Source organism: Falco rusticolus, chromosome Z (assembly GCF_015220075.1).
Source record: "Falco rusticolus isolate bFalRus1 chromosome Z, bFalRus1.pri, whole genome shotgun sequence".
Taxonomy (NCBI): Eukaryota; Metazoa; Chordata; class Aves; order Falconiformes; family Falconidae; genus Falco; species Falco rusticolus.
In genome coordinates this window covers 59916539-60044370 of record NC_051210.1, presented here as the reverse complement: position 1 = coordinate 60044370, position 127832 = coordinate 59916539, and the positions used below count along the sequence as shown (strand labels likewise).

Sequence of the window (127832 nt, the reverse complement as noted above, 5' to 3'; positions counted from 1 at the left end):
TTGTACTACCCCTGGTTCCTAGGAACTTACGCTGGAGAAGGTATTTCAGAAACACTGGGAAAGGCCTCAGCTCCTGTGAGGAAAGCACAGCCCTGAAGCCATCCTTTACACGTGGCTTTTCCATGAAGGCGTGGGCTGTGAAATGGCCGTGGGGTGCAGCGGAGCAGTTTGAACCTGAGGTCTGCGTGTGGCAGCGCTCGGTGTGGTGCCAGGTCCGATAAAGACCTTTATGCTCATACACCTCATTCGGTGACTTCCATTAAACTCCAGCTACTACCAAACAGGTGTTTGAGAGGGTGCACAAGCAGGCGCGTGATCTCAGCGGTGTCCTCGAGAGCCCGCAGGGGACGGACCGGCGGGGGCCCTTCTGCACGGCACGGCTGCAGGTGGAGCTGCCGCTCGGCGGGATCGGGAGCCGAGCCGAGGAACGCCAGGCGCGCTGCAGCCCGGCCGTGCGAGGGCAGGCGGGGCCCGGCAGCCGCCGCACCGCTCTCCGCGCCAGGCGGGGCGTATGGGCGTCCCCCCGCCGGCGGGCGTGGAGCTCCCGGCTCGGAGGGTGCCCCCTCGCCCGGGGAGGCGGGAGCCGCAGCCACCGCGGCGCGGCCCTTACGCGGCGACTCCGCGCCCCCCCGCCCGGCCCGGCCCGGCCCGGCCCGGCCCCCCGCCGCGCGGGCTGACGACAGCGGAAGCGGTGCGTCGGCGCCGGGCCGAGCGCGTCGCGGCCGGCGGCGGGCAGGGGCGGTGCGGTGCGGCTCCTCCCGCAGCGGCGCCCCCCGCGCTGCCCGGCCCGGCCCCGCCCGGCCCCGCCCCGGCCGCCCCGTCCCGTCCCGTCCCAGCCCTGCCCGCTCCCGCATGAGGGAGGCAGCGAGGGAGCCAGGCCGCGCCGCGCCGCCGGCATGTCCGCGCCCTGCTGCGCCGGCCAGGTAGGGGGCTGGGGGGCGCGGGGAGGCCGGCAGGTGTGCGGGGCGGGGGGGTGCCGCCCCCGCAACCCCCGCTGCGGCGGACGGAAGGATCCGTCGGGAGACGGCGCTGGGGGTCAGGCCGGGGGCTCCGGCACGGGGAGCGAGGGGCCGGGGAGCCGCGCCCCTGCGCTGCCCCTCGGCCGCAGCGCGGTCCGCCCGCGGGGAGCCGGCGCCTTCCAGCAGCAGCAGCGCTGCGGGGGCGTCTGTCGCCGAAGCCGGGCTCCGTGGGGTTTGAGGCGGCGTGCTGGCGGCGTGCCCCGGGTGAGCCGCCCGGGCGCTCCGGGGGGAAGGCGGGGGGCTGCCGGCCTCCCCGGGCGTGTGCGGGCCGCGGACGGGCGCTGGGCTGTGGGCGGGGGCGCCGGGGCAGCCTTGCCGAGGGCCGGCGCCGCCAGGAGCGGCTCCCGAGGGCGCCACGGACCAGCGGGAGATGCGGGGGGCGGGGGGAGCGTCGCCGCTGGCGCCTGGTGGCGGGGAGATGACACCCCGGGGTATGAGAAGTGGAACGGTCTGAACTCGTCTCGGTTGCTGGCTGCCTGGCGCTCCTGTCGCTGTACGTGTGGCCGGTGGAGGGGTTCAGCAGGTGCAGGTGCTGGTGGAGGAAGTGACAGATGAGAGCAAGTGGTGATGGAGGGTGGTGCGGCACCTTTGAGCATCCACGAGGTGAGGGATCGGCGCTCCGCATCCCACCGCGGTGCACCTGCTCTCTTGGCTGAAGGGGCTCTGGCGGGCGAGGGTCCGTGGACTTGGAGGAGAAGAGTGGTTGCAGGGCCCTGGCCGGAGCTCCTCGGCTGCACTCGGAGAAGGACTCCTGTTCTTACCAGCTGTCTCTAGCATGGTGTTAGCCCGCACCTCCCCCAGACGCTTTAATTTTTCCAAGTCTCCACTTCTGCAATAGAAACCAATTCCTACTTGTCCTGCCTGCAACAGACTAACCAGAGAGCTTATTCTTGTTGTTCCACGTATTTAAACATGTCCGTATAGTCCAGATTCTATCGATACTTCTTCTTTGGCCACTCTGCCCACCCTTGGCATCTGATTATTCTCTTGCTTTTGTCTGAACGACCTGGGGAAAAATCTCAGCCCTTGCCTGACGACTGAAATCCTGGGCTAGGTTTGGTCATCTACATTGTGGTTCTTTCGGCCTGCAGTGGGCTGGGAGGCTTGCTAAGCGTGCCTGCACGCACCCGTGCGCCGCCGGCTCCCCTGTGCCTTGCCGAACAGCCCTGGGTGGTCATGGGGGACGCAGTAGCTGCATTTGCTAAGTGACCTTAAAGCAGGGGGCCTCCCTGACTGCTGCTTCGCCTAGGTTTTGGCAGTGTGTGAAAAAAGTTTCGGAGCAGTTCAGTAAAGTTAGTAGGTGCTGTTACTGAAGTGCTTCATGGACGTCTGCGTTTGCCTTGCTTTTTTTGGTGTAGCTCCTGAGGGAGGTAATGTAATACCAAGAGAGGATGAAACTATTGTGAGACTCGTGTGGTGAATGACATGGCATTAGCGTGACTTTGAGACATTCTTGAAGCCACTGTTCCTACCCCATGCAGTAATATCTGATAGTAATGTTTTATTGACAATGATGTGTCAGTTTGGAGTCCGTAAATAGACTGAACTCCTTAGTGATGTTGGAGCCAAAGCAAAAGCCCTAAAGTAGATGCAGTCATCACGCTAAAATTATGCAATACCCTGAGGAGATGTATTCTGCTGGCTCAAGCACTATTTTTGATGTAAGACTTATCTGCTAAATATGGCAAATTGCTGGAGTTATACCAGCAAACCTAGTGTGGATAAACTTTTTTATAGGCTAAGATGATAAATGACATAAATCATGTTTCAATAGCATGCAGTGCAACTTTTTTTGAAGGAAAAATAATCTTTCCATTCACAACTTGATTTAGTCCAACCTTAGTGAAGGGATGTTTGTTTAACATGATTGATACACAAGAAAAAACAAGGGGATGGAAGTTCTTTCTCTCTTCAACAGAACTTCCTTAGGCATTTTATGGGTACCGTTAATCAAGCTGGAAGATTGAGAAGGAATTTGGCCTTTTCTTAAATGTTCCCCTGAAGATGAAGTTAGCCCTTCTCCAGAAACAGAGATGGTGTGCTTGAGGAAAGGTGGAACTTCATATGAGTTGTGAAAAACAATGCTTATGTTGGGTCCCTCCTTTTTCCCTAAAATATACTAGTTTAATGGGTTTGATACCCCGTGGGGTAGGGTTTTTTTGTATGTAGTGGTTTTGCCCTGTGTGTATATCTTTTATCTACCTCTCCGTTTCTGTGGTTCTGTTTTCCTAGACCTGACTGAGAACTTTGGTATTGTGCTTCTGAGCTGTCTTATCATGCGTGGATGTCTGTAGTTGATATAAAACTGTCATTGATATAAAACTGTCATTTGACTATCTATTTTTTCTTCATTCGTAACACCAGCAAATTTTCCTGGTGTGAAGTAAGACGATGAGTGATCAGTACTTTTTGGTATTGGGTCAAACTGTGCTAACCGTCTACTTGATGGTGCCTGTCAGAATAAATGCATTCAGGTTTCACAGCCCAGATTCCTGTAGTTATAGGATACAGCGGCAAGCTGCCAAACTTCAGTGTACTTTGGTTATGCTGATTTTGCACTCAAAAATTATTTTCAATAATCTTAATTAACATTACTGTGTGACTTGTATCCTTGCCTAGTCAACCCTGGGAACTTGCTTTCAAGGAACTTGGTCATTTATAAACTTTAGTTTCTGCAGTTGGTTTTTATTGAGTGACACACAACCATGTTTTGAAGAGAATTGTGATTTTTAGGTTTCTGAGCTGTAATAAGCTTGCTAAATGTTTCTTTTTCTAGTGTTTCGTTGGTAGACCTATTTTGAGAATGCAGTGAGAATACAGTTTGGCTTGGGCCTGGCCTCCACAATGCTTTTGATTACATAAAAACATCTGCTTAAACTGACAGGAAACAGGATTTTACATTTGGCTTTTCTTCAGTAGTTATTCTCAAGAGAATAAAGTTGAGATCATGGTTAAGAAAAGCAGCTGTTGCGGAAAATCTTTATTAAAATGAATATGTTTTTCTCCAGAGTTAAATAAATGTAATTTAGATAGTTAACATCAGGTTTTGGGGGGCAGTATGTTGTAGCTGGGTTGTTCAAGAAGATAGATTTTTCAGCTAGAGCTGGTAGTTGTTCAAGCTTATAAAGCTATTTTTGTAGGTCCGTTAAATCTTGAGTGCTTTCTTTAATACTGTTCTGCACTTAGAAATCATATTATGTAGTAAATGCAGTAAGATGTGCTGCAAGTTGGAGTATTGGATTTTCATTTTATGCTTAGACTTCTAATTCTAGTAGGGGTTTAAAAAAAAAACCAACAACTTTATTTATAAGGTTGGCCTCAGCCAATCTTAAGACTGCTGGCTTCTGGGGCAGGGTAGGGAAGCCCCCTGTGCGCGCTGGGGCTGCCTGCCTCTCTGGCACTGCTTGTTTGCATCTGTAGGTCGAGAAGGGGGCTTGCAATCCTGCCCTCGTGGTCTGCTCTTTTCATTACACGGTGAAAAGGGTGGCTCTGTCATCTTTGTCCAGGTTTGTGTCCTCTGAGGGAGCCAGGGCATTGCTGGGGCATTTGTGTGGGGTGATGCACTGCAGCACTATGGGATGGTGCCAGTGGTGTTCCTGGCTCTGCTCCACAAGGTGTTCCCCAAAACACGTCTCTCCTTCTGCAGGTGGGTGAGAGGGGTTTGGTTTGTTGTGTTTAACCTGAGCTGGTCAGTTAAAATAAGATAAATTTAGCTGTGTGTCTTACCCCCTCTCACAGCTACCTTTGCACGCTTCTGCCACCACTTACTAATCATGATCGAAGGGGAAACTAGCTATCTGAGTTCTGATGTGGAGTACTGTAGTGTACTCCACTTAAATACAGTTAGGAAAAAGTGACTGGGGAAGGACTTTTCTTCTTGCTTGGCGAAACGTGGAGTTTTTGTTTTAAACGGGTGATTGCCTGCACAACTGAAGTAGCAAAGCCTGGTTTTCTGTCGCTTTGTCCATTGAGTTTGGTATCTTACATCAATTCCCTTTCTAGTAAGTACTGAACTTGTGATGCAGCCTTTTTCTTGCTCAGGGTTGAGAGGTGACTTTCCTCTGCTAAATCTTTTGCCTATTTTCAAGGATTTTGTAAGAACATAGTATCTTTGAGGCCCCCATCTGTCTGCCGTAGCTGAATAAAATTTGCTGCTGCATTCAGAAGCGATTAGAAAGGGAGGGAAAAGCAACCAAAAGACAGTGAGATCCTCTAAGTGATATCTAGCTATGCGTTTAATCCTCATTATTTTATTGTTGTCAACGTGAAATTAGTGAAGTTAGGTTGGTCATTTATCTGTAACTTTGGATTAATGACTGTGCCCTTGAAGGAGAACTACGAGCCTAGTAAGGGGAACATTTTGCCCCAGGAGGTGCCAACAGCCAATTAATTGCAACAAAGACAAGAATTCAGCAGAATGAGACTGTAACTAAGGGAAAGAGAAAGGCAGCGGGGGAGATCATGACCACTGACTGACTCAAGGAAGAAAAGACTCACCTCTGCCACCCTCCCTCAGATGTGGGTAGTAAATTGAAAATACACTGTGTACTATTTACTCTTGTAAAAAGACAAAGCCAGACATACATAGACCAGTAGAAAACTACCATGCATAACTAATTGCTGATGGTATCTTTTAGGCAGAGTTTGTAAAATACACATGCGTAACTGGGCTATATGAATACTTTTCTTGTTCTCCTGGGCTTTGGGCTTGCTTTGTGGAATACCACTTAGCCCCCAGCTTTGCACAAATCTGTAATAAAGAAACACATACTCTTTGTGTCAATTGGCTCTTGCACACTGGGTGAACGGTTATGTTGACAACAGTAAGATAACAGGGATTTGAATGCATAGCTAGACATCATAAGTGTTGTGTCATTTGACCCTTGCATTGCTAGGTTGGAATCCTTCCCTTGGCACTGCATAAGAGGCAGAAGATACCCTTTCTCATTCCAGGTAGAAGACCATCTTTCTTATTCCTGCTTGATTTCCCATTGCTGCCTTCTTTATTCTTTTAACCTTCACTTTTAAGGGTAAGGGGATACTTCTCTGTGGAAGGATATAAGTCCTACTGCAGCTATTATTTCAGTTTTTGCCAGTGTAGGTATTCCAGGATGTTTTTTCCATTACTGAGACTCATTACAGTGGATGCGCTCACAGTTGTGGGTGCAAGACATACATGTTGCCAGGAGCAGTTGAATGAAAGCCTGAGCTATGACTACAGATCTGGTCTGGAGCTGATGACTGCTGTCATCCCAAACACATGCTAAGGCTGTTCTCAACTTCGATGTGGTGTTCTCAGCGTAGCCATGTGAAGATGCTTGGACCTTAGGTAGCTTCCAGGGTCCTTCTCATACCTGAGTTCATGGTACTTCCACTTCTTGCTCAACTGTGTGGGCTTTAATATGTTTTGGCATATTAAATATCTAGCCTCCTAGATTTTTAGGCTGTGATCGACCATTCTGCTGACTTGAATTTGACCTACTGCATTGTTCAGGTCGCCCAAGAGAGAGGCTTCAACATCAGCATGAGCTATGTGTGAGGCAGCGAGGGACTGAACCAGCCGGAGCTGGGCGGGCTGTAGCATTTACTCATGACAGCATGTGGAGTGGGGGTGGGGGGGAGGTGTCTCCACCTTTATTTTGAAGCGTGCCCTGACACACCTAGCAATCTCGTCATTTTAATTAGCAATAACTATGCTGGGATGCTGTTTGGAGTTTAGTGATAGGAACTCCCAGCAATTAGAAATGGCATATGCTCAAGTATTTAAACATACAAATGTACACAGTCTGAAAATGGAAAGTTTTGCACCACTTTCTGTCCAGTAGGACTCATCCAAATATTGACATATTTTTTAACCTGTCATTTCTTGCACTGAGTTTTAACAGGAGCCATTCTTAATGTTTTCTGAAGAGACCTGTCTCATGTGGTGTTTTTTTTTTCCATGGCTTTTTATGTCACTGACAAACCTGCAGTTCGGGAATACTATTCAAGATACTTATTGAGTGTCATTGTATTTAAAAATGGTCATCAAGAAGTAAGCAAGGGGGAGATGTGTGAGCAGGCTACATTTGGAACCGGCTAATCTGGAAATGTGTGAAGGTGGCTGTTGTGACACTGATCTAAACTGGAACCTTTTATTGGCTTTTGTCGCTTTGTAATGTCTCGTCTCCCCTTCCCTCCCCCCCCCCCCCCAAAAAAAAAAGTAAAACAGCTGTTACAGCTACATGTTTTTAAGTCAGTGGATACAGAAATTTCATTTTAACTGCTTCTTTGCTCCAGTGGTACACAGACTTACGCAGTTGCTGCCCTGTACTTGGTTCTCTGTCCCTGGTGATGCACCACATTGCGCCTGTGTGCCATTCTACCTTTGGAGTCCTGGTCTTGAACATCAAAGCTAACCTGGAGAAAATCTGCTTGCTGTATGAAGTGATGGCCTCAAATTGTCAGATTTTGCCATTGCTGATTTGTCTTCCGTCTTCCAGCTTCTCTGTTCATAGCTCCTCTGCTGTGAAAGGCAAGGAAGTCACTGCAGCATGAGCCGGAATGACCTGCAGATGAGAAAACTCTGAAATATGAAATGATAGGAAAGGACAGTCGAACCTGTCGCCCAGCGGAGGTTGCTGTCCATGAAGATTGTCAAGGGATCAATGCAAAGAAGCTTCAGGATCAGGTCACTGAAGAAAACAGTGGCCTATTTTAATCAGTGTCCTGAGAGTATGTTTAAAATTGCTCCCGAAATTGCACAGGCATGATGTAAGGACTGGTGGAGCGGAGAGTACTGTTGAAGGTGATGTAACCCAGATGCCCTGACCCCAGTGCAGATAAAATCCACCTCTGAAGTACTGCCAGGTTGCCTGTGCAACGTGTGCATGGGAGGCAGGTTGCTCCTTCAGTGTAGGGTGCTGTGGGGGAATCTCGCCCCCTCTTTGGGTGCATGCTTGTACTGTAAAAGCTGGCAGAGAAACTCTGTAAGACTCATTTTTGAGTTTTAGAAAGCAGGCATTCTTTATTGCAGCGCTGGGCACACATGCGAATAGTTTCACAAAGATGAGCGTGCTCATTGCCTGAAATCACATAGGTTATGTAGTGTTCAAGTTCTGCATATTCATTAAACCATTTGCATACTCATGATGCTTCCCAGTATCATCATACATATACTGATTCCTGTTAATACACTGTGCATGTGCCATGAAATGAGCCAGTGGTCTTTTAGGGGTCTCTAGTGGTGATCCATAGTCTTCATCACTGTGTCCGCTAGTTGACCTCAGGGCCCACACATGCTCACAAGGGGTCTTCTAGAGGGTTATGCAATTATGTTGCTCTTAAGCTGGTTTGTTTTAATTTATAGCCTTGTTCTTGTTATCTCTAGGAGCAGGCCTTGATTCTCTTATTTATTACTTTCCTCAAACCTCCTTTTCTCACCACAGAAGGCCACAGCTCCACATTCAAAAAGGTTATAGTGACCTATTCTATCTTCTAACAAAAGGTTAGTAAAGCAAAAAGAGGATATTTTAGCCTACATGCTGGGGAAAGGAGTGAAGTGGCTTGCTGGTTTGCTTTGCAGTTGGGCTGCTGCTGTGATTTTGTGGGAGGGACTGGGGAAACTTGAGGGGATGCAGGGGGAAAAAACCCAAACAAGTTAGGTGCTGGGATGAAAAATCTTACAGCCTTCAAATGAGATTGAGGGTAAATGGCTTGGGTTTGTTCTTTGATGAGTGGGGAGAAAAGAACAGCTAATTAAAAGGCTTTCTAAGCTGGTGAAGAAAGCCTCAGCAAGAACTAGCACCTGGGAACTGTAGCAGATAAATCAGAAGGCAGGTGGTGGTCTCTGTTTTTAATGATATATGTAAGTAACCAGAGGGACAGACAGTCCACTCATACTGCTGTCAAATCCAGATGGTCTATGCTAATGGAAAATAGCTGTAATACTGGGAAGCTGGGTGATGTGGTACACTTGTGAGAATCAGGTCAGACTAAACAATTGTCTTAAGTTTTCCAAAATCATCTGGAGAAGAGCAGCTAGGCTGTTTAAAGTTAGACATTTTGCAGTGACATTATTTTCTAATGTTGAGCTGAGTCACCACTTAGTAATGTTTGAACATGGAGACAGAAGCTAATTATCCCCCAGTTCAGCTTAACTCCAGCTGTATGGGTACCTGGCAGCAGCTTGCCTGTGTTTTGGCTCTTGGCGTAGCTGTCCTAGATGCTGCTTTCTTGCCTAGGTTTTGAGCTGCTTGGGGCTATATGGCAGTTCTGCCCCATGGTGCAGGCAGCATCTAGGCTTGCGTGAGTTTTCTCTGAAGTTAATTTTAATTTTGCAGTTTGCAGTGTGAGGTGTGTTCCCAAAAACAGGTCATGAGTTGATGAACTGGTATGCTGTTCAGGTCACAAAACCTCTTGGCTTACGCCGTATGGAGAGTCTGAATATTAAAGAAGAAGCAATCAAAAGCCAGTTAAGTCAGGCAAAAGACAAAATAAAGCTTCTTTGGTTAATTTAGTTAATTCACAGGGACAAACCACTGTGTAATCGTGCCACTAGCTGAAGAAACCTTTGCAAAATATGCATGCATAATAGCAGGGATTTTCAATAATAGTCTGAACCCAACTGCTAACAGTTGGGACACCTGGCATCAGGCATCTGTTGTTTTCATGAACCAGTGCACTAACAAAATGGTTGGCTTGCTAGATGCTCTTTCCTCAAGCTAAAACTCCAAGGGCAGGTATATAGCTGCTTCAGGGTGTTATTCGTGCTGGGCTAGGTGCTTTGCTCTCCCAGACTGCAAGGATGCTGTGTGTGAGAGTAGATGTTTGGGTGTTTTTGATAGACATTGCTGTTAACAGCTCAGTGGCTGCATTATCTGCGAATCTTATGGCCCAGATAATGCCGGTAGTCAAGTAATCAAGCAGTGCATGAAAAACTAAGCTGCTGTGGGCCCCAGTGAAAAGAAGATTCAGCAAGGCACATTCCTGTGCTCTGTGGACAGGCTGGAAGGCATGCAGTCTCCCTGGCCGCTCCAGCCAGGCAGTCAGTTAGGAGGGAAGAGATGAAATGCTGCTTAGTCTTTGTTTCATTTAAATATGCAGCTTTCTTTTTTTTTTTCCCCAATGTGCTCTCCTTCCCTTTGATTTTTGTGATTTCTGCTGAAGTGTCCCAAAAGGAAGAGTGCTTTGTTGTGATAAGCTTGATACTTCCCTATGGTTTTTATACTTTTAAAATAGCATAGGTTATTTTAGGCAGCGATCCTGAAACTCCTCACTTTGTGTTAATGGCTGCGCAAAATATTTTCTAAGACATTTGAGATATTTTTGGAAACATCTTTGGAAAATACCTTCTAAAAATGACACTGTCTCTACAAATCCAGTAGGCAGGACATGTTCACTTTATTTCTTAGTCTTGTATGTAAATACTTGTGTGTGTGCTTAATGTTACCATCATACCTCATTCCACCGATTTATCAGGTTGGATCACAGCTTGCAAAAATCAAGGCTTGCGTGTGTGGCAGATGTTAAGTGTATGTTGGTGGAGTGTTCACTGTAGGGAGCTAATAGCATGTGCACAAGTTGGTAAGCCTGCTTTTACCCTGTTTTGTTAACCTGTAATTCTTGTAAACCATAGGTGCTCTCCGGGCTGGCATAAGATGGGAGTATGCAAATATGTCCAGGCCTGCCTGTACTTGGAAAAGTGGTTTGCATGGGACCTAGGGCTGTTAATAGACTGCTTGCTTATGCTCCTGACCCTGTGGATGTAAAAACTGTTGTTCCTATGCATTGGCAGGAACCTACTGCACTCAAATCAAACAAGGTGGTAGGAAAATGCCCCTGAAACATCTGTGCAGAGAAGGGTCAGAGCATGTGGAACTGTTGTGAGACATTCACCTCTGCTCTTCCCTCTTGCCTGTGCACTGTGCCCTCACTTGACATGGTAACTGTTTCTGCTGTTGCATAATAAATCAGCAGCTGAGAAGGACTGATATGTCATCTTTTCTGCACACACCCCCCCACCGCCTGCACCCCCTTTGTTTTTCAGCCAGCAGGTTGCTTTATTTGGCCGCCCCCAGCAGCAAAAAACTGTCAGGGCTGCTGAGGTGCTGGTGCCAGGGTGGGAGTGAGTGGCCTGCAGAGGAGAAAGGCGGAGGGGCCCTGTGGCTGCTAGGCCAGCCTGGCTACCAGAAGAAATGTCTGTGAAACAGTGCTTTGAATGTTTTTTAACAGAAAAATTTCCCACCCAGCTTTCCACAGCTGCTGTTGTGAAACCACGCAAGTCAGCCATCGTCCAGGCAGTTCAAATTACGGGCCAGTCTGTTTTCGGGTGTGCTAGGCTTTCCTGGTTTGGGGTCTCAGGCAGGCAGGCGCTGCACCCTCCCTGAGCGCTGCAGGAGCAGCACCAAGCAGAGCAGGCAGCCCGTCTACTGTGTGGAGGCCTGACGTCGTGGTGGGTTAGCATGAGGGGGCCAGTTGATCATAAGTATTTGCAGAAAGCATAAATATTTGTGTAGCGCTTGTAATTATTGTCAGAGCGTGGTGTTCACCTGGTGAGGATATGCAAAGCTAGAGCCTGGGTGGCTGCGTTTGCTGCCTGACTTGTGGGAGCCTTTGGATGAGAAAGGCTTGCTGCAGCATGATGAGCTCCGGCCAGAGCAGCCTTGCTTTAGGATGCCGTTGCGCTGGGCTCTTGGGAACCCTGGGCTTGGAAGGATCCTAGGACTTTGAGGGAGCTTTGAAGGTACAGACAAGGATTTTCAAGGCCTGCCTGCTGCCGGCGATCACAGATTGGGTTGTCTGGGTTGTCTCTGTCCTGAAAACCACACAGTGTCCTTCCTTCTGCAGAATGCGTCCTTTGGAGGAGCTTTTGTTAATGGTCAGCAAAATCTGTAAAAGATTTATGACATTGCTATCTGTTTTTTCACAGCCCAGTTTTTTAATGTGGGAAGAATTTGTTACTGGCTTACAGTTCTGCACCAGTGGGTCCTGAGCCCCTGGCCAGACCCTCGCTACAGTCAGAAGGTGGAGGTGAGGTGAGATGGGCCATGCCTGCGGTAAAGCGTGTGGCATCAGAGAGACTGCATAGTTTAGCTGCATGTAGACGGCATCCTTTTCACAGAGATTTCATTATATATGTGGGCTTTGAAGTCTGTCACCCAAAGATAACATCTTTGAAACCTCTTGGGTCGTGTTGTGGCAAGTCTTACTCTTTGGGACAAAGACTGTTTTCATTTATTTTTAGGTAACACCTATTTCATTGTGGCCCACTCTGGAATGTAGTTAGTCATAACCAGAGTTTTAAAAAGGGGAAGAAAAAAAAAAAAAAAAACCCAGCAAAAAAAAAAACCCAAACCACTGAATCTGTCACTGTGACTGAATAACCTAACCAACTTTTTATGGTTTCCATGGCCATTCAGAGTGCTTAAAGGAGTGCATCTGAAAAAAGATGGAGACGCTGGTATTTTTCACAAATATTGCCAATTTATAGGGTATAGGTATTAAAAACTGTCATTAAAATCTCTCAAAGTAATGTAGAGCAATGCATAAATGACTTATATATTCCATTTAAGTATTTGTTGCTTTAAGTAGCAGCTCCAGGAATCCCCATGACTGGAATAGCAGACACGTTGCTGGATACAGATGAGATTTCACTGGCAGAGCTATCTAGCACCTGGCTTAGGAAAATGTTGTTCCCCTTACAAATGCCAAAGCTACATACCTTTTTACTTCTATACTATAGTTTTTAATGTTACGGTGAGTGGGGCCTCCAGTTGGAGTTCATCATGGATACGTTAGATCTGGCTGACACAGATTGAAAGGACCTTTAGTCTTAATCTTTTCTGGTTTTTTTCCATAATTCTGAAGGGGATGGATTATACTTGTCTGGTATGTTTTTGTTTGGAAATGTTACTATTGTATTTGTTTGCTGAATCGGTAACTTGCCATAGATTCCTTACTTCTTGGGCATATATTGATGCTGTAAAAGTTAATTTAATTTCACTACATATAAAAAATAGAATTGCCATTCAGCCACCACTGCCTTCTATTTTGAAAGTATACTTACATGATGTGCTTATGCACGTAGTATTTTTAATTTCCAGCTTTGGTGCCAACATGAGCCTATTCTGTTTATTTGCCACAGTTGGAGCTTTGTGTGTTTTGGGGAGGATTTCTGTTTTGCAGCAGCAGCAGTTTTAGCAGCTGCATGCTTTGAGGCCCCGTCTCCTCTGGTGTGAGATCCAGCGGTGAACTGAGAGAAGGGCAGTATGGGAGCCAGGCTGGACTGTCTCCATTTTATGTCTTCTGCAAACTGAAAAGCTGTTGTCAAGTGAGGCAAGCTACGCTACGCCCTTTCTGTGGGGCTAAAGGCAAAAGCTTGAGCTTGAGTGTTGCAGCAGATAGTCAAGGCAAGAAAATTTTAAGCTGGGAGTCTTTTCAAGATACTTCAAAATTATTTGGGGCTCTGATCAGCAAGTATGGTTGTGAGGCTCTGTGGAGTTATATCAGATGTGTGTGTCTGCAAACACATGTGAAACCCCCTTATCTGGGTTGGACCGTCATTGATGCTGGCAGAAGAAGTGTGCTGGGAGGGAGATGGCGGGTGGTGGTTTGGTGCCTGAAGGCACATGCAAGGTAGTGAAGTTTGCCTGGACAACTCAAATGTGGCCCTTCTGCAGTTTTAATCCTCTGGCAAGGGCTAAAAAAAGCCATCCATCTTGTACAACTGCTTGCAAGTGTGTCCTTTGAACTACTACCCCGCAGCTCCTCTGAGGCCAGAGGAAACACTGGGAGAAAGCTGCTTTGGTGTGCTCGAGTCCCTGGCACTGGCAGCACACCACGCCTGTGCTACACACTAGCCGCAGGGAGCCCCTCAAAAATGTGAATGCTGAGGGGTGAAGTTGCTCTGGGTTGGCAGCAGTGAGACCTGGAAGACGGTTCCCTGCTCCTGGCTACCTGCCGATGTCCAAAACTCCATATGGCTACAGCTGCTGGGTTAAGCATGGGAGCCATGTGAAGCTGCTGGTTATTGCAAGGAGGGGCCTGGCAAAGGACTGTGCTACCATATGTATAAAAATACGGCTTCTATGTATATTTTTATATGTGACTTTCCTAGAAGTAGAAGGCAGGGGAGGTGAATTCATCCTCTTTGAAAGTTAATCATACTATTCACAGCAAGGCAATAATAAGCATCAAGCCTGATCCCTTTCAGGGTTTATTCAGTACCTTTCTTCCTGTGGAATAAGGAAATTATGTGCTTTCTGCTTCGTTTTTATCTTGGTGGACCCTCAGCTGCAGGAAGGAAGGAATACACAAGGAATCCCATCTCTAGTAACGTTTAAACATTGGAGACGGTATCAGCTAAAATTGATCTAGTATTATTTTCCTTGCAGCTGTGGGGGTTTTTGCCTTGCTATCTTGCATGTGGAATCACCGCTTTCAACTTCGCAACAACTAGAGTGTGTCTCTAAATAACTGTGAAGTTGCATTTCTTCTCTGACTTTCTTCAATTCAAGATGGTGCTATTGTATTTGGGGTCCTTCAAGCTCAGCTGTCTTTTGCCTTGTTTGCAGTAAGCCAAGTATTTCCATATTCTTTCTCTACTGTCCAAAATATCTAGAACTGTTAACGTAGTTTCATATTTGTTGGTTTGAGTTTGGGTTTTTTTATAGCTGTTGTCTGTTTATAAAGCCTTCAGGACAACTATCCCAAAGTGTGGCTTAAACAGTTTTCCGTCCCTTCTTTAATTTACTCTTAAGTCTTTAGCACCATAAAAAGTTCTGTAGGAAAGTTTGTTTGTTTGTGTTTGTACCAGAAAGGGCACCTTAAAAAAGAACAGTATGGTTCTGGTGACTTGAAATGGATTGTACAGCTTGTTTTGAAACAAAACTTTCAGCTTGTCTTAATAAAATAGTTTTGTGTGTATGTTAGAAGCAAATAGTTTTGGAGTCTGTGTCATCTTGTGCAGATTTGTTTTTTCATTGCTGAGCGTGGAGAGTGTATTGCAAGAAATAGGTAGAGCCTAATCATTGCAGTGCCTTTTCTGCTGGGTGAAACATGTCAGGACCATGAGCTGCACAGAGACAGCAAAAAGTGGAATTAAAAAATTGGAAACAGTTCCTCCTCATCCTCTTCACTCTCATTCTTTAGTGGGTGGGAAAGCTAGAAACTGATGTGCTTAAACTTACTGACTTTTGATAAACAAGACAGTCTGCTTCCACTTAAATGCTTCTCAGCTGGGAGGAGAAGACTTAAGAAATTCTGGTGTTTTACTGGAAATCTCCCAGCTTCCCTGTCTGACTTTTTCAATAGAAACCTAAAGGCAGTGATGGAATGACTTGTGGTTTTTGTCTTGTTTTCCAGTTGGCCTGCTGCTGCGGTACTGCTGCTTGTTCCTTGTGCTGCAAATGCTGCCCCAAGATAAAACAGTCAACCAGCACCCGTTTCATGTATGCGCTTTACTTTATCCTCGTGACTATCATCTGTTGCGTCATGATGTCAACAACAGTAGCTAACGAAATGAAAACGCATGTAAGTAAGAGGATGAACCCACTGCTGCCCCTGGAAAGAAACAGGGCTCCTTACACAGCCCTTGATATGTAGGGGTGCTCCCTCAGAATAGGCAGTCAATTCCCTCTTCCACTTCCAGACCCAGATGGGATGATCTGCTGTGCTCAGGCTCTTCCTGTCAGTTGCTCACCCATCCAGTGTGTTTCACAACAGGAAGAGTCAATGATTACAGGACTAGCAGCCTTCCTCCTTTTTCATTCTGCATAAACATGCTGCAGTGAACCCATCCAAGGTTTGCTGTGTGGGTATATCACTAGAGGTTGTTAGGGAACAAGTTACAGTAGAGCAAATTGGTTCAGTCTGACATTTAGTTTGTCTCTGGCAACATGTTTAGTACAGGAGCAGCAAATTACAAAGTAACTCTTCAGGTGCTGCATTTATGATTTTATCCTGTGTTCTTGGTGCTGTGTGACAGACTCCTGCAGTGCACAATGCTACAGATCCTGTACAAGGGGTTTTCTTCAGTGTGTTGAGTCATTGTGTTCATATGGCCTCTAACCACAGCAGATACTGTACATCTCTGATTGACTTTTTAATTAAAAAGCTTCAAAAGCGTGAAAGGATCTGTGGCTAAAACTAGATTTTAAAACTCAATTTTTTTTCAGAGTCTCAGTATAACTTCCCTAAGCTAAATGCTGGCCAGCTTGCTTGTGGTCATACACTAGACCTGTTGTACCACATCTTTGGTTTGGTTTCTTAAGCCACCCAAGTTGCTCTCAGCAGCACAAATCCTCTCTCTCACTCTCTACAAACTACAAGAAATCTTTTTTTTGAAGTAGAGGCAACAATGGCTGAATTGCTTAATTCTTAAAAATTAAGTTTCTGCACCAAAGTCAGCATCAGACCTGCATCGAGGTTGTGAATGTGCTTGCCCTGGAGGTTCAGAAGGATTCCTTCTCTGCAGGCATCTAGTTGTTTTGTGTGACCCTGCCAAGAGGAAGTACCTGCTCCTGGGTGCACAGTTAAGGCTGTTTCCTCGTTTAACCAGTTGCTGGTAAAGTTGATGCCCTCCTTACCTTCTTCACTTGACTTCCAGTTGTCTGTGAAACGCTTCCTTCCACAGCAACCCAGATCCAGAAGCTGGTGGTAGCACCCTGGGTCTGCAACACAGATGAACCAGTGGGCTTATGACAAGGCTGGTGTGAAGGTTTCTGTGTTCTGCTGCCAGTGACCTTTCTTTCTTCCTGTTGTACCTTTCTTGTATGTTCTGTCTTAATTTTCTTTCATATAATAGTGCTTTGCTTGAAGTATCCTAGTGCCATCTTTGTGCCACTGCCTTACCACCAGTCACTGGAAGCTGCTGACAGCCTTCTAAGAGCACCCAGGACAGACATGATGCTTGCCTGGGAGCTGCAACCTAAAAACTGTTCAACATGTGTGTGCTGAAATTGTTTGCCAGGAATTATTTTGACTTACTAGATGCTTAGTTTGGCAATAAAGTGAATAACCCAAGGAACTCAAGTGTGTGGGAGACAAATTATGTGCTCACGTCCAAATTTCATAAAGTCATTTTCCATCAGAAGTGTGGTTTTAATGCAGCTTGTATCCCTAACAAAAAATACCGGCTCTTTATCCAACAGAAGAGTGATTCAAGAAGCCTTCAACAACATGCTTTTCAGTATTGCCAAATTTCTTTTCCAGTTCATAGGCTTGAAAACTCAGTGTGGGAAGAAATGGCACAAAGAGTAGCTGTTAGTGTGAAGTGGAACGATAATCACCTTCTGCATTTAGAGCACTTGATGTCTTTAAATGGGAAATGGGCCATCTGTGAGTAGGCTTTCTTTATCTGCTCTCTAATTTAATAATTATGTTCAGGGCGCTTAAGAGTTCAAAGACTCTTGAAGCTAATTCAGGGCAGTTGTAACAGAGCGCACCTTGAAAATGTTTATTCAGACTAACCAGTCTCAGCTTCCCAATGATGAACTGTCTTTTGAAAGTGCTGGGCACTTACTGATTCCCTAGCTTTTGGTTGGACCGTGAAGCACTTCTAGGTCCTGAAGCCAGATTACAAGGAAACACTTCGCATGGTGCTTCTAGGACCTCACCCACTCTTCCTTGAGAGGAGACAGTGTTTTAATTAATTTCTATTAGATTGTTAAAATTTTTGTATTAAAATTAAATTTAAAATTTTAGTGTGGTCCTTTAGGGACCCATAATCTCGTCAGGGAACCATTTGTCTGCTTTAACTGATGTTTTGCTGAAATTATGTGAAAGGGATCTCTCTCTCTTGTCAGTTAGAGGCTTTTTTTAGTTTATTTGCTATAAATTCCCAAGTCTAAAATAGTTCTAAAAGTATTTATTGTAGCACTTCGTCCTTCGGTATTATTTTGAGAGGGAACAGCAGCAAATGGACTCTCTTATGGACACCGTGAACAGAGACTTTTAAAAAACGTTTGTATTTGTTTTGCAGTATTTCTCTATCCCCATGGTCATGCATTCTGTTAAGTAAAACATGTTTAGGACAATTTTTCAGTTCCTAATTTGCAGGTGCCAGCCCAGAGCTGGGGAACTGGTCTGTGCCCTGCAACATGGCTGGAAAAATGAAGCACTGTCCCAGGGAGCTCAGCTTCCATCCACATCCTCACCGAAGTTGGCAGGTGGACGAAGCCGTGTCAGTGGGAGGACATGCTACCTGTGGAGTATTTAATTATGGTTTCAAAACCTTGGTTCCTAATCTAACCTGCAGCGTTTTGAGGACGTTGTATTTTGTGGCAAGCCTTAACAATTGAACAGGGTCTTTTGGGAGAGATTTTTTTTCTCTGTTGTTTTCACTGTTTTTCCCCATCTCTTGAGCTGTTTCTGCACCCATGGGACACCAAGAGGAAGAGGACCGAAGAATTAAATTCTGAAAAATGTGCAAAGAAACCCGGGCATTTTTGTTTGATCTCTGGGGAAGAAGCAAGAGGCAATGGAGGGGTAGGGAAGAGTGGATGGTTTTGACCAGGAAAATATTTGGATAGTAGTGTGTAGAATAGATTTCAGAGGAACAAGGTTGTGTATCAAGGCAAAAGATGGGGTAGAGCATCAATCAAGATGTCAGAGCCTCAGCGATGGGGACAGAAAAGACCAATATGCATTTACACAAAATTGTTTAGAGACTTGACTCTGTTCCAAAATGAAGCAAAGCAGAACCCAACTTGAAGAAGTGCTTCTGTGCCTCAATCTATATGTCTTTTTTTCAGTTACTCTCTTTTTTTGAAAAACAGGTACAACTTTACTCACAAATGTTCTGTTGAAGCAAAACTCGCGTTTCACAGGCTTTGAAAGGATAATTCAGAGAAGAAAAGGGAGAGTATTGTTTTGATCTGTCAAAGTAGTGTTTTTGTTTATTTTTTAGATTTATTTTTAATATTAAAGCTGTTTCAAAACTGGGGGGTTTACCCTGAAAATTTCCATGTCCTATTCAAATAATGAAAGGAAAATAAGAAAGATGTTTTCAGGAAAATGAGCACCAGTAAAAACCAGTGCAGTTGTGTCAAAGCGTTTTAGTTCTAGATTGTTACGTGTTCTGGCAGAGCATGCTTTCAGGCTTGTTTCCCCAGCCAGGTTTATATTTTGGCCCTTAATTACAGTATGTTAAAAATCACATTTGCTACCAAAAATGAGTTTTTTAAGTGCAGATGCCCATTGCCTATTTCTGATAAGAATTTAGCCATAGATGCAAGATGGCATATGTTTTGGTTTGATTGGGTTTTTTTGGTTTTCATTTCTCAGCTGCTCAGGACAGGCTCTTGTACCCATTTTTTTGCCCTTGTCTCCCCCTCTACACAGATTTTCTTTCATACTTCCCCTATTTCCATAACAAAGTTCATTGCCACATTCTCATTCTCCCTCTGTTGGTTGAGTATGTCCATACAAACACAGTCTCCTTTGGGCTCTGCAGGCCCATTTCTACACATTTCTTCTTTCCTATTCCCCCTCTGATGCTGTTTCCCATGCTCCTGAATTCACTTTTGGGTACAGACAGACCCAGGCTCAGAGGTGGCTAAGCCCCTGCCAGCTGGAGCCTGGATGCGGTGTGGCCATGTTGGCTTGCTTCTTTCACTCCATTTATTTCAGGTGTCAGCAACTCACAGTGACGGGAAAGCAAGTTCAGGGTAGTCTGTCCCTGTTTCTGTAGATGTTGCTATCATCTCAAAATGTTTTGTTTCAGTGCACTTGGAAAATTGCCAGCTTTGCTGTGATAACATCATTATTGTGCAGCAACAAAGGCCTTTACATTATCTGAGTGGATACTGAGTTTCTGCAGCAAGAATGCTTTATCCCCTACTCAGAGGCCAAAGAATTTAACTCACGTTGCTTTTAACAGTATAAAAGTAGATATTTCACTATGTCAGACTTGGCAGATAACTAATCTGTGCCTTTAACAGCTGGCAAAACTACCCAGCAAATGGAAAGCCTAGTAAAGCACATAGGCTGGGCAGGCTGCTCAGCAGCTGAATGTTTCAGAGATACAGAATTAAAAAAACCAAACAAACCAACCAGTCTTTTTAAACTTTCGGTGAAGAAGTCATACAAGCCTTGATAAATTGTTCCCGGCCATAGACCATCCTGTCATGAAAACATACCCTTTTCATTACATCAGCCTTTTGTCACCAGCATTGTGCTCATGTTTATTATCTGTCAGGGTCCCCAAGAGTTTGATTTTATTCTTGTTTTGTTCCTTCAGGATCGCAAGTCTCCAAAAAGGGTGTTCAATCCCACAGGACTATTCCTGTGGCCATCACTTACTGGTGCATAGTGTTGCACATACTACGTGATAGCTGAGCTCTTTGTGGCTGTGTAGGCACAAACTGAGCTATTGTTCTTATGAATCCATCCATTTTCTCTCAGCCAGATCTGTAAGGAAATTACTACTAAATGGAGGAAAGAACATAGAGGGTCAAAAATCCCATCAAGATCTCTGTAGAGACCTATGCAATTAAAGAAGATACCCATCAACAGTTGCCCAGAGATTAATTAGCTGTTCTTAATTAGCTAGTCAATTAATCAAGTACCATGGCATTTTTGGTTTTGTTCTGTAGGTCTCATAAGCAAAATGCTGCTTGGTACTAAGTACAGCTCTTAGAGAAATCTGTCTCCTTGGTCTGCTATCACCTGTATCAAACAAATACCTAATTTTCTCAGAAATATTGTTAGTTCAGTATTATGCTTCCTTTTAATCTCTGCTGACTGATGGTTATTGTAAGCAAAGAACAGGAAAGCATCAGCTGATAGCCCAGTTGCTTTCCCTAGCATCACTGTGCATTGATAGGTCCCTTTAATTATTCCAGTCAATCCATTTGCTTGTTTTGAATGCTGGTGCTTTTGCCAAGTCTGACGTTTCATTGCCTTTCACACCTGGGAAGGGTGTCACTGATGCTCCAGACAATTTCTCAGGAGCTGTCTAAAGACTCTTGGATGTGAGCTAGCCACAGCTACTTCTTTACTGTCCAGCTTCTTACACTGGGGCTACTGATCTGTGAGTTCCTTCGGGAAGACCATCTCAGAGTGGCCCATTCTTGTAACATTGAATCCATTCTCGTAACAACATGCAGCTGTGTTGAGACCTGCTTTTCATCTCCTTTCTGGTTCTAGCCCACCTAGGATCAGCTCAGTACTGTAGTTAGGTTTGCTACCCTTACCATAGCAACTTGGTGCTGTGAGCTGCTAAAATATTTCCCCTTTTTGGGAAACTGCTAGGAGGGTTGTTGAGCTCCTGACTGGTTTGGATTGCTGGTATGGGGTGGGAAGTGCCATACCCTGCTGAGGGAAAGGCTTTCAGAGCCTGGTGGCTAGAAGCCAGCCGGTCACGTTTATCCCTTGTGTCCTGCATCTTGGATGGCTTTTTACCCAGCTGGGAACGCTACCTGATCGCTTGCTATCAGGTCCTGTTTGTTCTTTCCCTGTCCTGGTTTTGTGTGCTGACCTGCCTGCTGAAGGAGGGAGAGACTCCTATCTTTGCTAATTTCTTGGAAGTGTTCAGGAATGGTGTTGCCCACAATCTTTGTATGTCTGTTTTTCCTAAGCAAAATCTGGCCTGGCTGAATGCTTTCTGAAGACTGATTCCTGTTTCCTTTGCCCAGGTTATTTATTTGTGCATGTTGTGTCCTGGCACACATTGCCTTCTCTCTCCTCCAGTTACCTGGTGCAGGTAGGAGCAGTCAGCTCCAGATAAGTTTGATGTGTTGCTCAGCTGGTCTCACCAGCCTCAGCTGAGAGCTGTGAGTGTACAGAGAGGCCCTTCTTTCTTTGAAAACTATGGTTTTCTAATTAAATGTCTGTACTTCAGCACAGCTAAATGACTCCCTGGCTGCAAGGAGAGTGTCTGCACAGAGACACCCCACAGAATTGGGTCCTGGCCACACAGACATGCTTTTTTGAGCACCCAACATCATGTCTGCCTGGCAAAACTGAAGCCAAAATGTACCTCTGTTTGCTTTGCCCTCATGGCGAGAGCAAGGCCTCAAAGGCAAATATTTAATGAGTCAAGAGAAGGGTGGAATTCTTCCTGTTAATTTAGAAAAAAAATCAGGGCAACTGGCACAGCTCGCTTTTGTTGGCTGTGACAGAGGAGGGGGAGGCTGGCTGCCCCTGTGCTGCTTGGGTGTGCTTCAGTCCACGTTTTCACTGAGGGCAGCACGAACCAGAGCTTCTTGCCCTGCAGCTCCATTCGTGCCCCTTCAGCTAGTAAAACTGCCGTATGGTTAGGTAAGATGGATTACTGAAGCACTTGAAGTATTTTGCTGTAAAGCATGGGAAGAGAGGAGAGGGTCCCCCAGGTGAGGAGATCAGCAGTAAGGGGCAGGTATAGCTGAAGGAAAGGTAGGTAGGCTTGTACCCCAAAGCATCTGGAAGGACTTGAGAGTGGAGGCTCTGGAAAACTCCAGTTCCTTATGGCATACATTTCTTTATGTCCCTTGAACCCTTAACTCCAGGCTGGAGCCTGTCAAGAGTGAAAGGTGTTAAATGAAGCCAGTGAAAAGTTGGTGGGACATAGACATAGACATGCTTGGTTATGAGGAGCCCTGTGTCCTATCTAACAGCTTGTAATATGTTGTGCTTTTCAGATTCCCTTCTACAAGCAGATGTGCAAGGGTATTCAGGCGGGTGAGACGTGTGAGAAGTTGGTGGGATACTCTGCAGTGTACAAAGTCTGTTTTGGAATGGCCTGTTTTTTCTTTTTGTTCTTCTTGTTCACCATCAAAATTAACAGCAGCAAAAGCTGCCGAGCATACATTCATAATGGGTAAGTACCTGTTTGATGGCTTAATTTCCAATTACTCTTTACAGGTTTGTGCTACCTCATTTCCAGTTGGGTGTAGTACTAGGCAAAAAACCCAAAATGAAACAAAAGCTGATTTTACTGCTTTTGTGAGGAGTAATCTAGGCAAGTGAAAACTAACTAAAGTGGCTATCTGTCATCAAAGACTTTTTTTTGTCTTGTTGGGTTTTAAATTGAGTTTTCTTATGGTACATTTGTTGAAGACCTCTAATTCTTACTACAACCAGATTATTTTATTTTTTTCCTGTCCTCTTGTCTAGATTCTGGCTTGTTAAACTTGTAATTCTGGCAGCAATGTGCTCAGGAGCCTTCTTCATTCCTGATCAGGACACTTTCCTCAATGGTATGTCCTTGTTTTGTTACGCTGCTTCATTCTGTACTACCTTGTGAGTGGTTATAAATCCTAAAGGCCTGATCAACATGATGATTGCCATATTTCTTCAAATAAAATCAGTATATTCCAGATGCAGAAGGATTATTTGGAGTTGTTTGGGGGGAACTCTGTGCAGTAAAGAGCATAATTTTTTCTGATCAAGAACAGGCCAAATAGGTAGATAAAAATACCACTGCCATGCTGTCTTGCACATTAAAGCAGGGAGCTGTAATGGTGCACAAGAAATTGTTCACTTGAAAATGCAGAGCCATGTTAGTTTGGCTTGTGCAGGTAGCTCTGCCACAGCACAGCAGCCAGTGTTGCGTGGTGGAGAGGTGCCAGTGCTCAAGGGGGCACGGTGACCTGCCAGGCTCTGGTGCTTGCTGCCTGGAAACCTGCAGTGTTGCAAAAGAATTTGGGATGTTGATAGCGTTCAGACTGGTGGCGTAAATGCAGTAAGGTAAAATTAGATTTCTTGGGGTGTGTTGTGAGTGCTCTGCTGAGGATACTGTGCCTGAAGCATTGCCAGTTTTGGAAGATGCCCTGGCACTGCATGAGCATGCTCATACTGGGCCAGCGCTTAAATGCCAGTTCCGGGGGAAGCCTTCTCACAGGCCTCTTGTGGTCTAGGAGCAAAAATCCCAATGATACTGGGATAGGTTTGGGCTCTTCAGTTTGCTGGGTACTTGTAAGGCCTTAAGCCTGTTGAGGGTGGGCAGGTAGAAAGGGGTGGGATCAGTAATGCAAAGAAACAGTTGGGTATGCTGCCTGCTTCCACTAAAGGCTTGCTTGGTTACCTGTGTTTTCAACACCGGTCTCCTCTAGCTGGGGTGTTTAAAAGGGGAGGAGGAAGGAGTAACACAGGGGAAGAGAACAGAGTGGGCAGACGTACTATGAGCACAGTGCTCTGGGAAACTAAGGTAAAAAACACTTCAAGTAAACCACCGGTGGGTGTAATGCAACTTGTTGCTCTTACTGTTTGTTTGGTCTTGGTTCATTTTGATACCCCAGATGTGAAGGGCTCCTTATCCATATTCCTATCCTCCGTGATGACACGGGATGACTGTATGTTCTTAGTGTCTAATCACTGTTTGGAACATGTGGTACAACACATTGCACTCATGATCAGACTGCCTACCATCTTTGTAAGTGACCCTTTTCATGGTGAAAATTCTTCAAGAACTGAAGTGTTTGGGGAAAAGGGGAAACAACTTCTTGTGCTCGTTAGAGTGGTGTTTCTCAACAGCAGTCTAACCTAGTGTAGAGATACAGCATGGCAAGCTTTCTTCCACAGATTAGCTCTTGACTTTTCTGTCTCAAGCTGTATTCCTGCACATCCTGCTGAACCGTCCTCCAGTCAGCCCCTCAGTTTGAGATTTATAGATGGTTTGGGTATTTTGTGTCTTTTTGTTTTCCCTTTTTTTCCCTGCCATCAATACATTTGCACTGTTGGGGTTTTTTTTCTTTTTAAGCCTTCTTCCAGTTTGCGTATATTTTTGAAGAAAAAAACCCAAACACAGAAAACCAAACAAAACCAACCAAAACAAACTCTTGCTATGCTTCTCAAGCTTAGCAGTTGTTAATAATGGAGGAGTATTATGTGCAAGCACAAGTTTTGGCTGGGCTGTAGTGTTAAATCTATACTGGCCATGCTAAATTTATATGTGATGGATCTAAAACGTCTTGCAGTGTCCTGCCTGTGGCAGTGGGATATCATGAAAGTCTGGCTATTTAATTACTCACTGGATTGGTGGTCTGCTTTTTCCTGCTCTGCCTCTCCCAAACACATGCACACACCTTGTTCCCTGCATATTTTTATATGTACTTTTTTATATGCTAGCTTTTTGGGGGTTTTGTTTTGTTTGTTTGAAGAACAGCATGCTTATCAAGTGCATATAATATGCTTAGCAAAACCAGACAAATAGCGTTTCTGCTTGCTTTCAAATAAGGAGGTTATGGTACAGTAAAAAAAAACAAAAAAAATCTCTGCATCTTCTGCTAAGGGTAACGTGACCTGACTGTTCTGTTCTTCCACTTCACTCCCACAAGCTTTTTTCAAAAGGAAAACACAATGGTAGGATATGGCTGAATTTCACTAGTACACTTCCTTGGTCATATTCAGTGAAATCAGCTGCATGTTTGGAGTCATTTATAGCCTATGCCTGGGCTGTATAAGCACAAGCTGTATAAGCAACTGAACATTTAAACAGGTATCAGTATTTCCTCAGACACTTCTGATGTCGCAAAATAGAGGTCTCTTCTCCAAAGTTTCCAAATAGCTACCCAAATACAGTATATGTAGGTCAGTGGTTAAGTAGTCAAGTAACTTGTCTGAAAACTAGTCAGTGAGTATCAAGTGTTCCCATCTCTTTGGGAGTGGCTAGGGACAACGCTTGTAAATAGATAAGCTCCACCTTTGTTTTTCTGTGGTACTGGAATCTGGAAAGGAAGAAATTGCCCTTTTTAGTACTGGGTTCCAGTACCTTACAATTTCAGGGTTTAGATGCCTGTGAAAATGCCTTCACACTACCTCCCTCCCACCAGTCACAAATAAAGGTTTCAGTATTTTCTGTCTGAATATAGTAACTCAGTCTCCACAAAAATTCTCTAGGTTAGGGAAACTCAGTAAATGTCCTAACAGGCTTATTTTGAAAGTGTGGCAGGTTGCAAGCTGAATTCATCAGGGAGGTAAGCTTGAGTTAGCTGAGCTGAAATCTCTCATCTCCTGCTATATCTGTGGGCTTGGGATATTCAAACAGCATAACAGCTTCACTGCATAGACGATAATTCCATTTTATCCTAAGGGAAAGGTGACTGCAGTTTGACCTATTTTCTGCCCCTCTGCTTTGCAGCCTGGCGCTACGTAGGAGCAACAGGAGGTTTCCTTTTCATTGCCATTCAGCTCATCCTGCTTGTTGAGTTTGCACACAAATGGAATAAAAATTGGTATGTGTTGGGCAAGTAGTTACTTCTGTAAAATTCTGGTGGACTCCTGAACAATAGATTTCTTGTAACAAAGAATTTAAAAGTAGCATGGATGTAATTTCTGAAAGAAGACACTTTAATGCCAATATTTAGAGCTGTTCATCTTTGCTACATCCACTTTCTCCTTCCTCAGCAAAGGTGTTTCCTCCTTACTCACTTCTGTTCTGGTGATTTATTCTTAACTGGAATTGCTCATCTTCCAGTATGTAATAGTGTGTTGGGATGCAGAAGTGCCTTACTTTAAGTTAGTTTATATTTTGTATGAAAATATACCTGCTAAGAAAGAGAGGGGGTGCAAGGGAATAAAACTGGATTTGCAAAATGTAACTGTGAGCTGTGTGCAGTGATGTAAACTGGTAAATCCTGCTTTTTTGTGTCAGCTTAATGCACATTAAATTTTTTTTCTTGACATGAGAACTGCTGCTTTATCTTCAACTTTTTTGCTTTCATCTACATAATATTCCATTATCAATCCACATATACCCCGTTTTGGCATTGACTTTATTTTTGGTTTAAGCATATTTGCTATTGCTTTCCTAGGCCTTAGCCTTTAATACATTTCAAATATTTAATTTGTCCTCCCACATATATGCAGGATCCTCTACCTCCACCTCCATGCTTTTTGTCTTTCATTTCTTCCTCTGCAAACCTTTGCAGTCCTCTCTTGTTCTAGTTAGCATACTGACTGCTAAGAGTTTTAGCAAACCTTTCTGCTTTGTCAAATACCTGTTTTCATGGAGTAAGGGGTAAGATCTCCTTATACTGCAGATATTTTTGCTGTTAATTACAGCAGCTGCTTTTCTGTGGATGAAATATTTCCAACAGCAGCACTCTCAACATTAGATACTCTTTTGAAGTAAGTCATGTTTCCACTAAACAAAACAACAAAAACCCAACAAAAAAAACCAAAACAAGATCAAAACCCGAAAAACCTCCTTTGCACCAAAAAGGTGTCAAAACAACTTTTTTAGTTGCTACTCCTAAAAAAACCCCCAATGATATTTCCAAAAGGTACTTGGAAGGTGAAGAGAGGAAGACAAGATGGACAGCTTTAGCTGAGGGAGACTGGTGGGATAGACCCAAAGGGGGAGGACGCTTTTTGAGCAAGGGGGTAGTAGAACTGTCCAGGTAGTGCAGGGGCCAGAAGAGCAGCTGTGCCAAGTGATATGCCTTTGCTGTCCTTGTGTGAAGAGCACCACCTGCTAGCTGAGCCTGGGGCATTCCCAAGTTCCTGCTGAGGAAGTCCCTGAAGTATTGAGGTGAGATGTGCTGATACCAGAGACTGGGAATTCTAGGAGTCACAATGGGCTATAATTGCAGAAACAGCTGGGCATGATAATACAGAAGGCGAACATTAATGCTAAGGAATGTTTCCTTCTGTTTCATGGGAGGAACCTTGGAATGTTTCCTTCTGTTTCATGGGAGGAACCTTGCAAAGACCTGTGTTGGTATAGTCACATACACATGCTTCAGGAGAGTAAGCACTGTCTTATGTGTTTGAGGATATGCACTATTCAATTGCTAGATTTTTATATTTTCAGGAAGGGAAGAAAAAGATAAGGTGCTTGTCTCTCTCTCCCCAGGACTGCAGGTGCAAACCACAAGCAGATGTGGAATGGTTTGCTTGCCCTGGTCACTCTCATCTTGTACTCCGTTGCTGTGGCAGCCCTGGTCCTCATGGCTCTTTTCTACACGCGCGCTGATGGCTGCATGTACAACAAGGTCCTGATTGGTGTTAATGGTGGCCTGTGCCTCTTTGTGTCGCTGGTGGCCATATCACCGTGTGTCCAGAATCGTGAGTCTGCTGACCTCTTCTCCTGGATTTCTGGTGCTGCCACAGTTGGGTGTCTGGAGGCATGAGCCATGTCTGGGCAGAGTCTCATGACAGTTCAGAGCTGGTGCTGCTCTTGCCCCTTTAAGTACACTATGAAGTGCTGCTGCTGGTCATCCGCTCAGCTGCTGCATCTACAGAGCTGTGAGACGTTCTGGGTGTGCCATCAGGCAGGCATACTGTAAAGAGGGCTCAAATGTTGGTGGCTGGTAATGTGTTGTGGAGCTTACACAACTCTTACCATGGTAGCAGTTGAGGTAATAGCTGTCAAACTCATTCACCGCTGTTTTATCATTTACTCTTGACTGCTTGTGATCTACCATCTGTAAAGTTTGGGCCTGGAGAAGCTGACAGCAGTATTTCATGCTTTGGTGTATTTTATGTGTGCTGTTAGTATCTTGCATACATTGGACTTGGAAATAATAATTGGAGTGACTCCAGCACAAATTTTACAGGCAAATAAAATTATCATGGCAGCTTGTCAATAGGTTTTGGAAAGCTGGTGCTTTGGGAGAGAGCAGAGGGGTGATTCTTTACTTACATGGGAATATTTAATACCTTTCTAAAACAGCCAGCAGAACTAAGGGACAGCCTCTTTACATGCCAGTGGAAATGTATCTAAACTGCCTCAAAGACTTAGGGACTGCTCAAAGTAAAACAAAAGATACTCTTCTGAAAGAAACTAGTTAAGTACTAAATAACAGTACTTATTATATTAAGTATAATAAGTACTGTTATTTAAAGGATAGGAGTTTCTTTTTCAGCTTGTTAAAATGTCTGCAAAAATAATTTATTTTCCTCTTTCTTGTAAAGGCCAGCCCCATTCTGGATTGCTGCAGTCAGGAGTTATCAGTTGCTACGTCATGTACCTCACTTTCTCAGCACTATCCAGCAAGCCACCAGAAACTAGTAAGTTTTATAATGCTTTATGCAAATTCTTTTAGACATGCCATGTACTGAAAGCAAGAATTTAACGAACCTGAGTTAAATAGATTTGGGGATATAGGAGTGCTGGGTTTGGTCTGTTCTGGCCCACGCAGAAGAAATTGCGAATCCTAAACATAAATCTATGCAGCAGAGAACCCATGCAATTGGCACTCACCATGTACCTTAAATGCTTTGTTTAGAGGAGCTTAACTTACCTTGGGTGAGTTGCATCTGTTGCACCAGAGCAATTCCAGCCTGCTTCCCGTGGACAGATTTCCCAGAGTCTTGTAGCCTATTCCTCATGTGGCAAGTGCATGTTCTTGTACAATAGAATATGACTAAATACATAATGTGTTTGGTCACATGATGGGAAAGGAGTTGGAACAAATGGCTCTTGGATGCCTCTGGAAGAATGGGGTGATCAGCTCCGTCCAAAAGTTGACTCAGTCCACCACCAGTTAGTAGGTGCTGGCCATCAAAGTGCATACTAAAATCACTTCTTTTCTCCTAGAACTGGTATGCTAGATAGCCTTAGCTCTGGATTCCTAATGGAGCAGAAACTTGAGTACCATTCATCTTTCATTTTGAGAGGAAACATTCTGAGAAAGGAAGGACTTGGAGTTATGTTGCAGTTGTGTGAGATGATGCTGTTCTTCAGCAGAGTTCCTGCACTCCGCTTGCCTTCTCACTATTGGCATTGCAAGCCCAGAGTAGGGAACTCCCTAGACTTTTATGTTCTTTATGCTACAAAACCCCAGCAAGACTTGACAAGCACAACTGAAACTGTTTCCTTTTCCCAGGTAACCATCAGATTCACCTATTTGGACAGGGAGCATTCTTCTCACTTAAAGATTACTTTTCTGGTTCAAATTACTAATGCTAAACCCCCTTTTTTAATTATTGCTCAACTTTTATTGTTGAATAACTAACAATAACTAAAGAGAAAAAATGTTTTGGCAGGAAGGAGAATTTTTTACAGACACCCCCTAAGAAGAAAGGGGAGAGGTGGGGGAAAGAATCTTCCCGCTGTCACACTTGTGTAGGCACAGGCACATGCACATTGTATTTTAGATCTAAGAAAGAAAAACAGTATTTAGATGGATAATTTATTGATGGAGCTTAAGCAGTGTTCTTGAATGAATATAGAAGTTAATTTAGAAGGTATCTGAATTACTGATAAGACTTGACACTAAAAAAAAGAAGAAAAAAGGTGAAGAAAGTGGTGTATGGTATTAACTGGTGACAAACAAAGCTTTCAGATGTTAAGTGAATGCTCCAGTTCTTGTAGGTTTTGCAAGTGTGATTGTTGCATTTGTCAGAGTATACATCAAGCACGCTCTCTCAGACCTCCTGAATCAGATGGTCCTTTCTGGTCTTCCCAGGCCAGAGAACTCTCATGGTTGTCATCTGTTCTCAGAGGTGCACCTTTCCCCCCTGTCTGTATGATAAGGACTCTCATACTGGCCTGTGCAGCTTTTATAGTGGCATGTGCTGGAGAATGTATGGGGTGCTGGCACTTACTAATGTGTCTCATGCCCTGTCACTGATATTTGCCATGAACTTACCTAATGTTGACTCATTCCTCAAGGAAGGACTTTCCAATTGGCCATCTTGCAAATTGGCCACTTTGCAAACCAGGCCTGAAGAAAATGCAAGCCACAAGTATTTATATACAACACCCAAAAAGCAGAGTTGCAAATATGTTTAGAAGGAGTGGGCAAACACAAGGTAATGTCTGCTGAACCTGTGTTATCGCTTTGTGTCTTAACTAAGTCTGGAACTGAAAAGATAAAAGACCTGCCAAACAGTGAACCCACCCTGCTGCAGATGCATCCCTGGTGGATGCTGGTGGGGGATTCTGCACATCTCTGACCAAGGTCTTTTATAAAGGCTTGTCATCTCTTCTTTTTCTCCCGCCTCTGCCCTGTCCCTGCTGTGTGTTGATAAAGCCATTTGTGCAGCCGTGCAGGGCCATGCACAGTCCTCCCCCACCAGGTCAGGGGACTGAATTTTGAGTTTATTTTTAACCTGGGTGTAGCCTTGGCTGCATTTTGCCCTCTGCCCTTACAAATAGTTGTGCTGTCCCAGTGGGGATGCAATGTGGCTGCTGGAAGGGAAGAGGAGATGGGAACACAGTTTGCCTTAAACAGTATTGTCTCAAAAGGCTCTTGATTTGAGATGAGGTGCAGCTGTAATCTCTTGCTTTGGGGTGATGCTGCAGGCTACTACTCTGCCTTGTCTTATCTTCAAGCAGACACCAAAAAGCCATGTGCATCTTGCAAGATCAAGGACTGAATTGGTTTCATTTCAGGAACCTAGAAGTAATATTGCTTAGATGTTAAGATAAAATCCTGCCTGTAACTGCTGCCTGTACTTTTCTTTGGTCTTCTGTATAGAACAGGGCAACTACAGACCACCATTTTTCTCTTTCACTGAGTATGAATTTCATAGTTGTCCTCAAGGCACCCCTGCTGTCAAAGAAGCTTGTGGTCAGGTCTGTACTTACTTTGGTCTTACATGGCTCTGTAGTCTTGGGTGAAGTGTTAGTAAACTTTGAACCTGTTAGTTCACAAAGCAGTCTTTTTACTTGTCTGCTCTGGTCAAACAAGAAATTTTAGTAACCTGCTAAGTTGCATTTTTGTTTTGCTTGAAACACAGAATCTGCCAGGTCAGATGTACAGAATTTTTTCTGTGTAATCTTTTAAAAAGATAGATAGACACAACTGAAATGTACATACACAAGTGTCTGAAGTAATAAAAATATTTGACTGAAAACCTTTGGTGTGAAGACTATGTTGAAATGCAGTGAAATGATCTTTCCTAACTGTTCCTTTGGTGGTTTTTTTTGTGAAGTGCTGGATGAAAACAATCAGAATATCACAATCTGTGTACCTGAATTTAGTCAAGGCCTGCACAGAGATGAAAACCTGGTTACTGGCCTGGGTACTACCATTTTGTTTGGCTGCATTTTATATTCTTGGTAAGTCTGGGGGTTTGCGGTTACCTCACTGTAAATGCAGATATCACGGTCCAACTAGTAAAGGCTTATAGCAGGTCTCATGCAGGCAAAGTAATGGGGAGAAGTAGAATAGAATTGAGATGGAAGGTTCATATTCTCCTCAGTTTCAGAATGGTTAGATATTTTAGCCAAAAATGTTCAACAAGGTAATACAACTTTTGAAAGAACTATATTTCATTAAAACCAAATAGAGCAATTTGTATCTAGAAAAGGAGGGGAAAATTTCAAGCTGTCTGTGATCCCAACAGTCTGAGAGGGCTTTGATTCGGTATTTACTCTTTCTATTAAAAAACTCTAAGCAGTTATGTCCATCTAAAAAAGCTATTTGAAATTTTTGTAGCCTCCTGGCAGAGGCTATGACTGCTTCTTGAGGGTCTTTAAAACAAACAAAACGGAGTGTTTAGGTCTTCTGTTGAACAAATGATGAACACAGTACTGCCATCAGGATTTGCCAGCAATCTCCTGCTCTAAAAAAATCTGTTTGTGCCCATATAGTTGTGATGCTTACCTCGTATTATTGCACTCACATCGATAAATTAAGTCATGCTGCGGGACAGGGAGGGGGCAGTTGCTGATGACTGAAAGGTGATGTATCACTTGTTTTGGCTGTGCGGGTTGCCAGGAGACAGCACTGCCTGTCTGCTGCAGGATTTTGAGCAGATTCTGCTTTTGAATCAATTGAAAATTCACATACTGAAACTTCTTCATAATTTTGAAATTAAAATGAGAGACTTTCTGAAGAAGAGGTAGCACAGCTACTCTTCTGTTTCTGATACCTTTTAATTCTGGTATCAAATACATGGATATCATGTGTCATGGATCTAGTTCACATTAGAACAGTATTTGCAGTGCCACAGGGTGTTTCAGGAATGCAGAAAACCTTCAGGTAGCCTGCAGGGGGGTGTGCCATGTAGCTGCAGAGATAGGAAGGCTTTCAGGGGAATGTTTTAAAGTATTACTAAGGCTCAGTGTGTACAGCAAAGCATTAACACACGTCTCCCTGTGGGTAGTGGGAAGTTTGCATTACACATCCTGTAAGGGGAAGACTGGGCAAGAAATATTTCTGATCAGGAGAAACTAGAAAGGATTCCCCCCAGACAGCTACAGTCATGCAAGAAAGTGATCTCCAGGAACTGGTACACAGACAATAGTTGTTGGTAATTTACTTTTGAAAACTGCTGCCAGTGACCTGTTACTTCGATGGCAAAGCTTTTACAGAAATGCTGAGCCAAAGCGATGGCTGTGCAGTTAATATAAAAGCACCGGTTGTGCACGGCAGGGGAGAGCTCTTCTGAATTGCAAATTGGAGCACTTAGCTGTCTGCTGCTGTCTGATGGTGATGAATTCACCTTTCATGAGTGACCTACTTTTTAAGCTCGTGATTCAGACTGAGTTGGCCAGTGGCTGTTTTCAGGCTGGTTTATACTTGTGCAGAACAAACTTTTCACAGGCTTAGTGCTTGTTGCTACGTCCAGGCAAATGCTTAGCTTAGATAATGGGAGTAGACCATTTATGATTGCTGTGGTGTTGAAAAATCACACTGTTGGGCTTTATACTCATGCTGAGGTTTTGACAGTGTTTTCTTTTCCTCCTAGTTTGACTTCAACAACACGTGCAAGCTCAGAGGCACTGAGGGGAATATATGCAACACCTGAAACTGACGTGAGTTCTCGCTCCCTCCCACAGGATTTCTGTACAGACTTCCTCATGTGCTTTTCTTGCTGTTGTTTTCATGGCTAAGTCATCCGTAACTAGGTGAAAACAAAAGTTTGTTCATAGCTGTGTGCCTCAGGGTAGGGACTTGTCAGAACACTTGTCCACATTGACCCTTTTATAGCTCTTTCTGGTCCTGTGGAGGTGCCTTTTATGTACTGAAATAATTTGTTGCTCTTGCAGTTGATTTAACATCCTACAGGCTTCCCATGAATGTTGTTGTGCTGCTCCACACAAGATTATGTCCTCCTATTTAAAGGAAAGGTTTGCTGGGAAGCTATGAAGAAGTGGAGGCGTTCTTGAACTTTTTCAGTCCTGGTTGCCTTTGTTCCCGTAGCAACGGACTAAGAGCCCAAGTTTCTATCTTATTTCCACACATAAGTACTTCCTTTCTTTTTGCCTATAATTTCATCTCAGATTTCATTTCTTGTCCCTGGTTCAGCGGTACGTGTTTCTTCGTTCTGTATGCCTGTTCCTTTGGTCGTCTTATCCTGGCAACACCCAGAAACACTGGGGAATTGGTGGGGTTTTGCTGAGTAAGTTACTCCTTACTTAGGCTTGTTAGTGTTCCTCTTCAAATGTATGTGTGTGTGTGTTCAGAGGATGCATCTCCATCCCTAGGTCTCTCTGCACTAGTGTTACCTGCACCTGCAGTTTTAACTTCGATTTTCCAAGTCTTTAATCCGAGTGTTTGTGCAAATCCAAAAATGCAGAAGTATCCGCTGAGGCACTCGGTGTTTGCGGTAGCTGGGTGCGGGGAAGCAAAACACGTTTCACTGTGGGAATGTGTCAGTGCCGGCAGAGCTTTCCTCTGGCAAGATGGTGTGACCGGACGGGGTGCTGGTGCCAGTGCCGAGCAGCTGAGCACCCAGTGGCTCCTCGCCCCCACCCCAGCCCTCTCAGGTGGGCAGCCTGCCAGCAGGTCAGCATCAAGCACCAAGACATGGCCTGGTGTACCTTGGGCAGGTCCAGGCAGGACCTGTGCCTTCCTGCCCTGTGCTGAGGAGGGGCAGGGCAGGGCAAGGGGGCACTGTAGCAAACAGCTGCCCTTCACACCCACCCGCCTTCCTCTGCCAGTATTATGCCATAGGAGACCTTTTCCAAAGGGCTTGGGGCTGCAGTGCACCCTGTGACAGGAGTAGCAGGCAGCTTGAGGGTGGCTGGCACAGTGCAGGCACTGGTTGTGGCCCCATCACTGGGAGGGTCTGGCTTGTCTGCTGCAGGGCTTGCCAACAGGATTATTTCAGGACTATTTGGTTTTAAAGAGCAGTACAAGAGCTGCTGAACGTAAATGTAAAAAGTGACTGGTGAAGAGCAACTAATTGCACTCTGATTGCCTTTGCTGTGGCAAAAGGCCTTTGTCTCCTGGCCAGGAGTGTGAACGAGCTCTGCAGTTGCTTGTGTTGTACAGAGGGTTTGTGGGCATCTATGCTGAAGACAACCGAGCATTACAAGGAGCTAGCGGTATGTGTGCCAGCACTACTAATTTCATTTCTCTGTGTGTGCAATGACTTTATTGCAACTGAATAAAAATGTTTGAAGGAATTCAGCACTTGCTTCAGAATGTGAGTGCAGCCCAACAGGAGCTCAAGCTGGCACTGTAGGTGAGGCTTGGCACAGCAGTAGAGAGAGATACAGAATAAGGGTTTATTTAAACTCTCAGCCAGCCTCTTAAAAAGGAATGAGCTTTTTGGCTTCTCATGAGTTTATGAACCCAGCAAGTATATGTAATCACAGATATGCACGGTAAAGACTGCCGTGTGATGTTTTCGTTGGGACACTTTACCTTAAAGGCTTGCTATCTGATTTTTGGGGGTGTTGGGGAAAACTTGCAACTGGCCTGCCGACTAGGGAGAGAGGCCAGAACACAAGGTATAGAATTACAAGGGTAAATATTTGTTCATGCACACGAGGTGTCCCAGCCAAATTGGGGCACCCCGAATGTGGTTTTATGCAGGAACCTTATACCCTTCAAGCATTCAGATTTGACTAACCAACCACGCTACTGTTTACTAGTCATAGTAAAACTTTGCAAAGCAGTGATGTATCTGCAGTGTTCTTGCTGATTATCTGTTGATCCAGATGTCCCTGGGGTCAGTCTTGCAATAGTTACTTATCTATGATGCTGGGAGGATTTGAAAGATGTGTTAGAGGAGCTGGGATGCTGGCATCATCTTGGTTGTCCAGGGGTATCTTTTAGCCTTCACGGATAGCTCTAAGCTTCCAATAAGCAAAGTCATTATTTCCACAGCCAAGCTGTCCTAAAGGACAGCTTGTTTTGTATTTTTTTAAAGTATGAACAGTATCAAAGTCTCCAGTGAAACTCCACTACCTGATTACATCACAGCGTATATTGTGAACTAATGTATATTAACAAAGTTAATATACTTCCGTACAGTAAAGACTGATTGATATAGTAGTTAGGGAAGGGAATTTTCCTGACAGGGTTCGCTGTCTTCATCAGACCACAACCAAAATAACTTCCAGAAGAGGATTTTATCAGAACAGATAATATTGGTGATGCACTACAGAAAGTGCTGGCTCGTACTGTGGTCTGATACAGAAAATGCACTGATATATTTATTGGATAGTCAGCACCCTTTTCCCATTTATATTACCCCTCAGTACAAAGTGTCAATTTCAGCCTTCCTTTTTCCATCAGTTAAAAAAAGATAAGATCTTCATTTAAATGAAGCAGTAAGACCAGTTTTCTGCTTTTACTCTTTCTACTTGTATTCATTCTGGCTCCATTTTAGAAAAATCTTACGAAGTACATTTCTGACTTAGCTTGTGCAGTTGTGATTTCCTACCCATACAGCAAGGTTTTAAAAATTCCTTACACTTTTATTTCAGTAGAGAAATTTTTTATTTAAAAAGCCCTCAGATGCAAGTCTGAAGAGGTAAGTCCCCTCTGAACTACTAATGTGCAACTGCTTTACTGTAGCTTTTCCAGCATCGTCATAATTCTTTGCACCTGTGTTTGACCTTGAGTTATGTAAACTGGGTAGAGTGAATCTCAAAGAATGGTTTATTTGCTCCAAATCTTACTGAGTAGGTTTTTCCAAAGCTTAGAAACTGCTGTTATGAACTACCTGGCATATCCTAATTTGAGTTTTGTGCTGGTTGGAAATAAACTAGACTTTTCTAAATCAGTGTCTGTAACATAGACATAACAGCCCTTCCTTCACCAGCTGTTCTGCTCCTTTGCTGTAGCACAGACTCTAACCCTTCCTGTTGTCTGTTCCACAGGTAGCTCGTTGCTGCTTTTGCTGTGTGCCTGATGGAGATGGTAATTAACATTTTCACTGCACAATTTATCTCACTAGTGGCTTTCAGATTAAAGCCAAGAGAGTAAGGACACAACTCCACATGGCAAGCTGCTTGTATCCTTGCTCTGTAGCATATCAAACTGAAGCAGCTGAAGTGCTCAGAGTTAGGTTAGGGAAAAAGGCAGGGGATGTAACAATACCATTTTAAAACAACAGGCTAGTTAATGATTCCTTAAAGAACATTTCATTACTGCAACATACACAGAGTAATCTCTGCTCTTTGCATGCTTGTGGGTGTGACTGCTGGATTTTTGTCTCAGTGGCTTTGCAGGGACTGCAGTCCAGGAGTGAGTTAGGAAGGGAGTGTCCTGTTTGCGGACCTGGTACGGTTGGGGTTATTAGCTGGAACTTGTGGGAGGAATATTTTACAGGTAGAGCAATTTAAATGGCCCAAATGCTCAAAAACTAGCCAGTAGGCCAGGAAACTGATACAAGGCAGGATTTCCGTGGCAATCTGATTTTCCTTACCAAAGGCTTAGACCCATGCCCTGAGGGCAAGGAAGTGTTCAAGTGTTGCTTTCCTAAATCACCCTGTAGACTTTTTGCTGTGCTCTTGGTGATGCCAGCTGCTGTTTTCAGTTCTTAATAAATCTGCAAAAGCTTTGTTGTTTCCTGTCTCTTACAGGTGATGCTGAAGAGCATGTTGAAAAAAGGGGAGGTCAGACTGTGATTTACGATGAGAAGAAAGGCACAGTATACAGTTACGCCTACTTCCACTTCGTTTTCTTCTTGGCTTCGCTCTACGTGATGATGACAGTAACTCACTGGTTCCAGTAAGTGTCTGTCTTTAAAGCTGAGAAATTAATGCCTCTCTGCATTGAGAGGGGAGATGTGGACAGGAACTTCTGTCATTGCTGTGTCTTCTCCTTAAGTAAGAAGCTGGAAGAGACGTTTCAGGTCTTTCGCTGGCAGTTCTTGAGCAAGATCTTGCTCTGTAAAGGGCTGCTGTCCTCTGCTTCATGTCTGGGTTAACCTAGCTGAAGTCTGTTACCCACTTGGAAAAACAGAGGGTACTGTAGTCTGAGATATGAATAGTGAGTTTATTGTTTCTTTTTTTCTTTTCTTTTCTTTCCTCTTAACAGTTATGAAAGTGCTCAGATGGAAAAATTCTTCACCGGAACCTGGTCCATCTTCTGGATTAAGATGGTCTCCTGCTGGGTTTGTGTCTGTCTGTACTTGTGGACTCTTATTGCTCCACTCTGTTGTCCATCCAGAGAGTTCTCAGTGTGAACATTCAGAAGGGCCTTCCGTGTTTTTCTCTTTTCTTTTTTTTTTTTTGTTACAAATAAAATACAACAGTCATTTTGTAAAGAGGAAACACCTATTGCCCAGTTATCATAATGTATCAGTTAGTAAACTTTTAGTCAGACTAAACAAATGATTGAAGACTTTTTTAAATTTTTTAAGTCATCATGAGCAAGCATTGCCCAAAGGAACAAATCTGTTCCAAAATTTTGTAACTTAGGTGTGGAGTGTAGCAAACACAGTTGTTGCATAAACTGGAATAAGTGAAATGCTTTTCAAATAACTGACAATCTTTCTCTGGCTTCATAATCAAGAAAAGAAAAGATCATAGTGCAGGTGTATCTTCTTCCTTCCTGTGAATGCTGGATATCTTCTAGCAAATATGCATTCCTTTTTATACTCTTTTTATTAACTGTGTCTTTTACAGTTTGCAGTGATGATTTGGACTGCTGTTTTGTACAGCAGAGAATTCTTCTAAGTAGCATCCAGATATTTTTTCAGAAAACATAACTAAATACTTCTGTAGAAATAGAGAATATGTAAGAATTTGACTGCCAAAGCATCCACTAAAAATCATTTATCTAAATATTAAATATATTAAGTTATTGTATACCTAGATTGAGAAAGGAATGTACCAATGATAATAGAGTATTTATTCTATTATAACTTTAAAAGGCACCTGAATATTTTATGCAATTCACTTCTGGTCCAGTTGTTAACAGAAGGGCAATTCTACACACAAATTCTTAAACTCAGAATTTTGTTCAGCTTTGCTTTGCCACCTCATTTAAACTGAAAATTGTGTGTACTGCACAGGGATCTAAGATATGGTACATTCCTTATTCAGAATGTTTGCTGTTGAGAAAATGCGAGTGACAGGAGCACTGCCTATTGCTGTTAAATTTGAAAGTGGAATGCTCATGTACTTTTCTACCCTACTGTTTCAACTTTTGTCTGAACATCTCACAGGATCTTCAGTTTCCATTACTTACTATAATATTTTAAATGCATTGATGGTCAGGAAAGGACTCTAGTGCATCATCTTCCTTTTCTGCCTGTGTGTTGGTTGGAAAGTATCCTTTCTAACTGCTATATTTTTATACTCCTCTGTTGATGTTAGTTTTGCTGTTGGGATGAGACTTAGCCAACCAATCCATTAATGGAGACTAAACTTATTTTGGAGAACTGTTCCAAGCAGTGGGCTAAGCAGGCAGAAAAAACAAAGACAAGAAGACACATGTAACAGCAGCTGCCTTAGTACAAATGACTGACTTGACAATATCGTGTCAGAACCATGTCACTTTTATTCGCTTTAAGCAGATGATTTGGTGGTAGAACAACAACTCAGATGCCATAAGTGCTGAATAAGGTTGAACCCACTGTAGTTACCTACATTCCAGTGGCATGGATTTATGACTTGTGCTAGTACCAGAAGTTTTGTCTTCTCTCCTTACATATACATGTGTACACACACACAATGTGAAATATGCATGAAATAAACAAAACAACTGATTTAGCAGTTGTTTTTTTTGAAATATGATTGACCCTTATAGCTTCACCCAATGCTTTCTGCAAAACAAAGAAAAGCACAACTAGAAGCCCATGAGGTGGCCAAAATATTTGCATGCATTTGCTCTGTTGCAATAATTGATGGCTAATGGACACCTGGTGAGTAATACTAATGTAACAGATCTCAATTCTGCTCTTGATTTCATTACCGCTATTAGCTGCCCTGTTGCTATGGTATCCTAGGGCTCCTGTCTGGCTTGGAGCTTGCTGGGGGTGCAATCTTCCCAACCATATGCACTCTTACCTCAAACGAAATCTACAGGTGTGCAGTCCTGTATACTTGTACCACCTACCCCAGTGCTTAAGAGCCTCAAAATACATCTGTCATGAGATCTGAGGGAAGGAGAAGTCTGTCCAGAGGTGACTTGCTGCTCTTCTCCTTGTTTGCACTTCAGGGGGAAAAAAGCAGTTGAGACTTAGCTTTGAGTTAGAAAAGCAACAGATAGCTTTGGAGAGGGAGGCAGGTGTTTTATTTCCTTCTGCTTCTGCTGGGAGGTTTCTGATCTCACCAAGAGCTCTGCTAGCGTGGTGGCTCATCGGTATGTCTCTGCGTTTGGAGTCCAGCTGTGCAGATTCTTCTGCAGCTGAAAAAGGCATTTGTTAATGCATTTGCAATGCAGAAGCCTTTATCTGTCCCATCCCTAAGGTGAGAGCCTATGGGCTTTGCAATGATGACTAACATTTAGTCTGACAGTTGGTTGTCCCACCATAGCAGCTGTTCTGAGAAGCAGTCACGATCCAGTGCTAGAGCTGTGAACTGCAGCTGATGGTCCAGGCTGTTGTTCCTCCCTTGATGAATGCCGTTCCCTAAAGTACAGAGGCTTGCAGGAGTTGCCTTCTAGTGCAATGTGTGTTGTACTATGAGAAACCAAGCGTGTTTTTTTAAAAAGTAGCAATGTTTTTTATAACAGAACACTGGGCAAGGAGCTCTACAGAGGAGAGCATGCGCTACGTCAAGCGTAATGCAGGGAATGTAACTGTTCTGTGGTTCTGACAGCAGGGATCCCAGTCGCAAATGTGGATGATCTTAATACATATCTTGGCCAATGTATGTTCTTACGTGTTTACAAAAACACTAATTTTATGTAGGGAGTATCTGCCTGCATAAGGACTTCCTGCACCTCCTTGTGCTCATTTTTTTGTAGTTTGTATTTAAGGAAATAGATTTTGCACAAAGGAAACAGGGTTGTAGGAGGAAAGTCCACAGCGAGGCATGAGTCTGTTCTTTTTACAGAGCACACGCCTCGCTGAGTTGTTCCTTCATCCTTTCCACCAGCTATTGACCTTCAGAATCTAGGTGTGAGGGTATACATAGGGAGGGAATGGGGGAGCACCCAACTAGACTGCTTTGTCTGCTTCTGAGCAAATTTTGTGCGAAAAGACCCCAAAAATAACTTTGAGGACCTGCATGTCCATGCTGTGGCCCCAGGTCCAACTGTGGATCTCCAGACTTCTCTAAGGAAGCGGTAACTGGTGGCAGCTGGGTGTGCAAAGTCTCTAGTTCCGCAGTGAGGCGCGGCTTCCTGCTGGCCCAGCAAATGTTGCAGCCTGAATGTTTGCTGCGAAATCCGTACTGTGAACTTCCATGTGCAACCACTTAATAAAATCCTTGGCTGTGGTTGAAGGAGTCAAATGCCCAGTTCATAAATTCCAAACAGTTCACACAAACGGGGTTTTAAAACCTTTTAAAGTGCCTTCAGTACCTACTGCTGTGATAGCTGGTAATTCAGGTGGCACTGGAACTGGAAAACCTGAACTGAGCCTGTGACTGGGTGATGCTGCCTTGTACCTTATGCCAGCGTGTACAAGACAGTCAGACCCATGGTGCATGTGGACAATGAAATAGTCTGTGCTTGACAGACCTCTGGGGATGAGACTGATTCGGATACTGCTGTACAGTGGAAGATGAACTGGGAAAACTCACCGAGAGCCTGATGCTTTTGTGAGTAATTGAGTAGTTGTTGCCTACACTTACATTTAAATTGTAAACAGTTAACTTTCTTGACACATACCTAAAAGCACATGCAGGTGGGCAGCTGTTCTGCTTGAGGCAGTTAGCTGTTCAGTGTCTGTCCTGCCTTGTGCCATGATTGTTCATTGAAATTGTTCCTGAATGTGAACGGTGCAGTCTTTCTGGCTTCTAGTATTTTTGGCCTGTGTGAAGTAAGGAAGCTGTTGTTACAAAGACAGGAAGGCTAGAGAACACGTCCTGTACGAAGTTTCCTCTAATTAAACTTGAATTTGAGTTGTTTAATGGAGGAACATCTTGGAGGAACAGACCGTGTTGGCAGAAGTTAGTGCTGCTGAGAAGATGAGACAGTTTTATTGGCCTTTTCCTACTCTTTCAAATTTGCTATTGTAAGGAAGGTTATTTGGAACCTCACTGCTGCACTGCTGTCCGAGACTAGAATAATTTTAGTTTTTCTCATGAAGGGAACTGAGAGCTGCAGTCATTACTTGTTATTGTTTGGGGTAAAATCAATGGGATGGACTCGGACAGCAAGCCTCTGAATCCAAACAGCTGGACTAACAAATGAGACCATAAAACCTTATTAAGAATGTGTGGAAAGCAGATGGATATGCTTGTTTGCTGTTTACCACCTAGTTCCTCAAAGCACGTAGGCAGCCCTTGCAGATGGATGCCAAGCAAGGAACTCCACTGTGTTCACACACATCAGAGTTAATTACATTTTTGTGATACTCTTAGCTTTGTACTTCAAGCATTTCCATGAGGCTCAAAAAGCTTGTAGTAGGTTGGGCCACTTGTGTCTGAAACGGGTAATTCAGTGTTGCTAGCATATGCATAGTCCAGAGGGAGGGCTTATCCCCTCACAGAATCATAAACACTGCATGTCTATTTATTTATTTATTTTGTGTTTTAGCACCTTTGTGTTTAGCACCAAATCTAGAAGCGCTTTGAAATTGTAAACTGTGCATGTATAACTGCTTCATCAGCCCCTGGTGCAGCTTTTTATGGGCTAGAACATTGCTATGAGTGAAGCAACTGTTGCACTTGCAAAAAAGCTGGTTTTTAACAGTTCTCTGGTTTTGACCAATGCATCAGGAAAATTTGGACACTCGAAATAGTGCTGGTTGAACTTTGGCTAGCAGCCCACAGTATCATGGGCATCTCTGAATGTATTGGTAACAAAATAATCCACTGACTGCTTTGAAAACATGCTATAAAGATTTTATGCTATAAACCTTTAGGCTTTCCTCCTAAATGAGTTGATGAAGCAAAATATCATGAGACTGTACCTGTGTGCCTAGATGAGCAAGATTACCTGCAGCTAAAATTTTGCTCTCATCTTTCCTTCTGGTCTTTAGAAGCAATGGCTTTTGCTTGCAGGCTGTACCTCCTCATTTCATTTGCCTTTTTCCTCCTTGGATTTGTTTTTTAAAGGCATTGCTTCACTTCCATTCTGACCCCTATCAAGTGGGATGTCTTTGGTGCTAAAAACTAGCGAAGACTTCTTTGCCAGGTCTTGTTGATCCTTTCCTTTTTATAGCAGGACAACCTGCAGTGTTGAAGCAAAGTCAAGGATCATAGTTTATTATATGGATCACTTTTCCTCTGTGAAAGCTGCTTGTTTTCTGAAGTGGCCTAAAAGTTCTTTTGGGACGAAAACACAATCAGCACTATGACATTTTACTTTGTGTTTTCAATTTTGTAAACAGTAGTTTGAACTGTTTCACATGACTGTACAAGGGAATGCCAGGGGTGAAGTGCTTAGAAAGCTTTGGCTTTTTGTACTCTTGGCAGGATACATAGCTCGGGAACTGGTATGTCTGCATTTTCAACATCCTGAGGCAGAATGCCCAGGTGCCCCAGGACGGGGATGCAGACACACTGCAGAGGGTTTGAAGTAGAAACTTCAGGAGACTGGCATGATGGCTGCTTTCTGATGCCTGAAGAAACTCTGTAGGTTTCAAATAGGCCTTAAGTCCAGTTTTGTTTTGTGTTTTTTAACTCAAGCCCCGTTTCAACTCATTCCAACCTGTTAAAAATAATGTTATTTTTTAAAAGTTGGAATTTATTTCAGATATAAGCCATATTGTCTTCTGCCTGTTTGCCAGTCTCCCAGAGCTCCCAGTGCCATAGTGTACAGCCATTTGCACAAACTTCTTCAAGCCACAGTTGTCAGTTTTGGAACCACTCCAGCAGCTTAAAGCTTCCAGGGCTTTTGCTCACCAGAGCTGCAGGGTGCAGCACTGCAACCATGCTTCTGCCAAAGAAGCCTCAGTGCAAAGCCAAGAAGAATTTTGGAAAGCAATGGGGATATAATATCTAGTTACACATACTGTAGCTTTATTTTTCCTCTTACCGATACATGTCCAGGTGCTTAGGTGTTTGTGGACATCCAAGCAGGTTTAAAGCGAAGAGAATTGATTTTCAGAGAAAATAGTTCAACTTGTCATATACAAGCTAAGAAGATACTTACTAGGGACATACGGGTTCACTGTCTGCTTTTTGTTTCCACCAGTGAGTGGTGGTCAGTCTTGTATATGCCATGTTTGAAAGCTGGATGCAAAGTAGTCAAAATGTAAACACATTTTCTTAATGGTGAGGGGGTTTTTAGTAGTCTTTTTCAAGGTTCTTCATATCTCAAGGGAACTTTTTGGTGTGTGTGTGTGGTTTTATTTTATTAAGCTGTAGCCCAGTGAAGTGGAGGTTTGCTAGTTTATTTAACATTTTCTGTGAGTGTTGTGATCTGTAGTAACTGTAACACTTTGACTTTTAAGGATTAGTAAAGATTTCAGAACTGTAACATCTTCATTGTAAAATAGTCAACAGCTTTGCCTTTTTAAAGCATGTTAATGGATTTTATGGACACTTCCTTTTGTATACTGAGTGAATGTATTGTTATAGATTTAATGTTTAATGGACCAATAAAATTTTTCTTACATTTGAAATGAATTGTTGTGATAAATTAAAGTTGAAAACTCAATTCGTTCCAGGAGAAACTTTAAAAATATATAAATACACAATCTAAGCAGTTACTGAGCTAGTAAAATAAATAGGTTGATCTTTTTTGTCCACTGTATTTGGATGTTTAACAAAAAAATTGTTGGCCTATAGAATATTACATGGCCTTGCTGTCCATGTTATTTTTGTATCCCTTCAGAGCATGATCTTGGAAGCTGGCAGGTTGCACAGATTTCTTCGTGGTGTCTGCTCTATACAATCCAGCTCTCAGATACGTCGGATACTTCTCCTGGTGCAAACACAGTATTTTCCAGGCCAAGTATAGCACTGGAGCCTGTGCAGTTGTTTGAAGCAAGGAACTCTGTTTTTGTTTTTTTGGTTTTGTTTTTTGGTTTGTTTGGTTTTTTTCTCATTTGCCCTTATGGTAGGATGGACTGCTGCTGAACTTGACAGCTAGGTCCGCACAAGGGAAAGTTCTGCCTCTCCATGGGTCCCTTGCTTCTTGCCATCCATATTAAGGCAGTTGTAGAGTCCCATTTCAGCACTGCCAGCTGGTACTGGCTGTACCCGTGCCGTGGAGCTGACCAGACCCACACCAGGGCATGGTGTCACGTGAAAGGGGGGCTGGTGTGTGCGTGTGTGTGTGAAAATCCTCTCGACCCCAGGTGTTTCATCTGTCTTAGTGCCGCAGGAAAGCCAAGACCCTTGTGCCCAACCAGTCTGTCAGCATCCCATTACAGGGACCCCTCACTTGAACAGCCCTGCTGGACTGGAGGGCGACTCGACTGCCTTGTTCAGGGAAACACACCAACATCAGGGGGACCCCTCGACTGGTCTTCCCTCCTTGTTTAAATGTGTTACCTGCTGCCGGCAACTGCTGATGCCCATTAACAGTTTATGGAATGACACTCTTTGTTATAAAGTCATGACAAGATTTGTGATTGCCAGTAATAGGGACTGTTTGCAAAAACAAGCTTGAATTGATACACAGCCAAACTATACCAATGACAACTAGAATGAGTTAGTTATTTAGCATGCATAAGTAAAAGTTCTAACCCAATAGGTGTCCCTGTGGGGGAAAAGGCAGGTTCAGCCTGTCAACTGATCCCGGAAGTTACAATGGAGTCTTCCATGTCCTCCCCTCATTCATTCACATTTCATACTTCACTCTCCGGTGGAGCTTGAGTGACTCCAGTCGTACATTCTTTCGTTATTGATTGGTGTAAACTTCTCTCACTCTCATTTAAAGACATAGTTGATAAGAAATAGAAAGCGCATGCTCGGTGAGGGGTGGCTGTGCCTTGGAGGTGGGTAACTTTGGGGTGGAGATGTGTGTTAGTATTATAGCAAGATTACAATGAGCAAGGTTCATCTAAGGAGAATAGTTTCACCACAGTTGTTGGCCCAACAACAGGCATCATCTTATATATTTTCCGTTTGACAGCCGTTGTGCAGCTTACCAGCTGTGTGGTACCACCAAGTTCCCAGTCCTGCAGGGAGCACAGCAGAGCCTGGCCACGGTGTCCCTACTCTGCTCCACCTCCACTGCTCCCCCAGGATAGCAGGCTGTGCTGTCCAAAAGTGGCAACTGCGTTTTCCTCTAAAAAGTTGTAATACTACAGCTTCTATTAGGTCCCAGTTTTCTGTAATTTCCCCCCTCCAAGCAATTTTCCCGCACGTGGGTTCCTTGTGGTTATGAGAAACTGCTGACCAAGTTGCTAAGGGTTGGACGGCAGCTGCAGTTCTCTGCAGCTCTGGTGTGCGTAGCTGGGGGGCTGTATGTTTTGACTGAGGTGCGAGGCTAAAGCAGTTCCCAAGTGGTGCAAGGTCTGCAAGAGCTGACCAGCCACATTTGCGCAGCGGCCTCCCAGTGGCCTGCCCACCCCTGCCTTCAGCCCACCCTGCCTTCAGCCCACCCTGCAGCATCTTGGCAGGATGTTCCTTCCTGGCGTTTCCAGCCAGGAGATGGTCTTCAGGGAACATAAGCATTTCAAGCGTGTTTGTTGTGGTGTTTGCAGCACACAGCAAAGAGTTAACCTTTGGTGAGACCTTAGACCCTGGTGCAGGAGCCCCAGGGCTCTGAACTCCCAAGTAGCTGCAGCTGCTGCTCCAGCTGAGTGCAGCCCCACTGCACAGGCTGTGGGGGCCAGAGAAAACAACACATTGGGTTTAAGAGTGTGGGAGTCCAGCATCTGTACTTGCCAGGAGCTACGTCTGCTTTGCACAACAGCGGTGGTGCAAGAGGAGCTTGTTTAAACTTGTACGCAGGGACTGCGTGGTCTGTGACAGGAGTGTGAGGGGCAGGAGGTTACAGCTGGACTTTGCTGTTGCTGGACTTTGCTGTTCCTGAACTTGCAGGCTACTCAGCAACTGGTGTGTCGACACAACAGGCATAGTGAGTGCCAGTGTCCTGTTGTAAGGTCTCGACAGCACCTTCTGAAACAAAGGAAAAGTTCCAGCTGGCTGAGCTGTGGCTGGTTTCTGTGGCTACCAGCTGAGCAGGCCAGTATGATTCTTGTCCAGGTTGGAAGCTCCAGCTTCACCTCTGACAGCACGAGAGCCAGGTGTCTCATCTCCCAGCCTCCAGTGGCCAATGGCCGTGGTGTAGGCTGGAAGAGAGCCTGGAAATTGGCAAGCTCAGGGGTGGTAGGCTGGTGTGGCAAATGGCCAGGGTGCTCCCTCCCAGCCACTGCAGCAAGAGAAGAGCCCCCAGCGCAGGTGGGAGGGCTCGGGGGTGGGGGTGGAGGGTGGGGGTGGGTGGAAGACCAGCAGGGACTCGGAGGCCAGCTGCCATCATGCTTCCTGATGGAGCTGATGTGTGCTGTGGTGCCCTGACCCGGACATGCTGCAGGCAGGTCAGGGTGGGCCAGGCCTGTTGCATCCACCATGAGGGGACCACCTCTGCAAAATGCATGTACTGTGGGCCCCAGCTGCAGGGCACCCATGGTGGGGATGGGGGTGTGTGTGGTACAAGTACCTGCCTTCTGCCCAGGTTGTGCCCAAACCATTCACAGAGGATATGGGCCTGGGGAAGGGGAGAAGGGGCTCCACCCAGTGAAACACAAATACATAAGGAAGACGTATATCTGCTTTATGATCTGTGTTCTCATTCATGAATAAACAATACTGCAGCTACAGCCTATGTTCAGCTAGAAAAAGATGTTTTTTCTCATCTTTTAAGCGTAATTTGACAATACCCACTGTGTTGCTCCAAAGTAGCTAGCCTTTCAATCCTCTGTTGAAGACCCAGCGAGTGAAGTTGGATTTGGTGAAGCTAAGGGGAAAGCACGGGCACTGGAGGATCTTTCATGATGAAGCACCATGCCAGAGAAACACTCCAGCATCATGCCCTTCGCTGTAGAACTCTGGGATCCCTCGTGAGACAGTTCCCAGGGCTGTGCTGCTCCCAGAAGCCTGAGCAATGGTGCACAGGCCTGCAGTGAAAACTCTTCCTGTAGCCCAAGCCTTTGATAGCAACGTATACCATTTTTATTGTACTGAGAACAGGAAACCACTTTTTTTTATTTTGATACTCCCACCTGATAATTTCACTCAGCATTTCCCCTGTATTGTGCTGGGAAAGAGCCATGGCTGTTCATTTTCTCAGGGCTACTTCTGATTTTTAAAACCCGCACTGTATTCCCCCTCTGTGTATTTCCTCCCTCGCGCTCGCCCCAGGCTGAAGTACTGTTTCCAATTGTCCTTTTTAAAGTAATTCTCCTATAGGCTGCAATATCCTTCTCTTCAACTGTCCTTGTAGTCTGTCCTCCCTTCCTTTCATAGCTCCATTTTGAAAAAGAATGCTGTAGAAATGCACATGGTATCCAACACCTTTCTATACTTCAAATTACAGAGTGCATTGTAATACAATTTTATTTTTTTTTGGCTTTCTGTGTTCTAGACCTTTCTTAATGTTTACTAAGGCTTAATTACTAATGCTTAATGCAGTGTTTTGAGCTTCTAACTTGGTGATTTATTTTCATAAGATTGCAGTACCTGCTGAGGGAGCTTGGCTCTAAGTGGGGACCACAGGTCAAAGCCTGGCTTTGTATATGTGAAAGTTAGTATTATTTTCTCTCTGTGAAAGTTAAGATTATTTTCTCTCTGTTGGTGATTCTACATTTATCTCCATATGTCTTTTGGTTTTAGTCACATGCAGGTCACAAGATGTGACTACAACGCCCTGCAGTCAGCTTTTTTTGCTTTTACAGGATGTGGTAGTGTTACTCATAGTTTTCTGGGGTTGGGAGGGCAGGGAGATCTAGCAGGGCTCTTGGCAGGGGTCTGCCAAAGGTAACAGTCTCCAAATGAGTTAAACTGCTCTAAAGGAGATACAACTTTTTCCTGGCAGGTTTGGAAATGTAGAAAGAAGCTCTTGACTTGACCAGACAGCTTCCAACCACTTCATGCCTTGAAACATGTTGTTCCTGACACATTCCAGATAAACAAAATTGCGCTTTCTTCCCCATCCTGTTTAATACTGAATCCAAAATGGGAATAGATTCAAACTTTTCCTGACAATGTTTTAAGGAAGTGTCACTCCATTACATGCTGCACCCTAGATTTTAGGGCAAATTTGAAAACAAGTGAAGCCCCAGTCTATTTTGTCTCCTTTTAATTTTCATTTTTATACAAAAATGGGCCTGGTATTGTCACATCAATAAGAACAAGCTGCGGTGTGCAGTCTGATAACAACAATCATATAAGGATTTAAAATACACTGTTTTATTGTTTGCAATAGCAACGTTAGTTTGCTTTTCCTTCTTAAATATCACCAACGCCAAACTGCTGAGCTTGAAATTCTTGGAAGTCCTCTGGGATAGTGTCTGAAAACAAGAAAATATGCAAAAGTTTAGTCTCTTCTAACAAAATCAAGGAGCACATAAATTAATGAATTACCCACCTACTCCTTTTTTTTAGGTAATGTGCCTTCTCTTCTGTTTACACATTAAGAACTAACAGGGAGTGTTTTCAGTTTTAGCTGTGCACCACTGAAAAGCATAGAGAAGCTAACAGGACGAGTGCTACAATGCCAGCCCATAATGGAATGCTATCAATCTTTGAATTACATTTCCACCTGAAAACTTTTTGGATCCTACTCCTCTTTTTATTAATAAACGCTGACCAGAAAGGCAGAAAAAGTGGTTACCTTGTTCTGCACCCCAGACACGTTTGTGGCATCAGCATCTCTGTTTCTCATGTACCCTAATTCAACTTCCCTGCAATCGCTTTCCATGCCACAAATAGGTATGGAAACATCAACAGGGACCAACAGCAGCTGGTAGAAAAACTTTAAAATTGATGAAGGGAGTTGGAGACAGGTCAGTGCCTAAGAGTAACTACAATTCTGTTTGAAGTGTTGAGTTTGCAGTGTGACTTTGCCAGATCCCAGAACGTATTACCTGGAGAGCCACAGAGCTAACCATAGAGCTAAAGCTGCAGCCAAAGATGGAGCCACAGCAAGGAAGCTCAACTGCACGACCTCAACTTTGCTCTGATTATTTCCACCCTGAGACAGGACAGGTAACCAAACTGAAAAAAAGAAGTAACTGTATAAATACAGTATATAGAAAAGAAGGAGTAAGTCCGTTGCTTTTTTTTGATCACCCCTCTTCCTGAGGCTTGAAGATTATTTTTAAGCTTTTTTTGAAAGTGTAGGAACTTGACTGAAATGCAGGAATGCTTTGGGACTCCAGAGGCTTCTTTGAGTGCGTTTCACTGACTTACTGCAGCACCTGCAGCAAAGCCATTGCCTGCTCACTGCCAGGAAAGTACCTACAACTTCAGTGGCAGCTTTGAAACATGTTTTCTGGGAAACCACATACTGTTCAAGACTCCTAGCAAACGATTTTTAATTGTAAGCACCACTGTCTAGAACTTCCCCTGTTTATGCCAGCCTAGGTGTACCAAGTGCCCAAGAACCAGAGTCCGTCAACAGAACAAGCCACAGAGCCAGGGTCTGGCCATGCAGCAGCTGTGTCCGCTGCCGACCTGATCTGGGCTTCTTGGATCCACAGAAAGCAAGTAAGGAAACTGTTGCAACTTGGCTGGCAACTTATTTTCCTAAGGCTGCCTCGGTCAGGTAGGGTTTGATGCTGAGAAGAGGGGGGCAGCTTCTCCAACCCCACTTCAACAGTGGAACTGCTGCCAGGGCAGAAACACCCAGACATGATCAGCTTCTGCTTGGGTGACCAAGGTTTGAGTTACTCCATGTAGTGGGAGATCAGGGCTAAGCTGCAAGGGTCTTGCCCCAAGAAGAGTGAGCCAGCATGCTCCCACAGTCTGAGAAGGATTCCTCTGAGGGATAAAAGGCATCTTATGATCTTGTCCTCCCACAGACAGGAGCAACCAGCAAGTACCTGACTGACACCAATGCCCCTGGCTCTCCAGATTTATTTCACTTTTTACTCAGAGCTTAAGGTATCCTGTATACATGATGGCCTCAGTATATTGTGCATGTACATGTGCATGTGCGTGGTTAGTTGTAAATAATGTTTCTAATTCTCTGATGACAGCTATACTACTTCACTGGCACAGTCTCTGCAGCACAGTGACTGCTCTGGGAGGAGCAGTTGTGAGGTGTTAGTTCCCGTCTGGCTGCAGTGTCAGGGGAGGCATTTTACAGCTGTGAATAGTGTGTAAATGAAAAGCAAAGAAAAGGGTGCATAATGGCTTAATCCAACAGCCACACTACCAGTTCTTCTTGGTCACTTGCTAGTTGTTAGCTAAAATGACATAACAGCAACATTACCATTGCAGCGATATTTCAGGTTGGACCAAATAATGTTTTCCTGAGAAAAGCAGAAAACTCCAAGCCGTCCTCCACGCATCGTGGTGTCTATAGTTACACCAGAGTCTGCCACTAGTTCAGAGCCTTCATAAAATCTTGCCCTTCATGAAAGCAAACAGAAGCTCTGTTAGGTCTTTTCCAAGGCTGCAACATTCACCAAAGCAATTTCGTTACCCGTGGTGACTTTAGTCTTAGACATGCTATCCTCTCCCACCTAGCCCAGGGGAGAAAAAGCAGTTAACATAGCTCCTCTGTAGGCTGGCAACTGGAGCAATGCTGCACACTGGCAAGAGCTGGGCAGGGAGGGTGTTTTGGTGGTGGTTGGTTTTTGACACATCCTACAAAAGCTTGGAGTGTGTTTTCCAGTAGTCAGTCAGACTAAGAGCTTTAACTCTTGAAAGTTTCCACAGTTGATAGTTGTAGGAGAAAGGGAGAACCAGACTAGATCGGCTGAAGAAGGCCAAATGGATATGGTCTTACACAGTCTGAACCTAAACCTTTTTTTTTTTTTTATTTTTTAAACAGGCAAAGTTTCAAACAAACTGTTTGGAACCTTAAACTTGACTGAGAGTTCTTTAAAAATATGAATATGTTTAATTCCAGGAACAGTTTTGATGATCTGGCATCTTCTTGTTAGAAAACTCATCGGCAAATTCCCAAATCGCTCTGGGAACAGCTGCACCCTGCCAGCTCCCCAGCGTGTGCACTGTACTGAGGGCTTGAGCAGGACCATGCTGGAGCCAGCTGGGCTGTTGCAGCACTGTCTACACCAAGTCCTCAGCCTCTGAGGTACTGGGTAAATGACTCAGAGGATGATGAACCTGGAAAGCCCTGTTTTGGATAAGACACCGCTGGTCTGACATGTAAGAAAACAGCACGTGGTAAAGAGAAAGAAAGTCCCTGTGTGTTTTCATAAAATGAGAAAAAAACCCAAACCCAATTCCTGTTATGTTCCTGAGTTTATTTCCTGATTTGCTGAGGCAGTTCAAAAGTATCTGTACAATGAATAGCACTTGTTGTCTTCCAGATTTCCGTGGGAGAGGCTGGCTCTAAGTGACTTTTTCCTAGGCTTCCTTGAAGCCTCAGAAAACCTCTGCTAGACACATAGGTCTGTAGCACCTGGCCTGAACAGACCACAGTGAGATGGGGACAGAGAGCTGGCAAAAGTTCGCTTTAGGCCTGGTTTCCTTTCGGTTTTGAAGGATTTAGTGACATTAATTTTGCTACCTTTCCCAGTTGCAGGGGGCATTAATTAGGCTGGCTTGAGAGACTGCAACCACAGGCAGATGCTTGCTCACGAAGCAGCTTCACAAACAGCTTGGCCTAAACAGAAGTTGCCACCTAAGATCCAGTCATTACTGCCCTGTGGCTGGGACACAAAAACTGACAGTGTAAATGTTCTTAATCCAGTATAGCATGAAGTCAAACATGCTCACTCCGACTACCTCTGAAGATGATACTCTGCACCAAAAAAGTGGAATAATTATACCATCAAGTTACTGCATCTCAACCACAGGGTGGTGGTATTTCGGAAACAACTGACTTACCTGTATTTCTGTTCTATTACAAGGTTATAAACCCTGAGCTGATGATGCCGGAGCAGTTTATTTTCTGCATTTTAACATCAACCTTGATCTACAAGTATAATTCCTGCTGATTTGGATGTTGCAGAATGAAACATTTCCATCTGCCTGGTGAAATTTTTTTAAATCACTTTTTTTCTTCCTTTTCAAACAACAAAGTAAGAATACATAACATGCACTACATGGCTTCGACAAACTTTCTGAATATACACTATGTAATCTCAAACCTATCATGTCAAGACAATTACTGATCTTACCTTTAAGTGGACAACCTTTATTAATTCTGTTATCCCAGAATATGTAAATGAACTATCACAATTCCAACACAAATATTCTAAAAGACCTTTTTCAGATCAGTGGCCAGTAGCAGCTTGCAAAACAAGGTATTAATGCCAGAAAAGGGCTTATTAGAGTAGGGCACAGTAACCACAGCCAGATGGTACAAAACTTCCTATGAAAAGATTTGCAGGCTGAATTTGAAAAGTCTAACCTGTTATGAGGTTTCATCAGTGCAAAGCCCAGACATATTATAAATTCTCAGATTCATTGTCTGATTTACATGTCGAGAAGCAACAGTTTAGGCAGACATCTATCTGTACGCACCTCATCTATCCTTTCCTCTCTTACCTGATATAACCAATTTGGGGTCTGTGCTGCAAGAACCAGCGGTAGGAGACTTTGTCTTTCCACCCTACATTGCGGGGGTCCTTCCAAAGCAGCCTGACCTGGTCAATGGTGTCCCCTGTATGCCAGAGGGAGTTGCGGAGGTGCTCACCAGGGCCGGTCTTGGATTTCACAGCCTGCAGAAATACAGTTTTTCAATGCTGACCACAGAGAATATCACTTCCAGAGCTCTAAGTCATTTTGCCATGGGCAGCAGGTCTGCAGAAGCACCCTCCATCCTGCTCATAAGCCCCTACTTCTCTTGTATAACTGCTGCCACTGCTTGTGTGGAAAAGCAACTGAGTACCTGGGCCAAGGAGGAGGAGGTAATTTGACCAGTTTCAGTCAGAGCCACAATGAGAGTGGAGACTAAACGCTCCAGCTGATGAGCAGAGACAAGACTCGAGATGAAGTTCCTTAAAAGATGGTGCTATTAAAAGGGCTGTGTGGCAGATGCCTGACTTATCAGTTTTGACACCTGTTGCAGGGAGAGAACAGCAATTGGGCAGCACAGCTGACACACACTGTGATGGCTTGGCCAATGGATGGCATGATGGCTTAGCCCACAGCAGCTGGATGGCAGGGTGGCATAGCCAACACATAGCAAGATGGCACAGCCAGGCTGTGGTGACCACTGTGTCCCCAGCTAGGAGCCAAGAGCGGTACCTTTAGCTGAATGCCGGGCTCTGCAACAGCTCTGAAGGGAGTTGCTTGCCAGTACGTCTGTTCAGTCTGTTTCCACATTACCACGTAAAAGCTTGAGCTGTCTTGATAACCAAAAATAAAGCCAGCGTAGTCATCATCTGTCACTGTGTTCACATGAAAAGTGCCCTCAAAGTCAACGCCATTAAAAGCTGTGTAACCTGAGGACACACACAAGTTAAAAAAAAAGTCTTCAGAAAACGAGTTCATATCCTGTAAGTTTTCTGCTGTAAAATTTGAATCTCAGAAAAGGGTACATACCAACAGCAAGGCCAGGATCACTGTTCATAGTCTGCACAATTTCCATGCCCTGTACGAGTAAAAACAGGGTGGTTAGCATGTGTGATGAGCTGGGCTGGCTAATCCTAGCAGTCTCTTCTGGCCTCCCTCTAACACCCTGTCCATCTGTCTCCTCCATGTGCTCACAACATGTCTGTAAGACTTCTAGCTCTGAACTACAATCAAATACCAATGTTTCAGCTGCTGTGTTCCCTGAGTCAGGAAGGATCTTTCTTTTCCCACTGCATAAGTGGATTTTCTCTCCCTACCCCAGTCTTCTCAAAATCACTGAACCTGTCTAGAATTGGAGATGGGACGGGAAGATGGAAAGAGGGTGAGGTCTGGAGGGGGGTGAGGGGCTAGAGAGCTTTTCCTAGGCTTAGCTTATACTGTTTGATCATGGAGTTTGGGATTAAACAGACTGCCAGGACTGGGTTAAGAAAGGTGTATACATCTCAGTGGGCTTGGCAGAGACTTTGGCAATGGGAATAAATTGCACATTCCTTGTGACTCAGAACACATTAGCCTCCTGAAGGCTAAAATTTGTTAGTGTAAGTAACAGTGATTGGACTCCATATAGGAGTAAATGTTCTGCTATAGAGCAGGTCAGACTTTCAAATTCAGGGAAAGATTCATGAAACCTTGCTACAGAAATATTTCAATAGGGTGACACAAAAGTCTCCTGTTTGCCTTCTTGGCAGTGGCGAAATCCACCCAGAACAAGCTGACCATCCTGTAGTTAATTTTAGATTATTAGGAGCACCAAGCCCCAAGCTATCACATGCTAAAAGCAAGTTCCTTCATTATAACTCCTGCAGAATAGTCAACCAACCTGCAGCTTTTACTTTTCACTTGTTTGCCAGAGGTCCAGCAATTACAAAGACAGTTTTGCTGTAGTTTTTAAATGCATTTTCTCAGACAGGTAAGAAAGACCAGATGCATTTTTACCTGGTTCAGAACCACCCAATTGGGATCAATTTGAGCATCCCCCTCTGGGTCCAGCACCACTGTTTGATAGGCTCTGAAGTCTGTCAAGGTGATCTCTGCATTCTCAGGGCACACATCGATCCGATCAATCACTGTATCCTGGTCAAAATCAGACTCGCAGATATCCCCGACTCCATCACCTGAATGCATCAGAGAAGTGAAAGCAGGTTTATGGTGCAGCAAGCAGCCACATCTGTATAAGCCACTTGATCAGTGTGTCTGAGAAGCAGGTGGAGTCTCAGGTCAGACGGCTGTAGTGCCTGGGGAGGGGACCTCTGTCTTGGCCAAAGGACCCCTGCAGGTTGCGGGTTCCTCCTGGCATGAGCATAGGCACATGAGGTGACTGTCGGATTCTGGTGCACATGTAATGCCTGAGAAAGGATGTATTGCCTGAGCACCGAAATGGCTCCTGAAGGCCCATCTTACCATTATCATCTTCCTGCCCTGGGTTGGGGACCAGCCTGCAGTTGTCAGGGCCTGGGGGCAAGAGGTCAGGAATGCCATCGTTATCATCGTCCTCATCACACTCGTCACCCAACCCATCCTTATCCGTGTCCAGCTGGGAGCTGTTAATGATGGTGGGGCAATTGTCTGTGCTGTCCTGGTGCCCATCACCGTCACTATGAGCACAGAGACAAAAAGAAATGTCATGCCAACATCAGCTCCTGCCTCTGCATGGGGGACAGCACGGGTACCTGAGTGGGAAATGCATGGAAGCATGCCCAGAGCTGGAAATAGACCAGTGGGGCACCACGACCTGGTGTCACTCAGGTAGCTGAACAGCGAGGAGACAAGGAACAAACAGAGACTGTATGATATGGTGGCAGGAAGATGAAGACTAAGCCTGGAGCTATAAAAATACTCAGGTAAGGAAAAGAAAAAGATGCGTGACATGGAGTGGGAAAAAATACCAGAGCCCAAGATCTCAAACAACATCCACTCCTAAAGACTGTGGTAAGGCACACCCAACAAGTGCAGTGTCATCAATCAAAAGGCACCCCTGAGATAGCAAGAGCTCAACAGCTGAGGTCCCTTGTCACACATGTTGCCCAAAAGTGTCTTGGTGCTCATGAATGTTCATGTGTGAATGTGAGTGAAAATTTATGGGAGACTCTGCATGAAACCTGCCATCAGTCTTGTTTAAAAACAGGCACTGCTTTCACCCTCCTGCATAGCGGGTTTTGTTACATTTCACTCCTGCAGGGGAGCTGCACAGTAAGAAACAGAGAAAGTCTGTAGCTCCCAAGCACCCACCCAGTCCATGACTGCATCAGCTGGTTGCAGTGAAGAGTCACAAGAAACAAGGACACAGACTACAGAAAAGGGTTTCGGAAGTTATGGGGTGGCTGCATTGTTTCCCCAAGCCAACAGTACCGTGCATCTGTGCAAAAAACATGGCCTGATGTCAGGTGTGTGTTTCTGGCGATAACCAGGCATGTTCCGCCTCAGCAGCTTTTTGCCTAGCACAGGCAGGGCAGAAGTGACATGCAGCCAAATTAAGGCAGTGCTGCAGCTTATAGCTATACATATTCTCACCTATCTCTCCCTGCTCATGAAAAGTGCTTTAATTTTAGGTCAGAGCAACTAGTGTTTGCACATTCTTGAGTCAAAAAGCAACGATGACCATGCACATATATGTATAGCAAGGTTAACCTCAGGCAGAGCTACAGCATTTCTACCAGGAAATGCTTCAAACACATTAGTTAGGTTTAAGGAAAAAAAAGAAAATTATATCCTTTTTTAAAACAGGAAAAAACCAGACCATATCTTCTTAAGAGTAAAACAGCTCCCAGCTGGGGGCCTTGGCAGCTACTGACCCAAGACTGGGAATGCTCCCTGCAGAGGTGGGGAAGTGGGCTCCCCAGTGGGCTCTGGGCTTCTCTTCCCAGACAACAGCACCCACCAATGGCCTTGCAGTGAGACCCTGAAGCCATCTGTGGCTGGTGAAATGTTGTGCCAGCACAGGCACAGGATTTATCACTTCCCTTTCCTCTTGCTTTAAGTTAAGAGCACAGGGGAGGACTTGCTACCCCCAAAGCTGGTTATGCAGAAGCTGCTTCCAGCCAGGCGTTAGCAGCTTGTCATGGGACATGCTCCCCTGAACGCTCAGGACATGTAAAAGCCATAAAGCAGCCCTGCCACTCCTGCTGTGCTAAAGCAAAGGGGGTTATATGCAAATGTTTTGCACTTGATAATAAAATTCTGTTTCTGAAACACTAGGTTCTTAAGGAAAAGCATGCAGCCCTTAGCTGTGAAATTTCTGCTAGATAAAAAAAAAGAAAAGAAAAAAGAAAGGGAAAAAAAATAACCAAAGGAAAGATGAAAGAAAGATAAAGAAAAGAAAAAATATGTTACCTCATAAGAAGCTCTGAGCAGTGCCCTGGGTTTTACAACCAGAGAACTACTCTAAATGTCATTTCCACAGGAAGCCTGTGTGAACATGGGGCTACAGGTGAAGGGCTCCGTAACTACTGCTACAGGGAAGTAAACCAACAAGGTTTCTGAAATAACATCTCTTTGAACAGGTATTGGAATTAAATCCAGGCTAGTCTGAGTGATTACAGCTCTCCAGGAATCAGTAGCGTGCTTCAGCTCAAGACTAGCCTCTTTTACTTCCCTGCTGCTCTTAAAAGCCACAACACAGCATACCTGTCCTGATTGGTATCACAGGAATCTCCAACAAGGTCATTGTCAATGTCTGACTGCAAAAAGGAAACAGAGAAAGTTCCAGTATCAGCTGCTGAGAACATCTATTAACATGGCAGTACTAAACCAAAACACAACCACATTAAATACAATTAAAATAAAAGCATGGAAAAACATTTGGTTTACAAAAAAAATTCTTTGTTTGATTTGTGATAGTTCAAGCAAGATGAGTAGTCCAAGCAAGATTCCTCTACTACTGTGAATAAGTATCCCTCATCTCTAACCAAGGTTGATTTCTTAAGCAGCTTTAAAAATCTACCATGTTTCTCTAAAGTTTCCAGCATTTTTTATTACTCACATGTGGCCTAATTGGAATTCAAAACATATGAAAAGTCTCACTGACTTCTCACCTAGGAGCAGCGACAGTTTTGCTAAATAAGGACTCCAGGATTTTGTCCTAATTAAAAAATATACCAAGTGTAACTAACACACACCACTGTGTAGAGTCCGGCTTTGGACTCCATGGGACTGGAGCATGCTGACATTTCAGAGCATGACAGCAGAAGATAATGGAAGGACAGAGGTGCTAATAGCATCCCAAGCTAAAAGAATATATCTGGTAGCTCCACTCTCCCATGTCAGGAGTCTGAAGCTCCATAAAACTTCCCTGAATAATTACTGCTAAAAGATAAACACTGTGGCTGCATGTGCTGCCTCATTCTCTTGCATCTTTTTGGACCTCAGCAGTCCCTCTCCCTAAACCAGGGTATTTTTTCCTTCTGCCTACTAACCTGGTTTGGGTTGCTGATTGTAGGGCAGCTGTCACAGGCATCACCAACACCATCATTATCCCTGTCATCCTGGTCTTGGTTGGGGATCCTCTGACAATTATCCAAAAGGTTCTTAATACCTAGCAAGAAGTGGATATTAGTTAAAAACAATTCCCATATTTGATATTGGACAACATAAACATCAAGAACAGTAAAGACCTTATTCCTTTTCAGCAACTACTTAATCTTGCAATGACATTATAAGCCTGCATAGCAAATCCTTCTTATGTGTGCATCCATTAATTTATTAGAAGTTAGAAATATCTTGCTAAAGAACAGCTTTCAATGCTATCACACACACTTCATTAATTACACACAATTCATTCTATCCTGTTCCTATATCACAGCTTACAGGATGGGATGTTTCATCTTTGTTATTACATTTGAAGGGCTGTTATTTTTTCACTTCTTTCACACCTCCTACAACAATGAAAATAATACACTATGTAGCTTTTGGGCATCTGGGACAGACAGCAGCTGGGTACTCTGGGCCATGTTCATACCTTTAAGGAATTACTGAATGACCAATGACCTTAACTTATACATGAAACGTGGGCTGGTTTATCTGTTATAGTGTTCAATGCTTCCAATGGAGGCTAAAAAGATATATAATAATCTAAATGAAAAGGATTCCAAACACAGGTTTAATGAAGAAAGATTTAGCAGCTGGCGACAGGAAATCTAACACATGGCATGTTCTGGGCAAGTTTCAAGAACATCAGAGAAGCTGGAAGGGAAGAATTACCAACCATCTCCATCCATGTCATCATCACAAGCATCTCCTTTCCCATCACCATCTGTGTCCCTCTGGTCATTATTCAGGACATTGCGGCAGTTGTCACAAGCATCTCCAAAGATATCTTGGTCACCATTTCTCTGGTTAACATTGGGAGCCAACACACAGTTATCCTGCAAGAGACACATATCCAAATCAGACAAGAACTGGGCTCCAAATCCATAATTTCTACTTTTTAACTCTGATATTTATTTATTTCTACTTTCACGAAGAATTATTACTGGGAGCAATGTCACAAAACATGATTTTACATTAATATTAGCTCTGGATCAGATTTCACTGGCTCTCTCAAAGCTCTGCTTTGAACCCCACTGTGGGAACCCTGAACGTAAACACCCAGTATCATAAGGTTTTATTTATAACTTCGAGTTCTGATTCTCATTTTGTACGCATCCAAGTTAAGTAACCTGTTCTGGCGCCCTGGCTTCCTTACATGGTCCCTCAAAAGCTGCAGTTTAGAGACCCTGACAGGGCTTGTAGATACTCTTGGTGAAAGGCTGTTGCCCCCTTCTGGTAGAGACTCAAACCAAAGCTGAAACATGGAAAAACGTCTTTCTGATGCAAAAAGGGACAGGTCTTTTTGGGTTTTTGTCAGCCAAGCTGTTGTTGACTCCCTAAGACCATCAGGAGGCCCATGGAGAAAACTTGATTTTGAAGTGGTGTAAATTTCCCTCTCCCACCTAGCACACCCAGTTCCTCTCACACCTGCACATGCAGAGGCAGAATAGAGCTTAGCAATGACATAGAAGTTATTGATTGCAAAGGTGCTGAACCTGAACATAGATTTACAGTTGAAGGAGGATTTAACGTCTTTCCTTACAGAACATTAATAAACTCAGCTGTTTCGAGCTACCGGAATTTAGGGTTGAGGGTTGGCCTCTGTGGCAAAACAGCCTAAACCAGACTTTCTCTGGTTATCAGTCTGCCCTAGCTCAACATGGACATTTGTACTCTGGATAGAGTGTTCTTGTTTTCTTGGAAGTGCATTAAGCAATACCACAGACAGATCTTAATGCAGAACAACAGTGGGCATGTGAGAATACAGGGTGAACACAAAAGAGATTTTACCATCTGAATTTATTCTCTGATATATTCTGCAATAGAGTTCCCACATGGAAACCTCTTCCACTTCGAGAACATGATTCAAAGTTTTTTCAAGTTATTGACAAGACAACTGTTAATTTATCTGGGTTTTGGATCCCTTATGGAATGTGACATCAGGTCAACCTGCTTTTTAAAAAGAAAGACACTAGTGCAAGCAATATTCCTGAAGACCATGCTATGGGAAAGCGTGACAGAAGGACACAAGTTCTGTAAACAAAAAACTCTAGAATTCAATGCTAAAATATAATAATGGAGCATACACTGGTGAGATTTAAGGCTGGGTGGGATAGCCTGGCTTTTTTAGGTCTTATAATATTGAGCATTACATAAAAGAAAAAGACAGGATTTAGAGAGTTGCTGACAGTGACGGGAATGGGATAATCTTTGGCAAAGAGTAGTGAGCCAGATTTCAAAATCACTGCCTATTGCAGTACATGAAATCCGTATGTTTGCACAGATCCCAGCACCCTGACCTATACATCTGACCTGCTCATTGGGAATGCCATCTCCATCCGCATCGTCGTCACAGGCATCTCCAATCCCATCACCATCAGCATCTTCTTGTCCAGAGTTTGGGACGAATCTACAATTGTCCTAGACAAAAAAAATGGGATGTATCTGGTGTTCTATGGGTAAACTGGATGCCTTCAAAATTTGAATGACTCTTTATATTATTGTTTTAATTAATCAAATTAAATACAATTTATCCCAAGGAATTCAGCAACTTGAAAAAAGATTAATATATCTAGTCATGTTTCTTCCACTCTTCATCCCTTTATGCTCTTAATTATTATAGGATTAAGAAAGAATTTCTTACCTTTCTGCAGTTTTCAGCAGAACATGAGAGTTCTTCATTAGGGTAGCCATCAATGTCAACATCTTTTCCACAAATATAACCATCACCAGCCCAGCCAATGCCACACTATCAATAAAACAACATGGTAGTACTACCAAAAGGTTAATGAGTCACTGTTGCAATATTCAAGAGGGAAACCTCATATCAATCTTGAAAACACTAATATACAGAAGGCATGGACAGATACTGAAGTACAATAAGGTACACTTCAGCATCTCTGTGTGGAAAGAAAATCTTTGTTTCAAGTTCTCTATATCTAGGCACAGCTAGAAAGAGCTCAGACTTGATGTTAAATGGAATGTGTGCCTGCAACACCTAATGATTTCAGTGGGAGCCATAGATTTCTCTTACAAAGGTCAGGAGTCAATTTTGGTTCCCCTCCCACAGATGCAGAAAAAGAAAAAAGGCAACCTACGCAGAATATGCACCTAGCATCTCAGTATGGGGCCTATGGTTACATGGGATGAATATGTTTTTTTCAGTATCTCAAGAATACATCTGCAGCTAGAGGAAGTTTTAAGAGAAAACTGTGCTGACAGTTACTTAGTTTGCATCAGCAAAGCAAGTGCATCTGGCACACAACTTTCTCCTAGCCAATTAAATTGGTACTGTTTCAAACCTATGCCTAATTTGTGTTGTAACTGAAGATACATGCATAGACCTGCATGTCACATTCTGGCCTCCCACTGAAATGAGGACTTGACCAACACAAGTATCTAAGCATCTTTCCATTACAGCGTGGACTTAAAATATCCTAGATTTTTCTTTGAAATAGTTGTAGTTAAAAATGAGACCAAAGGAGGCGCCAGCAAAAGCATCCAAATTTGGGACACAGGATTAGTCTCTTGCTTCCATTTGCAAGCTGGAAAAACAGTAACATACTTCAGTTAGACTCTTACAATGGAAGTTCATATGCCACTTGGTGCTCCTCTGCTCCCGCAGCTGGAAAGCACAGTACAGCCTACTTCTGCCTAGAATCTGTGTTCTCACTTGGAGAAATACCCTCTCTGTCAGCACGCAAATACAGGCACGTTGGGTATGCAGGGAGGATCCCTACTCACAGCTGTGTAGCTGAGGACCAGGAGAGGAATTTGTCCTTGTGATGTCTTCTGTGGAGTGACACTTGACAGCCCTTTCTGAGGAGACTACAGAAAGTCTACAAAAGCCATTCCCAAAAGACCTAAATCACACAGACACAGCAAATATGGCACACGAGTACAACTGCCTTACAGACATCCTGCAAGAAGAAAACAACTGCAAGACAGACTCAGACTGGTTATGTCTGTGGCTGTTCTGGGTCATTCAACTGTATAAAATGATCCCAAAGGCTTTGTCAGTTCAGACTAAAAAAAGGCGATTTTTCACTGTAAAAATGCATGAATTTATGAACTCACAATACATGTCACCTCTCCTCTCCTCTCCTCAATACAACGGGCATGGACACTGCATGGATTGAGGGCTCGACTTCTGCAGCTCTTCTCTGCCTGGCATCCCCTGGCTTGGTCTCCTGTGTATCCTGGTTTGCACTGGCCACAGTGGTAAGACCCCTGTAAGAACAAAAAGTTACTAGCCAGCCTTTAACATGACTTACTTTTCTTTTAAAGCAAGCCTGTGAGCAAGGTTCATATCACACTGCTTATGTTGTGCAAGTGTAGTTTTTCATCCACTGAGGTCTCTTGCACTGTGAACAAACTTTATTTTCTATGTGAAATTCAGGTTTGGCTCCCACAATGCATGCTGGAAAACAAACTCAACTCTTGCCTGTTTAGATCAGCCTTTTGTTAAGCCATAGAAAAGTCATGCAGCAGCAAAAGCTTCTTCATGATGTCTTGTCCCTGCCAGCATTACTCTGAGCTGCTTCCAGGTGGCCAAGACTTTGTGTGAAATTCTAAGCAGCACCTGCTTAATCAGATTGGATGCTCTTATTTTAGGGTAAAGCAGCCCCATCAGTTTATCTAAACTCAGCTGGGCATAACTTTTAATCAAATAGAGACAAGAAAATTCAGTATGTCTTTGCCTCATTTTATTTTTTTTAACTGGAATGTTTTTAAGCCAATTTGAGTTAAATGTTGTTCTTCAGAAAAGAATTCAGGAGTTGAAGATGTAGTCATCCTCATTTACACTGCAATAAGAACATCCATGTAACCTTTTGCAGTGGTTTACCTAGATGCATACATATATGTTTTATATTTGTGTCACTCTTTTGTAAACAAACCTGAAGGAGCTATGCTAAGGAATCTCAGTGTGTGCTGGGACAATCACTACATGAGGTATAAATGAATAAATGCTGATAAGAAAGGGTCGTCTTTAGACATCTAAATGCGGCTTTTGTCTCTGTCTCACATACTTGTAGATTTGTGACCTATGACAAAAAAGTTAATTGAAAACACTGTTTTTTCCTTATAGAGAATAATTATTTTTGATATGTCAATGAATTAAAACAGCCAAATCTCCTACAAACTTGTGCACCCTTTGTGAAACTGAGGCACTTCACACAACTTTACTCTTCCTGTACAAAGCCTGCTGGAGGAACTGTCAGGATTGTCCTAATCCACCACAATGGAGAGATATATTTACTACCCAGATGAGTGTTATTTTTGTCCTCTGTTCCTAGCTTCATTCCAGACTTTAACTCTGTGCTGTCTGCATACTTTCAGGCTGAAAATGAAGATATGCAGATGACTGAAGAGTAGAATAATTAGTGTCCATGCAAATGATATAGCCTATATAAAACATACCAGCCAACACACTTTCTCCTGATTGACGTGCCGGGTAATAACTTCTGGAGTCTGCTGAATTTCTTAGTATATTCTGTCCTGTATCAAGCGCTGGTATGCATTAAAATAGCCTTTAAGGCTGCATGTCCAGATCAAACTGTTTCTAAAGGGAGACAGGACTAAAAACCCAGTGCTGCTCTGACATGTGGCAGGCCACTTGCTGCCTTCTGCAAACAGGGCCTGATGGGCCTCTGAAGAGACCTAGTCATGCCATAAGATACAACATGTGACAGAAATGTTCTAGATATGTAAAAAAAAAAAGAAAAAAGAAAAAAGAGAGACGCATATTGAACAGTGAAAGCAGTCCTAGAAAAACAAGGTTATTTGTGAGGAAAGCACACCATTTGGAACACTACTAATAACCTCAACAACACCTAGCTGCAAAAAGGACTGTATTTACACCTGTAGGATACTTTTAAATGTTCTCTTGCTATGGATAAAGCCTGCTCTGTGCAGCCAGCTACAGAACAGTAGTGGTGTAAGTGGCACATACAGGACAACTGGGTGATCAGGCCCAGCCAGCACAGGTTTATGAAAGGTAGGTTCTGCTTGACCAACCTGGACTCCTTGTGTGACAAGATGATCTACTTAGTGGATGAGGGAAAGGCTGTGGTTGTTGTCTACCTGGGTATTAGTAAAGCCTTTGACACCAGCTCCCACAGCATTCTCCTGGGGAAACTGGCTGCTCATGGCCTGGATGGATGTACTCTGCTCTGGGTTACAAGCTGGCTGGATGGCCGTGCCCAAAGAGTGATGGGGAATGCAGTTACATCCAGCTGGCGGCCGGTCACCAGTGGTGTTCCCCAGGGCTCACTACTGGGGCCAGCTCTGTTCAGTATCTTTATCGGTGCTCTGGACGAGGGGATCGAGTGCACCCTCAGTAAGCTTGCAGATGGCACCAAGCTGGGCAGCAGTGCTGATCTGCGGGAGGGCAGGAGGCTCTGCAGAGGGGTCTGGACATGCCGGACCGATGGGCCGAGGCCAGCTGGATGAGGTTCAAGAAGGCTCCGTGCCGGGTCCTGCACCTGGGTCACACCAGCCCCACACAGCGCTACAGGCTGGGGCAGAGCGGCTGGAAAGGGCCTGGTGGGAAAGGGCCTGGGGGTGCTGGTCGGCAGCCGGCTGGGCATGAGCCAGCAGTGTGCCCAGGTGGCCAAGGAGGCCAGCAGCACCCTGGCTTGTGTCAGGAGCAGTGTGGCCAGCAGGGCAAGGGAAGGGACTGTCCCCCTGCACTGGGCACTGGTGAGGCTGCACCTCGAACCCTGTGTTCAGGTTTGGGCCCCTCACTGCAGGAGGGACGTAGAGGGGCTGCAGCGTGTCCAGGGAAGGGCAACGGGGCTGGGGAAGGGTCTGGAGCACAAGGCTTGTGAGGAGCAGCTGAGGGAACTGGGGTTTAGCCTAGAGAGGCGGAGGCTCAGGGTACATCTTGTCACTCTCTACAACTCACTGAAAAGAGGTTGCGACAAGGTGACTGTTGGTCATTTCTCCCAAGTAATAAGTGGCAAGATGAGAGGAAATAGCCTCAAGTTGTGCCAGGGGAAGGTTAGATTGGATATTAGGAAAAGTTTATTCACTGAAAGTGTTGTCAGGCATTGGAAGAGGCTGCCCGGGGAAGAGGTTGCATCACCATTCCTGGAGATATTTAAAAGATGTGTAGATGTGGCACTTTTGGACATGGTTTAGTGGTGGACTTGGCAGTACTAACGGTTGGACACAATCTTAAGTGTTTTTTCCAGCATAAATGATTCCATGATTTACTGTTTCTAAGTAAAAGATCCAATTTGCTTCATAGCATTACAATGGTTGTACACTCCTTCTATTGGATCCTAACATCTTTCAAACCATTTCTACTTCTGATACAGTGTTCTCCTGGATTTAATATCTATGGGTATGAAAAGTGTTGTACCAATTGCAGCTCTCCTCCTCTCTGTACTTATTTAGAGGGATGTCTGGTACTGTATAAATACCCTAACAAAGCAAAGATGTTACTCCTATAAAAAGAGCACCCAGGGGATCAGCTTGCTGCAGCAGTTACCAGGTGGGAAGAGGTGGGGAGAAGCAAAGATTTATCTTTCAAAGGAGGTTCCTTACAATAACATACTCATAAACACACATAACTGGCTGGTGTGAAGAGAAGAGTTCCTGCTATTCCTCAGGGAAAGTGATAAGGATACAACTGAGATGGGCATGTTAATGCCAAAGGAAGTATTGATTTTTTAATTGTTAGTCAGGAAAGAGGAAAAGATTCTTTGGTTTAGATGAAGCCAACAAATAAATTGTACTATTCAGCTCTTCAATCAGAGACATAAAACTAATCTTAGCCACTTGGAATTTTAAAGCAACCAATTTTTTAAAGCCAGATATGAAAAGGTGCTTACCAAAGTGTTTATGCAATGGGAATTCGGAACGCAGAGTCCAAGTCCACCATTCTGACATTCATCAATATCTAAGCAGACCTAGCAATAAAAAAAATCGACATGTAATAAAAACAATGTCAATTTCAGCTCCAAGTCTGAAGAAAAGCCACTGAAGTTTAAGTCCAGAAAAGAGCCACAGCCTCTCCTGAAACCACTCTCAGAATGGCACAGACATACTCATGGGCTAACTTTCCGATGCATCTCCAGACACATATAAACCCTGAAGAGACACTGTGATACAAAAATTTTCAACTTTAGGATGAGTTCTGGTTCACCCACAAGAATTCAGACAAGAATTATATTCCCATTGTAGGGTGCTACAGGAAAATGCAAAAATGACAGTAAAATAGGCCTTTTCTATCATACCCTTCCTAGTTCAAAGCCAGTTTACAGACGTCAGTGGAGCCTCCTTTAAAACTGATCAGAGATACCTACAAAGATAATGACACTTGTCTCTATACCAGTCCTGAGTATTAGATGATTAATATTTCCATTAAAACCAAGCAAACAACTCAGATCTTCTAACTGAAACACTCTGATCTCTGCCTAACTGCACAAGTCAATTATGGAATGACTGAAGTATAAACAAAATGTGATACAGAGGCATTGATATAAACCAGCACCTTGCAACAATAGTTGCTGCAGGAATGCTGACACTCACCTGCTTATTGCTCTTGGCGTAGCTGAGTCCTATCCCTTGCACAGTTTGTCCTGTATATCCTGGGGGACAGGTCTCACATCGGAAACCTGGAGCAGTGTTCACACATCGCACTCCAGGGAAGCAAGGGTTGTAACGACACTGCAAAGAAAAAAATGAACCCAGCACACGGTCATGCTTCAGTAACATCCAGACTCTGACTATGTGCACAGACTTCTCAGTCAAAGGCAATGCTACATGCAGTGTCTGCATGTCTTCTCTTCAGAGCTGGCTTACAGAAGGAACAGTCTCTGTAGGTATTTCTGACCCCAGTGGGTCTTCAGCTATCTCTGTAATTTAAGTAACATTTGCAATCTTCCTTTATAGCCTGTAGCTGATGCCCTAAGACAGGGGTCCTCAAACTATGGCCCGCGGGCCGGATACGGCCCCCCAGGGTCCTCAATCCGGCCCCCGGTATTTACAGAACCCACCCCCACCCCCCTCCGGGGGTTGGGGGGGGAAACCAAGCAGCCGCAGATGACTGCCTGCCACTGCATCCGCGCGCCGGCCCCCTGGTTAAACAGTTTGAGCACCCCTGCGCTAAGGTCCTTCCTTTTGCTGGGCAGGTTCCGCTCCCTCGGAGGCTGAGAGTCCCCTGCAAGAGTCCAGATCACAATATCAGGAAAGCTGCATAACTCCAACCCAACAAATGGTCCTGCAGTTGTGTTTTGGACACAAAGAAGTGGCAGCAGCACTTTCCTTCATTTACACTTAGGCAAGTCACCCTAACATAAGCCAGATGAGCAGGGACGTGTAAGTAGCACCACATTTCTAGACCGGAGGTCCACAGACAGCCTTTGGCACTTCTCCCGAAATAGCACATGCCCACAGCATCACCCCTAGCCTGAAGGCGCCATTCACTTCACTACCTCATGATATTTTACAGAACAGCTGTGATCCATTTCACTGGCCTTGTGGTTGCCAGTTTGGGAACCACATCCCACATTGCTGCCTCTCCAACATCAACACTAGCTGCCAGGTAATATTTATAAGAGTACCGAAAATATCAACATGCCATCATGCTGCATATGGCTCAAAGACAAGAATAAATATGAAACACAAGAAAGAAATAGAAAAAGTTTTAAAGATATGTCTTTTCCCACCCCCTCTGTCGTTCATAGAAAAACATCCACAAGATGGAGGGTGATCAAACCAGAAGATACCCACCTAAAACAAAGTACAACCTGTAATCAAACACACACATAAGGGAGCAACAAAAGGTACGTTCAATATCGAAGAGTGTTTGACGGAAAGACTTGTTAGAAGTAGGTCCACAACTAGCATAAGCAAAATGTAAAACTAGGACTAGAGACATTTTGTGCTCCTTAGTTGCTGTGGATTTTTTATTGTAGACAGCAGAGGGCACTCAAATTACACAGAGCAGAGCTGCAGCTCCCAAGGTACAGGGCATCAGCACTTGAAAGTAATGTCCTCAAACTGGTAACAAATAAGGGAGCATACTGAAGAGATGCTAACAGCCTCAGAAAAGATGATGGCAGCTGTTAGCGAGGAAGCTTCTAGATTTGACTTTATTAGAATTTGTATATTAACTTATTTTTAAATTCCAGTTATTAGGAAGAACAGAAACAGTTTATTCAGTAGAAAGGTGCTCTCCCAGAAGAGATTCCCAAAGACCTTCAAAAAAACCCCAGGATTAGTTTCCTTCTTAGTCAGCTAACTCAGGAAGACAAATGACATCCCCTGTTGTTAGGCAATGAAAAGTTAATGTCATTTATTCTTCCCCTGGAACAACCACAAGTGAAAATCCAGCCGTTAAAGCTTTGAGCTATTTACTGGTAAACAAAACCACACCAGACTAGGTGGCATTTTAATAGCAGTGTCCCTGTGAAGCCCTCAAACAAGCAAAACTGGATGTCGAGGACACCATTCTGGCAAAATTTCCTTGCTCTTTCTAATGTGAGACCAGGTCTGCCATGTGGGCTGGTGGCACAAAACGAAGGCACGTCAGTCTCCAGTGGCAGAGCCTGACTGCTCACAGAAAGCCACGTTCAGGTCAGGCTACCACAGATTATCCTCAGTTTGTTTTCCCACCACTGTCACCATGGGTAGAGTTGCTTCAACTCTGGAAACGGCAGGGAGGAGATTATCACCATGCTTTGCCTCAGTCTGGGTATGGCTCAGGAGAACCCAACTGTACTGCTGGGTTCCACTCAGGCTGATTTGAGTCTCTCACCATGGCTGTCTGTGGCATGAAACTTGCACCACAGCTGTCTCAGCTTCACCTCTTGCATTCCCACTTCAGAGCTTCATTTCCATTTTTTGCACCTTCTGTTGCAGCAGACAGTACATGCCACATGAGGCATAACAAAAGACATTGCCTACAACTCAGGAAAACTGCCACACTCAACTCACTTTCTCTACCCAGTGTTTTTCACACACAGATATAACTTGGGCACATTGCAACCTGTCTGCTGATGGCCTGCAGCGGGAAGTAACCAAAAAAGCAGTCAAAGCACATCCGTTGGCTAGGAAGGAGAAAAAAGGAATGCTTTTGCTATTTTACATCATCAGGCAGGTACATCGGTATAGTACTGTGTTATCCACAAGCACAGTTAATGACCTAATTCTCCTGGTCCTCTGCTCTACTGTATCCAGGTGCTTTTCCACAAAAATCACTAAAGAGTAACGGCAAAAATCATCACACATAAAAAATGTGGTGAAGCTGTAAGTGGTTTTGTTGTTTGTGTTCTGAGTAAGTGTCACATTCCAATTAACACAGGTTTTATTTAATCATTTAAGATATTGTAAATTTATTAACCCAGTCCTCAATACAAGCAAGCTCTGAACTTCTAACATATAGCACAAGAAAAAAAATCAAGTCAACATTATCAGCTTTCAACACAACCATAAAGAAGCAAAAGGAACAATAACAACAAATGTTTATTTTCTTTCACAGACTTTTAAGGTAATGCTGAAAACATGGCTCCAGTTTGGGTTGAAGAGAAGACTCTGGACTCCAAGGCTGGTTCAAGAGCACTACAATTTAAAGAAACAAAGCCCATAGCGACAAGAAGGGCTTCTGCAGCCTGTAACAGAAGCTACTGCATCTTCTTGTGGAATAGAAACAACTATGTTGAAAGCTTGTTTTGGCTGGTTTTTTTCCATACATTACACTCCTTTAAGTGACTTCTCAACTCACCAGGGTATTTCAAGTTTTCACACATAAAACCTCTGTAAAGTTGCAGCAACAGCAAAATCAGGAGGTAGAATCAAATCAAAATGAATTAATATTCACCATGCAAGCAGTCAGCAAATGCTGAAGACAGCAAGCATCAGCAATCCATTGATATGTATAAAACTGTAGCTTTTTGCTCCCCCCCCCTTTTTTTTTTTTAATTCAGTGAAAGTCACTATTTTACCTCATCGATATCTGAGCAGGTAACTCCATTTCCCGTGAGCCCTTCAGGGCAGGGGCCGCACTGAAATCCCTCTGCTGTCTCCACACACCTGACTCCCCTGAAGCAGGAATTAACTTCACATTTGGGTTTACTGCGCCTAGGAAGTTGAGTTGGAAAATTCACAGTTCCCAAACCTTTAATGAAGAAAGAACAATAGTTTTAGCCATTGAAAGAAACATCCACCATAGCTTTCAGCTGGCAAGTGCTCTGAAGAGATCCCCAAGACACTGTGCAGCAGGGTTTTGTGTTTCTGTGCTGTGCTGTTACCAGCTGTGCTGCGGCTGAAGAGACTTCATGCTGGGAATGGCCCAGCAGCTTGCTGTGTCTCCAGACAGGGGAAATTAAGGCTATTTTGTTATGTCCATGTGCTTCTCCTCGCTACAGATAGTGGCCCTCCTGCTATGTTAGTCCCAGCACAGACCTGCTGCTGGCCAGAGGAGGAGAATCTAAAAGCCAGTGACCTCAATGGCCCAAGGGACCCAAGTGTGATGGTACAAGGTATTTTTCTGGCTAAATTGGCAACACTACCACTTCATAAGAAAAACACTGCCATGGTTTCGCAAGAGGCCATCCGATAGTCTACAGGTATGAGGAATAAAAAGCAGCAGTGGGCAGGCCATGAACACACAGCAGGACATGCAGCTACACCGACTTAGGTGCACAGAGACCAGCCCTGGGGAAAAGCAAGGTTTTGGTGATGAACCTCAGTAATGATGCATGCAGGATTTAAAGACATTTCTTCAGCACTTACACATGAAGGTTAACCTGGCTTGAGCTCAGCTTGAGTCCTGATGAGACTGACAGACTGGGAGAAGAAATCAACTAAAAGACCCATTGAGTTTAAGGCCTTTCATCCCACCCAGTAAAGGAGTTGGTTTTGTGGCTTTTGTTTATACTGAATGCATGTATGTCCTGATCATCAATTAAGTTGGAGGACCATACAGTGGCATTTGGGGAAGCACTTATTTCTTCCATTTAGCGAAAAGCTGGAGACCACCTATTGGGTCTTAGTGCTGTTAACCAGTGACTGCATACTCAGAATCGGATGAATTTCAGGTGGACTGCACAGGATCTTCCTCAGAGTGACAACACCAGCTAGAGCAGAACATGATTCCTCCCTTGTCCTTCTACTAAGATTGCTCATGAGATACCTGGCAGGCAACATCTCCCTCCCCAGGAACATGTGGCACAGCTTTGTGGCAGACTGAGAACTGGCAGTACAGGGTGAGTGGTACTGCTTAGTTTAGTGGGGGTTTTATTTCCCAGTAGGTGATTGTCAGGTCTATGGAAACGGAAAGCTTTTTCTCTAATAAAAATCTATTTTAAATTTGTGTCTCGTACATCTAGAACTTTGGACATGGTGTTTTTTAAAAAGTACTTCTTAGAAACCACATACAGCTGATGCAATCAATACTAGTTTTAAAATGACACTACATCTGATCTAGTTGGCTTTTACAAGCGATAACAGGAACACTTACCACATGCTTGGCACTCAGCTATGGTATTTCTCAGAAATGTTGTTTCTTTGACCTTAAGGATATAGAAAATAAACATTATTTGGATATAGGCAGCTCCAGTTTGCACCTGGCTGCCAGAAGAACCATTATCATTTTCCCCAGGATGCCACTCAAACCGTGCGACATACGTACTCTCTCTTGAAATAAGATGTTCCTCGTACTCCATAAAATTAAGGATAGCAATAACGGTTGTACTTCACTTCAGCCTTCATCAACAGGGACTTGAAAAATGACATGCTTAACTAACAGCATGTGCTACCAGCAATTCCAGTTCTGACACCCACCAGCAGGTAGAACAAATGCAATTTCAGTCCTGTGCAACAGACTGACCTCTAACTAACAGTGTGTTAGGACAGCTACTCTGGTTCCTTTCCACTTAAAGACACTAGATTTTCTGGGTCTGAATAAGGCCCCTGCACTCCCACATTTAGTGGTCCTCCACAATGAGCACAAGGTACCAGTACCCATATGGTTATTTCTTTTCCACTGTGTTGTGGCTCTGAGGCAACAAACTTTACACAGGAGTTTATTGCTTATGTGAACTCTGCCCTGACTCTATCAAAACTGGCAAGCTTGGGATGTTTCACACTGAAGCCTTTATACAATACCTGTTGTCTGAGAAGGTCTTTCACATCTCCCAGTATTTGGTTCATCTGCATCATCTGACCCATCAGCTGCCTATTAAAATCACCTGCAGGGAAACAGCAATGAAAAAGACTGCACAGTCAGTGCACTTAACTCTCCATTTGCCATGATAATTTCTGAGATACAAGATAGAAACACCATGAGAAGGAGGACAGACATTATAGTTACTTAATCCCTGCAGGAATCCTTAAAGCAAACACAGTGTCTACATTTTTTTATAGTGTTTTGAATGAACTCAGGGCTTTTCTGGACTAAACTTCACTGTATACCACAGAAACAGGCAAAGCAGAAACCTCTCCACAGAGTGAAAAGCAGTCTGTGATTTTTCTACCATTATTTCAGTGTCAAGGCTCTCTAGTAAGACCTAACAACACCAGCAACTAATGCTGCCAGAGTCATGGGTCCCCCCCAGGCCTGAGACCAGCAGCCCTAAGTGAAACCTTAGGATTTCAGGTCTGGGTTTTTGTGAAAACCCGTTTGGGGCAGGAAGACAAGGCAGCGGCATGAAGTATCTCTGCGTAAAATGGCAAGTCACCCTCCGTAAGTGTATTCCATGTCACCACAACCAACTCCTGCATACTTTCAAAAGTGAAGTTACTCAGCTTTCTGAGCAAACTCACTGTGCAGCTCCAACCATGCATCAAGAGTGCCTACTCTGATAAAAACAGCACTTTTAATACCTGAGACAGTAATATGGCTTTTCTTCCAAAAAGCAGCTCATCACACTGTACACAAGTTTCATGGCTACATTTGCTTCTTGGGGGTGCAGAGTTTGTATGGACTCACAAAACAGCTACTCAACAAAGTATGAATGCACACCAAAGCCAACTGTCAATATCAAGAAACAAATTAAAGACCTCTTAGACAAGACTGAAAAATACATCTGTATTAAGCCATAGGGAAGGACCAGAACCAACTCAGGATATTCACATGAGAATCTTATCTGTTAGATGAAACATTACTTTTGAGCCAGTGACAAGAGAAGCAAAGAGCACATTAAGCACAGTATCTTGTAGTTGTTTGTAGCTCACTTCTGAGTTTGTAGGAATCTTGAACAGCTATTTGTTTACTTCTCTAAGTCTGTATGTCAAAACAAATTTCACAAATATATGCTCTTTTATGTTCTAAGCAGGCACAATATTTTGATATTATGCCTCTGGTGGTGTGCTCCAACACCCCCACGCCCTCCCCCCCACACCCCCATCCCCTCCACCCCCACACCACCCCCACACCACCCCCTCCACCCCCACTCCCCCACCCCCCACGCCCCCTCCACCCCCACAGCCCCAGTTCCTGACCTACAGACGAAGAACCGAAGAACCGTATCCAGCTCCAAGTGGAGCCAGGAAGCTGGCAGTTTGACTCCAGCAGCACATTTACCTTGCAGAACAGATGACGGATGCAGCCCAACAAGCAAACCAACAGACTGACGCCCAGGGTGAGGCGGAGGCCTCTCAGCATGGCGTTGCTTCTGTGAGGGCTAGAAGATTCCGCGTGTCTGTAACCGTCAGTCTGCGCCTGCACCGAACCCCGAACCCTCCCCGCTCTGCAAGGAGCGTCCTGGCACCTGGTTAAGGGCCAATCAGCACACAACAACTGACTTTAGTCCCACCTCACCAAGATGATAAAATCTGGCATTTCAGAAGCTTCTTCTTCCCTCCTGAGGGCAAGAACTCTAACTTCGGTGTGGGTTGACGGGCCCAGATCTCTCTCCTCCCCAAGCAGGCATGCCTCGCTGGTAAGCATTGCGCCTCCGACCACGGCGGGTGTTACTCGGGACAGCATTACTATCAACAGTGCTCTACCCTTAAGCTCAATTTTTGCAGCAAGTGAACTTATCAACAGCAATTCCTAGCTTGTTATATCTGTCGCCTTAATAAATCACCTGTTCTTTCAGCTTTGCAAAACTGTTCCAGTGCAAGTCCTTAAACGGGGCTCTGACAGGCAAGTGTGACATTCTGGTGAGTGGCTGTACACACAATCCTTTAGACTCAAAACCACTGACCGAGTCTGAGACTAGGATTGGATCTAGCTGCACCTACACTCCTCTCTGAGAAGCTTAGAAAGCAAGGGGATCCCTCCTGAGCCTTGTGACTCAGCGGGAGGGCTGTGTCCCACCTCACCCCTCAGCCACTCATCAGACTGTTAGCACAACAGAAAATTGGCATCTCAGGCAGGTTTGCCATGGATAAACTGCTGCAAAAACATACGAGTGCATCATCCCAAGTGGAAAAGGAATGCGTCCAAAGATACCAGGCACGAGTACATAAGCTCATAAGAGAAAACCAAAACTTAATAACTGAAAATAGGGAACTTAAAATGCTGTTAGCATCAGCCGAGAGACGAGAAAAACAACTACACAAAAAGTTAATACTCTTACTAAATCAAATGCCGTCCTCAGTCTCGGCTAAGCAAATCCGCAAATTAATACAGTGTGCAGATCCCAAAACATGGGATGGAAACATCTGGTGTGATAATGATAATGATGAACTGCTGGCAGGCTCTAATTATGATCCTACCCCAGAACCTGTGGCTATAGAACCATTGACCAAAACCACAAATGAGAGATATAACAATGTCCGTGCTACTGTAGGTATCATCTCACAGTCTCCTGCCGAATTGACAAAGTTACAGAAAAAGTATTCCAGGCGTCCAGATGAATCCGTGGTGGAATATGTGTGGCGAGTCTCTCTTACAGGGGGTGACCTAATCTTACTAAGCGAGGAAGAAGCAAGAGGCTACTGGGGCCCTGGAGTATTTCTAACCATCACATCAGGTGACCACAACTATTCATTAACTGCACGGGCTGCCCATTGGGCCGGTGGTATAGACTCGCAAAAACGAGGTGAGCCTTTTGTTATCAGAACCTCGAGGTTTTCTGATTTGGCCGCATCTGTGAAAAAAGCAGCCTGCCTACAAGCAATGTATGAGAGAAACTTGTTACTGAAATCCCCAATGCTAGCTCCTATTGATCCAACAAAACTAACTCCCCTTATTCAAGGCCTCTCGGGTAGCTTGAAAACCTATGTAGCCAGAGCTCAGGACCTTATACACACCACTTGTGTTAAGAATGCTGCTGCAGCTGCTGCACAGCCCCCACAGAAGCAAATCCATATACCCACCTGGAGCGAGTTTATGCACAAGTTAAGGAAATACAGGCACCAAATATGCCGGGTTGGCCAGACCACCAGGAAACCCCGGGACCTCCAGGTCCACACCACTAAGCCTAAGCCAGAGAACTGATTCAGCAGGGGGAGGTTGCTCTGCAGGAAATAAATCAATTCCTAGTAGACTCATGCCCTCAGCCCCACAACAGAATTTAATTGATTTAACAGATTTTGCAATGTTAAAACTACTGAGTAGAGCAGCCCCAACAATTCTTAAATGCAACCGAGTTGCAAAACAGGACAACATTAAAGGAGATACCAAATATAACAAAAGCCAGGGCAATAATGCTCTTAAGCAACTCCCTATGTGTGCGGAGTTAATGCATGGCATTGTTACCTGCAGTTGTGAAATGAGCTGGGACAGTGCAGCAGCTGAAAACCAAACCTGAAGCCCTGGGGAGGAGATCACAAAATAAGACCCTTGAAAAAGGGGACAGAAACTAGATCAAAGGTAAACAAATTAAAAACCCTTCAAACAGAATCTCAAGAACAGAGAAATGAATTGTGGAAGAATACATTAGCCCCAGGCATTCCCAGAGCTATGATTCAAGGTCAGCCTACTGGCATTGTTTTGAGTCTGGTTGAAACATTCCAGAAATGAGATAACAGTGAAAGGAAGGACCTTTTTTTAACTCCTTCAGCACCAGTCCCCAGAAAGGAAGACAACTCTTTCCTTCCCCTCAGGGGGGAACTGCAGGACATGAAGTGAAAAAAAATGAGTAATGTCCTGAAGGCAATTGGGCTTGCCTGTCTGGAAAGGGGAAGCTTATTAGTGAGTAAGTGATGATGGCCCATACATTTTAATTCCAGTCTATCCTCAGAGATAATTGGTGAAGTTTTTAACAGGCACTGGAGCACAAATTTCAACTCTAACACAAGATGCCAAGAAGCTGGGCATGTGATCTGGATGGCAAAGATTAAAGATTACCAGTATGAACTGGGTGAGTGTTGTGTGTGTCAAACTGACAAAGTCAATGTATGTCTCCTGAGCTAAAAGCGCAGGTCGACTACTTGCTCTGCAATTAAAATCATCATGAAAGTATTTTAGAGTTCAATGTTTTTAACAGGTGAACCTGGTGCCTGCTGAATGGCAGCGTGTGGCTTAAACATTGATCCCAACCCCGGCAGAAACCGGGAGGCTGCAGTGGATGTGCTGCTGCACACAGCCCCTGCACTCCCTAACTCAGAAATCACTAACGTACCACAATATCTGCTGCAGCATGAAATGGGAGTTTCTGAAGTCATAGGTGATTTGGAGAAACAACAGATTATCTCCAGAACCCACTCCCCATATAACTCACCTGCCTGGCCGGTTCGGAAACCGGACCAGAGGTGGCAGGTGGCCTTCAACAATTGATTATCAGTGCCTGAATGCTGATACAGCCCTGCTAACAGCTGTGGTACCAAACATTGCAAACTCAACAGCTATTTTGTCAGCAGCTGCACATTCAGGCCTAGATGGAGTGGTAACACACCTAGAAAAAAAGAGGTATTATCACTCAGGTGCGCTCCCTCTATAGTTCTCCTGTCCATCCTCGTTAAAATGCCTCAGACTGGAATAGTGGCAATGGTCCTAACCAAAGAACCTTTACGCTTGGGAAGCAAAAGATAGCTCTGGAAAACTCCATCAAATCAGTACCAGCTGGACAGTACCCACCTTTTAACCTAACATTTGCTGGTCAAATAATGACGAAGTATCTTTTTCCCTTTTTGTGTCCACAGGTACTCCAAATGCCAGGCAATTGCACCTGGAGTCAAAGACTCCTCTATAACAATCTAGAGTGCCCCCAAGGACTGCTTATTTTTATTTGTTGGGTATTTCTGGTTTTAATCCTCATACTTATCTGGAAACCAAAATTTTAATATGGATACAGCTAACAAACCTGTGATATTGTTTGAGATAATAAGTTGAAATATCTTGTGTGTATATTAAGGTGTTGAGTTGAAACACATGTGTTTGTATTACTAATTTGAAATGTCAGTTGTCATTTAACAACCAATAGTCCTATTATTATGTGTGAGTAGTTTCAGGAGGATTTGTATAAGTTTAGTATGTACATGTGTGGTGTGTTTGGTATTTGTATATAAAACGACTGGGTTTGGGTAGGATAACTTTGAATTATAAACAAAGGTGTAGGCTTTGAGGTGAAGGATGTAATTAGGGTTGGCGAACATGACATTTGTAAGTGGTGCTGGGAAGATAGGCTTTGGGTTAATATGCTCATGGATAATACTCCACTGGGATCAAAGATACCTGGAGTGAAAATAGGCAGATTGTCTGTCCAAGTCACCTGTGTTTTGGATGATAACTTAGTCCTAGCCTTGAAAAAGGGATCTGCACTTGCCCTCAGTGAATCTAGTATTACTGCTTATGTGTCTCTGCCTAAATCTGTGGAAGACCCCCTTGCCATGGGTACTCTTCCCACAGACAGGGTGGGGAGCTTGCCAAGACAGTGGAATACAATGGATACCCTCCAAATGTGAAACCTTATTCCCCAGAAAGAAAGCGAGTTGCTTTGCTGTGTGGTTCAGTCAGCCATTTAGTTTTTCCACCATCAGCAGCACAAAGTGTACATGTTATGAAGAGGAAAATGTAATTTTCACCTGTCATCAGATCATATGGGGAAAAACAGATTTGTGACCATGGGGATGAGTAACTGACAGCCTGGAATATAATCAATTCATAACTACATTGTGGTGTATACAGTGGAATAAAGCACAAGACTGTCCAAAAACAAATGGCTGTAACAATAACTGTGCCTGGTTCAGGTTTGATGAGAATGGCCCTCCGAGTTTTACACCATTTGACCTGGGATTATCTTTTGCCTCAGTATCAAACAAGCCAGCACTGTGGTCTTGCTAAAACGTGATAAATTGTTCCAACTGGAAACAATATGATTGGGTCAAATACTATTGGCTGGTTTACACCCCCCTAAAAATGGACTGTCTGTGCTGCAATCACAGTATAACATGTAAGTCAGTAAGTGCAGACTTTGCACTTGCAATGATTGCCACGTTGCCTCTGATGGTGCTCCAGCTGGTTTGATCTGGGTCTGTAATGATGGGAATATGTACACCTCTTTGTGGGCTAGGTCACCTGAACTGCAGTGTACCTTGGGCCTCCCAACACTGTGCCCAAGGTGGAAAAGGACTCCCATCCAACCCCACTGGGTGGCTTGCATGAAACGGGTGAGAACAGAACTGGGGGAGTGTGGGAGGGAGATGTAGAGGGGTGGCAGGACACAGGATCAGCCACCCGCATGACCTGGGGGATGGAAGGTTTATGAGGATTTGGGTCAGTTACCATGCAGATGCAACTATGGATGAGTAAGTTAGCCTATCCAGAAGAAAGGCTACCTAATGCTTCCAAAGCCAGTTTACAGGTGCTCAACAATCACCTACAAGCTACGTCACAAATGGCTCTTCAGAATCACACTGCACTGGACTTAGTGTTGTTACATCAAAATGGACCTTGTGGCTACCTACGTCTCTCCAGTACTGATCACTGCACCCATATCCCTAATGTTTAACAGGACCTCAACATCCAACTACAGAAGATGCAACAGGTGGCACAAGACACCCATGAGCTCTGAGAATCAATTAAGAATAGCTAGCTTTCACAACTGTTTAGTTTGTTTTGACTTGGTGTTACTGTTTGGATCCAAAGGTTAATTCAACATGCTTTGATGTTTATTGTGATTATAATTATCATAAGCGTAGCAGTATCTTCCATAAAATCAACTATTATGAAAGCTTGTAACACAAAGAAGATGCAACTTACCAATTATACCCCTTTAATGGGAGAAGATGAAAACAAGGAAGAGAGAGACAAGCCCCTCAACCCATCTATATACAAATTACGTGATATTCCTCTTGGAGAGTTGTGACTAAAGCCACAGGGTGGAACGTGGCAGAGTGCTCTCCACGCCCCCACAGCCCCAGTTCCTGACCTACAGACGAAGAACCGAAGAACCGTATCCAGCTCCAAGTGGAGCCAGGAAGCTGGCAGTTTGACTCCAGCAGCACATTTACCTTGCAGAACAGATGACGGATGCAGCCCAACAAGCAAACCAACAGACTGACGCCCAGGGTGAGGCGGAGGCCTCTCAGCATGGCGTTGCTTCTGTGAGGGCTAGAAGATTCCGCGTGTCTGTAACCGTCAGTCTGCGCCTGCACCGAACCCCGAACCCTCCCCGCTCTGCAAGGAGCGTCCTGGCACCTGGTTAAGGGCCAATCAGCACACAACAACTGACTTTAGTCCCACCTCACCAAGATGATAAAATCTGGCATTTCAGAAGCTTCTTCTTCCCTCCTGAGGGCAAGAACTCTAACTTCGGTGTGGGTTGACGGGCCCAGATCTCTCTCCTCCCCAAGCAGGCATGCCTCGCTGGTAAGCATTGCGCCTCCGACCACGGCGGGTGTTACTCGGGACAGCATTACTATCAACAGTGCTCTACCCTTAAGCTCAATTTTTGCAGCAAGTGAACTTATCAACAGCAATTCCTAGCTTGTTATATCTGTCGCCTTAATAAATCACCTGTTCTTTCAGCTTTGCAAAACTGTTCCAGTGCAAGTCCTTAAACGGGGCTCTGACAGGCAAGTGTGACATTCTGGTGAGTGGCTGTACACACAATCCTTTAGACTCAAAACCACTGACCGAGCCTGAGACTAGGATTGGATCTAGCTGCACCTACACTTCTCTCTGAGAAGCTTAGAAAGCAAGGGGATCCCTCCTGAGCGGGAGGGCTGTCATGTGTAGTCGTCCCCCTCCCCAGCCACACACCAGACTGTTAACAATGCCCAATGGCTTCAGGGAAGCTTATTCATATGTTACCTTTGTGGGTATTGAAGCTTGTATGAAAAATACTTTTCTTAATGTTTACGTCATTTTTTTGTACTTCAAAGCATGTGTAACTGTTTCCAAACATTCTAGTAGGTACAGTCCTACTCCTCACATACTATGTATTCTTAATTTCAGATTTTCTCATCAAAATACTGAACCAGTTTAAAGACTCGGGAACCACCTGTTCGAGAACCTGGCTCTGTTTTAATCCAAACCTTATCTTATTTTTATTTGGTAGGAAGGTGGAAGGACTTAATATCATGGGCATTTCAGAATCCCATAGTGGAACCTGGCATGCAAGCTGTCCAGACAGATGCCAGGGTCTATTCTTGATTTGCTTGTTCATTTCAAACAAAGAATGGTTTAGGCATTATTGATTGAGATATGCAAAAAAATTCTCAAGATTTTAGAGGCTGTTCAATGGCTAGCATCTAAATAAAAGCGAGATCTATTCCATACAGTTAAGTTTTGCGGACTGTTGAGCTAAACAGGTTACACTGCCACGAACTACATGTCCTGTTTGCAAATTTAGACAGCAGAACAGAAGCAGATGACTTCCTGTAGTTGTTTTTTTTTTTTTTCTTTTTTTCTCTTCCATTTAAAGCCAAGTCCTACAGTAGGCCCCACCTGCAGCAGAATAACTGATGGTCAGTGGTAAGAACTCAGAGAGGCCTTTCAGGTAGCTGTTGGTCCACAGTATATTGTGGGGTGGCTTTTCCCAGGAGTGAGCAGGGTAAGCAAAAGGTACAGCCTGGAGCTATTCAATTATCTGATCCTACCATGAGATCTCATGCATTCCCCACCTACTGAGGCAACTTCCCAGTTTAGCTAGTCCCCAGCTCTATATGCTGAGTCAGTGAGAACCTCAGTAACAGAATAGCTTTCACTGCAATAATTGCATTCAGAGACAAATCTGAAGAATTACCATCCAACAGGGAACTGAAGTCTCTTGACATGATTAATCTCTGTAAGCCTGAGGTCACATCAGGGGGCAACCCTGTCTTTCTCTTCCCAGGACCTCAGTGTAGCATCATAGCATGGTTTGGTTTGGAAGAGACCTTTAAAGGTCACCTAGTCCAACGCCCTTCCCATGGTATGGACATGTTTTGCTAGGTCAGGTTGCTCAAAGCCTCACCCAACCTGACTTTGAACACTTCCAATGATAGGGCATCCACAGCTTCTCTAGGCAACATGTTCCAGTAAAGGACCCTGGATTTAGAGCTTTGTTGCACAGTTAATTGGCTCAGGCAGAGCAAATGCACAAACACTAGCTTGTGTAATTGCAGGCCACTGTGAAATGCCTCATAGATACTTCTTCTAGATCTCTTGGGAGCAATACTGGTTCAAGCACCCCACTTGCCCCATCCAGCAAAGTCAGATTCCTGAAGTGTCATTCAATGAGATTGTGGTTACTTGGCCAGAGATCCAGCCATGAGTAAAGTATGGATGATGGCTGACCAGAGAATAGTTTCCTGTCAGCCTATAATCCTCCCCCAGAGAAGCTCCACATACAAGTTGCACATGGAATTATGAAGATGAGGGTTCAAGGTAAATAGAAGGAGACACCTCCTCAAACATGTGACAAATTTCTCACCAGGAGACAGTCTTGAATCATACATTCAAAACTGACTGGATAGATTCATGGAAGCAAATATATATTGAGTACAAGACACAAAGATTCCACCTCTGAGTCGAGAGCTCTGTATACCATGAACTGCTGGAGAACAGGAAAGCATTGTGGAAAGCCACACTATAACTCCACTCTCCTATAATCTTGTCCTTGGGTCTGTATTGGTGTACTGTCTCCAACAGCAGCCAGGTTAAAAGAACCTTTGGTCTGGTGCAACACAGCAGGTTTTTTAACACTATGTCAGGTTCAGGTACCCTATGTGAAGTAGATGACCTCCAAAGATCCCTTCTGACCTGAATGGTTTTGTGATGATGATCACACGCAGCATACTAATCTCATCTACCAAATACAGTGCAACTTGCACTGTATTTTCCTGCCCATAGAGGAAGATCCAAATACACATGCTCTCCACTGTTTCATCATCATATTCTCATCTACACTGTTTAGGTGTCTTAGCTGCACAGACTGAACATGGAGGGAATGCTGCTGCCACAGCAGTGAGCAAGGCACACAGTCAAAGCCACGTACAATCACTCAGGTCCAATGAACTTCCCCAGGGTTTTTCCAATTAATATGAAAACACATGCTTTTACCAAAACATAGTGGTCTTACACCTCTATACAGCTAAGCATTCACATTCCAGATTTTCCTGGCTGAAGGCAAAATTGTGGTTATCTGACATACTGCTCCTGCAAAAGGGTATCGTGAAGCATATACAAAGTGCAAGGCAGCTGAGCTAATATTGCTGCTGGAACATTTGCACCTTTTCCTTTGGTGGATTTGACTATGTAGACTTTGAATATATTCATGTGAGGGTTTTTATTATTATTATTAATATGCTAGTAATTTCACTTGAAAGTTATAAACAACTGAATTTGAGTCTCAGACAAGCAGAGGCAGCCAGGGAGAGACAATATCTCACTGTGTAACTGCTGTTTGTATTATTGATTAATGAGCAAAAGGTTACAAATAAGAAAGCTGCAAGTCTGCAATCTGGAAACCCTACTCACAGAGCTCTGATTTTTTCCAGGAGCAAACACCAAATTACCCATCCCTTCTATGTGCAAATGTCTGTTGATCCAGGGAAAAAAAAGAGACCTTTGATGATAAAACCCTGATTTTTTGCCTAGATGTATATATATTAAGGAGCAAGAAAACAGAAGCACGTGCAACTGAAGATTTATATAGCTAAAGGACAAAACACACTGCTGTCACTGGATACCACTGATGCCTACATCCATGTAACGTACCCAGGATGCTCTCATGAAATTTGTGTACCTTGTACTCTATTCTAATCAAAAGTAGCAATGCTGCAGGGCTGGGGGGGGGGGGGGGGGGGGGCTGGACAGGAAAGGGTGTGAGAGAGAACTTCTCATGGATCCCATTTCAAACCTCAAACTCACTTGTTTTTTTCCCCATGGTTGTCGTGCATGGTGTGAACCCATCTGTCTCCCTCACACAGGCAGAAGAAAGGCAGATCAAAAGGGACTAGGAAAGGGGTACAGATGGGGCATTCTAGCCCAGGTCTGCTGTGTCAAGAGGTTAGAGAGCACCCCCACCCAGCACAGCTAATTTCACCCAGCCTATGGGGAACCTGCAGAAAACCAGTAGCCTCAGCTCCTTCCTTTCCTTCTTATTCCCAGCTCAGTCCCCACAATGCTCAGCACAGGCAGGAAGGAAATTGGTTTTGGAGCAGATTTCCAGTCCAACACATGACAAAAACCTTGGCTAACTTGTGGCAGGACTAGTGGGTGCTTTGCAACAGCTTTTTCCATGTGAACCTGCAGGCTTTGTAGCTGAGCACCAACATGCTCCGCAGTCTCCTGTGTCCGTCTTCATACATTGTTCCTCCCCTCTCTGGCACACTCTGGTGACCAACAAAAGATGAATACTGGCCACATGGAAAAGTACATGAATAGGTCTTGCTACTCTATCCATCCACCTAGTTTCATAAAGCCTGTTGCAGCGTATCACACTTAGGACTACTTCTGTCTGCAATTTGGATATTTAAAATATTATTGACACAATCAGATCAGGATCACAAATGTTCTGTCCTCCAAATCAAGCTAAAAAACCTCATTTAATCATTACAGCTCCTTCTTCTCTAGGACAACGCATTGCTTTGTCACCAGCAGCAGTGACTGTTTTGTCTCTAAACTGAGCTATTTCTAAAACATTTACAGGAAATTATGGCTGTAATTCAGTCAAACCATTGTTATTACTTGTCTATAGAGCTTCTTCACATTAACTTCCTTGCATAGGTATCCTAAGGAACAATTGTAATTCCCAGCTGCAGGCCTTACCAGTGTACTGAGCAACAGGTTCAATTTGTTGAAGAAAACAATCCTGCAGGTTCCCCACTTGGGCAAGTGTTCCTCCAGTTACCAGCTTCAGCTCATCTAGCGTATCCTGGACTCACAAGAAAAACAGAGCTAGCAATTCTGGTACAACAATAGAAAAAATGTGAAACATCAGGCAAAGTAAATTAATTTTTTTACAGAGGTTGTCCATTTCCTAAGCATGCAGGACTCCTGCACTGTCCCCTTCAGGACCACCCATCACCATGTGAACTGTAATAAAATCCCTATTCTTTGCCTTGCATATGTTCACATAGTTCTGGTTTTATTTTGAACTTCTATTATTCCGATTCATATGATCTCATATACCAGGAATTTCACATATTTTTATATCCGTGGCATATAAGAATGATTTTTTTGTTGTGGAACTGAATCTAGAGCAGACTTTTTTCCCCCCTCAAACACGTTTACATTCATGTCAGGAATGTGGGCCCCTTAGTGGCTCTCCATACAAACAGGCTCATTTTCAAGCCTGCAATGAAACAAAGCAAGGGGGCAAGATGGATGCAGAATAACCTCTGGATCTTCTAATGCATATTTTGCATTAATGATGACAGAAGATGCCTGTGGAAGCAGCAGCTCTGGGTGCTGATGCAGAGGTGACAGGAAGCCATGTCAACCTCTGGCTGGCAGGCAGAGGAAGAAAAGCTATTGTAGTCAAACAGACAGGGGCTGGACTCTCATACCACATGAGTGTCCCCCTGCTTTTGTCTTTTTAGTCCATGTGGCTTATCATTAAGAGGAAAGCCACACACACAGTCAAGGGTTGCTCACAGCAAACAGCTGTAAGAAGCTGATGAAGAGCTGCCCTTAATGCATCAGCTAAGTCCTTGCAAAAAGTTCATTCCCCAAGAAAAATCTAGACTGAAGCGAGGGAGGCAGGAAATTGTGTTTAAAATTAATAGTGTAACTACTGCTGTGTTCAATGAAGCTAAGATTTCACCTGTTTGGCTCATAGGGAACTTATATTTACATTTATTTCACAAGTTAATACTCAAGTATTACTAAAGTATCATTGTACAGAGCTTGGCTGCTGTGAGGGCTGAGGTCTGGATTCAGTGATCCAGAGGATCTCTGGTGATCCCTCTTAGTGCTCAGCCTGCTCCCAGTTTTCCCACTTACCTGTGGCTTCTCCTGGAAAGTGTGCAACTCTACTGCCACCGACCTCTGAGACAGCACTGAAAATGCTCTTGGCAGGTCCTGAATGGCACCTACTTGCAGGCAGTCCACATACAACTCTATTGTGCTCGATCCCTGCTGCAGGCCACTTAGCCACAAGATGACAGCATGGGGTTTCCCATCAGCCAGCTGGATGTTGCTAAAGATCACAGAATTCAGCCTCCCATCACTCTTCAGATAGCGCAGCACCACTAGTACAAAACACAGAGAAGGGCTATTAGAGGGCAGCAGATAACCCAAAACTGATCAGGGAAGATCCTGTGGAAAACTGCAATTGCTCTGGTATTTTTCCATGTCAGCTTTTGTAAATGCATCCCATATGCAGATAAAAAGGGTAATAATGAATGGGATACTGATTCTCAGAACAGGATTACCAGGACTCTTGCATAACTCCCCATTTGTAAAGCATTGCTGCCTGCACAGCTTTTTCCACTGCTTCATCCAGGCCTCTCTAACTGGCTTAACCAACACCACCTCACAACGCTTAACGCACCAAAATGCAAGTGGCAAAGGGTATAGCACACAGCCTGCAGTCAGCACTTGGCAGGTAGGTATCTGATAGACCTAGAAATACACTGTAGCAGAAATGCACAGCTAAAAAAACCAGTTTTAGTGATACGTATCGCATTCAGTAAAGCTATCTGACAGTGTATCCAAATGTATCATTAGAGAAACCAAAGGAAGTATGATTCAAAGCCAATAACCTGCATTTCTCTGTAACAAAAAGCAAGTAAAACCAAAACAGAATGCAGAAAAGACATACTCCACCCCTCAAGATGACTAAGCCCTTCTTAACCCTTTTTTAAGGCATTAGTGAATGACTTGATAATTCACACAACAAATTCTCGTTTTAAGAAGTAAAAAGCACCATCAAAAACCACAACAGCAGACAAACAAAAACTCTTACTCACTGCATAATAGTGAAAAAATGTTTCTTTCCTAAGGAAATTGCATGGCTGAGCTAGGATCTGCAAGCTAAATCTCTTTGACCAGCTAGCTAGTTCTCTCCACAAAATCTCCCCCTGGCTCTCCAAATGCATATCTGCAGAAGCAATGAGCTGAGTGCATCTAGACAGCATGTAAATATGCTACAATACCACACACCTTGTTTCAAGGATCCCACTAATCACTAGCCTTCATGTCCCTTATTTCCTCATGATAACAGTTACATGCATTGAGGAGTGAAAATGCACAGATGCCGGGAGCCTAAACAGTTAAGTGCTGGCTCTTGTGAACATTTGTTTGAAGTTCACAGAGGACTGGTACTGTTGCATCAGGTGCGAGTTCCCAAATACTCTGAACTTCAAGAAACACAATAAGGTCAACTAGAAATTGTGGGTATAGTGGAGGGGAAAACTCTTTTTCGCTTCAGAGCTAATAAAACCTACTGAACTCATTCAATTTCTATTCATTTAACAAATTATCTTCCCGTCTCTCCCCTATTAACGTATCCTCTTTGATGCTGTGATATCTCTGTTTGTTGGTGACCTTCTGAGTTACTGGGTAGATGTGAACGACCATTTTTCCAGTTGGAAACCATTTCCAACCATTCAGCCTATTGGTTGAAAGAATCCAGATTTATAGCAGCAGGAACAGGGCAGGGTATCTCTCCATCTTTAAAGTCTATGCCTCTGCTAAAGTCTCAGCAGCTGTGATTAATATCAGGAATGTTTTCACTGCTGTCTATGTCAAAACACTGCCAGAGCAGAGATTTCCGCAAAGGTGCAGGAGGTCACCAGTAACTTGCTAAAAGGTAGTATTTCTTGGCAAACTCAAAGATCTGGCAAGACTTGAGTACACTGAAACCATTTTACTTATGTGAGTATTGTGCACGCCTGGTCATATGAAAGCAAGGTCTTTGGATCTGGGCCCTGCATTCAGAATGACCAAACACAGCAGTAAGCTAGAGAAAGAAAGAGGAGATAGATGATGGCACGGCCCGGAATGGACCCTGCCAGAATGGTTTCAGGACAAAGCACATTCTGGCTTGGAAGAAGGATCAAGTATTCCTTCCTCAGCCAAAGCCAAACATCCATCTGGTGAACTAGAGTAGACTTTCAAAGGGAGATTTTTCTGAACCAACGCCTCCACCTCCTGAATAAGATTTAACCCATCCAATCCCCTGCATTATATGTTTGCTGCTAGGATATTCTGCACTGATGTCCATGAGAGTAAATGCTTCACCTGTATCGTTCAAGGAACAGATTTTCAGTGAAACTACTAATTCTGTCAGTAATATATACTGCTTCACAGGATTGTTAAATTACATCACTTTTATGCACTTACTGCTGTTTGTTCCATAAAGGAACCATTCAAAAAGGCTAAGAAACCCATGGATGCTATTTGCCTCCAAAAGTACGTTGGTGTAACCAAAACAAGTTGAGCAATTGCCCAGTAATTAATACCTGTGCTTTAAAAGCATTTAGGTGTTATGAATATTTTACTGTCGGGTATACCACAACAAGCCAGAACATGAGCAAACCATTTGGAACACAGCTCTCTGTCCTAGTAGATTTTCTCAATATATTGGACTCAGCTGCCCAACTACCACATTTGCAGCAGCAAATTATCATAGCAGTGGTGAAGTCAAGAAGCAGCAATAATTTACATAAATCAACATTTTTTTACTGAACCTTAAACTTGCAGTGTATCCTGGATGTGGTCTAGAAAGCAATGAAAGCTCTCAATCTCTAAAAGTCTGGTGAAGTTCCTACTCTGACTCCTGCTTAACTAATTTCAATAAATGGAGAACAAACACTTTAATTTGCCCAGAAGATCCTGTAAATGCTAGGAATGTTTGTCTTGCATAGTCACATCTAACCTCCAGGGTCAGCAGAACAAGAACCTGCCTTTCATATGCATGAGGCAGTATGTGCGTGAGTCCCTCACATTCCTGAGTAATAAGAACCAGCGATTGTCCCAAGGGAGGGGGGGGGGACGACACGACCAAATTGATTCCTTTTTCCATACTCCACCTTTTTTCTCCTTAGCATTGCTCAGAGCAAGTGCCACAGCAGTGTGGAGGTACCAGCTGTCAGGTCAGTTTCCCCTGGCCAGCAGCAAGCAGCATCCCGTAAGAGTATGGAGAGAGAAGGGGAGTGAGGGGGTATGTAATCAACACTTCTATTTTTTGAGGGGTGGGGTGGGGGGTCTCAGTGGTGACAGCATGCAACAGGAATGACTCAAGCACAAAGGTTAATCACACGGTTTTCAACATCCATCTGTGACACACCAGTAACTACAGATCCAACACTAGTTTTCCCCTACATACTCCAAACAACTCACCTTTATTCATCCGTCCCATTACCGTGAATTCAAAATACTTGCTGTTGTCAGCTGACGAATACAGGCCAAATATGGTGGCTGTGCTCTTTGGCTGCAGTTTGAATGTCAAGAGCAAGTACACTTCATTCAGCGTAGGATCACCAAGTGCCTGTTGCAAGAAGCTCATTACCACTCTCTTGTTGGAATATGGAAGAAGATCAAAAACTGAAAAATAAGGAAGTTTCAACTGCAATTTAATAATGACCAAAGAAGAATGTAGTCTGAAGCCACCCATGGGAGACTGTACACTCTTCACTATTTCCACACAGATACTTTAAAATGAACCCAAATTGTCCTACCCCCAAAAAATAATATGAAATCAGAAATTAATAATATGATAACCTTTAAAGATCATCTAGTCCAACCCTCCGGCATTGGTAGGGACACCTTAAGGAACTTGAAGCAGTGAAAGATGTCCCTATCTATGGCAAGTGGGTTGGACTAGGTGATATTTAAAGGTCCCTTCCAATCAGAACTATTCCATGACTCTATCAAAATATCATATAGATTTTGTTGCAACTGATCAACTTTTAGCAACTTTTTTTTTTTTAAGTTACTAACAGAAATACCTAGTCTTCAAATTGAAGTACTCAAAATTTTTTCACTTAGATCTCTAAAATTTTTCACTTCTGAAGACACACCTCAAAGGAAAGCTTTCTAACCTACTTCTGCTTTCATGAATTCAAGTGCTTGTGTCCACATTTCAATTAGACTCAGGATCCAGCATGAAAAATTTCAGACAGATTTCCAGACAGATAAGTGTACTTATCCTAAGAATCATGGCATTTGCAGAGCACCAATTAAAATGCTAAAAAGCCAGGTAAGCAATATGATGTTCCTAACCTCCTTCTCACTTCACTGGTTTCTCAGAAGATATATTATATGAATAAGACTCATCTTCCCCTTCTGGTACAAATAAAAAGAGAAAGACAGACCTGAAAAAAAAAATAACCCTGAAGGCACAGTGAAAGCTGTTTCAAATTTTGCACAATGCATCAGCAAAGAGCAAACATTATACTTGCATGTATGTGAGCTACCCCCTTTATGGCACTGAAACAACAAACTGGGCTTTTCCTCAATGTTCCTAAATCCATGATGTCTCCAAATTCAAAAAACTACCCCACTAGGCTTCCAGATAATCTCATATTTCAACCCACTGCTATTAAAGCAGTACATACATCATACCCTTCCAATAAAGTTTGATAAATGACGATGCACAAGTGTTATTTAAGCATAAGGGCATATTTAGCCATTGCATACCACTGCCGGTCCATAAGCCTACCATAGCAGGGTCATATTTTTCTCCCATATCAGCACAATGCTGTAGAGCTGCCACCAGAGAGAAGCCTTAACACCAGGCAGACAGCAAAGGCACATGACAGCACCTTGCACATTACCTTGAGTCAAGCCCCTGGTTGTACCACTGCATTTAGTTTCTCAGGGCCAAAAAAAAGTGGACCTTTACATATGGGTCTTTTCTACCCAGCATGACCCCAAAGCTGACATTGCCGATTAAGGAGACAGGGCCATCCTACTGATCCAGTGCTCCCATACGCTACAAGCAGGAGGATACTGAAGAGCACTCAGAGGACAGTCACAGGGGCACACAGACCTATCCACAGCCACGTGGGAAACCCTGTTCCCTTACATTGGAGCCTGGGTTTGTGCTGCTTCCATTGTTCATTCTGGAGCATCTATTCATCTAGACACTCATGTCATTTCCAAAAAAGAAAAATTAAGAGATTTTTCCCTTCATCTCATGAAACCGTTCAAATACAAATCATTGCTTAAGTCTATACTTGTATTGGGTGCAAGGATTCCACAACTCCACTGAGAGTTTTCAGCAGCCACACAAAAAGAATTAGGCCCTTGATTTGCATGCACTTATAATACAGCTAAGAAACACATATCTGAGATGGACCTGGTCAAAGGACTTCTCTTTCATTCAGTTCAGATTTACAGCACCCCAGGACAACCACTGCTACCACTGAAACCAGTGACCCAGACAGCAGAAGCAAAAGGCTGGGTACCTAGCATATTTAGTGCACAGGGAGCAAAGCAATTGCTCAAGCAAGAGACTGAAATGTGACTCACTGCCCCGTACAGCAGCATTTTGCTGGTAATAATAATGCATAAAATACAGCTGTCTTCTCAGCTGGAGCACTGCAATACAGCACTTAAGTCTCTGACAGCAGAACATACAGCTGTACATTTTGTCCAGTTCTTCTAGGTCTATTGTCTGATTTTATATCAATTCCTGTAAGACTAATTCATCTCTGCTAGAGTCAAACGCTCAGAAATACAGGAGAAATACTATAAAAATAATGACTAAACACTGGCAAACCTCTGTCTAACCTTACAGAAAACATTTCTTAAAAATTTTGAAATTTGCATATTTAAGTGAATGCTCAAATTGGTTTGGCAGTTGTGTTCTATAAAGCACACTGCCTCAACCAGATCCTTTGGCACCAGCTAGATCCTTCAGCACCATGTTTTCAAACCCTCTCTTTGGATATCTTTGCTGAGCAGCATGTAGATACAATACATGACTGGATCCACCCTTTAGCATGGATTACACACATGCTAGCAAACAGTGGCTTGCAGAAGAGCAATCAGGTTATGAAAATTCATTTTACATCCTTAGTAGCGCTGGCAGGGAGAGACAGCTTTTAGACCTTAGAGAGAAATTGCTTGTTTGGAAGGAGCAAGACAAAAAAGACCCACAAGGATTTCAGGTTTCAGAAGAATCTCCTACTTTTGTTCCTCTCCCCAGAAAGGCAGACTTGAAAACAAATGGATAGAAAAGGACTGCTGAAGCCAAAAAGCACAAGCAGCTGCTTTCAATCCGTGCAGTGAGAGTGAGGACTGGGGCATGTGTCTGAATGCGAGCATACATACCCACTGGGTCAAACCAAGCCCACTCATGGGACAGACCAGGAATTCTCTCCCCTCCCTGCTTTCTGTGGTTTTTAGAAGGGACCTTAGCATTACAAAAATGCTAAGAAAGGGCCAGCTACACCTTGAGACAGTGGCAAACCACTCTCTGGGGAAGGCTGGCTGTTCAGATGGGAGCTAGAAGACACAACAGGAAACCCTAAGAGGAGGTGGTATGGGGAAGTGAAATTAGTGGCACAGAAAAGGATGTAGCTCAAAATAAAAGACAGTTTCTTTCCCTGAATTCTGCTGCTGTAACACACCAGCTTTTCGAGACCCTCCAAGGCTATTCTCTGGTCACAGCTAACCACAATAGCTGTAAATGTATACACTGCTCCACTCCTGTTGGGCACTTTCAAGGTAATTAATGATGGCTTAGACACCTGCAGTGAAACCCTAGCCCCACTGCAGTAATCTCTGATTTACTGTAAGAAGGTGAAAACTTCACATGTTGAGAGTGGGGTATTTCACTGGCCACTGCCCCCAGCAAGCTGGAAATCTGCCTCTATTTTTTAAAATATGGCAATACCCCACTTCTCTAATATGCCAATTTGCTGAAATGTTTTTACATCAAGAAGGACTTCAATACAGGTTTTTGGAAATGTAGCTAAATTAATCTGATTTGCTGTCTTTTAGATCTGCTTCACTTAGCTAAGGAATAACCAATTAAAATGTCAAACATCAACCTGTGAGACAACAGATGGGATTAAAAATGTAAAGGAACCAGGAGCAGCTTTAAGGCTCCTGGAGCGGCACCAAGCAATCATCCCCTTGTACTGGGCACTGGTGAGGCCGCACCTTGAATACTGTGTTAGGTTTTGGGTCCCTCACTACAATAAAGACACTGAGGTGCTGGAGTGTGTCCAGAGAAGGGCAATGGAGCTGGTGAAGGGTCTGGAGCACAAGTTTTATGAAGAACAGCTGAGGGAACTGGGGCTGTTCAGCCTGGAGAGGAGGATGCTCTGGGGGGACCTTATTGCTCCCTACAACTGCCTGACAGGAGGCTGTAGGCAGATGGGGGTCAGTCTCTTCTCCCAGGTAAGAAGCAACAAGAGGAAACAAGAGGAACAAGAGGAAACAGCCTCCAGTTGTGCCAGGGGAGGTTTAGATTGGATATTAGAAAAAATTTCTTCAATGAAGTGGTCGGGAATCGGATGGTTGAGTCACCATCCCTGGAGGTTAAAGGACATGTAGATGTGGCACTTCAGGACATGCTGAACTTGGCAGTGTTAGGTTAACGGTTGGACTTGATGATCTTAAGGGTCTTTTCCAACCTAAAAGATTCAATGACTCTAAATTACTCACTCTGTAATGAACTAACGTAATTAACTGCACTCGACAGCTGAGCTGGTTCCAGCCCCAGGCTGCTCCCGGAGAGCGGCACCGCTCACTTCATGCATGCTCTAAAGCGGCTCCGGACACTGTGCGTAACAGCGCCCAAGTAACGCTGCATTCACAAGGTACGCGTTTTCCTATGAACTTCATGAGGTACCGTTTTCCCAACGAGTTTTCTTTCACAGCGTAGCAATTCACTTCTCATTTACAAGAGCCTGCAACTGCACAAGCGCTCCGCAGACGCCCAGCACACCTACCCGCGCCCCCGTGAAGCCGGACCGCCCCTCGCCTACTGCAGCGGGGACGGCGCGGCTGCCACCGCCACCTCCGCCGGCCCCCGCCGCCAGCCCGGCGGGGCACAGCACGGCTGGGGGCGGCCGCGGGGCCGGGGCTGCCCGACGGCGGGGCGGCTGGGGGGCGCCCCCCGCACCCCGCCCGCTTCGCTCCCCTCGCACCTGCGGAGCGGGCGACCCCGCGGCCCGCCCCCCGCCAGCACACGGTCCCCGGCCGAGGGGACGGGGCGCTGCGCGCCCAAAGCCGTCTCGAATGAAGGAGGGGAAAGGCCGGCTTGCTAAGCCAAGGGAAGCGGGGGCGGCGGGGGTCCTTACCTCGGGGGGCGGGCGGCGCGGCACGGCCCGGGCACAGCTGCAGGGCGAGCGGCAGGAGCAACAGGGCGGCGCGGCGCTCGCACCCCATGGCGGCTGCGGGTAGGCAGCGGCTGAGCGGCGGCGGACAGCGCGCCGCTCCGCTCCGAGTCCCGCCGTTTAACGGGGTGGCCCCGGGACCGGGGAGGGACGGCGGCAGGCGCAGGCCATTGGCCGGGGCTGCCCCGGGCCCTGGGGGCGGGGGGCCGCGGCGGGGGCGGCCGGGCCGCGGGGTGGGCCAGGCGGGACCGACCCGTCGGGGCCCGCGCCGGGAGCTGTGGGCGGGGGGCGCAGCAGAGCCGGGGACCTTGCCGAGGTCCAGCAAAATCAACACCTGCCGGGATCCCGGCAGGGGGGTCTTGCCCTCTGAGGAGCTCTGGAAACGGAATCTTGTTGAATGGCATTGAGTTCTAGAGGTATGGGGGTGTCTAGGCTTGGCCTTGGTAGGAATTTAGCTCGTCCACTTCTAACTGAAGAGTGTCACCAAAAGGGGTTGTGCAGGTTGCAGACTGGGCCAAACTGGGTTTCTAGAAGACACTGACTGGCAAAGTGAGGAAGGTAGCATCTGCTCCTCGATTTCATTTAGAGAGCTCAGGAGCATTGGGAGAGCTCAAACTGACCGGATTGAGGCTACTGAAAAAGTCTTAAAAACCCTGAAACCTGATGACTTAACCAAAGTCAGTTTTTAAAAAAACTTCTGCTTTCAACTACCACAATTTCCAGTATTGTGTGTGCCACCAGGATGTCATTATCCCATTGTTTCTCTTCCAGAAACTTCTTGTTTCTACATTGCTAGTGTTAAGAAAGCACAGGAGAAAGGGAGCTAGTGAGCAAGCCCCTTTGGGGCTAAGCAGCTGTGCAAGCAGTTTCATCCATGCCCATGTCAAACCACCATCAGGTAGCAACCCCCCGCCCCCCCCCCCCCCCCCCTTCTGGCTCACAAGGGAAGGGGTCTTCCACTGGACCCTGTGGCAGCAGAAGAGCTGCAAGGTGCTTCTTCCACCCAGGAGTTGACAGCACGTGGTGGGCTTTCCAACCTGCTGCATGGCCCTCTGTCCTGTGCCCCTCTGTGTGCCTCAGCCCTGCAGACTAACCTCTGTCACATCAGAAGAAAGCCAGGAAGCTGTGGTGGGCCCCTCACAGCTTGCTACCCAGTTGGAATAGCTGGAGTTGACTGATACTATTTACATCATAAAAAGAAGGGCAACAATAACAGGGAAATTTTATGTTAAGTGTGAAAAGTAGTATGGATTAATATTCAGCCACATCAGGTTTGGCATATACAGCTAACAAGCACCAGAGAGCAGCCCCAGGGGGCCTCTTTGTGTGCGAGGCAAGACACAGCACCCTACAGAGCACACTGCAAAGGAGCACGCTGCAAAGCGTCTGCCCAAGCCGCTCTGCCACCCCACAGGGCGCGGCCATGGGCTCCTCTCCGATCCCGGAGCAGTGGGCTTTTCAAATACCCTCAGCTAGCCTGCATGCACGTGCCCTTTAGTTGCCCTCCCCAGGTGGTATATCCCCTGTAACACACCCTACTTCCTTGCTTATTCAGGTGCTCATTTCTTCCTCTGCCCACCACCAGGCTGGAGGCTGCTACCCCTTATGCAATGTGTCCCAGCACAGTGCTACTCCTCCTTCTCGCCCCACTGCTCTTCTGTATACATCTCCCTACAATAAGAAATGCCTCAGCCTCACTCCCACCATCTTTGCCCTTGCAGTGGAAGTGACAGGGTGTCATGGTGTCAGTGGGCTGGCAGATAGCTGCACAGCGGAGTGAGAAAAACAGAGAAGCAGAACAGAGTGCTATGAAGCAGGGAGAAAGAGGGAGGCTGAATGGGGGTAGGGGTAGGGCAGGAAGGCAAGTATGTGGAGCAAAAGAAGGAGGGACTTACAGTGCCACAAGCTCCCTAGAAAGGAGTCTGCGTCCAGAACTCATCCCCAGCCTAAACAATGGAGGTAGCACAGGTGCAGCAGAGGCTGATATGTGGACCTACAACAGCACTGATGCTGCTCTGATATCTGTTAAGGAGAAGCCCTCATCACCAAAGAGCATTCTTTGAAAACACAGGCCTAAATGCCTGGCACAAAACCATCATGAAGGTCTGCAAAATCATCACAATGCCGTATTAAAGTATTTAGTGACTATAGCAGACGGAAAAAAAAAAAAGGGATAAAATTACAGTAAAGTTTTGCTTTCATGTAAGGGAACATCAATTATTAGCAACCATTTATTATGCAATTTATTTGAGTTTATCAAAACATACAGAAAGTTTTCTTGAAAAATTTTATTCTTTAAAATATATTATTAGATAGTTTAAGTTACCATTTTTCATTTGATTCAACTACAGAGGATTCTCTTGCACTGATGCCAATTGAGTCTATGGGAAGAGGATCTTGTTTGTAGCACTTGTAGCACTACTACTTGTTAGTTAGATTTGTGAGGGCCGTATCCTGTTCTTGCTCTTACATCTGCTTATTTTCCATGCTTATTCACCAAGAATGCACATGGAAGAAGTATTTGGCAAACAGAGCATGCTGCACAATACAATCTAACAGGGAACCAGTTCACAGTGTATATAAACAGAAGCTTAAGTCCATGTTTAGATGAACTTAGCCAGAACACATAAAGGTCACTACAGTTTTTCCAGTTTTCGTTTCTATGCTGAGTTTTATTATTGGAGTATGTTACAGACTGAAGGGGATTTTGTGCTCAAGCTCAACCTTCTTTAAGGGATTTTCACAAAGTATAATGTTTATCTGCTGTCTGGAAGGGGCTATTTGACCTTTGAATCATAATTTTCAATAACAACAATGGAATACCAGCTATTACCTTTTCACTTTTGTGTATTCTCTGAAGTACAAACTCCACCTTAATTTACTGGAAGTTAATGTCTTCGGTAAGAACCAAAACTTGGTTATTGGGCATTGTGTTTTCAAGAAACTTTTCATAAAGCCAATAACATTTTGTAAGGAAGTTTCTTACAGAAATATATGAGTGTAATATTTTTATATAGAATCTGCAAGTAAACCTCAACCATTAAAATATGTATCCTGCTGACTTTACACAAATCAATACAATTCTAAGCATATCGAATACAGAGAAGCTGGCAACATTACAGATTTTGCTTTACAGAACTGTCCGTGACTTGTTCAAATGCCAAGTAATGGGGTAGGGGAAGTAGCAAGGAATCTCTGCTGCTCCATTCAGCTTTCATATTTTGCTCCTAATATGCATCAGGAGACTAACTGTTTTTATGTAATTATAAGGATGATTAAAAATCGGGATTCATGGGCAATTAAGATATAGGAGTCTTAATGCAAGGGAAATACTGGCTTTAAACCACATCCTTCTGTATTTACTTTGACACTCCCGGCTTTGAACCTGCCACATTCTCCTAAAAATTTTGTAAAACATAAAATTTCAAACACAAGATTCGGAAGAAGTTTTGCTTTTCAGAAACAGAAATTGAAGTCCCACTTTTTCAAGTCAAGGCATATATCCATTCTCAGTGCACCTATTTACTTTTCATTTACACTAATAGGAATTCCACTCAGGCACCCAAGAGGAAAAAGTTCCTGAAGAGCTTTTGGATGGGGGAGGAAAGATGCAGATGGCCTTTTTTCCATCTTTGCTCTGGACTCCCAACAGCAGAGAGATCAACTGGGCCCTAAGGCATTGCAAAGAAAGTTTACTCTCCTATTTACCTCCTAAGCCTTCTTGCAGCCTGCCTTAGGAAAAGCCATAAGCTGGCTCATCCTTCTCACAGAAAGCGATGTTTGGGACCACAGCTGTTAGGAGCCACCCTTGCCTCCGCACATCTCAATGAGCAGGTCAAAGTGAAGGACGTGGACAGACTGGCTATAGGTTAGCTGTTCCCAGTATGGAGGAAGAGAAGAAAGGTGTCCTTAAGAACATGTACCTCAAATACCTTCTCACAGGCAGAAATGTAATGCAGCCATTTAAAAAAACCCAAATAAACAACAAAATAAAACAAAAAAACTCCTATGCAAACTTTGCCAGTTGTTCATTTTTCTGAGAAGTATGAATACGTGCTGCTTCTCCCATGCTCCTTCTAAACAGAGCAGAACGATCTCAGATCAGTGTCATAGATTTTTATTGTGACACTTTCTGCCACAAATTTCATGGAGACCTTAAAGTGGGGATGGTGGGGGCAGGGGCAGGAATGGGACGGGACAGATGAAGCTTTCCTCATCCCTTTGCGCATGGAGGACCTGAGTAAGGGTGGTCAGTGCAGGGTTTTTTTGAAGTCATCGTGTGATATTTTGGGCTTGTGTGGGAAGGATGGAAACATTTTACTTGACATAGTACTTAGATGTGCAGTGGTGTGTCTGCACGAACACTGAAATGAAACGGCTGACAACTAGATGCCTTTAAAAATCCACAGTAAAAAAAAAACAACCGCTGAATAGGCTGTTATTATAACCTGGACAAAACCGGTACCATATGATCAGAGTTCCTTATTTTTAAGGACAAATTGCTGACGACTGCGCCTCACGTTTGGTCGAAAGCCGCATTTTATTCTCCTGTCGAAAGTCACGGCTGGGAGCAGGGTGCAGCGAGGCGTTACGCTGCCGTGTGCCACGAGCAAAGCGGCGGCGCCTCAGGCCGGGCAGCGTTTCCTCACGGGGCGGCAGCTCCGGGCCGCGACGGCCCTTCCCCAGCCCGCGGCCCCCCGGCCTCGGCGCCGGTGCCCGGGGCAGGGCCCGCCCCCGCGCCGGTGCCCTCAGGCGCGCACGCCCCCGCCGCCTTCTGCCTCCCCGCGGCCCGGCCGGGGGCGCTCGGGCGCCGCCGTGCGAGGGACAGCGGCGCCGCGCTTCCCGGGCCGGCGCGGGCGGCGGACAAGATGGCAGCCCCCATGGAGCTGAGCTGCTGGGGAGGCGATTGGGGACTGCCGTCCCTGCACCCGGAGTCGCTAACCGTCATGGTAACGGCCGGCGGCCGCCGCCGCCCCGGGAGGGAGGGAGGAAGGGACGGCGGGACGGCGCCCCGGGGCTTGCTTGCACGGCCGGCCGCGGGCTCTTCCCCCTGCGGGCGAGGCGCCGCCGCCGCAGGGCGCACCCGCCCTCGCCGCCCCGAGGCCGGGCTGTGCAGGGCGAGGGGCCCGCCGCAGCCGCCGCGCTGGGCCGGGCGAGGGGGGCCGCGGCGGCGGGGCCCGCGGCGCGGCCTGGCGGGGCGGGGCGGCCCCCGGCGCTTGCCCCCGAGGGAGCCGCCTCGCCGCGGGCCGCTGCCTCCGTCCCCGCGGGGCCGGGCCCGGCTGCGGCCCTGCCCGAGGGCGTCGCGCCTTCCCGGGGCTGCCTGGCCGCGGCCTGAGCGGGCGGCGCTGCCCGGGAGCGCAGCAGGGCGCCAGAGAGCGGCTGAAGGCCAACGCGGGGTAGGCGCGTTTGCTTTTAGTCGATCTTCAGTGCCCGCAGCTGCTTGAAACTTCTAAAAGTGCCGTCTTCCACTTACGCAGCGGCTGGATTTGTTTCCCCACAATCTTTATTGCAGGCTTACGCCAAATTTTCTGGTGCTCCCCTGACAGTGAATACTATAAATAACTCTTGGAGAGCTCCGAAAGGTACCATCGTTGCGGTTTTTGTTCTTTTAATCATAGCCACGTTATAAATTAAGGTTCCAGTTTCTGCATTTTTCCTGGGTTTGCTTGGGTTTTATGTCCATGAGTGTAACCAGCCCAGTGAAGGCTACCTGCTTTCACAATACATCAGTGAATGCCTGTACAAGATTAAGTGTGATGAATTTGTGGGAGTAAAATAATGGAGGACATAAATAAGGTGTCTCAAAAGATACTTCGTTTAAATGTGTATGGCTGAAGCAGCAGAGTTGACAAAGCACTGGTGCCAATACATACCTCGTTTCTGTCAGGCAGTCTTAAAGTGATGGCCTAGTGAAAGTAAGTCTTAAGTGTTTCGCACTCAGAAAAGGCAGCTAACAGCTTAGTTGCCAGAGAAGTTGAAACTAACGTATCACAGAGGACTGCTTCATGTTGGATACTTCTGCTTATTCTTACTTGTTTGCTTGGCATTTAAGTTACTGTCTTGGTGTGTTCCCGAGAGGTAAAATCACTGCATTGTTAAAGTACTGTCATTTACACATACACATCGTCAGCTTAGGCTTTACTGTATCCATGCAGAAGTTGCACCTTTGACTCTTTATTTTTCGGTCTATTGTTTTCTGTTAGCAGAAAGTACCAAAACTAGCAGGGTGTACTTGCCAAAAGTTCTCTGACTTGTTATAGCCAAAATACATTAAATCCATTAAAAAAAAAAAAAAGAATAAATTTGAAATAGTAAGTGTTACTGATAATCGATACTTTAATCGTATTTAGCAGCACAATCATGTTAGGCAGAAGTGACATACTTGGTGCTGGAAAAGTTGATGGGTATGCAGTGGTAGCTTGGGCAGTGGTTGTAGCAAGGCTAGGGGAAACAGGTGGTTAAAATGGATTTAGAGGGGAAGGGCTGGGAAAAATTAGAGTACAAGAAAGGAGAGGCCCAGAGGTGAATGGGTTGGGAGGGCAGTTGGACTGGATGGGAATTTTTTTCTTAAGATGAACATGGGAAATCCAGACAAATAGGCTGGTTCTCGAAGTATCAGATATCTAGCAGAAAATGTTGCCTTCAGTCTGATTTGATGTGGGCCTGATTTTGTGTATTGCTGTCGGTGAAGGCCACAATACACTAAACATATTTGTGAGTGTAGTGGAACTGCACTGCTATGTAAAGCTTATTTTATGTGTATATGTTTAGGAAGATCAGAGCATGCTATGGAGAAAAGGAAAAGTGGATGCAGTGACTGATTGCCTTCTAGTTATGTTAGATTTCATTCATATAAATTGTTGACTTTATTATTTATGCCTTCTAGGAGATGTACCAGTCCTGATATCAGAAGACATTGTTATTTCTCAGCCAGCAAAAATACTAAACTTCTTAAGAAAACAGGTGGGGCTCTTTCAGAAGATTGGTTTTCTCTGCCTTGTAGTGACTCAGCATGTCCCCATATACATTGATACAGGCTTCTGAAAATCTGGAACTCAGTTCAGACCCGGTGTTTCCCTGTTTTTCATGTATGCCAGAGAATTGCAGAATGGTGGGTAACAGATTACTGTTTGAAAATTTGATTGTTAGTTATGTGGAAGATTTAAAAATAGGCACAAGAAAACTGTTCATTGACAAGGACAACTAACTGGTCTTAATTGAGCAGTTTTTCACTGAGCACCTTTGCTTGTAATTATAACACTTTTAACATCATTATGTTAAAATTATTATGGCTTTGGAGACCTAGGATATCAGCGTTTGGGAAGTCTGTGATTTTATCTGCTTTAATAGGTAATTGTCTCCAAGTGCTCTTTTTTGAAGGATAATACATACAGTGTTTTTAACATATGCAGGTTTTCTGTAGCTTGTAGCATAAAAATGTCTGCAAGCATTTCTTGATGCTCGTCATATTACTGCATAGTCAACTCTTGCTTGTCTTTTGCAGATCTCTTTAATGTTTTATTTACAAAGAATAAAAATGTCTAGTGAAACATGGCATCATCATCTTTTATTTCTAAGATGGTCCTCCAGCCCACTATTCTGCTTTTACATTAGAAATTCAGTTCCTGCCTAATCAAGAGGGCTTATTGAAACTTTGAATCTTTAGGGGGAGAAAAACAGGATCTTACAACTGTGCATTTGAGATGGGATTTTAGACAGTTGTTTTAAATTTCAGAAGTTTCATAATGTTGGTGAAGAAAAACCCTCTTTGAGTTAAAGTATAACAATAATACGCTTGTTTTTCAGATGTTTAAGGGTCAGCACTGAGCCTTTGTTTCTAAATTAATGAAGTGAATCTCCTCTGCCCCCCCCAAAAGGATACCTTGAAAGGATCCTGTGTCAGAATTAAAAGCTCAGTCAGCTGTAACTGCATTAATTTAGGTAGCTGTGCATTTGGTCTCTTATGTTGTTAGCATCCAATTTCTGAGCTTTTAGAATGGTTATTAAAAGCAAAAAGTGGGATGGCTTGCCTTTTTTAATGCTTACAGCAACTTAAATGCCAGATGCTTCTTCAAAAATAAAGATGGGGACTTGCCAGGGGTTTGCTACATCCCCAAGTACTGAAAAATTGCCACTGTATCTCTGGATACTTGCTTGGAAAGCAATGGGAAGAAAACATGAGTTATTTTGAAAATACGAGGGCCCAAAAATCTAGGAATGGGAAGGTGGAAAAAGAGAGATGCAAGGAGGTTTGACATGGCTGGACTGAAGAAGTAAGAAATTCTAGTGAGCGTGTGCTTTCGTCCTAAAAAGTGTTGTTACAGTACTAACCTGATAGCTGTTTAGTTTGAAGCAACTTTAGGTTGTGTTGGTGATCTTTCTGGAAAGTTCTGTGGAACACTGTAGTATGTTGTCATGTTTTGTTTTTTGGTTTGTTTTTTTTTAATTCATAGAAATATAATGCTGATTATGAATTGTCTGCAAAACAAGGCTGATACACTGGCATATATGCACTACTTGAAGAAAGCTGCTTCCTGCTCTGGTAAATACTGAGAAATACTTCAAAATGGTCAGAGTTTTTGGAAGGGAATGCTACAAGAGGTGCCCAGCATGAGAGACATTGAAGTCTGTCAGCTGTAGTCCTGGCTGGAATGTATTGGCTTTGTTAGTGCAATTTTGGAAATAACTGCCTAGCTTTTGAAAAGGAAAGAAGTGCGTGTTTGTGAGGTGTGAAGTAATAGTGATGAATTTATGAAACATTTTAAAAGGGCACCTGTGAATGTGGGGTTTTTAATCCTTTTTTGGGAAACAGTATCCTGAAAAAGCTATTGTAGCTGTTTTTTTGTTTCATTTGACTCTTTTGAAAAAGCTTTGAGTAAGATTGCTATGTCTGATGTGTGGGTGCGCAACTGTGGAAGCCGTTTGAACTGTTCATTTAGAACTTTTGAGAAAATTAAGATATCCATCAGTAGTTTCATTTTTCAGTTCTAAGTAGCACAAGGCCACAGCCCTCACCAGTTTAGTCTAAGTACTTAGAGGTAAAAATCCCAGACATTGGATCTGCTAAATGACTTTGCCTTCAGTTGCACAGGAAAAAATACTCAGATGGGATGGTATCATAGGCTAGTGTCGTCAGCTGACCCCCTAGGTTTCAATTCATGATTTCATCGTATCTTTTATTTAAGATTGATATAAACAAAATAGAAAAATTCTAGGAGAGTTCACCCTGATCCTGTAAGTCTGCCACTTTTTTGTCATATATTTTCTATGTATGGTGTGTGTAGGAGTGTGGGTGTAGGTATATACATATATAAACATGAGCATGTAATATAGTTTAGGCACATGTTATGGGTCTATGTATTATCTTTCTTGGTTTTCTTTGGGTGGAAGGTAGCTGTTACCTTAATTATACACTCCTACTGTCAAAGGGTTAGTATAATCCTTTATGGAGCCTGATTGCCTTAAATTACAGTAATTCCTGGTGCTTCTGCTTCTCTGACGGAGATCATACGCATCAAACTTTTAAGAGATACATGCTATTCTTACTTAAATTCCAGTCATATTTTCCCTTGTGTTGATACAGCTGCACACTTTTTGGGTTGAGGCTGAAAATTACTGCAGTGTGACAAAGCCATGGTTTGCCTCAAGGATTGCCTTCCCACTGAGTTTGTATCTGCCTGGAAGGATGTCCAGGGAAGCGCTGAACAGGATCTTGCTGACCAGAGGAGGGCCTCCACTCTACAGTCTCACTGAAGTAGAAGCACAGGTGTGTGTTCTGTAGTAAAGAATTTGTAAGTTGATGCTTTTGAAGGCAAGAACTGAAACAGCCTAGCACACTGTCAGACGATGAACAATGCTGTGCTACTAGCTTTGCTACACCTAGGGCTCTCAGACAGTCTTGTGTCTCATCAGATATACAGGGATGCCAAGGAGTGCCTAAATCTCCTGTCGAAGAGATTGGGAACATCTCAGTTTTTCTTTGGGGATACGTGAGTGTGACTTCTTTTTATTTTTTTTTTTAATGACTGATAAAACAGATGCCACATGACTCTGTGAACACTTTACATGTAATTTTAATTTTTTTTCTAACCTGCCAGAGCAGGTTAAAAGTGCTGCACAGTAGTTTCATGTCTCACACTTGTGCTTTTCAGATAAATCTGAATGAGCAAACAGGGCACAAATGAGATCTTTAGACTAAGGCAATGTGATGTCTTCCTTACCTTGTGTTTTCCACAGACAAGTGGATGCTGCCCACAGCTGCTAAGAAAATGTGGGGTGCCTGATGAATTAGTGTAGCGCTACAGAATGCTTTTCTAGCCAGTGAATGTCACCTCCTGTGCTCATACATAGAAGAAATGCTTTAAGCCTGAGGTGTTACCACTACCTTCATGGGAGGAGGATGTTGGTCCAGGAATACTCCTCTTCCTGTGGTATGTGCACAGAGCAGGAAGCAGGTACTGCCAACAGCAAAGCACCCACAGGGCTTAAAAAGGATGATCTGTTTCTTCAGCCACTGAAGTTGGACCACTTCATGAGAGAGGAGCCTGGTCCCCTGGTATACAGCTTGGCTTTTGTGGTGTCAGAAATGTGTTTCAGAGTGGCTTGTTTGTCAGTGTACATGACAGCATGGCTGCCTTTGAATGCTGAAGTTACTGTTTCAGCTTGCCAGCATGTCTCTTGTTCAGAGGCATTGAAATCAATCTGTACAAAGCATTTACCAGATTGATATGAAAAGATAGAATACCAGAAGAGCTGACTGTCTCCTGTCCTGAGTTATGTTTGACATATACAGAAAATGGTTGAGTTGTAGAGGTCTTAACGTCTTACCTCAGTCGCTTTTGTTTTGTCACTCTTTTCAGTCCTACCACCTTGGATGCCTTTGTGTTTGGTTTCCTTGCACCAATTTATAAAGTGTGCTTCCCCAGAGTACAATTACAAGAGCATTTGAAGCAGCTTCCCAATCTGTGTCGATTCTGTGATGATATTTTGACTTGCTACTTCAGGTTAACTGTCTTAGGTAAGCTGTGTTTCTTTTCCCCTTTTTGTCATGTGTAGTCTTGTTTGAATTAGGACTCCAGGATTCCACCTGTGAACCAAGGCAGAATTGGATTTTACGTAGTTTATGCTAGAGCTTCTGTGGGGAAATGAGGTAGAGAAACTTCCAGAGTTGTGCAGGAGGGACTGAAAATTAAAAGCAAGGGTTAATACTCAGTTTTAAACTTTGACAAGCATTGGCAAAATGCACCTGTATCTGTGCTATGGCTCATGCTTAGTACTTGTGGTTTTTTCACATGGAATGGCTTTTCCACTTAAATTCTTCTTCAGATAAAAATAGCGCATGAACTTTTTCTCCAATGTGGGTTTATTTTTTAAGGGTTTCAAAGCTTTTGTAAATACCTTTTCACTCTTCATCTTTCTGCCTTCACTCTCCAGGCCATTCTCCGGCTGGACAGGATACAGCAGATGCTAATCTGCAGAAACTCACACAGCTTGTAAATAAAGAATCCAACTTGATTGAAAAGGTTACTTTTGCTTCAGTCTCTAATTTTCCTGCTTCATTGTGGTTACTTGTTCACAGATATTCTTGCATGTCAACTGCAACTGTACAATGGACACTTTAATTGCTTTTTTCTAGAGAGTTACTTTGTGTAAGAGGCAGGAAGAATATGTCGTTTGAAAGGAATAATTAATGAAGCCTTGTACTTTAAAAGTATTTTTATTACAATCCAAAGAACATTGTCTTGCAAGCACACATATCAACAAAAGAAGGGTGTCTTTCTGCAAGTGTACATTTCAGCAAAGGAGGAGGCAAATGTTTTGATCAAAACTCGGAAATGGTCTTGCAAGTTAAGACTGATTGCCAGCTCTCCTTGTTCCCAGCTGAATGCTGTAGTCCCTAACCTACAGTCACACTTTGTCCTGCTTGTTCTACATCTAGCTTTTATTTCTTTGGGGTTTTTTTTGTTTCTAAAGCACTCGTTCAGCACCTATCAACCTGTGTGAAAAACACTTGGGGAGAATTAGTCTTCTGATGCAGACAGAGGACTTTTAACCTGAAGGTTGGAAGGCATTTCTTCCTGAAAAAAAGATTAGTGTATGAAATAGATCATTGACTATGATCAGCTTTTGTAGCATTATGTATTGATTGTATCTCCTCTTTGTGGTTTTGAAGTGTGGCTGTGGAAGTTTTAAAGAATGGGTTGCACATATATTTGTCAGGCATGATTTAGGTAAAGCTGGTCCTACCTTGAGGAAATGGGATGGACTAGACAGCCTCTGGAGATCTCCCCTGTGCTGTCTTCTGTGACTGTTTATTCTGTAGTAACTAGACTCTTTGATAGCACATTATGCACAGAGTATTAGATTGATTTGCTATGAAAATATAAAATCTTTATATTCAGAGCTTAATTTTAACCTGTCTTTGAAAAGGGCTTACAACAAGTTCTTTATTAAATACTTTTTGAAATCTGTAATTATCCTGAATTCACCCAGTGCCTCCAGAACATTCTTAATTTGAAAAAGGTTTGTTCTTGCAAGTTGCTGAACGAACATGCAAAAGCATCCATTGATGTTAGCAGTTTGACTTATATGCTTTCTAGCAGCATTTGGCTATTATACCAAATTGAAACTTTGACCTCTTAGAAGAAGGTCCAGTGTTGCTTTCTTTAGCAATCTTGGTGAAACGATTGAGGAGAAGCACATCTGTTTGCCCTGGGTTTGATGTAACATATGCTAATGGAATGAATAGCAGCTCTAACACAAGCATGTATTTAGGAGTGGAAAAAGTGTTCAGGAGTGGAAAGGAACCAAAGTATCAGTTTTGGCTGGGACTGAAATAACAGGGTAAAAAATACTGCCCCCCCTGCCCCCCCCCCTTCCCCAAACCACTACAAATCAGCATTAATGATGGCAGCCTTGACAGATAGGCTAATTGTATAATCTATATTCTACTGTGTGCCAGATTCGGCTCTCATTATTTCTCTGCAGATGGACGACAACCTTCGTAAGAGTCCTCAGCACCCCCCTCGAAAGCTAACAACACTCAAGCTTGCTGCAGGTGGCGAAGAAAGCAGTCCATTGAATCGTTTGTCACCTTGACAGCTTTTGTTGCTCGTACACGTGTGTTTGCCTTCAACTGTTCTGAGTGCCACAGTAAATTTTTTCACATGAATGTTGTTTTGCAAGGGGAGAAGCTGCTAATGAATACAAGTAGGGAAGAAATTTAGCTTTACAATCTACTATATAATTGTTCTTTTAGGAAATTGCATAGTTCAGGCTGACCACACATGAAGCTGAGGCTAAATTAAACAAGAGGTTTTTTTCTGCAGTTGTTAAAGTGATTTTATATAGCATATTTTTGCCTTTAGCCTAGCAGAAATGTTGACCAAAAGTTAAAATTCCACTTATGGAATGCTCACCATTATTTTATTTTGTGGCTTTTGATTTTGCTGTAATCATGTTACAACATGTGAGTGGGTGTGCTCTTGTGTCTGTCTGAAAATTACAAAGTCCAGTTGCAAAATTGGTGAAAAGACTAGGAAAAGAATGAAATGTTGCCCTTCCTTGATACCCAATAGGCTGTGCTGCCGTTCAGTGAGACCTGGACAGGCCAGAGAATCGGGCAGAGAGGAACCTGATGAAGTTCAGCAGAGGCAAGTGTAGGGTCCTGCACCTGGGGAGGGACAACCCCACACACCCGCACAGGCTGGGGCTGACCTGCTGGAAGGCAGCTCTGCGGAGAAGGACCTGGGAGTGCTGGAGCACAGCAAGGTGCCCATGAGCCAGCAGTGTGCCCTGGTGGCCAAGAAGGCCAGTGGGATCCTGGGGGGCATTAGGAGAAGCGTGGCCAGCAGGTCCGGGGAGGTGATCCTCCCCCTCTGCTCTGCCCTGGTGAGGCTGGTGGTGGGCTTCCCAGTTCAAGAGAGACAGGGAACTACTGGAGAGGGTCCAGCAAGGGCTACAGAGATGGTGAGGTGGCTGGAGCACCTCCCTTCTGAGGAAAGGCTGGGGGAGTTGGGCCTGTTTAGCCTGGAGAAAATTGGATCTTTCCAAGTATCTTAAGGGTGAGTGTCAAGAGGCTGGGGCCAGGCTCTTTTCAGTAGAGCCCAGCAACAGGACAAGGGGCAACGGGCACAAACTGCAACACAGGAAGTTCCATCTAAATATAAGGAAGAACTTCTTTACTGTGAGGGTGAGCGAGCACTGGAACAGGCTGCCCAGAGAGGTTGCAGGGTATCCTTCTCTGGAGACATTCAAAATCTGCCTGGGTGTGATTCTGTGCAACCCACTCTAGGAGAACTACTTTAGCAGCTGGTTGGACTAGATAATCTCCAGAGTCCCATCCAACATTGACAATTCTGTGATTCATGGCAGCTGAGGAATGAAAAGCAATGAGAAGAAGTTAAAACTTTTTTAAAATTTTACTTCTATTAACACTTCTTGGTTTTGTGTTTTAAGGCTGTATTTTTGAAAACTTGTGTTGTACTTCAAGGAGGGTTGTTGAAAAGTGTGTGTGCTGTGGGGAGTACAATGATGTACCATACTGACATTTAACATGTACTTGGTATGAGTCCTGTGTTAAACAGGCTGAACCTGTGCACAGGACAGTATCACATGCCATGAAACCGTTAAGTCAAAATCACAAAAGGCTGGTCGTGAGATGGAGAGGTTTGATGAGCTCCTGTCAGGACAAGAGACTTGACTAACAAACGTACTGTGGCTCTGGATTTAAAGGAACTGATTAGGGGGCTTATAAGAAAGCTGATGTAGGCTTTGGAATTTGTCACAGATGTCTCGTAATAGTTTTGTCTTATTTTTTATAAACACTATAGAGTTCATTCGAAAACTTAAATAAAGAACATCCATATTTTTGTTGTTTGACAGTCTAGTTCAAGAGTTCTTTTATCTCTGCTAACTGTAACACATTACAGCACATATTTCTTCTGTTTAATTAAGGTACTTATGTCTCATTAAGTTTTCTCTAGCAGCAGCCTTGCTAGTTCTAGAGACTATTCCATTACAGGAGAGATGCCATAATTCTTTACTGGCAATGTACTGGCAGGTGCTTCATGAGTGGGTGTGAAGAGAATGAGTCAAAGGATATTGGCCAAAATGGCAGCCCTTGGGATAGAGCTATCGGAGTTCTGTATGTATGGGATGACTGTTAAGTTTTTTAAATTTTTCAGGCCAAATTGAAATAGTTTTTCAGCTTCCCTTCAGCTACTAGTCATGTTTGAGATATTTATAGATAAATTATTTCGTATTTATAAAGACAATTATGTGCATACTGTACAAAAAAGATACATTCAGGCTTGATATATAAGGAATGTAGTGTCTTTAACATTTCTTAATTATAATTGAAATTTTGCATTTCTAATGAGTACTTTAAAATAATGTTTAAGCTTCATGCTTTTACCAGAGTATTTGTTTCAGTGATTTGAAATTAATCTAGCTCATACTCTTGGTAATTGTGTAAACCAACAGTCAACTACATGTAAAAGTAAGTCAAACATTTTAAAATTTTTATTGACTGTATCTTGACAAGGTTTAAATGAGATAGTGTCACATGACTTCTCAAAGTTTTTAATTCATAAACACAGCTATGGAGAATATGCCTTAGTTTGTTGCTTTTGTGAATATGTACACTCAGTCTTTCAGATCTCTTTGTAAAAAGGTGGTTGTTCCAAGATTAAAATTTTGGATTTTTAGTGGAGTTTTGGTAGTGTTTTTTATGGAAGTTATGTCAGGTTTTTTGAACATTCTTCTTTTTCCTTGTGAAAATGTTTATTTTGGCCATAAAAAAGAAAAAAAAAAAGAAATAAAAATGACTGACTGCTAGAACAAGAAACTGGAACAACTTAGCCTACCCATGAGGTCAGATTTTAAATTCTATTCACAGCTCTTCAGTATTAATCTTTTCTTTCACCGCAGCTGCTTTTGGGAAGGAGGGAGTGGGGAAGCACAGGTTTTCTAATCTTAATAGACGCGAGCCTTGCGCTGTCTGACAGCAAAATTTTAACAAACTGATGGCCAAGTAACTTCATTCACTGGACGGCAGAGGACAACGGGACTAGAGATCACAGCAAACACTGTCTGCAGTCATGCACACCAGTGAGGCTGCATAGCCATACGCTTCCTTATTCTTGTCCAAGGTGAATTCAAAACCAGACTCCTTTATGGGGAAGATGTCATCCCTGGCCTGACAACTCAGACTTGCCCATTCTTTTACCGGTGCATTTTATGTGCCTGAGTTTTGGAGCTGGGCAGTTAATAACGCCCAGGGTGGGATCAGTTTGAATAACTGTAGCTCTCTGCATCTGAAGTAGTCAGAGCTGCTTCTCTGCCTAGTGGAGAAAGGTGGGAGCTAGGTGTGATTCATCTCCTTAAAGTAGATACCTAAAATAGCAAAGTGAGTTGAATCCTGAAAATGTGTCTGCTGAACGCACAGGAAGCCTTAAGCTACCTACCTCAGCTACAGCGTGGAAACCTGCCACAGCGATTGGCTTTTCCTCCAGTGCCTAAGGTTGCAGGTGGGCTGCAAACACAAGTGGTCAGCCCTTCTGGCCAAGCAGCAGTGGTGGGGCTGTGAAACCGCTGCATGCAACCTGATGCCTGTGCAGAGCAGGGGGCTGTCGCACGCGCTGCAGCTCTCTGTAGTCTCGAAATAGTGGGCTTCTTGTGCACGTGGCTACAATGTGCAAGTGCAGGAGATACCCCTGGGATTCTGTCGTCTTGCTGCTACCAGGGCAGCTGGTGAGCTTGCTCCTGCCTGCCCTCCTGCTGGAAGGTGGTGGCTGTGAGCAGGTTATTACCTCTAGAGCAACTCATCCAACCTGCCGCGCTTCCCCGTGTGGAGGAGGCTGCCCGCTGTCAGGGGTGAACTGCTCCGGCAGCTTGCAAATTTAACACCTCTTGTGGTGAAAGTGTGTGTATAGGTATCTTTAGGGCTGTTCTGTGTCTTTCTGTCAGCTGGTTCTAGGAACACATACATTCTGGAAGAAATAAGACGAAAAATGTTACGAATTAATTGCTACAAATGTGGTCTATTTAACATTTCCAAGATAGCTTTAAAAATGGCTTTTCCCTCCTCTGAAAACAGGCTTTTATATATGCTTACATGTTGGTGAAGGCACATCGCTTTTGCTAATGTAGCTTAGTGCTCCATTAAGAAAAACACCCAATTATATTTCATTCCTGGGTAAAATGGTTTCCAGACTCACTTGAGTACATTTCCTCTCGATATTATTCTTGGCATTGCAGTAGGAACCATTCATAGTGCCTTTTTTTTTTTTTTTTTTTCTTTCCTTAAAGAAAGGCAGACCAGGTTTTTATGTTAGCCTGACAAACTACGCTGTAGCTCAAATCTGACTGGTCTGTGCTGTTGGCAACAAGTTGTCCAATCCCTAACGTACTTAAAGATTGTTGACTTAAGAAGACACTGCATAAAAAAATGTACTGTTTCACAGTGCAAATGCCCAGGTTCACAAATCGTTTTAGTCTGCTGTTAGTGGTTAGCCTGATTCAGCAAAATGCTCCATAATCCCACTTGGTGCTAACCAACGCCCACGAGGTGATGCGCTTGCTAGAGCGCTGATACGGGATCAGGCCCTTCAGTGCAGCAGGTGGTATTAAAGGGCCACGCAGGGGGCTGAGCTGGTCGAATACCAAAGCACACAGCCCAGAGCTTCCAGTCAGCATCTGGCCACTGTCCTCATTTAGCCCTAACTGTGCCAGTGGGAAGGCTACTCTCCTCCACCTGTCTTGTCCGGCCATTTTAGCCACGGTGAGTGCTCTGGCCTATGTTGTCGGGAGCTGCCAGCTGTGTGCCTGCTGAGCAGCACCATTAAGCAGCTGCAGCTCATGAAGCATTTTTCTCCTGAAGCAGGTGAGGGAACACCCATGGGGCAGCTTTGCCTGCAGAGTTTGGGAGTGACAGTCCGTGCCGGGAAAGGTGAGAAGTGGCTGGGCACAGGCAGGTTTCTGGGTGAGAGGCTGCTCACGTGGTCCAGCCTTTTGCCAGGCATGTGCCCACATGATGTCTGGCATACAGGCCTCTTGGCAGCACTGCCGTTCTGCATCTATGTGAGACCCAGCCATGCAGGGTTGGTGGTGATGTGGGGCTTAATGCTCTTTTAGGACCCTGTGACCTGGTCTGAGTATCAAGGGCAGAAGCCAACCCCTACTGCAGCGGTCTCCTTGCAGCAGGAGACCTGCCCAGCTGTGGGGAGGGCTGGGTGCAGCCTGTTCTGGAGCAGAACTCTGTATCAGAGGTAGCTGCCAGGGGGGCAGGTGAGTTTTTGCACCCCCTCAGGAATGTGTTAAAGCAAAGAAGGCAAGGAGAAGGTCCCCTGTACCACACTGGTTTCTGCCTGCAGCAAAGCTCCCAAGAACACATCCCTGGTCCCAAGTGAAATCAGATCAGGTTGGAATGAGAAGGTGGGAAGGAGGAGGGGAGAAAAGGTTAGCAAGGGAAAGGCATCAGTGGCATCTACTTTCACCTTCAGTGAGCTGTTGTCTTAGAGATTTACCAGCGTCACAGTACTGTGAAAGACTGATTCACTAGCTGTCTTTCTGATGTACTGCTCTTGTGGGCAAAAGGTGGGAGGAATCCAATGACTTGCTGCAGGTTTTGAAAAAGAAAGAAAGAAATTACTTGTAATGTGCTAAGCCAGCCTGCTTCAGTGCAAGACCAAGCGAGCAAGGTTTACTGACTTCATTAAGAGCTAAGCTGAGACCAGGAATCAACGATGGCACAACTTCAGTTACACAGCAACTAAGATCTTGCAGTAAATCAGCCTATGGCACAAGGCTGTGCCACAGCACCGTTCAGCTCTCTTTTGCTCCTTGCCTCAACAAAAAACACATGGGTTCTTTTTCATCATGAATGTCAGTGTTCCAAATTTTTACAATGCTAAAGTGTTGCATGTGGGGGTCTGTTGGTGATTTACTGTTATCAAAATACAGAATGTTCCTAGCCCTTCAGTGAAACCAAGAGTGCAGAGAAATTGTATGCCTTGCGTATCAAGTGAGCTCATTAAGTAGAAGCAGTCCCTTTGTAAGCCTTTGGTGCTCAGCTCAAATTTGCAAAGCCGTTTTGACAAGGGTGGTTAGGCAGCCTGCCAGTTCACACAAACACCTGACAACTTTTGTTTCCAAGAGCACAGAGGCGAGAGGGGGAGAGTGCACACAAGGAAGCGCAAGTCCCTGCAAAGCTATGACTTACCCAAAGCAATGTTCAATTGATGGAGGTGGGAGTCCAGCCTTGCTTGCATTGCCGTATGCTGTGGTGAATGATCATTTGTGAGTTGCTGCCAGCTGATCTATTGTTGACGCAACAGCAATTGTGGAAGTGGTAACAATGGTCATGTTGGGAACTGTCCTTTGCTATTTGAGGAATAGGCTGATGTCTTTTCTGTGCTGCAAACAGCGCACCTGTGTCTGCCCTCTTACCTTTGAAGCATCCTTCCCTTTTGATTTCTGCATAGCTGTTATCACCTACCCATGCTCTTACAGGGTTTTGGCACTTGCAATTATTGCTTATTTAGGCAATTATTTCAAGCGAATGTGGCTGGTTTACTTTTCCTTATGCATTTTAGTTAGTTTTACTGGAATAAGTCTTAAGTCTCCTTCTTCAGCTTTGTCCATTTCTGCAGTCAGTTATTTCAACTTATATTTAACTTGCTCTTGAATGCCACAGCATTAAAGAGCCAGATGCTGAAGGGAAGATCTTTAAGTTTTCATGTGGGGTCCATGGGGTTTCTTTGTGTTCTGAGAATTATTAAGAGCACACAAAAAACCACACCCAAAAACCTGGGGGGAAGAAAAGTAGAAAACTTTTCTTCTCACTGTTAAAAGGCAAGACCAATATTTGGTTGAACTGGACTGCATATGGTCAGGTCAGGATTCCCAAGTGAGTTTTGCTTTTAGTCATTAGTTGTGACCACAGTGAGAGGGATCTCTGGAAATTCCTGCAGTCCCACTAAGCACGTTCCACTGCTCAGCAGCAGCCATGGGGAAGAGGAGGGGCTGTAGCACCTCCATGGCTAGTGGCATGTATTCTCCTGAAACTGTTGCTGTTGGAAAATGCAAATTTTTGAAACCTATACATTCTAAAAAAGCCATACTGTTTTGGACAGGAAAGATTGCTCAGCTCAGATAGGAATTTAGAGAGAGGGTAAGGGAACTGATGGATACTGATGGCACAAGTTTGCCTGGAATAGCTGGTACTCTGTGATGATGTGGGAGAGGGATTTCAGCTCTCTGCTCTGAATTAAGGGAAGTGAGAACTCATTTTGGCTGCTCCACAGCTCTAGGCAAGTGTCTGAGCCAGTGGATTAGTAGCTTTTCTGTGATGGGCAGAGATACCTTTTTTTTTTTTTTTTTTTTTTTTTTTTCACAAAAATCCTTGAAAGGTCCTTTTTCCTCAGTGCAGGATATGAAAAACTCAGAAATCCCCCTGACTTCCATGGGTAAGAAAGCAGTTTCCCATCTGTTCTATTTGCTTCCTTAGCAGCTCACAAGGATTATTCTGTTTATCTGCTTTCCTTATTTTAGCTGAGCCAGGTAGCTGTCTTCACAGAGGGAAGACAAGGTGTTGAAATGGTGTTGGCAATTGGTGGCACCCAGTGTAGAGAACATAGCAACAGAGCGACATGCTTAGAAGGACTGAAGCAGGCAGGATGCTTACTTTTTTTCCCTGAAGAATATTTTGTGGGAGGCACAATACCTGCTAGATACCACTTCCAGCAACAGGCAGGTCTTGAGAGCAATCTCCAAAGGCTCTGTGCTGTTTGCAGCCCTGTCCAGTAGACATCAAATGCCACCAAAGAGTCCAGGAAAAACAAGGTCAGCTGGGATTACAGTTCCCCAGTGAAAGACAGTGGGCAGAGTAGGGCAGTAACCACATTTCTCCTAATACTACAGGCTCAGCTTTCCCTCAGGCCAGCCTTAGGTCACACTTAGGTATGCTTAGGCTAGTTTGGTGTAGAAGGCCCCTGACTGATGTTGGCATGTTTTGATGGTGGCATTGTGCCAGTTTGCTCTCCTGTGGTCTCACCAGCCCGAGGAAGACTGAACCTAATGTTGTCAGCTGTCTGTGTAATTGCTTATTACATTTGGTTTGGGAAGTTTCAACACATGTTAGGATGCTCCCATCACTGCTTTTAGAGCTTTTGTGCTGGGATTTAATGACCAGTTGGCAGTAGGAAAGGAGAGAAATATGAACACCTTGCCTTCGTCTTTGAGCATCAGAAATTTACCCATAGCCATGACAAGCACCGACTCTGAACCAAGCCTGATGCACAACTTCAATGAAGGAAGCTGGGATATCAGTGACACAAAAGTGGGGGCAGAAGTCTGTTTTACTAACCTGTCTAGTTCATAAAGGAAAACTGTTGAAGAGGAATCCATGGCAATTTTATGTCCTTTTGTTTAATCGTCAGCGTAGACTTCGTTAAGACTATTTGCCCACTGTTTTCCCTTTTAGCAAGATGGTGTCAGTCTTCTGCACTGACTATCGCCAGTGCTTCTTTGCTGGGTTTCTCAGTGGGCCAGATTCCTGGAAGGAGGGTCCTGAATACTGGCTGACCCATCTGGTTGTAGGAGATGTGGATGTTCCTGAGACATACAAGGCGCTGATTTCCAGAGCTGCATGAAAGTACACACCACATTTCAAAAGTGATTTGTAGTCTGGGAAACCTTTGCAGAGTATGAGTTTGCTGTTTTATCTGGCAGAGGAAAGGAAGATTTCCTTACCTCCTTCATGTTAAGGGCACACGTTTGTAGAAATGTCCTGACCGCATCTGCGTAAGACTGCATTTTCCACTCTCAAGTTTCTAACTCACAGGTCTGGCACCCAAAATCGTTACATGCCTTTTGGTTTCTTGTGCCTGGCAAAGTCTGACACAAAAGAAGAATCAATTTTGAGAGGTGCTTTGTTCACCATTTGAGTGAGAAAATCTTTCACTGGCATAGAGGGAAGTGTCTTATTTCCTATATCACAAGGTGTACACCTGGAGAAAGAAACAGTAAGTGTCAGAATGACATCTGCTCTCTGAATTGTCAGGTTCTATGAAGGGTTTTCAACAACCTTAGAGGCTGCATTGTTTCACTGCATCTGCTGTTCTGTTAAAGCGTTATTGAAATTGTGTACTGCCACAAAGGGAACGGTACAGAAACAAACCAGACCACTTTTCTTCCAAAGATTATTTGAATGAAATAAAATAAGCTATGTTCCTGGAAGTTATTCACAGGATGCAAACCACCTGATTTTCATTAAGCAATTAGCTGCTAGTTCTTAACAATAATGATATCCTTTGCATTCTCTTTCAGTCAGTTCAGTGTGATCTGAGGTTTTAATAACTTGCTTCTGTGTTTTCTGCTTTAGTAACACTTCTCTCAGTTGTAGGTTTACCAGGTGTCTCCCTGGGGCTTGGTTTGAGATAATTCCTACAAAAATTTAGGTAGTTTAGCATATGAAGGTGACACATCCTGTAAAGAATTGATATAGAGTCATTTGAAATTGATAGAGATGCATTTAATATGCCTACTTGTTTCTTCTGACTACATCTGGTGGCAGATACATTAACTTGCTCTTGCTTTCTCTCCTCCCATGTTTTTACAAAACTAATTTCTTCCTGGTGCACTTTTTCAGAAGCCTCTGGTGCTGTCACAGGTCAAATATCAACACTGAATAGACAGGATATCTTGACCTGGTAAAAGCAGTTGCACTGCTTGTGCTCGTTTGCTCTTCATGTTTTCTCAGGACCTTCCCAATTACTCGGTAGCTGAATTCTGCAAGAAGTCACTGGTAACTTCAGGTGCATCACAGGAAGGTACCCCACAGTGCCTGGTGGGATCTTGCCTTTTAGAAGGAGAACAGGGTATTTTCCTAGGCTCTCCTTTATCATATGGATGAAGAAATAATGAACTAAGTATTTTTGCAAAGAAATGGATGCACTTCTCTCCTTTAACTTTCAGAAGAAAATAACATGAGTTCTGACACCACTGGTCAGGGACAAACCTTGAGGAAAGTTTTTTGAAAGGACCAATATTATTTCTTGGACCTGCAGTTTACAGTATTCTTACAAAACAATACGCAGTTAAGACTTACCTACATTGTTTCTATGTTTTACTATCTCCTCCCTAATGCACTTGTGAACTGAAGCAAGACAAAGAAGAGTCTTCAGTGCTTTGTTATGCCTGTCTGAGCCACAGAGCTGTAGGCTTGGCAATGTGAAAGATTTCCTGAAAGTAGACCTCTGTGTCTCCCAGCCTGAGGTGCAGCTCCATCACCTCTGGAGACTGACCCCCATGGTGCCCTTGGAGACCCCAGCTGCTGATGGGATCACCATCAATGGGGAAAGCAAAGAAGTTGTTTTACAGCTCACAGTATTATTACTCCACAGAAGTTTTAAAACAAGAGCTGAAGAAGGCTACTCTACTGGGAGCCTGGTGTCAAAGGCTTAGAGCAGCAAGCAACATGTGCACAAATAGAGAGAAGGCATCCTGCATGAGCTCCAGATAGCACTTTCATCGCTTAGGAGTCAGAGCATCTGTAATCCATTGCCTCACTTTTCCAAGGTATGCTGTAGCACCTCATGCTAAAAGTGTATTCTTTTTCAAATACTTTGGCATAAGACAAAGGTAGTCATAGTACCAGAAAGAAGAGCTGATATTTCGGATGATTCCTCAAAAGAGCAATCAGGTAGATTAAGCTAACACAGTGATTTTTTTTACCCCAGAACATTTAATGGTAAAAATTACATGGGGCTTTTGACAAAATGATTCAGACAGGAAACAAAAGGATTATTTCTTGATAGAAGCATTTATCTTGCTATTTCATAATAGTTTAATACTTGCCTTTTGAATTTCTTTGAATAACATTAGTTGTGTTAGAGCATGAGTGGATTTTATTTTCCTTCTTTTCCAAACCTCTTCCCTCATTGAAAACTGAACATAGTCGCAACATCTTCCTGAGGAGTCAAGCATATGAGGCAGAGCTATGCTTTTTTCTAGAAGGTATTTTAAAGTATTTGGGGCTTTGGAAAGAAGAAAAGAACTTCAGTTGCTGTGGAAGTGCCAAACCTTGTCACAACAAATAGTCTCAGTTCTCAGCAAGCCTTGAGCAGAGCGGCTGCAGGTTTTCCCAGGAAACAAAATGCTTGCTGTCACAATACAAGCAGTAAATGCACTTTGATTCTGTTCAGGTTCCAGAAGTCAAGTTTTCAGTCATATTAAAGTTCAATACTTATTAAACAAAGGTCTATTGTACATAAATTAAGCCAGCTGACCAGGCCTAGGTTTTGTGTCCTGAAAGTAAACCGGAGTGTGACATTGTTTCACTACTGACTCAGAAAAAAAATAAATTCTTTCTCAAACTTTATACCATCGGTATAACATTTTATAGCTACTAACACCTGTGGCTTAGTTTAAAAAATGCAGTGTAAAGGTTGTGTAACAAAGCCTGTTTGCAGCCTAGAGCCCATTACACCACTTCTCTCCAAATTCCAAATTTAAAACTCCATTTGTAACAGGGATGCTCTGAGCTGGTGGGATTTATTAACATGAAATCTTTTCCTCCAGATCAATATTCCTACAGACATGACAAAGAACTTGCACTTTATATTTCATGAGTTGTAATGATTTCTGAGCAAATCTGTTTGGGCTATTAAATGAGTCATTACGCTGATTTTAATAGCATAATGAAGCTCTTTCACATGTTTATGTAGAGGAAGCCATGAAAAGATTTCACCTACAAGGGAGAGTGTGCTACTTTTCAGACCTTTCACTTTGGACAAGCAAGAAAATAAACTCTTAGACTGCTTGTTCTACTGACTGTTGGTGTCTACTGATGGATAGCCCTTGCTGGACTTGTACAATACACCTAGAAATCAAATATACATAGAAATCATAGAAGAAAGACAGACCTTCTTGGTGGCTTGCACTTCAGATGTAGTTAAAGAAGATGGGGTCATAGGTTTCCTTATCAATTCAAACATTGTAGATATTGACTAGCATATGTCTCACACTGGTTTTCTCAAAGAAATGAAGAGAATATGTACAAAGTTTAGCTGTTGTTGGCCAAAAGCAAGAACACCAAAGATAGCTTTTCAGTTGCCCCAAAGAACCGCTATGAAAATAAAATCTTCCCATTACTTCTTCTGTGCTAACAGATCAGCACTAACAAAAAACCATTCCTATCAGATAGGGTACCTCTCCACAGCAATTGTTCTAAGATCCTTTCCAACCTGCAGGGTGGAACGCAACTAAAGATTTATTTTGCTAGTCACTGGTACTGATAAACAACCTAACGTGAAAATTAAATTTCTCTGCTGTAGACTTGGGACTCTTCCATCTATGTCAGCTCTTTAGCTGTGATCTTGAATACTATGTAGAATAACGTAATAGGTTCATAAAACTGTATTTCCTTAAGCTTTTCCCCCATACTCACCACGAACTTAATTAATGCAGTTGGCACGGACTAGCAGAAGCTGATTATGCTTAACCTCTGTAAACATTTGCAACATGCAGGGTGCCTACTCCTGTTTGAATTGCTTGTAAAATGGATAGTAAACCATCTGTTCCTAGTGTTTTCCCAGGGTGCAAATGGGATCCAGAAAAAACAGAATGTTTTACTCACTCTAAACCAGATACCTCAATGGTGATCAGACTCCATTTTCCTTTAACGGCTTCAGAATCTTTAAATCTGAATCACTTAAACACATGATGCCAGTAACACGTGTGCAAAAAGCATTAAAGCCAAAAAACGAAGGTGGCTTATTAAAGCTGGTGCTTCTGTTTATGAGTAACGCTTGGAGAGCACCACTTTACATGCACTACTTTACTTACTATTGTGTTCCTCCAAGAAAAAACATTACAGAAGTTTCTCTGAAAATTGGATGCTTTTAAAATGAAAGGCTTCATCTGAGCAGGCATTTGGCGTGTCGTGACACCACTTGCATCCCCTTGCACCACAGGAGCACCCTGAGGTGCTTGTTGTGCAGCTAGTTGAGAAGGCAGAAAAGGTGTCCGGTGCTCGGTGTGTGTCTGGCTTGGCGTGGATAGTGCCATTACTGCTGCCTCAGTGTCCAGATGTGCCCGTGGCTGGTGGGGAGCATACTGTGCAGGGGACAAGGCAGATGCAGGGCTGGCTGCAGGGAGTTGTCTGTAGCAGGATAACCAAGCCTGTGGGGAGAAGGAGGAAGGGGGCTTTGCAGGAGTGGCTGCCTGCTGCTCTATTGTCTCTAGGTGGGGTCCATTCCCTGCAGTGTCATTTCAAGGGAAACCAAGGCCTGGGTATAGCCTGCAGCTGGAGCAGGAGCACTGTGGTACCACCTTTCCTGCTCTGGCCATTCTGGGTCACTTTCTTCCCTCCTCCCCCCAGGCTTAAGGTCATCGTTGGCAGCCTCCTACACCAGAAAGGTCAGAATCTGGCACAAAACATCACCACAGTGTTGGTTGGAAGGGGCTGCTGGAGATATCTCATCCCTTCCCACTTGTAGCAGGACTGTTGCAAAGCTGGACTAGGCTACCTTCAGACAAGTCCCAAAAAAACCTCCAAGGAAGTGGCTCCACACCACCTCTGGTGAGCTGATGTAGTTCTGCATGCCCCACAGGAGAGGAGATGTGCCATTTGAACTGCTACGGGAAGACCATTTGGGGTGTTAATTTCTTTCTGTGGAGTTAAAAAATAATAAAACCCCCATCCAAAGCAGCACCTCAAGTGTTACAGGACAAGTGAGCATATGCAAGCAAGCATGATTTCTTTCTTCAAAAGATCATCAGGGTAGGCTTCTCCCAGGACCTTTTCGGGGTTGGATAGGCAGAGCAGTATGCTGCTGAGAAGAGAGGGTGAGCTGAGGATTTTATTTCAGTTTGTAACACCAGACTTGGAAGCTCTACACAGCAACAAAAATCCTGGTTTAAGTGGCATACAATCAGAGCACTGGTAAGTCTTCACAATGCTGGGAGGACCTGGGAAATATACATATGGTACATTATTCAGCACAACAGCTTATTTGAGTGTGTAACATATGCCAAGCAAGATGACATCAGATCTCAAGAATCTACATTGCATATTGCTGAGCTGATAACCATGACAGTTCTGAAAAGTGGGAGGAAAAGGAGTTTTGAGCACAGGGTGGTGAAAGAACTTCAACAACTGGAATATAAGGGAATAAAAAAGTTTGCTTGGTGAAATGAGGCAACTCAAATAGCTGAGGAGGAGTTTGTCCTCTTGAGGTGCCAGAAAATTGCAGACATCTAGTACGGGGTTTGGTCACTATTGCAGAGACTAAGCTGTGTGTTTAACTGGCTTGTTCTCAGTGGTAAGAGATCCCATTTCTCATGGTTAACGTAAGCACGAGTAACCTTTTCAAGAACTAAACATTTACTATTAATAATGTGTTTGAGTTATGATAGATTTCTGTCATGAACTGCTGGTGTATTAAGTAGGACACTGTAAACCCAATGCTGTTTTACACGGAAGTATTTTCCAGTTTTGCTGGCTTGCTCCCTTCAGCATGAATTTGTTCAGCACTGCAACCCCAGTAGTGATGGTAATAACTGCCATTGAAGTGGATCCAAGTATATGCTACATAACATCCTTTCACCCACCACTGGGTGTGAAATAAAGGAATTGTTCAAGTGTATGAAGTAACTATTTAAATCAGATTTGAACATGAAATGAAAAATCATTCTGTAGCCAACTGAAACAGCATGGAAAGTTTGCAGAGGTAGATGGTAACTGCCTGAACTGGAATCCAGCCAGCAAGTCCAAGCTAGCATCCTGATGCAAAAGCTTTGCTAGATACTCACTCCTACAGAGAGAAAGGCACTCCTGAAATGGGAACAGCAATAAACAGTGAGGACATCTCTTTCATGCCTCATGTCAAAGACAGCATCACTTGCAGCACACTCCCATCACGCTCTTTCAAAGCAGACTTTGCTCAGTCAGCCAGTGCCAGCACAAGTTGCAGCATGCAAGTCGTCCTTGGAGAGCTCTTATTCAAATACTATCCTGCTTCATTTGTAAAAGATGACAAGTGGTGGGGTAGTTGCTATTGACATAAGTAAGTATTACTACCTTGCACAGATGCATTCCAGCTGAAATAGTTTGAAACTCTAGCAGCTCCCAGTCCAGAGAGGCTAGGTGGAGGCACTGCCCTGGGGCCAGAACTGCCCAAGGAATTCTTTATGTGGCAGGCACAGCTGGGCTGACATGAAACACGCTAGCCAAAAGCCAGTGCAGAGCTCCTCAGGCAGCTGTGCTCTGCAGCTTACTAAACAGTGAGCTTCTCCTTTTGCTGGAGCAGCTCTGCAGGTGAGAGTGAATCCATCGCAGAATCATTTCAGGGCATGGGTCTCACTCAAATGTTCAGCAGGCCAGAACAGCAGGCAACCTGCTTTGACATAATGGTCATCACATTACTCCCTGGAAACTGCAAAGACCAGGATGAACCTAGACTTTCCTCACACTGAAATGCTGAACATAGGTATGATCATGCAGGTTCAGATACTGGCTTCATGACAACAGTGGGACTCCCACAAGGTGAAACTTCTGGGCCAGCATGTCTGTGTCCGGCATGCTAATCATGTGCTGGCACACAGCTAAGATCCTTCCTAATGTGGGGTTTTAGATGCTGTTGCCCCTGAGATATTATCTCAGCTTCATCTCATCTCTGTTCTAATTTTCATCTCCCATTAACAGTGGAGACATCCAAATGACACCCATGGTGGCACACTCAGCCAGTATTCACAGCCCTGGAAACCCCATATCGACCTCCCAGTGTGGCTAAGAGCCACAGGACACACATCACATTGAGTGACAAGCCGAGGTATGGTTAAGTGACTGGCAGGGAGAGGATGACCAGGGCTCACTGCTTAATTATGGGCCAGGGCTGTGCATACAGCTGCGTCCCAGGCTGTGAGATACTGGAGTCCTTCCTGCTGCAGATCTATGCTACCAGCCACTGCACACCAGTGCACCTCTGTGAGACCAAGCCTCCTGTTTGCATGGCTGTTCCTCCAGAGATGTGGCTAGACCCCCCTGCCTCACAGCATTTCAAAACCAGCATGACAAGCTCTCAAACACTGGCCACTAAAATTCACATTTTTCACACATTTTTGCACAGTAGAATTCCTCCTGGGAGATAAAGCAGCAGCTCTATCCCTTGTCTTTACCCCACTCCATTGGCTTCCCAGTTTGCCTCCTTGCTTCTAGTAGTGTTTGCTCTAGGCAAATGGAAAAGAGAACACCTCATAGATAGCACAGGAGATTAAAAAACCCCAACACATAAAAGGCAAGGTTCATGCTCCACTTCAGAGTGCTGCCTTCCCCGTGACTGCTGGTGAGGTCCCCAGGGCCTCTGAGAGTGCACAGAGTGAGCTGCAGCGTGTCACATCTTCTCCTTAGGGACACTGTGTCTTTCTTGATAAGAATAAAATTAAAGATTAATCTTTTTCTGAGCTGTTTCCAGAAAAGCCCTAGTTCACCCGAGCACTGTCCTAGCTTGGTCAGAATATACACACGTCACACCAGGATGTGCACCATTCACTGCAAGGCTCTGCTCCACAATCTGGATGTCCCTGTGGTATCTGAGGGGCTTGGGTAACACTGTAATTTGCAGTAGGAAGCATTTCATGGATTGTCAGGTTGGGAGTTTAGGCACATTTTATTTTGCTTGATGCTTTTCAGCAATTGCTGTTGTGACCAACTGAACAGAGATCTCCATCCTCAGATCAGACCTTTACTGGGAGATCAAACAGGACTGCGGTCACCATTTTCCACGCAGACTGAGAAGTGTGACCTGGTAGCAAGAAGCATTTAATACTGATCTATGGGCCTAGTGACGCTTTTTGTGGGGATTTTTGGTCCACAGCTTCAGCAGGTAAGTCACACTCTTGGCAGTGCTTGCAGGATTCTGGGCTCAAACTAACCTGAGGCTAAGTGTGCTCTGGTGGGAAATCATAAAGACCACTGGTGTGATTTAGAGCTACTTAAGTCTATAGACTCAAAAAAGAGAGGAAAAAGTCCAAGAAACTGTTCAGGAAAGAAATAGAGGAAGAATTTATAATCAAGTAGAAAGACAACTTCTTGAGGAATACAGGAACTCTATTCCTACTGCTGTCCTTTAGAAACTGGAGATACTTCAGAGCAATTAGAAGTTATGGATGCTATTTAAAAAGCAGTAGTTCTTTTCTTACCCCCATGTTATCCAGTCAAGAAAAAAGAACTGACACCACACCTGAAGCTGGCAGTGTTCAGCTTTCCAGGGGCTCCTGTCAAATGTTTCGAATTCCCTGTTGTCTGCCCTGTCTCTTCTTCACACTGGTGGGTCCTGGAGGCTGTCCTGTTCCCAATAGACTGCCCCATTCTGCGGACAGGAGTGGTGCTCAATGCTATGGGGTGTGTTGGTTATGTCTGGCAGTCTTTTCCTTCCAGGTGGAGACAGCGACCAGCTCTGGGGTCTGATTTTTTTTTCCTTTTCAAGAGATGCTGGGTGCCAAAATATTGCTGTTGTGACTGCATTTCTGCCAGTCCCTGGAAATGCAGATGTTCGATCTGAGCACGGCTGATGGTTATACAAACACTCAGCATTTTCTGACAAAACCACCCTTTGCTTCCTCCTAAACAAAACCACTCAGCTGTGTTCCTGCCACAGGCAAGAACATCAAACTTCTCAAACATCAGCAGTTTTCAAAATTTTGAAAGTTAACACCAACTGAAAAGGCAAAGTGTTTTCATAAGGTGATCTTAAGTATATGCCTTTGTGTTATAAGCCTTTATCATTTCTCTGACAGAAACATAGGGCAGTATTCATTAGGACAAGCCTGTCTTTCCAGTCTGGTTAACTTGATGGGACACTGAACTAAGGATTCCAGGTCAGGGTTGCTTCGGACACCACTGCAGAGAGTTCATAAACTGTGGAGCTAGTAGGTCCTTCAGCAGCAAAGGAAGGTGGGGTTGCAGTTTTCATGGTGGTGTCCTGCCCTGCCTGGCTTTGACTGCAGTGCCCCACAGCAGCCCTTTCCCAGCACCCAGCACATTGTTCCATCCCCAACCCAGAGCTCCCCTTTGCCACCTACAACAGCGATGCTCTGTCTCCACTGCCAGGGAACACTCTGGAAGCAGCAGGGTTTGTCTTGCTGTTCATCACCCTGCAGGGCACAGTGGAGCCCAGGGATCAGTGCCATAACAATTTCACTGTGTCCTCCTGCAGCCTTCTCACTAGGGCTTTAGATGAGTTGTACCATACATAGCAAAGAGTAAAACCCATTGCAAATTCAGTGTGCTGGGCTTGACCAACTCTTAATTTAAAGTATGAGCAGATGGAGAAAACCTCCATATTTACATCTAATTCTCACGTTGTTAAACATCCCTCTTGTAAGGCACAGCCAGCTGATAGATAACATAGGAGGCAATTTAATAAGAACTTTGCTCGCTCCTACCCAGCTCCTCAGGGGTTCAACAGTCCAGTAGCCATGGAAGATATTTATTTTTCTTAGAATTAACCCATCTGTGAGCTGGATTAATTGACACAGAGGCCTCTGATCACCACCAGATGTTTGCAAAGTACCCAAGCAGCAATGTGCATCTGCTTTTAAATCTGGTTTGCATTCATGAAGAAGAGGAAAGAAGGAATAATTTGGTCAGTGTTGGATTTGTGTGGTTGAGAGGATGGATAACAAATTTTGTGTGTGCATCCCCAAGTCCGGAAAACTGGTTCTTAAGACCCATGGCTTCGTAGGGTTTTTTGTTCTTCATTTTTTTACCCTAGAAAAATGTGATATTCAGGGTCTGAGTCTGACGCAGGCTGACACAAAATCCACAGGCTTATTAAGTCAATGCAGAAGTACTGGTAATGGTTTCAACTCATCTTCAGATACCTATTACTTCTTGTCCTGACCCTAGCTGGCTATATTACCTTAGCACAGCTACTGATCCCATCGTTTCTCATCACAGGTTTTGCCTACTTTAATGAGATCAAGACTCAGGCAATACATGACTACCTGAGAGCTGTACTACAAAGGACGTGCATGCTTCATATGGGAAGCTATGTTACAGTTCCTACTGGCACCAGAGATGAAGTTCCCCTTGAGTGCAATAGGAGTGGGCCAGCAGTCCCAGGGACTATAATTTGCTACAGCTTCATGTAATGCCTATCGCAAAAGGACCCCAGCCTAGCAGACGCTCAAGGCACTATTGCCATGAATAATACTGCTGCAGCAGGAGTTTATGATTAAATGAGACACATCCCTAAATAGGTAAGAGCTCATAGTGGTGACAGAGTCATTACACGGCAATATGTATGTCTCTGACAGCTGGTGCCAAGCAGCCCAACCTGTCTCAGGATACCTCTTTCAACACCCTGCCTCCCATGCCATCCAGCCAGGTCCTGGAGAAGGAAGACCTATGCCAACAATAGCAGATAGCAGTTAGATCTCAGTGTTAGGAACAATGGGATTTTCTTTGAATTAGCCTTGCTTCATCCAGTGTTTATAACCTGTTCGCTTTTGATTACAGAATAACCTGGCAAACTGGTACTGTTACAGATTTGTTAATAAATCAAGATTGATTGACTTTATTTGATTGATTATTTGATTTTATAAAATCAATTATGTAATAGAAATATAGAAGGATAAGAAATATATTTTAATGAAAATTCTATAGTAAAAGCTGCTATAAAAATCCTCTGTACAGCCCCGTACTAAGGCCGGAGGTATTGGTCAGAATCACCTAGTAGGAATGTTTAGAACTTAGATAACAGACTTAAGATTTGAGATGATTGTTTATATGTAACCTAGGAGAATGTACTAAAATGTGAAAATGAGAATTAATGTGAACTGGGGAGAGTCGAGTGAAGCAACCCATAGTTGCCGGCCAAGAAACAGTTACCTTAAGTGAACGGTAGTTCCGGCAGGGGGAGATCGAGACCACCGACTCATATACCACCTACCCA

General features: G+C 44.1%; 3 protein-coding genes and 1 long non-coding RNA gene across 6 annotated transcripts; 3 read left to right on the top strand and 1 right to left on the bottom strand.

The window, feature by feature from the left end:
• Window positions 1-794: 794 nt before the first annotated feature.
• On the top strand, window positions 795-44738 carry SERINC5 (serine incorporator 5). Of its 3 annotated transcripts, XM_037373187.1 has the most exons (12): window positions 795-923; window positions 15363-15530; window positions 22619-22797; window positions 23094-23176; window positions 26059-26152; window positions 27775-27986; window positions 28836-28931; window positions 31803-31929; window positions 33564-33630; window positions 36931-36970; window positions 37636-37783; window positions 38093-44738. In XM_037373187.1, the coding sequence occupies exons 1-12, from the start codon at window positions 897-899 to the stop codon at window positions 38238-38240; spliced, it is 1389 nt and encodes a 462-aa protein (XP_037229084.1). In that variant the 5' UTR covers window positions 795-896; the 3' UTR covers window positions 38241-44738. The 3 variants fall into 3 exon arrangements, with proteins under 3 accessions (XP_037229084.1, XP_037229085.1, XP_037229087.1); XM_037373188.1 differs by lacking the exon at window positions 15363-15530 and having other exon boundaries at window positions 816-923; XM_037373190.1 differs by lacking the exons at window positions 795-923; window positions 15363-15530 and adding an exon at window positions 22237-22259.
• Window positions 44739-49349: 4611 nt separating this feature from the next.
• THBS4 (thrombospondin 4) lies at window positions 49350-94976 on the bottom strand. The gene is made up of 22 exons (XM_037373475.1): window positions 94837-94976; window positions 89921-90124; window positions 86579-86826; window positions 85403-85508; window positions 73423-73505; window positions 72776-72827; window positions 71259-71431; window positions 67843-67980; window positions 67143-67220; window positions 63382-63534; window positions 61949-62053; window positions 61618-61725; window positions 59981-60140; window positions 59193-59311; window positions 58405-58457; window positions 56182-56375; window positions 55717-55895; window positions 54751-54799; window positions 54454-54650; window positions 53752-53924; window positions 51503-51642; window positions 49350-49577 (listed from the first exon to the last, which is right to left on the bottom strand). Exons 1-22 carry the CDS (start codon window positions 94922-94924, stop codon window positions 49516-49518), a joined length of 2862 nt encoding a protein of 953 aa, XP_037229372.1. The 5' UTR covers window positions 94925-94976; the 3' UTR covers window positions 49350-49515.
• LOC119141293 lies at window positions 94114-98881 on the top strand. The gene is made up of 2 exons (XR_005101893.1): window positions 94114-94353; window positions 98418-98881. It is a non-coding gene; the product is annotated as an uncharacterized LOC119141293 (long non-coding RNA).
• Window positions 98882-99674: 793 nt separating this feature from the next.
• Window positions 99675-108344, top strand: MTX3 (metaxin 3). The gene is given in 10 exon segments (XM_037373477.1): window positions 99675-99821; window positions 100385-100454; window positions 101759-101835; window positions 103326-103392; window positions 103395-103414; window positions 104456-104638; window positions 104785-104861; window positions 105732-105889; window positions 106306-106394; window positions 107860-108344. Coding segments are annotated over 10 exon segments (933 nt in total). The 5' UTR covers window positions 99675-99740; the 3' UTR covers window positions 107971-108344.
• The last annotated feature ends 19488 nt before the right edge of the window (window positions 108345-127832 follow it).

Coding starts and splice junctions, on each gene's coding strand:
- SERINC5 (XM_037373187.1), top strand. CDS start 897: ATGTCCGCGCCCTGCTGCGCCGGCCAG. Junction 28,932..31,802: donor CAGCAAGCCACCAGAAACTA/GTAAGTTTTATA, acceptor TTTTTTGTGAAG/TGCTGGATGAAAACAATCAG. Junction 37,784..38,092: donor ACAGTAACTCACTGGTTCCA/GTAAGTGTCTGT, acceptor TCCTCTTAACAG/TTATGAAAGTGCTCAGATGG.
- THBS4 (XM_037373475.1), bottom strand. CDS start 94,924: ATGGGGTGCGAGCGCCGCGCCGCCCTGTTGCTCCTGCCGCTCGCCCTG. Junction 73,506..85,402: donor ACCTGTTGCTCAGTACACTG/GTAAGGCCTGCA, acceptor GTTTCCCTGCAG/GTGATTTTAATAGGCAGCTG. Junction 72,828..73,422: donor AAGACCTTCTCAGACAACAG/GTATTGTATAAA, acceptor TATATCCTTAAG/GTCAAAGAAACAACATTTCT.